General features: G+C 43.0%; 6 protein-coding genes, 1 long non-coding RNA gene, 2 other non-coding genes and 3 pseudogenes across 11 annotated transcripts; 5 read left to right on the top strand and 7 right to left on the bottom strand.

Moving 5' to 3' along the window:
- LOC129354043 (E3 ubiquitin-protein ligase DTX1-like) overlaps nucleotides 1-1,732 on the top strand; it is a 22,778-nt pseudogene extending 21,046 nt beyond the window's left edge.
- Nucleotides 1,733-1,879: 147 nt separating this feature from the next.
- Nucleotides 1,880-1,967, top strand: trnay-gua (transfer RNA tyrosine (anticodon GUA)). Its single transcript is given in 2 exon segments — nucleotides 1,880-1,916; nucleotides 1,932-1,967. It is a non-coding gene; the product is annotated as a tRNA-Tyr (tRNA).
- Nucleotides 1,968-2,367: 400 nt separating this feature from the next.
- trnae-cuc (transfer RNA glutamic acid (anticodon CUC)) lies at nucleotides 2,368-2,439 on the bottom strand. The gene has a single exon. It is a non-coding gene; the product is annotated as a tRNA-Glu (tRNA).
- A 652-nt stretch (nucleotides 2,440-3,091) lies between these two features.
- Nucleotides 3,092-6,472, bottom strand: LOC129354039 (E3 ubiquitin-protein ligase TRIM39-like; annotated as a pseudogene).
- Nucleotides 6,473-13,808: 7,336 nt separating this feature from the next.
- LOC129354041 (basic salivary proline-rich protein 1-like) lies at nucleotides 13,809-15,243 on the top strand. The gene is made up of 2 exons (XM_055023526.1): nucleotides 13,809-14,111; nucleotides 14,155-15,243. The coding sequence occupies exons 1-2, from the start codon at nucleotides 13,809-13,811 to the stop codon at nucleotides 15,241-15,243; spliced, it is 1,392 nt and encodes a 463-aa protein (XP_054879501.1).
- A 382-nt stretch (nucleotides 15,244-15,625) lies between these two features.
- Nucleotides 15,626-20,222, bottom strand: LOC129354048 (uncharacterized). Its single transcript, XM_055023529.1, has 4 exons — nucleotides 20,114-20,222; nucleotides 18,449-18,889; nucleotides 17,699-17,830; nucleotides 15,626-17,032 (listed from the first exon to the last, which is right to left on the bottom strand). The coding sequence occupies exons 1-4, from the start codon at nucleotides 20,139-20,141 to the stop codon at nucleotides 17,010-17,012; spliced, it is 624 nt and encodes a 207-aa protein (XP_054879504.1). The 5' UTR covers nucleotides 20,142-20,222; the 3' UTR covers nucleotides 15,626-17,009.
- Nucleotides 20,223-44,442: 24,220 nt separating this feature from the next.
- Nucleotides 44,443-55,409, top strand: LOC129354040 (NACHT, LRR and PYD domains-containing protein 4C-like). The gene is given in 17 exon segments (XM_055023525.1): nucleotides 44,443-44,531; nucleotides 46,214-47,363; nucleotides 47,365-48,051; nucleotides 48,209-48,385; nucleotides 48,497-48,736; nucleotides 48,809-48,979; nucleotides 49,709-49,834; nucleotides 49,836-49,880; nucleotides 50,513-50,562; nucleotides 50,628-50,735; nucleotides 50,738-51,195; nucleotides 51,276-51,331; nucleotides 52,299-52,513; nucleotides 53,513-53,769; nucleotides 53,853-53,969; nucleotides 54,041-54,224; nucleotides 55,159-55,409. Coding segments are annotated over 16 exon segments (4,266 nt in total). The 5' UTR covers nucleotides 44,443-44,531; nucleotides 46,214-46,239.
- Nucleotides 55,410-64,042: 8,633 nt separating this feature from the next.
- On the top strand, nucleotides 64,043-103,178 carry LOC129354026 (uncharacterized; annotated as a pseudogene).
- Nucleotides 83,483-91,143, bottom strand: LOC129354027 (uncharacterized). The gene is made up of 2 exons (XR_008605113.1): nucleotides 90,591-91,143; nucleotides 83,483-87,804 (listed from the first exon to the last, which is right to left on the bottom strand). It is a non-coding gene; the product is annotated as an uncharacterized LOC129354027 (long non-coding RNA).
- A 3,728-nt stretch (nucleotides 103,179-106,906) lies between the features above and the next one.
- Nucleotides 106,907-115,744, bottom strand: LOC129354036 (uncharacterized). The gene is made up of 5 exons (XM_055023519.1): nucleotides 115,575-115,744; nucleotides 110,507-110,803; nucleotides 109,938-110,222; nucleotides 108,715-108,829; nucleotides 106,907-107,309 (listed from the first exon to the last, which is right to left on the bottom strand). Exons 1-5 carry the CDS (start codon nucleotides 115,600-115,602, stop codon nucleotides 107,231-107,233), a joined length of 804 nt encoding a protein of 267 aa, XP_054879494.1. The 5' UTR covers nucleotides 115,603-115,744; the 3' UTR covers nucleotides 106,907-107,230.
- Nucleotides 115,745-117,091: 1,347 nt separating this feature from the next.
- On the bottom strand, nucleotides 117,092-122,920 carry LOC129354025 (hemicentin-2-like). Its single transcript, XM_055023509.1, has 9 exons — nucleotides 122,869-122,920; nucleotides 122,359-122,434; nucleotides 118,912-119,201; nucleotides 118,618-118,842; nucleotides 118,265-118,522; nucleotides 118,064-118,142; nucleotides 117,924-117,978; nucleotides 117,667-117,834; nucleotides 117,092-117,383 (listed from the first exon to the last, which is right to left on the bottom strand). Exons 1-9 carry the CDS (start codon nucleotides 122,918-122,920, stop codon nucleotides 117,372-117,374), a joined length of 1,215 nt encoding a protein of 404 aa, XP_054879484.1. The 3' UTR covers nucleotides 117,092-117,371.
- Nucleotides 122,921-123,178: 258 nt separating this feature from the next.
- LOC129354038 (carcinoembryonic antigen-related cell adhesion molecule 1-like) lies at nucleotides 123,179-127,381 on the bottom strand. 3 transcript variants are annotated; one of them, XM_055023523.1, is made up of 6 exons: nucleotides 127,083-127,381; nucleotides 125,278-125,576; nucleotides 124,028-124,306; nucleotides 123,686-123,791; nucleotides 123,524-123,599; nucleotides 123,179-123,390 (listed from the first exon to the last, which is right to left on the bottom strand). In XM_055023523.1, exons 2-6 carry the CDS (start codon nucleotides 125,297-125,299, stop codon nucleotides 123,331-123,333), a joined length of 543 nt encoding a protein of 180 aa, XP_054879498.1. In that variant the 5' UTR covers nucleotides 125,300-125,576; nucleotides 127,083-127,381; the 3' UTR covers nucleotides 123,179-123,330. The 3 variants fall into 3 exon arrangements, with proteins under 3 accessions (XP_054879498.1, XP_054879499.1, XP_054879496.1); XM_055023524.1 differs by lacking the exon at nucleotides 127,083-127,381 and having other exon boundaries at nucleotides 125,278-125,697; XM_055023521.1 differs by lacking the exons at nucleotides 125,278-125,576; nucleotides 127,083-127,381 and having other exon boundaries at nucleotides 124,028-124,676.
- Between the last annotated feature and the right edge of the window lie 14,737 nt (nucleotides 127,382-142,118).

Genomic DNA, 142,118 nt, shown 5'->3' with positions numbered 1-142,118 from the left:
ACTTGTGTGGTTCGTTCAGAGGGACCAACAGATGGGCTGGCTTTGTTTACGCTGTGGTGAGGTGGCGCCTCCTGGTGGGCAGCTGGAGCAAAGCGCCGTTTCCTCATCACTTCATTCTTCGCTTTGATTCAGAGGCTGGAGCGCCGAGTTCATGATTGTTCTGTGACCCTCCGGGTCACAACTACGTTTGTTTTCTTGTTCTTAGTCATATCAGTCGGTACCGACGCTCGCCGTTTTGTCCCGACTGTCATTGAATGCTTCCTTGTGTTGAGGTGAACTCACCAAACCTGGCGGTGCGTTCACAGCCAGGTTAGGAGGGTCCGAATGGTTCTGTTAGCGTTCAATGTCAGAACCTCACTCATGTCATTTTGATTGTTTACTATAAAAGTGTAAAATATAGTTTCATCCAGTAGCTTTTCTCCATTACAAAAAGTATCCAGGAACTAAAAATGTTCTGACATTTTTCTATAAATTATGACCTTATTTGGCAACAGAAAAGTGTAAAAGCTTTTCATTTTATCTTGGTGAGGATAAAATATTTTCATCAGAGTAAAGGTCAAAACTGGTACGATAGAAATTCTGACTTTTTTCTCCGAGGTACATTGAACGCAGCTTTGTATCACCAGATAGTCTACTGCTTCTGATTGGCTGCCATGTTTAAGCTCGACCAATGAGAACACTTGTAGATGCACTTTTTATCCCAGCTATTTGAACCTGTGAGGTTCTGTTAACGACCCGGGTCAGAAGAATCCGGGTTATATTTGGGCATCATCATCATCGTCATCATCGTCTACCTGATGCTGGTTGTCCTAATGATGGTACTCCCTCCACTCTTCATGTCTTTAATACATTTTTTAGCTGCATATTTACTTTTTAGTAGCATTTTATTAACACTATTATAGAATAAATTGCCTTTTTTCTTATTTTGTACATTTATGTTGTATTAATTATCCCGTTTTTTTATGTTATCTTCTGCTAGTGAAGACAGTATTATCAAATATGGCGTATTGTTGTTCTCTGTGTACAGAAATGAAGCTGATTTGCATCTTTTCTTTGGAAAAGGAATTTCATGGTAGACTTTTATCTGAGTGTGACTTGTAATACGTTTTTCTAACTGAAAGCTGCAGCTGTGTTCATGCTGTCTGTCGTGATGCTGGAACTTTAAAAACTGTTCCAGAATCACCTCCATTTGTCATCAATGTTTTCTTGCTCTTTGGCGAACGCACAACTTTTTCTTCTGAGCGTGTGCAGCGTGAGGCCAGGTGGGATTCATACGGAAGAAGATTAGAGCCTCTGGAAAAACAGATCATTTACTTTTTTCTCAGAAGTCCAACTATGAACTCAAAATTCTGAGTTTAATTTAGACTTTAAACTTGTCGTCGATGTTAGGATTCTCATTTTAGTCTCAGGATTTGGGGAAAACGTTCTGAGATTTCTGAGGTGAATTTCATAATTGTGTTTCATTTTTCAGTGGCCCTAATCTTCTTCTGTAGCTTCATAGTGTGATTTATTGTTTTTATTGGTTTAAACCACCATCATGTCTCATCCCCACTGAACTCTCCCCACCAGTAAATGTGTGGATTACTTTCGGTGGCATCTTGTAGTGGAAGGAGAGACGTGATCATAGGTGCTGATGTGAAAGCATGAAAAAGTTAAACAAAAACACACAAAAAAGAGTGTAAATATGGCATAAATAATTGCTGGAGTATGAATGATTAATACAAGAAGATAAATAAAGAACGAATGAAATTTAAATGATGAGTCCTGTCATGTATCCATACAGTGAAATAAAAGTAAAACTCAACTGTGACGTCATGCCAGCGTCACTGCAGACTGTTGCTCCGTGAAATATGTCACGGTGACCCGTGCTTCCCAGCTGCCTTCGATAGCTCAGTTGGTAGAGCGGAGGACTGTAGAGGCATCTGCCAGGCATCCTTAGGTCGCTGGTTCGAATCCGGCTCGAAGGAGGCGAACATTTGTCATTTGTTGCTAAAATGACTGCAGCAGGTCATCTATCCCCGAAGTTAATCGCGTTTCAGTCACTCTGTTTTTTTAATACTTTTATTAATGCATTAATTTCTTATTATTGGAGCTTTGCAACGACATTTCTTTATTATATTTGTACATTTTTAAATGTGCAGTGGAATGACAATAAACTGTCTCTGTCTAAAATGAAGAACGACCTTTTGATGGAAAAATGCTGGAAAGAAACATTTTTAAACACAAAACAATGGATTAATTTGATCAAATACTTTTCTGATGCTGCTCGTTTTAAGGAGAGTAAGAAGAAACTTTGAAAACGGCTAAATGAACGTCCAATGATCTCGTCACATAGACAAAAACAACAGTTTTTCGAGAAAACAACAGTTCCCTGACCGGGAATCGAACCCGGGCCGCGGCGGTGAGAGCGCCGAATCCTAACCACTAGACCACCAGGGACCGCTGAGCGAATTGACACATCATCGATATTCATACTGGAGACACAGAAATATGCAGCTCTGTACATATATGTAAATATGTATACCAGCAACAGACATGAGGGACGTGGATCGAGGTAGATGAGAGAATGAGAGAGGAGAAACCTTGGAGATCTGCATCCAAACCATCTGATATCTCACATTCAACACCGCTGCTGTCCTCCGGGGCGGCGGTCATGTATCCGCGGGGTCTCCTTCGCCAAGTGTCCGGGCCGGTCCTTCCCCCAACAACACAAGATGATGTTTCTCCGGTTAAAATCCTGGAGCACCACCTGCAGCACCTGCAGCACCTGGAGCCCCTCCTGTCTATGTTTTCTATAAGTTTTTTTAAAAAAGATATTTTACTCCGTGGACTTTTACAAACAAAATAAAAACATACAAAACATCCTTGTGCATATAGCAATGCAATCAATTTATTTGTAATTTATTAATTTATGTTTTACTCTCTGTGGTCAGCCATTTTTTTCATAGGATACTTTAATTTATTGTCTCAAGCTTCCCCTAAATTAATTTTTATGGATACATCCTAAATTGAATTGGCTGTCTTGTAAACTTTTAGCTTAACAAAACTGATCATATTTCTTTTTTTTTCATGTGAAGCTTTATTGAGCAAGTGAAAAGTGAACAACAACCAAATAAATACTGAAAAATCCAAGAATTACATGCACAAAGAGTGAAATATCTGTTCCTGCTTCCACAATCATAACCATTAGGATGGATGACAGATTTTGTCCTGTGGAGGGAAATGCATGGAGGATATTAGCATTTTAGCATTAGCATTTATAGCATAGCCTTTCAGCATTTGTGGAACTGATGTTTTAGGATTACCACCACTGACTTTATTTGGTCTGCACTGTGCTCTACAGTTGACATATTTTCCACTAAGTTAGTTATAAAAATACATGAAAACTGAACAGTATTTAGGTTCATCATAAAATAATACATTTCAGTAACAGTGGATGGTAGAAGCTGGTCTGAGTGAAGAGTGGATCATCAAAGACCAAAACCATTTGGAGAAGCAGGAGAAAGGAAGCAGATGGATTATCGGGTCGTTACTGAGGGACAATGGAGACCTGTGTGATGATCAGAGGGGCCCCGTTTGTCCCATCCTTGTTATGACCCGGACCAAATAATGGGTGGAGTCTCTCAGTGAAGAAGCAGCCTGTGAAGGAGAAGATCAGAGCAGCAGCATGGACATCATAAAAGAAGACCAGACCCTCTTCATAATCCACAAACACCCCCAGCGTCTCCAGACCAGAGTTCAGAGATAATGGGACGGGAGGGGAAGACAAACCAAACAACTCGTTTTGATTCCTCACAGATACGGACCAGAATCCGGACCGGGGCGTCCGTCTGACGCAATCCGTCCGGGAGACGGACTCTTTGGCCACTCCTACAGTCCAGTTAGTCTTTCCCTTCACCTGGACCTCAAAGTAAAACCTCCCGGAGGAGAAGCTCTGCTCTCCTAAAAACATATTTAAAAGACATAAACCTGTTTGGGTCATGCGGGAGATTCCCCGCTGGGTTACAACAGCTCACTTGTTTCCCATCATCCGACAGGATGAGTTGGGATGAACGGTGTTTGGATCAAGAGTCACGTCCACGGCGTAGCGTTGGGCTCTCATCAGCTCGGCTCGGATCAGCAGCCTGGGAGTTTCCTTCTTCATCACCTGAGTGAAGATCTGCTCCAGCTGAGCGGCAGAGAGCAGACCCACTGCAGTCCGGTTCTGTCCACAGGTCACATTCTGGCATCTCTTTGCTGAACTAAAGGTCCAAATGTCCTCTATGATTCCCTTTGCCTTCTCTTCAGTTTCTCCTGTCAGAGCAGGGCTGTGACTGACTTGAGAGGATGAAATAAGTAAGAGAAACACGCCAATATGGCAATCTTTGCGCTTATAGTGAATCGACTGACTGGACCAGGAATTTCTGCCTCTGCGTTCTGGCGCAGAGCTGATCTCCTGAACTCGTCGAGCAGCTCGGCGATCAGAGTGTTGACCTCCAGCTCTGGTCGCGGGTAGAACATCTTTTCACACACTGGACACTGAAACGGGACATCATCACACACGTTTTCTGTGACGCAGTTCTTGCAGAAGTTGTGGCCGCACGGTGTGCTGACCGGATCCGTGAAGACATTCTGACAGATGAAGCACCGGAACTGGTCCTCAGATAGGAGACAGCTGGCCTGGGACATGCCTGCACGCCGGGACCTGAGGCGAGAAGGCCAGAAGGTGAGATGTATGAAACCCAACAGCACCGCTAGTCAGTGCTCTGAGAGGTCACCCGTCCAGCAACACAGAGACACACAGGACTGACAACAACTGCCTGAAGGCAGCTAATGAACCTGGCAGTCTTCAGAAGACGATAGGAACCTGGAGTACCCAGAGAGAACGCAGACATGCACAGAGCTGAGTGCAGAGACTGACGTCAGGAGTTCAGTTAAATCATCGACACATGAAAGGAACAGAGCGTAAATCTGGCTGGATCAGGCCGTCCCACAACCTGAGTGACTGTGACGGAAAGGTCACCGGGTTGCCATGACCTATAATGGGAAAGAGGATATGATAAAACTCTCAGCAGGTTGGTAAAGACAAAAGGTCAAATTAAAGCCGTGAAACACATTCCAGTCAAAGTCCAGAGCTGTTTCTGTAAAAAAAAAAAAGTTGATTATGATTGATTTATAAAACTAACAAAAAGGGTGTGAATACTTTCTACAGGTCCCGTAGAATCAGTGAAAGTTTGGGTTCCTTTCAGAAACTGTTTGCTTTCAGTCTTGTTAGTTTCACAGAGGAAACGTTTTGCTCTGATCTCAGTAAAATGTCCAGATAAAACAAACACGTTACTCATTATGTGTTTAAATTCCTCCGTCTGTCGCTGCTTCCTCTCCATTAGATCATATCACTGCAGGAAATATCGACCAGGCAGAAAACAAACATCCAAAACAGCAGATATGAGGTGGAACCACCTGGAGGGAAGCAGCCAATCAGATCAGAGGAAGGAACTGCAGCTGATCTCTGAAAACAACATCTGGACTGGATCCCATCTGATTTATGGAACAATGAACGTAGTTTATGCTGCTGTTATCCCATCAATAATCATCTGAAACATTTCAGCATTTCCACACAAAGCATGTTTGAACTCATATGAAACCGAACAGAACAGCTGAGTCTGAGGGAACAGAACCAAACAGAACCCAACAGAACCCAACAGAACCAAACAGAACCAAACAGAACAGCTGAGTCTGAGGGAACAGAACCAAACAGAACCCAACAGAACCAAACAGAACCCAACAGAACTGAACAGAACCAAACAGAACCCAACAGAACCAAAAAAAAAACAAACAGAACCCAACAGAACCAATCAGAACCCAACAGAACCGAACAGAACAGCTGAGTCTGAGGGAACAGAACCGAACAGAACCAAACAGAACTCAACAGAACCCAACAGAACCAAACAGAACCCAACAGAACCAAACAGAACCGAACAGAACAGCTGAGTCTGAGGGAACAGAACCAAACAGAACCCAACAGAACCTAACAGAACCAAAAAAAAACAAACAGAACCCAACAGAACCAATCAGAACCCAACAGAACCGAACAGAACAACTGAGTCTGAGGGAACAGAACCCAACAGAACCCAACAGAACCAAACAGAACCGAACAGAACAGCTGAGTCTGAGGGAACAGAACCAAACAGAACCCAACAGAACCGAACAGAACCCAACAGAACCCAACAGAACCAAACAGAACCCAACAGAACCCAGTAGAACCAAACAGAACCCAACAGAACCAAACAGAACAGCTGAGTCTGAGGGAACAGAACCAAACAGAACCCAACAGAACCAAACAGAACCAAACAGAACAGCTGAGTCTGAGGGAACAGAACCAAACAGAACCCAACAGAACCAAACAGAACCAAACAGAACAGCTGAGTCTGAGGGAACAGATGGGTTTCACTCACCTCCGATCAGCAGAGCCTCTGTGAGAACAGAACCCAACAGAACCGTGTGAACAGCTGCTGAGCAGCAAACTGAAAGTGAAAGCAGTTGTTACCTGCAGCTCCTCCTCCCTGAAGTTGATTCAGGTCCCTCGTTTCCTCGTTCCCTCGTTTCCTCGTTTCCTCACAGGGAATCAAACGCTCCAGTTCCCAGGAGCCCAAAATAGAAAAAAGCTAAAATCACTAAAGAGTTTCACTTCTTCACTCTGGAACATCCAACAAATGAACTATTTGTTCCTTCATTATCAGCAAACATCATGACAAACACTTTGGTGGGAGGAGTCAGTGTCCAACCTGAGTGACTGCAGATAAAATAGAAAATCATGACGCATGCAAATAGGCAACCATGATTTATTACTGACAAAATAAAACTATTTACAATAAAAGAGGAAAACCTGTCTGACAACTCAGAGGGTCCAAAGGAAGAGAAGTGGAAGAAAAACCTTCACATGGGGAAAGAAAGACCCTGGAACAGCAAAACCAACAAACATCAGCATAACATGCAGACATACAGAGAAGATCTGAGTTAGCATTGAGGCTAATAGCTGGAACAGCAGATGAGGCAGGAGGCGTGTCAGCGGCTGGCAGGTGAAGAAACCCGACAAACAGCTGGAATAACTGACCTGCTGACCATGCAGCTCCTGAAACATCTGGATTTCTGCAGGTCAGCTGATCAGGAGCGTTCTCACTCTGACTCTGGTCTGATTTAACCTCCAGCGTTCCTCTGGATCCTGCTGCTGTTTCTTCCAAACCTTAGAATCAAGCAGGTTATAAAGTTTATGGTTAGGTTTGAATTTATCTGAAATAATTTCACCGATAACAATCTCCCTTCAGTGCTGTCAAATCCAGAACGTTTAATGCTTAAACTTCACAGGCCTTTGCAGGCCTTCGCGATCTGTGGCAGCGCGTTTCAAGCATCAAGCCCATCCAGCCCTCTGACGCTGTGAAAGTGTGAAATTGTATCAGAGATGAACTGATTAATGAATGAAGTTTGATCCAATGCTTGGCGGGTAAAGAATGAAAGGGTCCTCATGCGAAAACATTCAAAGAAGCGTGAAGGGCTGAACATTTCTCTGCTGCAGGGAGACACCAGGACGCAGCGTCTTCATCCTGATGAGGGACGAACCGCAGAATCACAAAGCTTACAGGACAGCAGCAGATGGACCGCTTTTAAGAGGAAAGATACCAAATACTGAATGGAGAGACCATGGAAGAACAGAAACACACACACACACACACAAACACACACACACACACACACACACACACACACACACACACACACACACACCACACACACACAAACACGCTGTTCAGGTAACTGGATTATTTGTTTTGTTGTTTTTTTTTCAGGGAAAACCGGATCACCCGAAGAAAACCCAGGTTTGGAGGTCGGATCCAACAGTCGACTCGGTTCTGTAGATGCTGGTTTTATCTGGTCACCAGGAAACAGTGAGTGGATTTTATAAAAGTTCTGATGTTTCATTTTGACCTGTTGTCATGTTTGTTCTGTATGGTTTGAAAATGTGTATTTTGGGCTGATTATGCATCGAATCGGTCCGTTATGGTTTGGACCGATTGTTTAGTTTTGTATTGAAGGTTTTTTAGTTATTTTTAGTACAATGTGCTTCAGTTCCTAAAATCGTCCATCACAGACTCACTGATGAGTCTGTGATGGATCTCATGGTCTGTTGAATGAATCTGTGGGTTTATGTGAATTGATCAGGCCCGGTTTGACACAGGCCCGCTTCCTCGGCCCGTTGGGCCTTTGAGAAACGGATCATGTCATGTATTCAGCCTGGCTTCATCGCTTATCCCAGGTTTGTGAATCCTACTTTGTGAAACAGACTGGCTATGTTTCTGGGGATCACTGAGCAGGTTCTTTATGAGATCAAACATCTTGATGGGTTCAGGAGTCGCTTTCTGATACAGGACAGAATGGTTTGTTCCATTGGCGGCTCCAGGAGGAGCACCAGGCTCTCTGGATGGTCCCACCGCTTGCAGAGGTCTCTGTAAATGACTCGGTCCAGGCTTTTAATCTTCGCTGGAGACAAGTTTTCGAGACCCGCCTTAACTTGAGCCCAGAGGTTCTGGGAGAGACGCTCACAGACGGCATGATACTGCTGCCTCGGGAAGCACTGCCCTGTTTTCTCAATGATCTTCCAAATCAGCTCACCAATAAGGATCTTGACAGCCAACTCTTTCTCGCTTATCTCAGTTCTTCAACTGAACTTGAGGTTTCAGTCAAAAAATCTGAGGAGGAAAATGAAACCTCTTCTTCTTCCTCTTCAGATTCCTGCAGGTTTCCTGCTGTTGGCTGCCATCTATTGGGGCCGTTGGAACCGTCAGGGCCGGTGGGGCCATTGGAGCCGTTGGGGGCATTTGGGTTGTTGGGGCCATTGGGGGCATTGGGGTCATTGGGGCCTTTGGAGCCATGGGGGCCATTGGAGCCATTGGGGCAGTCGGCCACCAGTCAGCGTCCCGGGGTTCCACACTGATGAATCAGAGTCGTGCTCAGAGTCGGACCATACGTCGTCTTCTGCAGCGTTGTTTCCCCTGCTGCTGTCTCCAGACGGGATGAACTCCTCACATTCTGTCCTCCTCTGCCTGAAGAGTTTGGATATGGTTTCACCCACAGCTGAGAAAAACCTAGTGAGGAACGGTTTCTCCACAGAACTTAAAATATGTTTCATGAAACAGGAGACGACTGCGCTGTCAAATGTTGCCGTTTCGAAAAGCAGCAGGGCTCTGAGTTCATGGGGACACTTCAATGCTTTACAGATGCTGCTGTAGATTCTTGTAAGTTTTAAGGCTCTTTCTGTGTCTATTTGAACTTCTTCCTTCTGAACTTCAGCCCAGATTTTGCCTACGAGCCGTCTGTGCGTGGCCCCAGTGTTCAGAAGAGAGACGTTGATGTGCTCTTTGGAGGCTCTGAGGAGCTGAGAAATCAGCTCGTGCACCATGATGTTCACTACAGTCTTTGCTCCTTCCTCTTCTAAGTCTGCAGCCAGCTGCTGCATTCCTCAGATGACGGAACATATAACAGAGTTCCAGGCATGACGGACTCAACAGACGGATAAACCTTGTTCAAGTAGCCGTCCGACTGAGGCTGTAAGTTTTCTACCTCAGTAGCTTTGGCTGACTGATCATCGGATATAAATTCTCGTACAGACGTTACCTCTGAAACTTCGCCCTCAAATGAACTTTTCTCCAAATAAGGGATGTTTTCCTCCTTGTCCACAGAAGAGGATTTGTCTGTCGGTGAGACGTCGGAGGATTGTCTGCAGGAGTAAACTGTTCTCCCAGAGGGGTGTGAGCAGAGCTCTTCTCCTCTGGGCTTTCTGCTACACTCGATGGTGTAACCGTAGAGGAACGTCTGTGAAAACATTTAGTGAAAAACTTTTTGATCTTCCGTTTCAGACCTCTGACGTTGGTGCTGGGGAAGACGTTTGGCTCTGGTTCCTGAGTTCTTCGCTGCCTTCTGAAGGCGCCTCAGGCTGAGCAGCGGAGTCGGGTTTCCCGCAGTCGGCCTGGCTTCCTGGACAGCTCTTCAGGGACACCGTCCTGGCGGACTTGACCCGGTGTTTGTCCACTATCTGAAAGAGTGGAATCCTCTTGCTTCTGGGCAGAGATTTGCACATCAATGAAAAGAGTTCTCGTATCACAACAATGGCTTTTCGAACCACCGCATCCTTTCTGTACATGTCACTTATCTTCTGTATGTAATTCTCTGCAGAATCCTCGTCGTCGGAGGGAACTTTGATTTGACCCTCTCCGTCACATATTCAACAATTAACCTGTTTAAATCATCAGTGCTGTCGGTTCGGACCTCTTGTTTGACCTTCATACTTTGTGTGAAAGCTTCAGTGACGATGTTGCCTACAACGTCTTCCACCATCTCACACGTCAGTTTCTCACGCTGCAGTTTCTCCAGGATGGACGCCACGAAGAGCTCCATGGTGTCCCCCAGGAGCCGAGCCAGCTTCCAGTTGGTGCTCTGATCTGGGGATCCTGCAGCCAAACTCATCCATTGCTCTGGGGAGAGGTCGCTGAAGAAGCAGTCGACGGCGGGTTTCACGCTCTGCGTGGAAACGCCTGGTTCTGCGCTGGACGGAAACTCATGGCTGGTTCTGCTCAGTAAAATCACTTCTCTGTGTTCAGATCGACTCAGTGAAAGAACTGAAGAGAACAGATGAACTGAAGCAGCTGCCGTCTGTGTGACGTCGCTTCACACGTCACAGAGATCAAAGAAGCTTGTTAGAACTGCTGACGTCTGTGTGTGGGCGGGGCTTAGCGCTCTTTCTGGCGCGAAAACGTCAATCAGGGAAAAAGATCCAAAACAGGCAAAAAGTTTAAATGAATCACAGGAAATAAAAACACAACATATCTGCAGAACAGATATTCATCTCTGACATTTTAGAATAATCGGGACTCTGAGTTCAGCTTTAGTAAATATTTACATTCATTTAGTTTGCTTATGAAACTTTTATTTATTGGAAAATTCCTTCCGTATTTTTCACTCGTTACTAATATCTGGTCCTTCATCAGGGGCCATGCAGTGCCCAGAGAGCGCCACTGGATGGCGCTGCTGCACTTTTCCAGATTTAAACTGTTTGTTTCTGAACAGCTGAACTTCAACAGCTTCAAAGTGGAAATCAAACAGTTTTCTGCACATGGATCCGTTTCAGCTTTAACTGTCATCATTACGTTTTTCAGCTGATGAAAATCCAAAACGTCTGAAAAGTAACGCAACATCAGAACCGGTTCCCAGAGAGCTGAGCCCAAGAATACCAATACCGGAAAGTTGAGTGGAAGAAAAATCTCCCAAAAAAAAAAGGGGAGTGAGTTGTTTAGTGATTCAAAGTTTCCTTTTCATAAAATAAAGTTTTTATTTGTAAAAATAAAAACTTTATTTTATTTTGAAGGTGAGGAGAGGATCATCCCGGCTGAAGTTTCCAGTCAGATGATCTGGGTCGCCATGGCATCTGCTGGTCTGGTCCACTGGGTTCTGAAGTCCACAGTCGATGCAGCATCGACCAGAACCTTCAGAGACCTTTAGTCGCATGGCAACAGTGGTACCCTTCCTGATCCGAACGCTCAGAGGCTCCATGGGAGACGATGAGACTCCAGGTCCAAGAATAAGATGAGGCATCACAGGAACCAAACACCAACATGGTTTTATCCAGATGTGTGGACCGGATCAGAACCTGAAACCTGGATCCAAACATTTCAAGGCGAAACTCACTGATCATAAACCATCTGACAGGTTTACTGGGAAAGACGAGCTCTGTTCATCAGAGTAAAGGAAATGTTATTTATGTAGCACATTTTCAGCAACAAGGAAATTCAAAGTGCTTCACGGGAATTAAAAGGAAATACAAGCAAATTATAACAAACCAAAGAAAAAGAATCTGATGTTGATCTGAAGAACATAAACCTGAATCATCTGGTTCCATGTCTGGGTCAATTAGGACCTGAAATTAGGTCCTAAATTTCTGATCGATATTCCAGATAGGAATATTTATTCCAGATAATCCTGTCTGGAATAGGCAGGACTATTCAGATCCATGTGCCTGCAGGCAGAACAAAGAAGCTCCACAAATCATCCAGAAAGCGACAGCAGAACCGTCTGTGTGATGAAACCCGTCAGTCCCATCAGGATCAAACTCTGATCAAACAGGACGGATCAGAACCTGGAGATGATTCACACCGAGGATCCTCACATCCTGCAGGGACCAGTGCAAATAAAACACGAGTCTGAATCACTGCGCAGCATGAAAGAAACCTCAGCAGCCCTGAGGTGCTGTTCACCACTGGACCAGCAGGGGGCGACCAGCTTTCCATTGATAAATCAGTGTTTCATTTACTCACGTCTGATTTTACATTTGGTTTGGTGATCTGAAACAGTTAAGAGATAAATGTATTAAAATGAAACCAAGAGTTACCACTAAATCATGCAGCATTAAAAACAGGATCACAGGATCTTGTAACTCCACCAGACGATGGAGTTAGAAGAAATTCAAGATGCTACATTTAAAAGTTCATTTTCTCGATGAATAACAATAAAATGAAATGATGGATTGTGTTAAAAGAGCTTGGAAGTGGATTAAAAATACGCTTTTCTGGTGCAAGTTTATGAAAATAAAAACTTATTAAAACGGATGTTTTTATGTTTCCTTCGAAGAATTTTCTGACTGCTGTTTGTGAAAATGTGCTTTAGAACAAATCTTGACTGACTTATTCTTCTACTGCTTCTAATATCAGCTAATAAATCCTGGATCAACATTTATGGGAAAGAAGGATCAGAGCCGACTGGAGGAACCGGTGGAAGTTCTTCAGAAAGGATCCGTCAGCTGGCTCCGACCCGAAGCGCCGAGCTGATCTGTGGATCCGTTTCCTGTTGGCTTTGGTCACAAACTGCCGCTGAGATCAACTGTGGTCTCTGTTTATCTTCTGTGAAGATAAACGGCTCTGCATTATGCACAGCAAAGATTATGATCAGAATATTAAAACAAACGGAGATCAATCCTGAAATGTTGTTAAACTTAAAAGCAAATATCTGTATTTTCAGCTGAGTTGAGATCTACTGAAACTGTTGAATAACAATAATCAAAACTGAATGTTAATATTTATATGATAAAAGACTAAATGTTTATGATACCAACTGAAATATGTCTTCACTGCGTAACTAAAGCAGATTTCCTCACAGAAGATTCAGTCAATTATTCTGAGACCGGAACCCGGTTCCTCCATTATTACTATTAATATCGTCACAGTTCTGATTACAGACATTGGAGACATCCTCAAAGGAAGCGGATCCAAGAGGAAAACCATTGGACCAACCCATCGATACAATCACAACAGCAATTACCCAGAGTTCCCTGCTGTGAGGGGGGTCAGAGGTCGGGATGGTCAAAAATAGACAGGATCTGATCCTGAAATAAATAATCCTAGTTTTTATGTCACCTTCTTCACCAGCTGACAAAAAGTTCAAAATTATAAATATTTGAATTGCCTCAGTGTTTCAGTTTTCAGATCTTTAATTTAACTGCATTAAGCTGAAGGGGAAATTTTCTGTAAAACATTAAAAGTTACTTGAATAAAAGCACAACTAGGAAAGACCAGAATGATATAAAGCAGTAACATCAGCACAAAAATTATATTTTGCATTAGGCTCATTTAAATGAAACAAATGTATATGTATAATAAACAGAAGCGTCTCCAGCACTGAGCCCTGAGGAACACCAAATGGAGGTTCAACTCCAATAGACCTTCACCAAACCAGCAGCTGCAGCAGAGGAAATTCAACCATCCACCGCTCTCTCTCTCTCTGTCTGCATGACGGATCGGCCCCCAGCAGCCCCCAGGAGCCCCCAGCAGCCCCCAGGAGCCCCCAGCAGCCCCCAGGAGTCCCCAGCAGCCCCCAGGAGCCCCCAGGAGTCCCCAGCAACCCCCAGGAGTCCCAGCAGCCCCCAGCAGCCTCCAGCAACCCCCAGGAGTCCCCAGCAGCCCCAGGAGTCCCCAGCAGCCCCCAGCAACCCCAGGAGCCCCCAGCAGCCCCAGGAGCCCCCAGGAGCCCCCAGCAACCCCCAGGAGTCCCCAGCAGCCCCAGGAGTCCCCAGCAGCCCCCAGGAGTCCCCAGCAACCCCCAGGAGCCCCAGCAGCCCCCAGGAGTCCCCAGCAGCCCCAGCAACCCCCAGGAGTCCCCAGCAGCCCCCAGGAGTCCCCAGCAACCCCCAGGAGTCCCCAGCAGCCCCCAGGAGTCCCCAGCAGCCCCCAGCAGCCCCCAGGAGTCCCCAGCAGCCCCCAGCAACCCCCAGGAGTCCCCAGCAACCCAGCAGCCTCCAGCAACCCCCAGGAGTCCCCAGCAGCCCCCAGGAGTCCCCAGCAGCCCCCAGCAACCCCCAGGAGTCCCCAGCAGCCCCAGGAGTCCCCAGCAGCCCCCAGCAACCCCCAGGAGTCCCCAGCAGCCCCCAGGAGTCCCCAGCAGCCCCCAGCAACCCCCAGGAGTCCCCAGCAGCCCCCAGGAGTCCCCAGCAGCCCCCAGGAGTCCCCAGCGGCCCCCAGGAGTCCCCAGCAGCCCCCAGCAACCCCCAGGAGTCCCCAGCAGCCCCAGGAGTCCCCAGCAACCCCCAGGAGTCCCAGCAGCCCCCAGGAGTCCCCAGCGGCCCCAGCAACCCAGGAGTCCCCAGCAGCCCCCAGGAGTCCCCAGCAGCCCCCAGGAGTCCCCAGCAGCCCCCAGGAGTCCCCAGCAGCCCCCAGCAACCCCCAGGAGTCCCCAGCAGCCCCCAGGAGTCCCCAGCAACCCCCAGGAGTCCCCAGCAGCCCCCAGGAGTCCCCAGCGGCCCCCAGCAACCCCCAGGAGTCCCCAGCAGCCCCCAGGAGTCCCCAGCAACCCCCAGGAGTCCCCAGCAGCCCCCAGGAGTCCCCAGCAGCCCCCAGCAACCCCAGGAGTCCCCAGCAGCCCCCAGCAACCCCCAGGAGTCCCCAGCAGCCCCCAGGAGCCCCAGCAGCCCCAGGAGTCCCCAGCAGCCCCCAGCAACCCCCAGGAGTCCCCAGCAGCCCCCAGGAGCCCCCAGCAACCCCAGGAGTCCCCAGCAACCCCCAGGAGTCCCCAGCAGCCTCCAGCAACCCCCAGGAGTCCCCAGCAGCCCCCAGGAGCCCCCAGCAGCCTCCAGCAACCCCAGGAGTCCCCAGCAGCCCCAGCAGCCCCCAGGAGTCCCCAGGTGCAAAAACAAAGACAAACTCAAATGTGCAAAAGGAGGGAAGCTGAGGCCGACAGGCGGCAGAGTGGAGCAAGGCGACCCAGAAGATGGAGACGGCCAGGTTTAAATACTCTGCGTTCCAAATCAACGGACCAGCAACACCTGAAAGGGGCGGAGCTCCAGGGCAAACATCAAACGCCTGCAACCATCAGCGCCGATGGACGCAACACTCAGAAACCAGTCGGAAACTGAACCAGTTCAGACAGAGGCAGAAAACACCATGATGGAAAGTTATGATTACCATGGACACTGAATTATGGTTCAGTGTCCATAATTCACAACCAGACTGTTAGAGAAACATCTGTGAAGATTAAAACTTGGTATTTGAGCTTAAAACAATAAATAAACAGAAAAATAAAACAGTTTCAGATGAAAGAGCAATTCCCCAGACACAATTTATCTTTTTATTTCACCTTAAAGTTACATCATTGATTGATTCATTCAACAAACTCCTGATCCACTTGTTTATGGGAAGATCATGTCCCATAAACAAGCTTAAATTCTTTTAACAAGATTATTATTTTGTGCCTGATGATCAGAAATGAAATATTTCCACTGACCACTGGAATAAATAGAAACAATGATTCTGAAACAAAACTTTCAATAAAAATGAGTGAAAGCAACTCAAACTTTAACATCACTGGTTCAAACTGACACTAAGGCTCAATAAATAAACTTCAGTTTACACTCACCTGCACACACATTTTATATGCAATTCATTTTTGCAGCTTTTCATCCAGGAAACACATGTGCACATATCAAGTTCATTTCAAATAAATTAGACTTTTGTTTCTAAATAAAATAATTTAACCTCAAACATTAATAAGTGCGTATGACAACATACTGGTTGTTTTAGAGACGGCATTAAGATGTTTGTTTCCCTCCAGGTGCACCGATTTATCGGCCAGGCGATTTATTGGTGACAATTTTCTGAATTTTGGGAGATCTGTGATCGATTGATTTCTACATGTGAAGCCGATCAGCAAAGGTCTAAAGGTCAACCTCTCCTGTGAGAAAGAGAGGTCAGACTGACAGGCCATGCTTACAGTGAACTATAGTGACCCCCCTGTTGCCAATTCAGTGACTGTATTGAACATGTCAGACAAAACAAACATACTGACTAAAATCTGAATCATAAGTCAACGTTTTTTAAGAAATAATCTGCCATCAGCTGTTTGCTCTTTTAATCTTTCTAACACCCTGTTTGCCCTTGTTGAGTTCTTTTGAGATCCTGAGATAAAAAATGCTTCTTAACGTCAAACAACAAAAGATTTTAGGTAATTTAGCGCCATGCTAATGCTAACTGAATGCTTTTACTGTGAAATCGAAGGATTCAGTGTTTTCTGTGAAATGTGACTCTTTGTAGAGTTGATCTAAAATATTCTAATGATAATGCATCTGGGAAGCTGAAATACATGCAAAGCTGCATAAGACACTATCACACTGTACTGGCTAATGTTTGCAAAGCAGCAAATGATGGAGCAGCATTTGTTTTCCTTGGTGCTGATTGGCTGAACCCCAAAGCTTCAGCTGTAGCATTGGGACAGTTCCCACTGACTGCATCAACGCACATTCAGATGTATTTGGCGTTTGAACTGTTGAACTGGGCAGTTCAACAGTTCATAAAACGATGATTCTCCCTGAGAGGAAAGGAGCACCACGATCAGCCCAGACTCTGAACAAGAAACAAATGGACTGAAAAGAGTTCTGGAGGTTCTGTTGGATCAGCTGAGGCCCGTCGGTGAGGAATGGAGAGAAGGTTGAATGTTGGGAATCAGACGACTGAAGACTTTCTGCCTATGGAGAGACAGAGAAAGACATCGGTCAGGAAACAAAACCTTAATATGTAACCATGATGTTAGTGAATGAATGAATCACTTGGAATATTGATGAGTGAATGATGAGTTTAAACAGATTCTCCTGATCTAATGAAATGTTGCACTGGGATAAAATAATCATCTGTTTCCAGATTTAGGATGAGGGAGAACAAATGATGATGAGTTCAGGCGACATCGGTTTATTCTGTGTTCATGCAATAAAAGCATTTCAGGTATTTTTCCCATCATAATAATTAAATTAAGTTGCTTAGATCCAAACGTGATCCCTGGATGAGGATCCAAACATCAAGGATTTTTCACCATAACATTTAAATACTTAAAGCTTTTATTTTGGCCTTACATAAATGGACACATAATGTGAAATGTTAAATAACTTGACTGGATCAGGAGTTCAGTTTGTTCTGTAGCTCAAACTCAGATCAGTTTAAACTCCTGTCACTTTAATCACCAGGCTTCATGCTAACATGCTAACACGCTAACGCTGCTTAGCGCAGTGATTTTTGCTCAGTGATGGATCATGTTGTTCAGTTTAACTGGATCAGTTTCATTTGTCCAAATGCAGTGAAATAGAAACAATAAAACAATATTAATATGATAAAATAAAACACCTTATAAAAGGACTCACATGGTTTTTTCTTCTTCACTACAAAAGCAATGAAGAGAAAGATGAGAACAACAACAGCAACAACGGCGCTGATAATGATCCTGGTGTTTGGATGTTGTTGAGGTTCATCAGTTGGTTGGATGGGATCAGGCCCTGTGAAACAACAGCAGCAGGTTTTATAATAAGTTTCCATTTATACTATTAATAAAATGTTCAGTTTGTATCATGAATAAATTTAAGAGATTGTTAATCTACAAGCTAAATAATATCAATAAAGTTCAGGAGTTAAAATCCTGAAACGTTTTAAATGTTTTCAGCATTTTGCATGGAGGTTTAAATGACCATAAAACTTTTCTATGAGAGAATCTAAGGTTTGATCCCGGCTGCTTTAACTGGGACCAACAAGTAGATTTAGTTTATTTCTCCGTTTGTCATTTTAGCTTCAGACGTTTTTCCTGTTAGTGAGAGATGAAGGTCATCATCTGTTGACCTGAGTGATGGTCATTGTTTCAGCTCTTTCTGGAAGTTTCATCCAGATTAGAGGAGCATAAAAACTGAATGCTGCTTCTCCATGCCTGGTTCTGGTTCTGATGCCGAGCAGAACCAGAACCAGAAGACCTGAAGGTTGTTCCAACAGCAGCAGATCTTTAAGCCGTTCAGTGATTTATAAATATTTTAAAGTCTATCTGAGCTACAGGGAGGCAGTGGAAGGACTGGCCTAGTCAAAGCACCACTAGGACCAGTATGTACTGATCCAGCTGAGACACTTACCCTCCACCGTCAGCTTGAAGAATCGTTTGGTCCCGTTGCCATTGATGATCTGTCCATAATAAACTGCCGAATCTGTAGCTGAGAGACGTTTAATGGTCAGAGCGCCGGTGGTCAGATCCAGATCAAACCGGTCCTTTTGGGTCGGTCCGTCATGATTCCCGATGTCGAAGATGTAGAAGAGAACATTTTCCTCCCCCGTCTCTGGACCATTGGACCAGATCACCGTGTCCCCAGGTTTCAGCGGTTTGTGTTCCAGGCTGAGCGTCACGTTGTCACCGACCTTCCTGGTCAGATTTACTGCTGCAGCTTCTGCTGCTGCTGGTGCTGCTGCTGCAGCTTCTGCTGCTGCTGGTGCTGCTGCTGCAGCTTCTGGTGCTGCTGCTGGTGCTGCTGGTGCTGCTGCTGCAGCTTCTGCTGCTGCTGGTGCTGCTGCTGCAGCGACTGAAACATAAATAGATCACAGAGTTAAAACCTGGTTCTCCATTAGGTTCTAATTGAAACAGGGTGATCAGGATCAGCTTTCAGGGAATCTAAACAGTAATATGTTAATCCCAGGGAACGGATCCACAGAACCCACTCAGTTCACAGAACCGGTCCGTCTGTTTCCGCCTCAGCCACAGGAGGGTAAAGAACCCAAAGTGTAACTGCACTAAGACTAGCTCGACTTCAACAGAAAGTTGAAATGGAGTCAAGAATGAAAACGCGTTTGGTGAAATGTTTCCTCAAGAAACTGATCAATTTATCAATCATTTCATATTTACATCATCAGGTTGAGAAAATATAAAGTTAAGGGGAAATTTTGATAATTTATGGACAAAAATTATAACAATTCACATAAGTGATGAAAAGTAAAATCTGGCAAAAGAATATTTTTCCAAATGAGTTTTAATGAAAAACTGATGAAACTTAAACAGAAGCTGCAGATCTGAGTTTGGTTAAAACAGGTTTGTTTTGAAAATCCACACATTTTACGGACAATTCAGGGTAAAATTACTCAAGTAAAAGTAAAAAGTACACCATAGTAAAAATACTCCTAAAAGTACTTTTTTGTTTTGAAAAACTTACTCCAGTAAATGTTTCTCCATTAATCAGACAAACAGGCAGAAACACAAAAAGACTAAAATAAAAAGGATTTTATGTGAGAAATTTTTATTTCAAAGTTCTTCAGAGGTCCTGGATTTAACTCTCATCCGATCCGATTGGATCGGATCGGATCACCACTGTTAGAAAAATCATTTCTGTAGATTTCAATCTGAAACATTTTGTCTCTTGCTCTAACAGTTTTGGCCAAATCAGACGATGTGAGAACAATGGAGAGCAAAGTTATCTGGTTTTAAGCAGCTGCATCTGAAACATGCAACAGGTATATAAGGAGCGCCGTTCCATTCATGGGTGTGACTGCAGAAGCCACCACGCGCAGACGACTCGGAGATCCAGGCTGAAGGGGCCTGGACTGATGTCTCCTAGACAAGTTTATTCTTTTAAAAATAAATGCCTTTCCTGGGCTTAACATCACTGGTTGCCGTGTCCCCTAATTTTGTTGCGGCTTTCTGAGCCGGGCCGTAACAATAGCTTTAAAAACAACAATATCCTAAAGTGGAGAAAAGATGCGGATGAACTTCGAACCGAACCGACAGACACAGAAATAAGAACCAAAAAACTCACAGAGAAGCAGAACCGTCCAGAAATCCATGAGACAACAACGAGATGTTTTCACTCCGCGGGGAAACTTGCACCGTCTGAGAGGAACACCAGGACGCACCGCGACTCGCACACAGCTTCACACCGCCTCACGCCCTGTGATTCGCTCAGCTTCCGACATGATCATGTGGAAGGAGCTGTGATTGGCCAGCGCTGCCAGCGCTGCCAGTGGGAACAGCTCCTCGCTTTGGTGGGACAGGCACGTGCGGTGCGGTGAGGAGGTGAAGGAGCCTTGAGCCCCTTTCATCCTCCATGTCCTAGTGCCCTCTTTGAGGGTTTTTTTTGTTTTGTTTTTTAATTTTTTCTTTTTCGTCTGTATGGAAGACGGCCTGTTTGTGCCCCTCAGCAATAATATTTAGCTAAATATACTAATTTAGCCAAATAAACTAGTCTGGCCCTCCATCTAATAATGACTCAGTTTCTGCCTCCATGTTGATCACCAGGTCCATGGTGATCAACATGGACCGGTGATCTGTGCCTAAACTAAAATGGGCAAGAACATTTTGTTCATACACTAGTTTGTCAATAAAACCGTAGGTCTGACGTTGAAGTTAGAAAAACTGTTTCTATTTATATTTTTGGAATTGTCCTGCAATAGCAGAAAAAAACCCTCCTTGACCCTAAACACAGAAATGTTTCGGCTGCAGAGAAAATGACTACTGTAATCATTCTGCTAAAAGCCCGGTTCTACAGGCAGACTGAGTCGTTCCCACCGGCAGATAAAAAAGAATGTCTATTTTTATATTAGACATTCTGACAACGGTACCACCGACTGACTGCTGACTCTGCTTCTCCTTAGCGTCACGACCAGCCGGGTTAAAGCCGCTGCTGACGGATCTGGGCTGGAGGTTTGTGGCTATAAATAGAAGTTACTGCAGAACCTGAAAGGAAGACCCGGTCCAGAGCATTTAGAGTCAAAAGTTTCCTCTGTGGAAACTTTATTATGTATCAACATCATCAATATTCTGATGATACATCAACACTCAATTGGCAAACTAAAGACATCTGTAGTCAGAACTGTGACTATAACAATAATAATAACAATAATAATAATAATAATAATAATAATAATAATAATAATAATAACAATAATAATTATAATAATAGATGAAGTGGGTTGCAGTCTAAGAAAGAAATTCAAATGATTGCATTTCTTCAATTGTTTGAAAAAATGATTGTTAAAAGTTTGATAAATGTTAATGTCTCATTCATTGCTTTAATTGATTTGAATTCAACTAAAAATGAAGACTGGGCGTATTGGACCTGAGATCATGGAGTGTTCAGACACACCAGTGTTGTATAAAGTATTGAAATCTCAGAGTCCAGTAAAAGTATAGGTTTCTCTCCAAAATATGACTTTGGTAAAAGTAAAAGTCACTGAAATGTTACTTGAGTTAAAGTCTTAAAGTATCTGAAATGTCTTGTACTTAAGTATGAAAATTACTGTAACAATGGATGAACTCAAGTAATATAATGAAAAGTAAAAAGTAAAACAAGGCAAATGCAGTTTGAATGATAATTTTATATTTTGGTAAACTTGTTAAATACACTTAAAATAATGAACACAACCAAGAGCAGGCAAAATGAAACCTGCTAATAGATAAACCTGCAGCATCATTTAGTTAAGAACATTAGGTGCAGGTTAACTTAACCTGCTTTAGGTTAACTTAACCTGCTTTAGGTTAACTTAACCTGCTTTAGATTAACTTAACCTGCTTTACAACTGAACCAGCTTCTTAGTAAACCCTCCAGGACAGAAAATACAAAGTTTCTATAAGCCTCAAGTTTTCCCTTTCAGTAAGGTCAGTGCTGAAAATGAGAAAAATAAATAGTCAGTACAGAAAATGCGACTAACATGAAGAAAAAAAAGCCGTTACGATTCCTCTACTTCACAAAATATAGGTGCACACAACTGGTCATTATGCAAAAGAAAAAGAATTGGGAGGGAAATGCAGCTTGTTGACATCTGAAGAGGAGAGCTTTTAGTTAACTTGGTGTTTAATGGGAGAAGAGAAACAGACCTCCATGAAGCTGACACACCTACTCAAATAATCCAGGAAATAGTCTGATTGGTTAGTGCTCCGTTTGTGCAGCTTTGGTTTCCGAGATATTAAAAATTATTTTTTAGGCCATCCAAAATATCTACTTTGTAAGATTACAATTACTGAAAATATTGAGTATGACTAAAAATTCACTAGAGAACAGTGTGTCTCGTGTAACAGCATGAATTTAGTGTCAGTTGGTCACAAGGCAAGAAATCTATTTCCATTAGTTTCTCAGGAGAGTTTGGATGTAAAATTTGTTGACTCTCCCTGAGTGAAACTCCGACACCTTGAGGAAGGAGACCAGAGACCGGCTGGCCCAAATTAGCGTTCATGAATCGGATCGACCTCGAGTTAGACGCCGCTCACACCGGATATTGGAACAGTCATAATCCAAAGTGAAAACAACTTTGCTGCGTTTGTTTTAACGGCACAAACGGAGCATTAATGAACCAGCCCACTTTGGTTTGTTTTGGAGCAAAATGGGGGGATGGTGACTCTGGATGACCTAAAAAATCATTATAATATCTCGGAAACCAAAACTGCTCAAACGAACATTTTAAGGGCACAAACGGAGCACTGACCAATCAGACTGTTTGCTGGACTTTATGACGTGGTGGGGAGGAGAAACCTGTGCATCCTATTGGTGGAGATGAACAAGCCCAGGCTAACAGGCTTTGTTGCAGTCGGTCAGTAGGTTGATCAAAACATTTGCGTTTCTCTCGCGTTTTTTTGTAACGAGTAACTAAACCACACATTGAAAATGTATCGGAGTAAAAGTATAAAATTAAGTTCGGAAATGTAGTGAAGTAATAGTGAAAGTTATCAAACATTTTCTTACTCGAGGAAAGTATTTTTACTATACAAGACTGAGACACACCTTCCTGGTTCTGTGTTCAGAACCAAAACGCAGAAATAGAACCACAGAACAGAACCTGAGTTTACACCATTGAGCTGGAGAAAGTTTTTTTCTTCAGTCAATCAGCTAATTAATTATCATGAAACAAAACATGTTTTAAAGCGCAAACAGCAACTTGGACCAAACCCTAACCGACTATTGGGCCCTGTTAAGAATTAAAAAAGAGGAATAACTCAATTTAGCTCTTTAATTAATTCTCTGTAATAGGTTCTTGTGTCTGTGTACGTGTGCAGAGAGAAAAGAGCAATCATACGATGTCAGACTTCAGATATTCAGAGTTTTATCCAGAGAAATTCAATCCAAGAAGAATGTTACAATAAGCATCTCACCTAGATTATCAAAAGTCCAAGACATGACAAAACAGAGACAAAGAACTGAGTAAAAAGACAAAAAGATTAACAAAAGATGCATCCTCTGGGAAACTCACTCAGCACAAAGAGATTCGAACTTCTGCTGTGAAAAAAAACCATTTTATAGAATGTGCATTCTCCTCATTTAAATATATGCATTAGGAGGTGTGTTTTTTCCTTTGTGTGGGCTTGTCTTAATGTTAATTTCATTATCTCTGAGACCCACTGAAACACCCAGCTCTTCTCGTACCAGCCTCCTTTAGGTGATCTGATTTATAGCGTGAGTCTGCAGCGTTATCTGCCTCAAAATGCTTCAACAAGAAACCAGTTGGTGTTTTTAACCAAGCTTGCACAAAATGTAATGCTAAATAATGACTATAAGTTTGGATCTAAGAAGTAACTAATCCAAAACATGCTTAAAGAAATATCAATATGTTTGGTTATATGTTGTGACAGACTTCTATAGTTTTTTAATGTTTGTCTGAACTATTCAACCCTGAGTAAAGAATTTATTGCCCTGATAGCCAATACACTCCCTGTCTGAAATGTTCCTTAAGGAGTATAAGACTGCTTTCTGACTAGGAATTTATGTAAGTTCAGAGAATCACCAGTTGTCTTAGTTTGGATTTGTATCTAAGTTTATCTTAACCTAAAAGTTAACTTATGTACTATTGTGCTACTTTAAAATTCTATTTCAACAGCCCCTCAACAGCTCACTAGCAGAAACGGTGGCAGTGGATCCAGCCAGACATGAAGATTCATTTTCAAACAGACTTGTTCACTGATTAATGCTGTGCTGCCCTGGATGCTCCAGATGGACGCAGTAGTGGACGGTGCTGGACGGTCTGATCACTTTCTGACTGATCACTTTCTGACTGATCACTTTCTGTCTCGGTCCAAAAAGAGCCGAAGCTTCAGCAGCAAAACCATCTTCATGCAGAACGATGAAACATCTCATGCTGCAAGGACTAACACTGTGTCTCTGGCTGCTATGGGGATAAAGGGATAAACTCATGGTGTGTCACCATCCTCCTCTGACCTCTGACCCTATTGAGAACCTTGGAGTTTCCTCCAGCAGAAGATGTGAGGGTGGGATGCAGATCACATCAAGCAGCAGCTCTGGGAAGATTTTCTGACATCCTGCTAAGAAATTCAAGCAGAAACTTTCCACAAACTCACAAGTTCAATGGATCAAGAATTGTGCAGGTGATACCAAAGAAGGTCCGATATTAACATGTGACTCTGTTAAGATGTTTTTGACTGAAACAGCTTTTGATTTTAGTACATATGACCATTAATGCTGCACATTCACAGAATGACCGTTTGCAGTTCTTTATAATCCAAAACATGTTTAGAAAATCTGCTGTGCATAATAATTTGGAACAGAGCATTTTCAGTTTTTATTTTTGAATAAATAATATTCTCATGGGGAGCTTTGATCAGTAAAATGTGATTTATACTGTAATAGTTCATGACTTGTAAATTACGGGAGGTCCAGAGCAGCTGATCATCATGAAGTTCAAAATAATGGGAAGGTGAAACGTAAAGGTAACATTATCACCATAATGTGACATAATGAATCAGAACCAGACTGCTGCTGTTTTTGTCTATACTTAGCAGAGCAGGTGGAACAGAGATGCTAAGAAGTCTGTATGGAGGAGGCGACATGGACTGAATGACAGAAGAAACTGCTGGTCAAATATCTGGAATATTAAAACAATAGAAAATGTAAAACATCTCGGTGTTTTGACTCTGTAAAGCCCAGAAAAGGTGATGCAGATTATATTTCTTTGGTTTCACAAATTGTGCAGGTAAAATATGTCTGCATTGAACAGATTAAACATCAGACAATGTTTATGCAACTAAACCAAAATAAAAAAACACCATGAATAAACCTAAATATTGTGCCATATTATTGAACATTAACTGCACCAGAAAAAAATATCATGAAGCCAAAGAGACACTGAGGATAAAACAGGAACTAAAGTCATGTGAGCAAGAATGAATTCTTGCATCTTCTTCCTGATGCAACACACCAAATAGATTAATCTCTTTCCTTTGCTGTGCGTAAAACTCAACTTCACGTTCATCACGACATCTACAAAGAAAAACTACGTAACTATCACTCAACACTAAAACATGGAAGGGAGGCTTTCTTTGCAGATGTCATAAACAAAAACATCAACAATGCTCGAACTTTATTTGCAACAGTTGACAGGCTCACAAACCCTGTGACGTTTCCACCTGAATTCCAATCTAATGCAGCCTGTAATACGTTTTCTGATTTCTTTTCAGAGAAAATCCAAAAAATCAGAGGATTAATCTGCACATCAACTTCAAAGCCAGAACCATTGCTGTACCAAAACAAAACAATTACAGAAAAAATGACCCATTTTCAACTACTTAATTATGAAACCCTAGAAGAAATTATGAGTCAATTAAGTTCAAGCTCCTGCTGTGGATGTCCTTCCCACACATTTTAAGAAAGTCCTGCCTGTTATTGCTACTGATCTGATCCAAATCGTAAACTCATCACTCAAATCAGGTGTTTTCCCCCAGGCCTTGAAAACAGCAGTCATCAAACCACTGTTAAAAAAGAACAACCTGGACAAATCACTATTGCAGAATTACAGGCCAATCTCAAACCTCCCATTCATCAGCAAAGTTATTGAAAAAACTGTGTGTAAACAATTAAATAGTTCCTCATGATGACCAACTGCTTTGAAACTTTCCAATCTGGTTTTTGAGCTCACCACAGCACGGAGACTGGCCTAGTCAAAGTATTCAATGATATCCATATAAATACGGACTGTGGGAGAACCACGGTGCTGGTTCTGTTGGACCTCAGTGCAGCTTTTGACACTGTCGACCATGACATATTATTGAATCGACTTGAAAGTTGGGTCGGACTCTCTGGTTCGGTGCTCGACTGGTTTGAATCCTACATAAAGAACAGGGATTTCTTTGTTTCAATTGGAAACTTCTCATCAAAGAGGTCAAAGGTCACATGTGGGGTACCCCAAGGTTCAATCTTAGGACCCCTCTTATTTAATATTTATATTCTCCGGTCATAACAGGAAATAATATTAGCTACCACAACTATGCGGATGACACACAGCTCTACATTACGATGTCACCAGGTGACTCTGAACCCATCCAATCACTGAATAAATGCTTAGAGCAGATAAATGTGTGGATGTGCCAAAACTTTCTCCAACTGAACAAAAATAAAACTGAAGTCATTATTTTTGGACCTAAAGAGGAACGATCTAGAGTCAATGCACAGCTTCAGTTATTACAACTAAAAACTAGCGATCAGGCCCGAAACCTGGGAGTGATGGACTCGGACTTGAACCTCCAGAGCCACATAAAGACAGTAACAAAATCGGCCTTCTATCACCTGAAGAACATCTCCAGGATTAGAGGACTAATGTCTCAGCCAGATCTAGAGAAACTCATCCATGCGTTTATCTTTAGTCGCATTGATTATTGTAACAGCGTCTTCACAGGCCTGTCCAACAAATCAATCCTCCAGCTGCAGCTGATCCAGAAGCTGCTGCTCCTGTTCTCACTAAACCAGGAAGATAGAGACATAACAGCAGTTTTAAAGTCCCTCCACTGGCTCCCTGTAGCTCAAAGAATAGATTTTAAAATACTGCTGTTAGTTTATAAATCACTGAACGGTTTAGCACCACAATACATCAAAGATCTGCTGTTGTTGTATCAACCTTCCAGACTCTCAGGTTCTGGTTCTGGTTCTGCTCTGCATCCCCAGAACCAGAACCAAGAGAGGAGAAGCAGCTTTCAGCATCTATGCACCAAAACTTTGGAACAAACTTCCAGAAAACTGTAAAACAGCAGAAACCCTGACTTCCTTTAAATCTCAAGTAAAAACGCACCTGTTTAGAGTTGCATTTGAAATGTAATATGTATGGATTTGATTTTGTGGATATGTATGTAATATTTTTTTATTTTTTTTTTTTTCCTGTTGTGGGCAACGGGGCCCGGCGAATACCGTGGTTAAACGGACGGCGGAGTCCGGCGGTAACAGGCGCTCAAATTCCGTGTCAAAGGGAAGGGGGAAGAAAGGAAAAAAAGAGGGAAAGAAGAAAAAGAAAGGGGAAAGGAGGAAAGAAAAAAAAAACTTGGTATTTTATTCTATGTTGCATGCCTTTGTGTTTTGTGTTTATGATGTAAAGCACTTTGAAATGCATTGTAGCTGAAATGTGCTATACAAATAAAATTTGATTGATTGATTGATTGATTCCTGTTCCTCTTTTATGACTCATTGTTAAGGAAAGGCTGCCGACAGCAGATTATCTGCATGTGTGTGTGTTGGTGGTGGTTGTGTGTCTGCGTGTTTTTCTATATGAGCAGACATCTCATTCAAGATCTACTGACTTTTTCTGAAAGTTTATAAACTCAGACCAACATAACCCGACTTTACTTCCTGTTCCTGCAAGTCAGAGGAAGCAGGAGAGAGTGATGTCTGGGCTTGTCCTGGACAGGAAGCATTAGCCCTTTACAAGCTGCAGGCTGCAGTTTGGACACAAGGTCCAGAAACTTCCACTGACCTCACATTCCCACACCCTGGCTCAAAGTTAGGAGCTCAGTAGTAATGGTTCAACACACTGAACAACACACTGAACAACACACTGAACAACACACTGAACAACACACTGAACAACACACTGAACAACACACTGACGCAGAGATCAGAGCAGCAGACACACACCTCACACACTCCTCACACACTTTCCTCTGTCCATACGGAAAACTTCACAAACCAACCAGCTCAGTGACTAATCATTATTAGCATTAATACTGTCACTTTTCCTGGAAATAACTCCAATAATAAGCAATAATATCCAGGAATGAAAATCAAATTCACTAATATTAACAAAACCTCAAAACAAGAGGAGATAAAACAGTCAGAAATAAACCTTTACTCCTTCAACAGGAGAAGAAAAACTGAATTTCCTCTAATAACCAGAGAGCCGCCATCTAAACCACAAGCCCTAAAACTCATACTTCATTTCCAAACGGAAACATTCATCATATCGTCATATTAATCAAAAGCAAACAGAGTAAATGTGCTGGGAGACCAAAGGTCATCCTGGATCAGAAATTCAAGTTTCTGATCAAAAGTCTCATTTAAAACAGTTTTAAATGTGAAGCATCAAAGAACTGGACCAAAATAGTTTAGAGCTGCAGCTCTGGATCTTCATTTAAACATTTAAACTTTAATTTTTATCAGTTTTAAACAACACACAAGTTTTAAAAAAAAAAAACAAAAACTTGATGCACTTATTTTAGTCCTGAGTCATGACAGCCATGAGTTCAGGTGATCCAGGAAATAGGAGATGCCTCACTCTGATGGCAACCAGCCGTACTCCTCTCGAAGCTGCTGCGACACACCCTGAACATTTCACTGTTAACTGTCTGTTGGGACACCAAACCGTTTTGTTCTGCTGATCTGTAAAATATTCAAACTCTTTGAAGAAGCAGATCCAAATTTAATCACCAAAGATCCGAACTTTTGCAAAGACAGAATGAACCTTCGTCCACAAAATGAGTCAGCAGTGACTCAGCATGTTTGGCTGCAGTCGTTTCAGCAGGAAGAGTGTTTGAGGTTCTAACTCAGGTCCAAGATGCATCTGTCAACAGATGCGTATTAAAACATGCACAGTTAACAGAAAAACATGAGATCATTAACCATCCATGATCTGAGAGTGAAGACAAGCTGAACGCTGCAACACCTGAACATTTCTCTGTTTAACAGTTTGTCTTTCTATTGACAGTTTTTCAGAATTTTGCAACGATCCGTGAACAGATCCAGATTTTTATGGAAAGTCTCTAAAGATCCAATCATATCTAAATGTAGCGAAAGGTCAAAGGGCACAAGTTCTGCCCTCAGTGACTCAACGCCGCTGAGACCATGACCAGTAGAGCTCCTGACTGTTGATTTGTTTGTCAGCTGTGGGAACAAACGATCCCTGTTAGCCCCACATTGGGGGCCAAATGCATGATTTGAGTTTTTCTGTGTCCCTTGAGTCTCCGTGTTGTCCTGTCTTCCCTTTGATTGTTCCCTGCTGTTTCTCGTTCCCTGCTGTGTCTCGTTTCCTGCAGTGTCTCGTTCCCTGATGTGTCTCGTTCCCTGCATTGTCTCGTTCCCTGCTGTGTCTCGTTCCCTGCTGTGTCTCGTTCCCTGCAGTGTCTCGTTCCCTGCTGTGTCTCGTTTCCTGCAGTGTCTCGTTCCCTGCAGTGTCTCGTTCCCTGATGTGTCTCGTTTCCTGCAGTGTCTCGTTCCCTGCTGTGTCTCGTTCCCTGATGTGTCTCGTTCCCTGCAGTGTCTCGTTCCCTGATGTGTCTCGTTCCCTGATGTGTCTCGTTCCCTGCTGTGTCTCGTTCCCTGCTGTGTCTCGTTCCCTGCAGTGTCTCGTTTCCTGCAGTGTCTCGTTCCCTGCTGTGTCTCGTTCCCTGCAGTGTCTCGTTCCCTGCTGTGTCTCGTTTCCTGCAGTGTCTCGTTCCCTGCAGTGTCTCGTTCCCTGCTGTGTCTCGTTTCCTGCAGTGTCTCGTTCCCTGCTGTGTCTCGTTCCCTGATGTGTCTCGTTCCCTGATGTGTCTAGTTCCCTGCTGTGTCTTGTTCCCTGCAGTGTCTCGTTCCCTGCTGTGTCTCGTTCCCTGCTGTGTCTCGTTCCCTGCTGTGTCTCGTTCCCTGCAGTGCCTCGTTCCCTGCTGTGTCTCGTTCCCTGCAGTGTCTCGTTCCCTGCTGTGTCTCGTTCCCTGATGTGTCTCGTTTCCTGCTGTGTCTCGTTCCCTGCAGTGTCTCGTTCCCTGCTGTGTGTCGTTCCCTGCAGTGTGTCGTTCCCTGCAGTGTCTCGTTCCCTGCTGTGTCTCGTTCCCTGCAGTGTCTCGTTCCCTGCAGTGCCTCGTTCCCTGCTGTGTCTCGTTCCCTGCAGTGTCTCGTTCCCTGCTGTGTCTCGTTCCCTGATGTGTCTCGTTCCCTGCTGTGTGTCGTTCCCTGCAGTGTCTCGTTCCCTGCTGTGTGTCGTTCCCCTGCTGTGTGTCGTTCCCTGCAGTGTCTCGTTCCCTGCAGTGTCTCGTTCCCTGCTGTGTCTCGTTCCCTCAGTGTCTCGATCCCTGCAGTGTCTCGTTCCCTGCTGTGTCTCGTTCCCTGCTGTGTGTCGTTCCCTGCTGTGTCTCGTTCCCTGCTGTGTCTCGTTTCCTGCAGTGTCTCGTTCCCTGCTGTGTCTCGTTCCCTGCAGTGTCTCGTTCCCTGCAGTGTCTCGTTCCCTGCTGTGTCTCGTTCCCTGCAGTGTCCGTTCCCTGCAGTGTCTCGTTCCCTGCTGTGTCTCGTTCCCTGCTGTGTCTCGTTCCCTGCATTGTCTCGTTCCCTGCTGTGTCTCGTTCCCTGCTGTGTCTCGTTCCCTGCAGTGTCTCGTTCCCTGCTGTGTCTCGTTCCCTGCTGTGTCTCGTTCCCTGATGTGTCTCGTTCCCTGCTGTGTCTCGTTCCCTGCAGTGTCTCGTTCCCTGCTGTGTCTCGTTTCCTGCAGTGTCTCGTTCCCTGCTGTGTCTCGTTCCCTGCAGTGTCTCGTTCCCTGCTGTGTCTCGTTCCCTGCTGTGTGTCATTCCCTGCAGTGTCTCGTTCCCTGCTGTGTCGTTCCCTGCAGTGTCTCGTTCCCTGCAGTGTCTCGTTCCCTGATGTGTCTCGTTCCCTGCAGTGTCTCGTTCCCTGCAGTGTCTCGTTCCTGATGTGTCGTTCCCTGCAGTGTCTCGTTCCCTGCTGTGTCTCGTTTCCTGCAGTGTCTCGTTCCCTGCAGTGTCTCGTTCCCTGATGTGTCTCGTTTCCTGCAGTGTCTCGTTCCCTGCTGTGTCTCGTTCCCTGATGTGTCTCGTTCCCTGCAGTGTCTCGTTCCCTGATGTGTCTCGTTCCCTGATGTGTCTCGTTCCCTGCTGTGTCTCGTTCCCTGCTGTGTCTCGTTCCCTGCAGTGTCTCGTTTCCTGCAGTGTCTCGTTCCCTGCTGTGTCTCGTTCCCTGCAGTGTCTCGTTCCCTGCTGTGTCTCGTTCCCTGCAGTGTCTCGTTCCCTGCAGTGTCTCGTTCCCTGCTGTGTCTCGTTTCCTGCAGTGTCTCGTTCCCGCTGTGTCTCGTTCCCTGCTGTGTGTCGTTCCCTGCAGTGTCTCGTTCCCTCAGTGTCTCGTTCCCTGCTGTGTCTCGTTTCCTGCAGTGTCTCGTTCCCTGCTGTCTCGTTCCCTGATGTGTCTCGTTCCCTGCTGTGTCTCGTTCCCTGCTGTGTCTCGTTCCCTGCAGTGTCTCGTTCCCTGCTGTGTCTCGTTCCCTGCTGTGTCTCGTTCCCTGCTGTGTCTCGTTCCCTGCAGTGTCTCGTTCCCTGATGTGTCTCGTTCCCTGCATTGTCTCGTTCCCTGATGTGTCTCGTTCCCTGATGTGTCTCGTTCCCTGCTGTGTCTCGTTCCCTGATGTGTCTCGTTCCCTGCTGTGTCTCGTTCCCTGCTGTGTCTCGTTCCCTGATGTGTCTCGTTCCCTGATGTGTCTAGTTCCCTGCTGTGTCTCGTTCCCTGCAGTGTCTCGTTCCCTGCTGTGTCTCGTTCCCTGCTGTGTCTCGTTCCCTGCTGTGTCGTTCCCTGCAGTGTCTCGTTCCCTGCTGTGTCTCGTTCCCTGCAGTGTCTCGTTCCCTGCTGTGTCTCGTTCCTGATGTGTCTCGTTCCCTGCTGTGTCTCGTTCCCTGCAGTGTCTCGTTCCCTGCTGTGTCGTTCCCTGCAGTGTGTCGTTCCCTGCAGTGTCTCGTTCCCTGCTGTGTCTCGTTCCCTGCAGTGTCTCGTTCCCTGCAGTGCCTCGTTCCCTGCTGTGTCTCGTTCCCTGCAGTGTCTCGTTCCCTGCTGTGTCTCGTTCCCTGCTGTGTGTCGTTCCCTGCAGTGTGTCGTTCCCTGCAGTGTCTCGTTCCCTGTGTCTCGTTCCCTGCAGTGTCTCGTTCCCTGCTGTGTCTCGTTCCCTGCTGTGTCTCGTTCCCTGCTGTGTCTCGTTCCCTGCAGTGTCTCGTTCCCTGATGTGTCTCGTTCCCTGCTGTGTCTCGTTCCCTGCTGTGTCTCGTTCCCTGCAGTGTCTCGTTCCCTGATGTGTCTCGTTCCCTGCATTGTCTCGTTCCCTGATGTGTCTCGTTCCCTGATGTGTCTCGTTCCCTGCTGTGTCTCGTTCCCTGATGTGTCTCGTTCCCTGCTGTGTCTCGTTCCCTGCTGTGTCTCGTTCCCTGATGTGTCTCGTTCCCTGATGTGTCTAGTTCCCTGCTGTGTCTTGTTCCCTGCAGTGTCTCGTTCCCTGCTGTGTCTCGTTCCCTGCTGTGTCTCGTTCCCTGCTGTGTCTCGTTCCCTGCAGTGTCTCGTTCCTGCAGTGCCTCGTTCCCTGCTGTGTCTCGTTCCCTGCAGTGTCTCGTTCCCTGCTGTGTCTCGTTCCCTGATGTGTCTCGTTTCCTGCTGTGTCTCGTTCCCTGCAGTGTCTCGTTCCCTGCTGTGTGTCGTTCCCTGCAGTGTGTCGTTCCCTGCAGTGTCTCGTTCCCTGCTGTGTCTCGTTCCCTGCAGTGTCTCGTTCCCTGCAGTGCCTCGTTCCCTGCTGTGTCTCGTTCCCTGCAGTGTCTCGTTCCCTGCTGTGTCTCGTTCCCTGATGTGTCTCGTTCCCTGCTGTGTCGTTCCCTGCAGTGTCTCGTTCCCTGCTGTGTGTCGTTCCCTGCTGTGTGTCGTTCCCTGCAGTGTCTCGTTCCCTGCAGTGTCTCGTTCCCTGCTGTGTCTCGTTCCCTCAGTGTCTCGATCCCTGCAGTGTCTCGTTCCCTGCTGTGTCTCGTTCCCTGCTGTGTCTCGTTCCCTGCTGTGTCTCGTTCCCTGCTGTGTCTCGTTCCCCTGCTGTGTCTCGTTTCCTGCAGTGTCTCGTTCCCTGCTGTGTCTCGTTCCCTGCTGTGTCTCGTTCCCTGCAGTGTCTCGTTCCCTGCAGTGTCTCGTTCCCTGCTGTGTCTCGTTCCCTGCAGTGTCTCGTTCCCTGCTGTGTCTCGTTCCCTGCATTGTCTCGTTCCCTGCTGTGTCTCGTTCCCTGCTGTGTCTCGTTCCCTGCAGTGTCTCGTTCCCTGCAGTGTCTCGTTCCCTGCTGTGTCTCGTTCCCTGCTGTGTCTCGTTCCCTGATGTGTCTCGTTCCCTGCTGTGTCTCGTTCCCTGCAGTGTCTCGTTCCCTGCTGTGTCTCGTTTCCTGTAGTGTCTCGTTCCCTGCTGTGTCTCGTTCCCTGCAGTGTCTCGTTCCCTGCTGTGTCTCGTTCCCTGCTGTGTGTCGTTCCCTGCAGTGTCTCGTTCCCTGCTGTGTCTCGTTCCCTGCAGTGTCTCGTTCCCTGCAGTGTCTCGTTCCCTGATGTGTCTCGTTCCCTGCAGTGTCTCGTTCCCTGCAGTGTTTCGTTCCCTGATGTGTCTCGTTCCCTGCAGTGTCTCGTTCCCTGCTGTGTCTCGTTTCCTGCAGTGTCTCGTTCCCTGCTGTGTCTCGTTCCCTGCAGTGTCTCGTTCCCTGCTGTGTCTCGTTCCCTGATGTGTCTCGTTCCTGCAGTGTCTCGTTCCCTGCTGTGTCTCGTTCCCTGCAGTGTCTCGTTCCCTGCTGTGTCTCGTCCCTGCAGTGTCTCGTTCCCTGCAGTGTCTCGTTCCCTGCTGTGTCTCGTTTCCTGCAGTGTCTCGTTCCCTGCTGTGTCTCGTTCCCTGCTGTGTGTCGTTCCCTGCAGTGTCTCGTTCCCTCAGTGTCTCGTTCCCTGCTGTGTCTCGTTTCCTGCAGTGTCGTTCCCTGCTGTGTCTCGTTCCCTGATGTGTCTCGTTCCCTGCTGTGTCTCGTTCCCTGCTGTGTCTCGTTCCCTGCAGTGTCTCGTTCCCTGCTGTGTCTCGTTCCTGCTGTGTCTCGTTCCCTGCTGTGTCTCGTTCCCTGCAGTGTCTCGTTCCCTGATGTGTCTCGTTCCCTGCATTGTCTCGTTCCCTGATGTGTCTCGTTCCCTGATGTGTCTCGTTCCCTGCTGTGTCTCGTTCCCTGATGTGTCTCGTTCCCTGCTGTGTCTCGTTCCCTGCTGTGTCTCGTTCCCTGATGTGTCTCGTTCCCTGATGTGTCTAGTTCCCTGCTGTGTCTCGTTCCCTGCAGTGTCTCGTTCCCTGCTGTGTCTCGTTCCCTGCTGTGTCTCGTTCCCTGCTGTGTCTCGTTCCCTGCAGTGTCTCGTTCCCTGCTGTGTCTCGTTCCCTGCAGTGTCTCGTTCCCTGCTGTGTCTCGTTCCCTGATGTGTCTCGTTCCCTGCTGTGTCTCGTTCCCTGCAGTGTCTCGTTCCCTGCTGTGTGTCGTTCCCTGCAGTGTGTCGTTCCCTGCAGTGTCTCGTTCCCTGCTGTGTCTCGTTCCCTGCAGTGTCTCGTTCCCTGCAGTGCCTCGTTCCCTGCTGTGTCTCGTTCCCTGCAGTGTCTCGTTCCCTGCTGTGTCTCGTTCCCTGCTGTGTGTCGTTCCCTGCAGTGTGTCGTTCCCTGCAGTGTCTCGTTCCCTGCTGTGTCTCGTTCCCTGCAGTGTCTCGTTCCCTGCTGTGTCTCGTTCCCTGCTGTGTCTCGTTCCCTGCTGTGTCTCGTTCCCTGCAGTGTCTCGTTCCCTGATGTGTCTCGTTCCCTGCTGTGTCTCGTTCCCTGCTGTGTCTCGTTCCCTGCAGTGTCTCGTTCCCTGATGTGTCTCGTTCCCTGCATTGTCTCGTTCCCTGATGTGTCTCGTTCCCTGATGTGTCTCGTTCCCTGCTGTGTCTCGTTCCCTGATGTGTCTCGTTCCCTGCTGTGTCTCGTTCCCTGCTGTCTCGTTCCCTGATGTGTCTCGTTCCCTGATGTGTCTAGTTCCCTGCTGTGTCTTGTTCCCTGCAGTGTCTCGTTCCCTGCTGTGTCTCGTTCCCTGCTGTGTCTCGTTCCCTGCTGTGTCTCGTTCCCTGCAGTGTCTCGTTCCCTGCAGTGCCTCGTTCCCTGCTGTGTCTCGTTCCCTGCAGTGTCTCGTTCCCTGCTGTGTCTCGTTCCTGATGTGTCTCGTTTCCTGCTGTGTCTCGTTCCCTGCAGTGTCTCGTTCCCTGCTGTGTGTCGTTCCCTGCAGTGTGTCGTTCCCTGCAGTGTCTCGTTCCCTGCTGTGTCTCGTTCCCTGCAGTGTCTCGTTCCCTGCAGTGCCTCGTTCCCTGCTGTGTCTCGTTCCCTGCAGTGTCTCGTTCCCTGCTGTGTCTCGTTCCCTGATGTGTCTCGTTCCCTGCTGTGTGTCGTTCCCTGCAGTGTCTCGTTCCCTGCTGTGTGTCGTTCCCTGCTGTGTGTCGTTCCCTGCAGTGTCTCGTTCCCTGCAGTGTCTCGTTCCCTGCTGTGTCTCGTTCCCTCAGTGTCTCGATCCCTGCAGTGTCTCGTTCCCTGCTGTGTCTCGTTCCCTGCTGTGTCTCGTTCCCTGCTGTGTCTCGTTCCCTGCTGTGTCTCGTTCCTGCTGTGTCTCGTTTCCTGCAGTGTCTCGTTCCCTGCTGTGTCTCGTTCCCTGCTGTGTCTCGTTCCCTGCAGTGTCTCGTTCCCTGCTGTGTCTCGTTTCCTGCAGTGTCTCGTTCCCTGCTGTGTCTCGTTCCCTGATGTGTCTCGTTCCCTGCTGTGTCTCGTTCCCTGCTGTGTCTCGTTCCCTGCAGTGTCTCGTTCCCTGCTGTGTCTCGTTCCCTGCTGTGTCTCGTTCCCTGCTGTGTCTCGTTCCCTGCAGTGTCTCGTTCCCTGATGTGTCTCGTTCCCTGCATTGTCTCGTTCCCTGATGTGTCTCGTTCCCTGATGTGTCTCGTTCCCTGCTGTGTCTCGTTCCCTGATGTGTCTCGTTCCCTGCTGTGTCTCGTTCCCTGCTGTGTCTCGTTCCCTGATGTGTCTCGTTCCCTGATGTGTCTAGTTCCCTGCTGTGTCTCGTTCCCTGCAGTGTCTCGTTCCCTGCTGTGTCTCGTTCCCTGCTGTGTCTCGTTCCCTGCTGTGTCTCGTTCCCTGCAGTGTCTCGTTCCCTGCTGTGTCTCGTTCCCTGCAGTGTCTCGTTCCCTGCTGTGTCTCGTTCCCTGATGTGTCTCGTTCCCTGCTGTGTCTCGTTCCCTGCAGTGTCTCGTTCCCTGCTGTGTGTCGTTCCCTGCAGTGTGTCGTTCCCTGCAGTGTCGTTCCCTGCTGTGTCTCGTTCCCTGCAGTGTCTCGTTCCCTGCAGTGCCTCGTTCCCTGCTGTGTCTCGTTCCCTGCAGTGTCTCGTTCCCTGCTGTGTCTCGTTCCCTGCTGTGTGTCGTTCCCTGCAGTGTGTCGTTCCCTGCAGTGTCTCGTTCCCTGCTGTGTCTCGTTCCCTGCTGTGTCTCGTTCCCTGCTGTGTCTCGTTCCCTGCTGTGTCTCGTTCCCTGCTGTGTCTCGTTCCCTGCAGTGTCTCGTTCCCTGATGTGTCTCGTTCCCTGCTGTGTCTCGTTCCCTGCTGTGTCTCGTTCCCTGCAGTGTCTCGTTCCCTGATGTGTCTCGTTCCTGCATTGTCTCGTTCCCTGATGTGTCTCGTTCCCTGATGTGTCTCGTTCCCTGCTGTGTCTCGTTCCCTGATGTGTCTCGTTCCCTGTGTCTCGTTCCCTGCTGTGTCTCGTTCCCTGATGTGTCTCGTTCCCTGATGTGTCTAGTTCCCTGCTGTGTCTTGTTCCCTGCAGTGTCTCGTTCCCTGCTGTGTCTCGTTCCCTGCTGTGTCTCGTTCCCTGCTGTGTCTCGTTCCCTGCAGTGTCTCGTTCCCTGCAGTGCCTCGTCCCTGCTGTGTCTCGTTCCCTGCAGTGTCTCGTTCCCTGCTGTGTCTCGTTCCCTGATGTGTCTCGTTTCCTGCGTGTCTCGTTCCTGCAGTGTCTCGTTCCCTGCTGTGTGTCGTTCCCTGCAGTGTGTCGTTCCCTGCAGTGTCTCGTTCCCTGCTGTGTCTCGTTCCCTGCAGTGTCTCGTTCCCTGCAGTGCCTCGTTCCCTGCTGTGTCTCGTTCCCTGCAGTGTCTCGTTCCCTGCTGTGTCTCGTTCCCTGATGTGTCTCGTTCCCTGCTGTGTGTCGTTCCCTGCAGTGTCTCGTTCCCTGCTGTGTGTCGTTCCCTGCTGTGTGTCGTTCCCTGCAGTGTCTCGTTCCCTGCAGTGTCTCGTTCCCTGCTGTCTCGTTCCCTCAGTGTCTCGATCCCTGCAGTGTCTCGTTCCCTGCTGTGTCTCGTTCCCTGCTGTGTCTCGTTCCCTGCTGTGTCTCGTTCCCTGCTGTGTCTCGTTCCCTGCTGTGTCTCGTTTCCTGCAGTGTCTCGTTCCCTGCTGTGTCTCGTTCCCTGCTGTGTCTCGTTCCCTGCAGTGTCTCGTTCCCTGCAGTGTCTCGTTCCCTGCTGTGTCTCGTTCCCTGCAGTGTCTCGTTCCCTGCTGTGTCTCGTTCCCTGCATTGTCTCGTTCCCTGCTGTGTCTCGTTCCCTGCTGTGTCTCGTTCCCTGCAGTGTCTCGTTCCCTGCAGTGTCTCGTTCCCTGCTGTGTCTCGTTCCCTGCTGTGTCTCGTTCCCTGATGTGTCTCGTTCCCTGCTGTGTCTCGTTCCCTGCAGTGTCTCGTTCCCTGCTGTGTCTCGTTTCCTGTAGTGTCTCGTTCCCTGCTGTGTCTCGTTCCCTGCAGTGTCTCGTTCCCTGCTGTGTCTCGTTCCCTGCTGTGTGTCGTTCCCTGCAGTGTCTCGTTCCCTGCTGTGTCTCGTTCCCTGCAGTGTCTCGTTCCCTGCAGTGTCTCGTTCCCTGATGTGTCTCGTTCCCTGCAGTGTCTCGTTCCCTGCAGTGTTTCGTTCCCTGATGTGTCTCGTTCCCTGCAGTGTCTCGTTCCCTGCTGTGTCTCGTTTCCTGCAGTGTCTCGTTCCCTGCTGTGTCTCGTTCCCTGCAGTGTCTCGTTCCCTGCAGTGTCTCGTTCCCTGCTGTGTGTCGTTCCCTGCAGTGTCTCGTTCCCTGCTGTGTCTCGTTCCCTCAGTGTCTCGTTCCCTGCTGTGTCTCGTTCCCTGCAGTGTCTCGTTCCCTGATGTGTCTCGTTCCCTGCAGTGTCTCGTTCCCTGCTGTGTCTCGTTTCCTGCAGTGTCTCGTTCCCTGCTGTGTCTCGTTCCCTGCAGTGTCTCGTTCCCTGCAGTGTCTCGTTCCCTGCAGTGTCTCGTTCCCTGCTGTGTCTCGTTCCCTCAGTGTCTCGTTCCCTGCAGTGTCTCGTTCCCTGCTGTGTCTCGTTCCCTGCAGTGTCTCGTTCCCTGATGTGTCTCGTTCCCTGCTGTGTCTCGTTCCCTGATGTGTCTCGTTCCCTGCTGTGTCTCGTTCCCTGCTGTGTCTCGTTTCCTGCAGTGTCTCGTTCCCTGCTGTGTGTCGTTCCCTGCAGTGTCTCGTTCCCTGCAGTGTCTCGTTCCCTGCAGTCTCGTTCCCTGCAGTGTCTCGTTCCCTGCTGTGTCTCGTTCCCTGCTGTGTCTCGTTCCCTGCAGTGTCTCGTTCCCTGCAGTGTCTCGTTCCCTGCTGTGTCTCGTTCCCTGCTGTGTCTCGTTCCCTGCATTGTCTCGTTCCCTGCAGTGTCTCGTTCCCTGCTGTGTCTCGTTCCCTGCTGTGTCTCGTTTCCTGCAGTGTCTCGTTCCCTGATGTGTCTCGTTCCCTGCTGTGTCTCGTTTCCTGCAGTGTCTCGTTCCCTGCTGTGTCTCGGTCCCTGCTGTGTCTGTTCCCTGCAGTGTCTCGTTCCCTGCTGTGTCTCGTTCCCTGCTGTGTCTCGTTCCCTGCAGTGTCTCGTTCCCTGCAGTGTCTCGTTCCCTGCTGTGTCTCGTTCCCTGCATTGTCTCGTTCCCTGCAGTGTCTCGTTCCCTGCTGTGTCTCGTTCCCTGCTGTCTCGTTTCCTGCAGTGTCTCGTTCCCTGATGTGTCTCGTTCCCTGCTGTGTCTCGTTTCCTGCAGTGTCTCGTTCCCTGCTGTGTCTCGGTCCCTGCTGTGTCTCGTTCCCTGCAGTGTCTCGTTCCCTGCTGTGTCTCGTTCCCTGCAGTGTCTCGTTCCCTGCTGTCTCGTTCCCTGCAGTGTCTCGTTCCCTGCTGTGTCTCGTTCCCTGCAGTGTCTCGTTCCCTGCTGTGTCTCGTTCCCTGCTGTGTCTCGTTCCCTGCAGTGTCTCGTTCCCTGCTGTGTCTCGTTCCCTGCAGTGTCTCGTTCCCTGCTGTGTCTCGTTCCCTGCAGTGTCTCGTCTTGCCGTTTGCCCATGTCTCAAGGTTTTTTCCCCAGATTTGAGCCTTTGCCTTCTGCTCATCTGTCCTGCTTGGTATTTTGGATTTAGTTTATTCTTCCAGTGGTCGTCAAAGGCCAAAGGTCACCTCACTCACCCTCCGTTAGGTTTCCACAGTTACATGAAACAATCCCAGCTGATTCTTCTCAACATGACTCACTTCACCCAGGATTTAATCTGGGATTCATCAGATTTACTGATAATAAGTAGAAAAATAAAAAATAATTCTTTGTGTTAATTCTGACTTCCCTGCAGTGTCTCGTTCCCTGCTGTGTCTCGTTCCCTGATGTGTCTCGTTCCCTGCTGTGTGTCGTTCCCTGCAGTGTCTCGTTCCCTGCAGTGTCTCGTTCCCTGCTGTGTCTCGTTCCCTGCTGTGTCTCGTTCCCTGCTGTGTCTCGTTCCCTGCAGTGTCTCGTTCCCTGCAGTGCCTCGTTCCCTGCAGTGTCTCGTTCCCTGCAGTGTCTCGTTCCTGCTGTGTCTCGTTCCCTGCATTGTCTCGTTCCCTGCAGTGTCTCGTTCCCTGCTGTGTCTCGTTCCCTGCTGTGTCTCGTTTCCTGCAGTGTCTCGTTCCCTGCTGTGTCTCGTTCCCTGCTGTGTCTCGTTCCCTGCAGTGTCTCGTTCCCTGCTGTGTCTCGTTCCCTGCTGTGTCTCGTTCCCTGATGTGTCTCGTTCCCTGCTGTGTCTCGTTCCCTGCAGTGTCTCGTTCCCTGCAGTGTCTCGTTCCCTGCTGTGTCTTGTTCCCTGATGTGTCTCGTTCCCTGCTGTGTCTCGTTTCCTGCAGTGACTCGTTCCCTGCTGTGTCTCGGTCCCTGCTGTGTCTCGTTCCTGCAGTGTCTCGTTCCCTGCTGTGTCTCGTTCCCTGCAGTGTCTCGTTCCCTGCTGTGTCTCGTTCCCTGCAGTGTCTCGTTCCCTGCTGTGTCTCGTTCCCTGCAGTGTCTCGTTCCCTGCTGTGTCTCGTTCCCTGCTGTGTCTCGTTCCCTGCAGTGTCTCGTTCCCTGATGTGTCTCGTTCCCTGCATTGTCTCGTTCCCTGCTGTGTCTCGTTCCCTGATGTGTCTCGTTCCTGCTGTGTCTCGTTCCCTGCAGTGTCTCGTTCCCTGCTGTGTCTTGTTCCCTGATGTGTCTCGTTCCCTGCTGTGTCTCGTTTCCTGCAGTGTCTCGTTCCCTGCTGTGTCTCGGTCCCTGCTGTGTCTCGTTCCCTGCAGTGTCTCGTTCCCTGCTGTGTCTCGTTCCCTGCAGTGTCTCGTTCCCTGCTGTGTCTCGTTCCCTGCAGTGTCTCGTTCCCTGCTGTGTCTCGTTCCCTGCAGTGTCTCGTTCCCTGCTGTGTCTCGTTCCCTGCAGTGTCTCGTCTTGCCGTTTGCCCATGTCTCAAGGTTTTTTCCCCAGATTTGAGCCTTTGCCTTCTGCTCATCTGTCCTGCTTGGTATTTTGGATTTAGTTTATTCTTCCAGTGGTCGTCAAAGGCCAAAGGTCACCTCACTCACCCTCCGTTAGGTTTCCACAGTTACATGAAACAATCCCAGCTGATTCTTCTCAACATGACTCACTTCACCCAGGATTTAATCTGGGATTCAGCAGATTTACTGATAATAAGTAGAAAAATAAAAAATAATTCTTTGTGTTAATTCTGACTTCCTTTATGTTCCAGTGAAAAAACATGAATAATGATTCGTTATCACTGCTGTTCAGTGACAACAGCGCCATCTAGTGGAAGCTATTTCCTTCACTTATGTAAAGTCAAAACTGCCAGTAAAGACGAAGAGAAAAAATAATTGTGCAAGAAAATGTATTTCCTGTTTTTCAAGATAGAATGAAGGAGATCTCAGCAAAAAGAAAAATGAAACATAAAAGTTCACAAACATGAATATATTTCAAACAAGATAAAATCATTAAAAGCTGAGAAGAGTTTAACATAAATCTGCAAACAGCGTGAGAAGCAGAATCTCCTGATAAAAAGTCCGAAAAAATAAAACTGTCCAACCTGTCAGACAACATGCAGGTAGAAACACAAATTTAAACCTGGAGACAAGCAACAGGCAACAGGCAACAAGCAACAGGCAACAAGCAACAAGCAACAGGCAACAAGCAACAAGCAACAGGCAACAGGCAACAAGCAACAGGCAACAAGCAACAAGCAACAAGCAACAGGCAACAGGCAACAGGCAACAAGCAACAGGCAACAAGCAACAAGCAACAGGCAACAAGCAACAAGCAACAGGCAACAGGCAACAAGCAACAGGCAACAAGCAACAAGCAACAAGCAAACAGGCAACAGGCAACAAGCAACAGGCAACAAGCAACAGGCAACAGGCAACAAGCAACAGGCAACAGGCAACAAGCAACAGGCAACAAGCAACAAGCAACAGGCAACAAGCAACAGGCAACAAGCAACAGGCAACAAGCAACAGGCAACAAGCAACAAGCAACAGGCAACAAGCAACAAGCAACAAGCAACAGGCAACAGGCAACAGGCAACAAGCAACAGGCAACAAGCAACAAGCAACAGGCAACAGGCAACAAGCAACAGGCAACAGGCAACAAGCAACAGGCAACAAGCAACAGGCAACAAGCAACAGGCAACAAGCAACAGGCAACAAGCAACAAGCAACAGGCAACAAGCAACAAGCAACAGGCAACAAGCAACAGGCAACAAGCAACAAGCAACAGGCAACAAGCAACAAGCAACAGGCAACAAGCAACAAGCAACAGGCAACAAGCAACAGGCAACAAGCAACAAGCAACAGGCAACAAGCAACAAGCAACAGGCAACAAGCAACAAGCAACAGGCAACAAGCAACAAGCAAACAGGCAACAAGCAACAGGCAACAAGCAACATGTAAACATGAAGACTGAGGATATTTTCCCATGACTGAATCTCTGACACTTTCTCTTTCATGCAGGTTTGAACCAAAGCCAGAGCAGCTCAGCAACAAAAGCTTCAGTCAGCAAGCGAGAAAAACAAAGTCTGAAGTCCAACCCATTGTTCCCACAGCAGAACCAACTACTGTAAACAAGGACGTAAAACCAGGAACATAAACTTAAAACCACAGATTGGGAAACTAATTTCTTCAGCTGAAAACATTCAAGTCAGAACAATAAACTTAGAATCATCAAACATTCAAATCAGAGTTTTTGTTGGTTTTGCTTCAGCTCTGAGTTCTGATCCTGCAGCGAACCGGATCAGCTGACAGCTGGACTCCTGGCAAACTGACAGCTCTGAAAACAAACTGCAGAAACTGGAGTCCAACTTTGCACACAGAACATTTATCACAGCACCATATGTCACAGAAAGACACATTTATTGCTGAGTAAACTGCATGCAGATGCTCCTACCTGCAGACAGCCTGTTCTGCTGGAAGTGGAAAACAAACCGACAAACAGAAAGTTCTTTACTGGAACTGGATCAGAGGGTGGAGCTAAAAATATTTCCTCTATGGACGATCAGCCCAGCAGCAGAGCTGCTCTCACACTTAGATGCTCTCACACACATCTCAGTGTGTGAGACATTAGCTCTCCAGGTCCATTAAGACACAGAAAGAAAAACCTTCAATGCTGCTCTGGAAACACTCAAACTTCCCAGCAGCTGTGGACCAGATTTCTGCAGAGAAGCTTCTGGTTTCAAATTAAATAAAATGTTGATGTAACCATAAGATTTCTGAAGATTCATTGGCTATGGGTTTTAAATCTGTATATTTTCATATAAAGATGTGAATGCTTAAAGCCTTTCTGGTTATTTTAAGATTTTAAATATCAGAAAAGCAGAATGTTTAGTGAATAAACCTCAAAAACACCCAGAAGTGACAATAAAATGAACCCTGCAGTAATTTACACACACACACACTCACACACACTCACACACACACTCACACACACACTCACACACTCACACACACACACTCACACACTCACTCACACACACTCACACACACACACACACACTCACACACACACACTCACACACACACTCACACACTCACACACACACACACACACACACACACACTCACACACACACTCACACACACACACACACACTCACTCACACACACTCACACACACACTCACACACTCACACACACACACTCACACACACACTCACACACTCACACACTCACTCACACACATATACACACACACCACCCAGGATCCTAACAGCCTGATTTTCATCCTCCACACAGGAAAATATAAAATCTTCCAGTTGTTGGTCTGGTGACGACTGGCTTGAAGCACATCGAGGCGCTGAGTCCAGACTCTCTGGCAGAGAGGATGAAGTATGAATGAACATTAGTTTAAACATAAATGAAAGATTTGAAGTCAGATTTTAATTCCTGTCTGTGAAAAAATAAATTTTTCATACAAAATAAAACAATTTATTTAAATCGTTTTTTAAACTAGACTGTGATTTGTTGATCATCTTGGAGAAGAAATATTACACATGTTAATATTAGAGTTCACCACACAAATAATCCTCAAAAACAAAAAAAACAAAGAATCTGCATGAACACTAAACGGCACATAAAGGTAAAGTTTTCTAAAAATGACTCAAGTAAACATATTTAATAAAATGCAACTTATCTCTGCATGTAATGAATGACCAGAAAGCATTCAGTGATGACTTGCATGGTTGGTTTATAAATGTGATGAAGTTTGTTTCTCCACCCTGACAGTCTGAGAGGTCAAAGTCTAACAGGAAGTGAACTGCAACAGGAAGTCTGAGCTGCTGCCAACGACTGCTTCTCTCTCAATATGTTCAGATTTTGAAACTGAAGGATTCACATGTTGATGGAATGAAAATCATCCGGTGAGTAAATCATCTGATTTTGTTCTCACTCAGAGTTGAGAAAATCAACAAAAACCTTTTTGTCCTTTTTGTTTCATTAACAGTCAGAAATCTTCAGCTTCAGTTCAGTTTCCAGTCATTTTGTCATTTTAAAGCTTATGTGGGAATATTTTCTGCAGACGTGAGGCACGAGCGTGTCAGACAGGAACCAGAGCACACTGCCTCAAATGTGAATTGAAACGTGTCTGAGTTAAACTAAATAATTAACTTTTCATGTAAACCTTATTGCTTAGAGAAAACTCAATGATGTTTCATAAAAGTGGAACATGTCAGAGAAAAGTTTAGCTATAATGGAACAAACAGAAGTAATGTGCAGATGGAGAGCTTTACTGTTAAACTCTGCAACTTATTAGATCATCACACAACATGAACAGCTGAATGAATGACTGAATTTCCTCCATAGTGTCTCACCAGGTTCTGCAGATAATGAGACGTTAAACGGATTCAGGGATTCAGAACCAGAGGAACATCTGAACCAGAGACACTCTGGTTCAGAGTCCCGGGTAACAGAACTGGGAGAGCAGCCTCTCGTAGAACCAGGCCCTCCATCCGAACCACTTACCCCAGCCATGGCTCCACAATCCCGGGTAGCAGAGGACCGGGATTGTGGAGTCCTGGATTTAGATGCATCCCGTCTCCAAACTGATCCAATGAAAGTGTCATTAGAGACTGACTGCTGGATGCAGCCTGATGAGGGTCAGTGTCAGATATTAGCTCTACAGGCTGGACTTTGGCATCCTGGCCTAAAGAAGAAGTTCCCAGAGTGGGGTGGAAACCCCAGGGGGTCCAGAGATATTTCTGAATTTAGAATCATAGTGATGTGACCCCGAGGAATATGTGGCCCAAAGGGACAAAACGAAAAACTATAACATAAATAAATAAATAAATAAATGTAGTGCTACATTTATTTACGTAGTGGTAACATATTGATCGTATTGCCACTACTGCATTTACTAGTAACCACCACTAGTAAATAATGCTAATATGCACTGCATCAAATAATGTGGCTTTTAATCATTGATAAAATAAATAAGTTTTTAAAAAATATATAAATTTATTCTATGTATTTGTTCTTAAGTAAATATTAGGAAATGATCAAATGTATTTCTGGGGGTTGCCAGTTTGGTGGCCCCGGGTCTGAAACATGCAGGTTCTGGTTCTGCAGGGGATCAACCAGATCTAAAGTTTACTGAACACTTTGATTAAGCAGAACATGAGGAGTAAGTTTGTATTTTTTAATGTTAATATGAAACAATATTCAGCAGTGATGCCTGATTTAGTATTATTCTAGTTTATTAAAGCAGGAAAGTGTAAATGAAGGCTGTCATAATGAGAATGTTTTTTATACCAGGCTTTAATTAACAATGTTCTCAGTAATGAAGAGAAAAGAAGGCAGTGAAACATTCTGACATGATTTCTTCATTTGTTGCTACATCAAGCCGACTTCCTGTATAATTGTAAAACAGAAACTGTGGGTTCTGTTCATCTGGTTCTATAACATTCTGTAATGTGGAGAACAGAAGCAGCTACTGAGCTTTACTGTACACCTTTGGATATTTTATCACTGTACAATATTTGAATGCTTTCTTGTTTTATTTGCAGTTTTAGGAGGTTAAGACTAATAGTTTTCTTTCCTAAAACAGAGCAGAGTGGAGAAAGACCTGCAGACATGGAACACGACAAACTAATGGACATCATTAAACAAAATCTTAAAGCCAATCTTCAGAAAAAAATGAGCTGGACATACGAGGGAACTTCAGAGAGTCGGACCAAACTCCAGGATGTTTACACAAAGCTCTTCATTGTGCAACAGGCTGACCAACAAGGCTGCATCCAACATGAGATTCTGCATCACTTCAAGCTCCCTGATGACAAGTCACCATATATGGAGTCAGACTATGAGCAGATCAACAGTCTGGACATTTTTAAACCAGGAAAAAGGCGTTTCCAACAACCATCAACACAATGTAAAGAAATCCAAAGAGTGATGACAAAAGGCATTGCTGGTATCGGGAAAACCTTTGCCGTCCAAAACTTTTCTCTAAACTGGGCAGAGGGCAAATCCAATCAGCACATTGATTTAATCTTCGTCCTCCCCTTCAGAGAGCTGAACATGATTAAAGATGGGGAACACAGTCTGCTGCAGCTCCTCCTTTACTTCTATCCTGAGCTCAAACCACTCAAAGATGCAAAACAGCTAATTAACGAGAAAATTCTGTTCATCCTTGATGGCCTGGATGAAAACCGATATCCACTGGACTTTAAAGAAGCCATGAGTACGAGTGATATCAATCAGAAAACAAGACTTGATGTGCTGCTGATCAACCTGATCAGAGGCAGTTTACTGCATGATGCTTTGCTGTGGATTACATCCAGACCTGCTGCAGCCTCCCAGATTCCCTGGAAATACATTGACCAGGTGACAGAAGTGCAGGGATTCACAGACCAAGAAAAGAACAACTACTTCCGAAAGAGACTGAGTTCTGTCCAGAAGGCTGAAGAACTGCTGTCGGCTCTCAGAGGGATGATAAGCTTCCACTTAATGGGACATATCCCTGTCTTCTGTTGGATTATTGCTGAGGTATTTAAGAAGGGATGGAGTGACCGAAGAATCACCACAATGACTGAGTTGTACATCTATTACATCCTGATCCAAACCAAAAGAACAACACAGAAATATGAGTCAAAGAGTTCCAGGAAAGAATCCCAAAAGAGAGTTTCAAATCTTCATAGCACTGGTTTACTGTTGAAACTATCCAAACTGGCCTTTGAGCAGCTTCATAAAGGAAACATCATTTTATGAGGAAGACCTCACAGAGTGTGGCATTGATGCTGATGACGCTTCTTTGTTTTGTGGGCTTTGCTCAGAAATCCTGAAGCAGGAATTTGGTCTGTACCAGAAGAAGATGTTCAGTTTTGTGCATTTGAGCTTTCAGGAGTTTCTATCTGCTTTTTACGTGTTGCACTGCTGCAAGACGAACAACCTTCATCCTCTGAGGTCCTTCCTGGGAGTTGACCCTGCAGATACGAGCTTCCTGGAGCTGCAGAAAAAGGTGGTAGATAAAGCCTTGCAGAGTGAGAAGGGTCAGTTAGACCTGTTTCTCTGTTTCTTCCTTGGACTCTCACTGAGGTCAAATCAAGAAATGATCCAAAGTTTGCTTCCCCAGACGGAGAGAAGCTCGGACACTACTGACAGTTTAAAAGCTTATATAAGGAATTTTCATGCCGATAACATCCCGACAGAGAGGTGCATTAATCTTTTCCTTTGCAAGTTTGAGCTCAAAGAAAGAGAATTTCAGGATGACGTTGGGAAGTACCTGAAATTAGGAGTGAGGCTGTCAACCATTGACTGCTCAGTGCTGTCAACCCTGCTGCAGATGTCTGGTGAAGTGATTGAAGAGCTCGATCTGACCAGATGCTGCATATTGGATTCTGGGACTGAGAAGCTTCTCCAGCTAGTAGGAAACTGCAGGAAAGCCGTGTGAGTATCAACAGATAGATTCAATCAAAGGACATGAACACAACAAGAATTCATGTATAATTATTGCACTAAACTTGGTATAAACTCTCGTTCATAATGCCTGTTTCTGGTTATGAGTTTTATTAATCCCATTATTTGTTGTGTATAAATCCCACAGACTCAAGAGCAGACATGTGCAAGACTTTAACCTCCACATACTGCTGTCCGTTCTTCAGTCAGAAGAGTCAAGCTTACAGGAACTGTGTCTGCATGGAACTCATACCATACAGACGCCGCTTCCTTTTGAGCTCTTTGTGGTGCTGGAGAGCCCTGTGTGCAAACTGCAGACCCTCAGGTCAGTCCTACGAACTGTTTAGTCTGATTTCAATGATTTAATTCATTTAGTATTAATTATTCATTAATATTCATTAAGTATGAATTACTTACAGGGTTTGTTTTCTCACAGATTGTCTGGTTTCTCGCTGGACTTCATGAGGCGTCGCCAACTTGCCACCGTGCTTCAGGTCGAACAATCCAACTTGACAACTTTGGACCTGACAAACTGTACTTACAGTTATGTTAAGAATTACTCTGGAAATTTGTCAGAACATGAGAAGAAGGAAAAATATGAAGATTTTATTGACGAACCATTGACTCTGATTTCCACTGGATTGATTGGGCCTCTCTGTAAACTGAAGGACTTTGGGTAACCTGAAGATCATGGAAGAGGTATTTATCTCCTGTTAACATTATGCTCACATATTTCCTCTGATTGCAGGATGAAGAGCTGTAATCTGAGAAGTGGATGCTGTCAGGTGTTTGCCGCGGCTCTCAGGTCCAACACCCAGCTGAGAAAACTGGATCTGAGTAACAACCAGATCCAGGATCTGGGAGTGCAGCTGCTCTCCGGTGGACTGGGTGATTCAAACTGTCGGTTGGAGTCTCTCAGGTGATCATTCCTCTTTACTCATCACAAAGAACAGAACACATTTTATCTTTGTGGTGTAATTCCCCATTGCTCAGGCTGCCAGGACATGGAAGATTTCTTGATCACACAGCAGCTGTTGGTCGTTGATGTTTGCAGAGACGTTTAGAAAAGGCAAACCTGGAGCTTCTGTTTCGATAGATTCAAAGAAACCCAACACAATGGTTTGTTTCACTTCCTGAATATAAAACCTGGAAACCTGCGAATATTCAGACATGTTTGGTCTGAGACAATAAAGTAGATATGGATGATAAGGGCAGTTGCCCAGGGCGGTATCACAAAGAGGTGGGAGACTTCCAGGGTGTTCTAATTGTTATATTAATCAGTTATTACATTTTGTTATATGTATAAAACACTTACTGCACTATGCATTGCAGTATGGAGTAGCATATAAACTACAGGTAAAAATATAGTACATAGCAACACATTTATCCATAATAAACATAGATGATCTATGCTTAAATTGCAATATATTAGAAAATATAAATAATAAATCTCATAAAATCATTGCTTAATATATTACACTGTAATTTGCCATATAATATATTGTATTATATTTCTTCAGAAGGGTTTTGGGGACTTGCTGCAGCAGTCTCAGGCAGGAAGGACATTTTATTGCTCATTTTATCCTCAGAGTTTCTCACATAGGCAGAGATTTAATCTCGTTTTGTGTTTGGGATTTCCTCTCTGCAGGTTGTCATGCTGTGGGATCTCACAGGAAGGATGTGCCTCTTTGGCCTCGGCTCTGAAGTCCAACCCTCTCTGTCTAACAGAGCTGGACGTGAGCTACAACCATCCGGGACAGCTTGGAGTCAAGATGCCTGGAGAGACTGGAGGACCCGAAATGCAGACTGGAGAAACTCAAGTCAGTCCTTTAACAGAAATGTTTATTAGAGCTTCACATTTTCTGTGGAATAATCCTTTTATCTGTCTACCTCTGAAATACAGTCTTCCATTTCACTCACTGACAAAGAAGAAATCTTTAAATTCAGTTGGGAATCAGTGATGATTGTTTAAATAAGGTTAGCACTTTATACTCTTTATACTGATAGAGTCATGAATGGAACAATATACCATAAGCTGTTGTAGGAATGTCTAAAATTCAACCAAATCAAAGACTGAAGGTCATGCTACATAGATGGCTAAATTAATACAGTTTATTCCAGTCTTAATATAGTTTAATGGAGTCTGGTTGCACACTAGACTATGAAATGCTACATAAGTCAAAGCTAAAGCAGAACTGCAGCTGCAGCAGTGATGTGTTGGCCAGTGTCCTACTGTACATCTCCAGATGGCTAAATCATAATAATGACCTCAGAGCACTTAGCTCAAACATCACTGAAAAGCTTGATGACAGCATGATGGGACTTTCTCAAAATGACAGATTCCCCACTAACCTCTGCAGTCAAGCACCATCTGCAGAAACTGACATTTTACAATAGAATATAATTCACAACTTCCTCTTTTGAGTTTTTCCTCTTGCTCTTGTCTTGTCAGTGTGGAGCATAATGAAGAGTACTGGATCAACCCACAGCTTCTGAACAAATGTAAGGCTTATTGTGCTCAATAAAATGTTGCTGTTTGTCTCTGTAACTGGTTATTTCTTTTTCAGACGCCTGCGATTTGACCTTTGACATCAATACTGCCAATAAATACCTGATCCTGTCTGAGAGTAACAGAACAGTTCGTTTGACGGAGGAAAAGCAGAAGTATCCTGATCACCAGAAAGGTTTAAATATGAGGGTCAGGTGATGTGCAGAGAAGCTCTGACTGGACGCCATTACTGGGAGGTGGAGGGAACTTCAGTCAAAAACCTGGGCGTTGCCTTTCAGGAGGTTAAGAGGAAAGGATGCAACTTTCAGATGGACTGGAGCAATAAGACGTGGATGTTGCATAACTATTTACTGCATGGCTTCACGTTTCGCCACGGACATCAGGAGGTCTACGTTCCGATCACATTTATTGATGACCAAGGATTCGTGGCCCGACCCCGACCCATGAGAGTTGGACTGTTTCTGGACTGGCCAGCTGGGATTCTGTGTTTTTACTGGCTGTCTGGTGACACAAGAACTCTGCTTCACACCTTCCACTCAACGTTCACGGAGCCTGTTTACCCAGCGTTCACTGTTCAGGCCTTTTCTTTGACTCTGCTGCCTGCTGACAAACTGGAAACAGAACATGTGAGTGATTCTTGTTACTGAACCTGAACTGCAGCCGAGCAGCTGAGAAGTTTCTTCACTTCGACATTCTTGTGTTCAAGGTTCCTGTGAGCTTCACACCTGAGGTGAGCAGAGAGAGGATCGGCGTCTCTTACAGGTGAGACAACCACTTCATAAGGTTTCCTTATGTTAGATCTTTTACCAAATTTTGATTTGGTAATCAAAGATGTTTTTGACCCAAAGCTCATTTTAAGTGCTGTAACAGCAGCCGATGCTGTGATCAGGTCAGAAGGAGTCCAGGGTTATTAATACTGGCTTTGGTTTTTTTAGCTCCCATAAATGAGATTTTACCTCCAAATGAATGAGATTGTTTTCTGGTCTGACATGCATGTCTGTTAAACCTTCAGGCATGTTAGATTTAACATGAATGTCTGGAACCAGGCGTCTTCCTAACCCTAACCCTGACCCAGATGGTGTTGAAGGCTGAGCTGAAGTCGACACACAGGATTGTGACCTTCGACCCCGGACGGTGCAGGATGAAACACATTGTCAGGTTGACTGCATCACTTACCAACCAATCAGAGGGGTCTAGCAGAGGGTCTGTCATGGATCCTTCATGAGGGATTTAAACATGGAGGTGTCAGCTGTTCCCTCAACACTTGGACTCCTCGCCTGCAGAGCGAGACCCGACCCAGAACTCACAGAGAATCGTCTCGCTGGTTTATTGGAGAAGATTTTCCTGGATTCTAAGAGCCAATGTCTGAATGCCCCATCCTGAACCAGCTGATCCAGGTTTAGAGACTTCATCAAGTTTTACAAGGCAACCTGTGAAAACTCACCATAAATGTGTGAACCATCCACTAAGACAGTTTTACTCCTTTTGAAGAACATGAGATTACAGAGACACAATGACTAAATGTTCACTGCTTCTTTGATTAGTTACCAGGTCAGAAACCATTTAATCAGTTGGAGAAATAATTCAACTGATTAAATTGAATCATCTTAATCTAACCTTTCTTTCCTTAATGCTGACGCTGAATCTAGTTAACATAGTTGATGTTTTGGATGAAGGAAACATCAGGAAATGTTCTGTTCCTTGGAGTTGATGGATGGATCTTTTTCAGCTTCCAGTTTCCTGGTTCAGGTCTGTTCCGATGTTCTCTGACTGGTCTGGTGTTCGGAGTGACCCGGGAGGCGAAGCTGACCTACAAGACTCAAATCTGGGATGAGAAGCTGCTTCAGACAGCGAACAAACTGCCAGGCGGACCTTTGTTCAGCATCGAATGTCGTCAGGACTGTATCAGAGAGCTGCAGCTGCCACACTGTCAGCCTGAAGCAGGTAAACCTCTGGTTCCTCTGGTTCCTCTGGTTCCTATGGTTCCTCTGGTTCCTATGGTTCCTCTGGTTCCTCCAGTTCCTCCGGTTCCTCTGGTTCCTCTGGTTCCTCCAGTTCCTCCGGTTCCTACGATTCCCCCGGTTCCTCTGGTTCCTCCAGTTCCTCCAGTTCCTCCAGTTCCTCCGGTTCCTACGATTCCCCGGTTCCTCTGGTTCCTCTGGTTCCTATGGTTCCTCTGGTTCCTATGGTTCCTCTGGTTCCTCCAGTTCCTCCGGTTCCTCTGGTTCCTCTGGTTCCTCCAGTTCCTCCGGTTCCTACGATTCCCCGGTTCCTCCAGTTCCTCCAGTTCCTCCAGTTCCTCGGTTCCTACGATTCCCCGGTTCCTCTGGTTCCTCCAGTTCCTCCAGTTCCTCCGGTTCCTACGATTCCCCCGGTTCCTCTGGTTCCTCTGGTTCCTATGGTTCCTCTGGTTCCTATGGTTCCTCCAGTTCCTCCGGTTCCTACGATTCCCCCGGTTCCTCCAGTTCCTCTGGTTCCTACGATTCCCCCAGTTCCTGGTTCCTCTGGTTCCTATGGTTCCTCTGGTTCCTATGGTTCCTATGGTTCCTCCAGTTCCTCCGGTTCCTACGATTCCCCCGGTTCCTCCAGTTCCTCCAGTTCCTCCAGTTCCTCCGGTTCCTACGATTCCCCCGGTTCCTCTGGTTCCTCCAGTTCCTCCAGTTCCTCCGGTTCCTACGATTCCCCCGGTTCCTCTGGTTCCTCTGGTTCCTATGGTTCCTCTGGTTCCTATGGTTCCTCCAGTTCCTCCGGTTCCTACGATTCCCCGGTTCCTCCAGTTCCTCTGGTTCCTACGATTCCCCCAGTTCCTCTGGTTCCTCTGGTTCCTATGGTTCCTCTGGTTCCTATGGTTCCTATGGTTCCTCCAGTTCCTCCGGTTCCTACGATTCCCCCGGTTCCCCGGTTCCTCCGGTTCCTCTCTAATGGACCTGTGCTTCCCCCCAGCCCTGCTGCCTGCCTGCCTCTCGGTCGGCCACATCACTGATGATGGGATGAGCGTCGTTCCGTCACTGAGGGTCACAGAAACCCACGTGGTGGTGAGCGTCTCGCAGCTTTCTGGCTTCGGCGTCGTGTTGGACCGGATCAAGAGGTTCCTGACCAAGCCGATTCGGGGCCAAGTTCTGCTGTTCCTGAGACGGCTGCAGCGACCGCTCAGCATCCTCAGTGTGATTCTGCTGCCCAGCAACGTTCCTCTGCAGGATGTGAATCTTTAACCCGATGTTTTAAAGAGGATGAACTGATCAGGTTGTTTCTTTTAAAACTAACAAATGGTTCTGACTTGAAGGTGAAAGAGCAGCACAACGGCTCCAAGTTCATCCAGGCTCCATCCTTCTGCTCCTTCCACAAAGGGAAAACCTACCGCCTCCACAGCGACCCGGCGGGCCTCGCCATCCAACCCAAAGTCAGTTTCAGAGCCGCCGTCTGCTCACTGGGAGCTGAAATACACCCAGTAAGACGCCCGTCTTCTTGCAGGCGGCTCAGTTCTTTGAGAACTACGGACCAAATTACCACGCCACGTTTGAGATCACGCTGCCGACGAGAACGGAGGACGTGACGGTGACGGTCCAGAGTCCGGAAGAGGAAAACGTCTGGGACTACGCCCTGCACCTGCCAGGTACGCAAACCATCTGCCAGCTTAATGGAGAGACTTCCTGCTGTTAGCTTCAGCTGCCTGCAGGAGAAACGGGACGAAAGGATCTGGATTTATCTTAATAACTCAGTTTCATGCATGTTAGCTGTTTGTTGGTGCTGATTAATCAAGTGATACTTCAGACAAAAGAAATGAGAAAAAGAAAATCCAGCTGCTACTGTTTGATTTCACAGAAAGTCTGCCCCCTGCTGGACTTTACCTGGCTTTGCAGGATAATCATGTCATCATTTATTCTGGATCTTTGTTTGAATTCTGACAACAAATGTTTTTATCTAAGCAGCATCATGAATAAATATGATTGATTCCACAGTGAAAACATGTTAGAAATGCTTTTAAAAGAGAAAATGGGATTTTTATTCTGAGGAGCATTTTATTTTGAAAGGCCAGCAAACTCCCCTGACCAGAACCTCATCGGGTCTGTGGAGAATTAGAGGAAGATGAGACAAAGTAACCAACGATGAAGATGAGCTGAAGGTTCTGCCAGAACACACTGGGTTTCCAGAACCTCAGCAGAACCTGAGGCTGGTGTCCGTGTCATGCTGCACTGATGCAGGAAGGAAAAGGAGCCCAGACCTAGAAATGTTAACAGCTGATGTTTATGTTAAAGATATTATATTTCATTGATCTGATGTAATATTCTGATGTTCTGAAACATTTCATTTTGGGTTTTCATTCTCTGTAATCAACAACATTGAAGATGGGAAAGATTCACTCTGAGTGTAATAGATCTACGTAACAGATCCGTTTTACTCTCTGAACTGAGGGACAGAAAACTCAGAACTTTTTCATCACATTCTGATGTTTAGAGATGAAGACATATTATATTATATTCCACTGGAAAATCACAGTTGGACATTTGGATGATTCCAGGTGATTCCAGATTATTACAGATTATTCCAGATGTTTCTGGATGATTCCAGATGTTTCTGGATGATTCTAGATGTTTCTGCTTCCTGTCGTCTCGTTTCTGTCTGCAGCCTCTCTGGACCAGCAGACCAAAGGCGACTGCGGCTTGCAGAAAGTTTGTCAGCGGGGGAGAAGCTGAGAAGCGTCCGGCCGGACTTCATCGATCACGTGTCCAACCCGGTTCTGGACAAGCTGCTGGACGAGCTGCAGCACTGCAGGGTGATATCAGACGCTGAGGCGGACCAGATCAGAACCAAACCAGAGCAGAAAAAGCCCGAGAGATGATTGACACGGTGAGGAAGAAAGGAGCAGAGGCCAGCTCCAGAATGACCTCTGCCCTCTGCGCCAACGACCCGTATCTGAGCAGCGAACTGGGCTTACTGTGACGGACAGAACCAGACAGAACCGGACAGAACCAGGAAGAACCAGGAAGAACCGGACAGAACCAGGAAGAACCGGACAGAACCAGACAGAACCAGACAGAACCGGACAGAACTGGACATTGAAACAATGATTTTATTCCCGCATGTTGATTTTGCGTTCTGAGAGTATTTTAGTGATTCTTCGTGTTTCGTGTTGCACTGTGTGACGAATCAGACGATCAGCAGCAGAAAAACCAGAAGATGATCAAATAAATGCTGATGATTTTGCTGCTTCCTTCAACAGATGATTTAATGACAGGTGATCAACAATAGAGCTTTAATACAAATCGTTAAAGAACTGAAAGCAAAACATAAAAGTTCAACATTAATACCATTTCTGGTCCATCCAGGATCTGATCTCAGCAGGTTGAAACTTTCTGCGTAGAGAACAAGAAGATGACAAAATGAACATTATTTTTATTGAAGGTTAATATCAATTCAATCACCTCAACTTTAATACTTCACTTTTTAGTTGTACTTACATTAATACATTATAATAAATGTCAAAAACATTCACCAGATCGACAGAGAATCTGGAGAAACTCAGAACAGAAAATAATGGACATATTGATAAACCTGATCAGCTGCTGCCTGCAGTTCTCCTCCTGTCCACCAGAGGGAGGTAGAGACCAATCTAATGTCTAAGAAGCAGCATGAGAAATAAAACATATTAAAATCATTTATTTGAGTTTAAACGCCAACAGAACTGTATTAATCTGTGTGAAGATGAGTTTAGTTCATATTTTCTGTTTTTGTGATGTTTAAAATCTTCCTCTGATTATTTGATGATCATGGATGTGAAACATTGTGAACAAGCATCAGACATGAGAACCGGGTCTGTGTGCTTGTGGTGCTAACGTCTGTTTTCACTTTGCCGGGGAAACAATACCTGACTGAGTCGGTTTCAGGTTTGACTCAAAGTTTTGCTCACGTCATTCAGAGACGAAGAGCCGCTCTGAGGTTTCACACCTGATGCTGCTGCAGTGGGTCTCTGCTCTTTGTCCTGGGACGGTTTCGAGCAGAAGAGGCAGGGCTGCTGCTGCAGGCCTCATAAATGCTCTGCTGCTTTAAAAGCTGCAGCAAAGAGAGGCTTTTCCTCTCAGATCTCCACTTGGTTTGGTTTGTTTCTTAGGTTTTGTTGGGGTTTGTCTTGCATTTGCTCATTTCTGGTTAGTTATGGGTTTTTGTCATTAACTTATTTTGGTTTCTCATTTCAGGTATTTGTGTCAGTTGTTATTTCTTCAGTATACTTTAATAAATTCATTTTCTCTTAATTTGGTCTCCTTTAATGTTTCCAAACGAGGCTGGAGAAAAAAAACACACCGAAACACGAAGCGTCAAACATCTGGAGAAACAACCAGCTGCTGTCAGAGACAATCATCACTTCACTCAACAGACTCCATGAAACATGGATGGATCCGAGAAGAAACAGGAAGCAGAAATTACAACCATAAAATATTAAGTAGATTGAAAATATGACAGAAACTTCCTCATCTGACCAACATGGATTCAGACGCTTCAGATTCACGTCTGAATCTGAGGATCATTTCCTGCAGCTTCATCTGGCTGCATTTTGGTGAAATAATTATAACATAATTTCATTTCACCACATTAAGTCAGATATCAGAGAGAAAAACCAAAAGCTGTGAATGTGTGAACATGAAGGCCAGGAGGTTCCTGACACTCTGGTTGAAGTTCAGACCACTGCGCTGCAAATGTGATGAACTGAAACTAACACTGTGAAAGTCAAATTAAAGCAGCAGATTCAGCAGATCTGCAACAGAAATTCATGTATTCATGTTAATCTGAAGCTTCTGCCTTCATCTCAGCTCAGTTCCTCCATCCTGACCAGCTGCTGGGATCTGATTATTTCTGTTTTCCATCTTTTAATCTTCCTGCTTCCACAGGTTAAATAACCGGCATAACAACCTTTATGCAAATATAATATCTCTAAGCAAATCAGGAGCCTGCTAAACAGGTTAAAGTTTCAACATGTGACTCTGATGGTTATTAATAACGTCTCTGTTTATGGTTTATTTGTATATTTCCAGTCTGGCTCCAGCTGGTTCTGCTCAGCAAACACTGAGCTCTGCTTCTCTCTTTACCTCCAACCGACGTCCAGAAACGAAGGAGGAACTCTCCTTTAACCACCAGCTAAAGAGCAACGAATCTCTGAGCAAACAGGAAGCCGTTTGTTCTGCAAAACCTTTGGAGAAATGCAAATCTAACATTTTGTGGTCTTTGACATTAATATATTCTGAAATATTTAAATAATTAGAAACTACAGCTGACAAAGCAACTTCATCTGTGTCCAGTCAAATCAGCAAATTCAAAATATGTTTATGAGTCAAAGCCATGATCTGCAGCAATAAAACTGGAAGCAGTCAGAAAAGGTTTCATAAGGTGAAGTAGTGATGGTGGCCAGAGGTGGAGAGCAGATTCAGGAACCGGTTATCCAAGAGGAACAAACAACGGAGAGACGGCCGGATCTTTAGATTCTGCAGAACCGATGAACAATGGACCGGACTGGTGCTGATTATAAAACCAGACGCAGCTGAGAGGGCAGAGGAAGAGAGACACAAATGAACTAAACAAATGAACTGAAACAAATGAACTAAAACAAATGAACTGAAACAAATGAACTAAAACAATGAACTGAAACAAGCTAAAGAAGAATAATGAGCCAAAATACAAATAATTGAACAAAATAAATGCAGAAAAAAAAAAACTATCCTTTTTTTCTCTTATCCAGCAGTTTCAACTATAATCGTCTGTTTTGTGCTGAATTTGATTGTTTTGGTGGTTTAGTTCAATAAAGAAGTCGAGGACGGGTCACTCTGACCTCACAGCTTCACTGACAACAGAATCCATGATGACTTTGGAAATGAAAGCATGAGAAACTCAGCTATAAAAGCTGCTTGTCTTCCTGCTCTTGTTTCATCATGTTTAGTTTCTAGGTGTTGATCTGCTGCACATCAGAAAGTCTGATTTCTGCAGATCAGGTTCAGATCTTCCAGCTTTTCTTTGCTCATATTCTGCAGAACGTTCTTCTGATCTGGTCTGTTTTTATCTCATTAAGCAGGTCACATGGTTTCTAGCTACTTCCTGTAATGCAGAGTTTTTCCAGCCTTTTGTTGTTGCAATAAAAGCTGTAGTTCTAAAGTTACTGCCCTGCAGACACGGGGCCTTCATGAAGCCATTACTGTTGCAGACTGGAGGAGGTTTTGTTTCTGGGGCAGAGAAGCAGGAAGTCCAGCCACAAACATTAAACAGGAAGAATTAGACTGTCTAATTCTGCTGGACTCTACCTGAATACGTCTTTGTTCACCAGATGCTGTGAGTTTTGATGCCACACAGTAAAATCAGTTGTGCATGTGAGGGTTTACGTCATGATTACATGTTTGGTTCAGCGACTCAGGAAGAGTCAGACTGAGGCGCTGAAGAGAAAAACAGCAGCTGACAGACGAACGAATGCTGCAAATCTCCGATCGACCCGAGTTTACCCGACTGCCAGGTGGGAAAACAGATACTGGACCAAGAGCACATCCAGGAGGAACGCCTGAAATTCACCTTTATACTTCACTCCTCTTTCATGAAACCAAAACATTCAGACTGCAGGTCGGATCATGTTTCTGCCTCCTGACGTCTCAAACATGTGACTGCAGCTTTCAGACATGTAGACACACATCTGCTCAGGTATTCATGCCAATGTGTGCATCAACAAAAGCCCCTGTTGCATTGTGGTTGTGGTTGGGTCTGCAAACATCTGAGGTTTTTCACGGTTCTGAGAACTAGAGCAGATTATGAGGAAAGAAAGATTCAAACAACTGAAAATACTGGACATGAGAAACGACCCGGTCTGAACGTCTGCAGCCCGCTCACCGAAACCCCATGCTGTCCTTCTGCTGGGCCAGACATCAAATCACTAACCTCATAACATTATGACCACCATCGGCTAGTTTATTACCTCTGAATATATTTATATATGTTTGCTACACAATAGCATCGTCTTGTTGGTCGTATCTTTAGATTCTGCAGATCTGAACCCAGTCCAGTCACAGCTGGTGTTGCTCCAGTTGCTCCAAGGCAGCATCACCACAGCAGAGCATTCACTGACTGGTTCCCTCAACAAACGGTCCAGTCAGACTGGTCCCAATTCTGAGTCAGAAACAACCAATCAGAGCCAGAAGGAGGGCTTAATGCTGTCAATAACCCTCATGTTCACACTGCTAAATGTCCTGATGCATCAGAAATAGGTCAGTGTTACAGTAAAACCGTTTATCCACCATCATCTGTGGCCATGCTAACTAGCATTAGCATTCACGGCTGAATGGAGGAGGACTGGTCACAGATTTCCTGCCACATGGTGATGATTTATGAAATATGTAAGAAACATATTCCATTTTAAATATTGCATGCTGCAGCTTTAAGGAGAAACTGGAAGTGAAACTTTCTGCTCTTCAGTTGTTCTGTTTTTATGACAGATAAAATTTACAAGGCAAAGCAGATATTTGCATGTCGTATTTGAATCTTTGCATCAGTTAAACCAGCAGAAACAGGGTGGAGACGTTTTACACATCATAAGTTCTATCACTTCTTTCCTTTGGGCAGTTTGAATATACTTAGTTTAGAGCCAAATCTGTAAATTATATTTATAATTCTTTAGAATACTTTGGTAACTTTTAAACCTTCCGTTAAGTTAAACGTTATGAACCGGCTGTGATGACAGGAGGTTTTAGAAAATCATTTTGTGAGTATTTTTGGAACATGAAAATGTCAGATTAACTTTTGTTTTCAGCTGTAAGATCCCTGAGATTTTTGTTTTGTCTATATTGTTGTAAAAATCTGAAGCTTTCAAACAATGAATTCAGGAAAACTCGCCCGTTTCCTCCCACGGCCTTCGTCTCGTTTTGTTTAAGGGCCAAAAGAAGAAGGAGGAAGAATCAGGTCAGCTCTTTTAACCTCAGGCCAGTTCAGCGTTTTGCTGCTGACATCACTTCTTGATCGTATTTTTCCTCCATGTTGAATATTCTCTACTTCCCTCCGTCTCTCTCCTGTCTTCAGATTCAGATTTCAACAGTTAGATATTAACCAATATAACACAACACTATAAATCCATCAGATCTGCTGCTGCGCCTCCACAGGCGCAGCAGCATTATGAGGAAGAAAAGATTCAAACAACTGAAATACTGGACATGAGAAACGACCGGTCTTTTTTATTTATAAAAAATAAAAAAGTGGGACGACACATTCACAGAGATAAACAAAGACGAGTGTTCCATTTACAATTATACACAAAAAATAAACATCTGAGAAATGATTAAAATGCAACAGCAGTGATGAAGTGATGTTGCTTCCCACCAACGCGACGCCACTGAGGTTCCCAAATCATCCAGGAAATGCTTTACCTGGGAAACTCATGTTTTTCTCCTTAACCTTTATTGATTTTGGCCAATCAGATAAAACCTTAAAACGTATCAATGTTATCAGTCGGTACTGGGCCTTCAGCTAACTGGAGAGTATTTGCAGAATCGATTGGATTCTTCCAGGAAGAGCTGCACCCACAAGAAAAATGCTTCATCAACCTCCGGTGGAACAGCAGGGGTGGAAAGTTTCTCAGATCGCTGCTTCGCCTTCAGGCTGAATGTGAACAAGACAGAACAAGCTTTGAGCTCTCAGCTCAGTTCTGTTGGTTCTGATCCGTGAAGCTCAGTGGATCCAACAAACCTCAGAGTTTCTCTGTCCTCCAGCAGACATGAAGATGTTTGACCTCTAACAGTGAGACCACAGCCCAGCAGTGAGACGATGATGATGATGATGATGATGATGATGATGATGATGATGATGCTGGTACAGACATGGATAAGCTGTGCAGGCTGAGTTTGCGCGCGGTGGATCAGCCGTGGGCGTCAGAAGGTTCTGCTGCGGTTCCTGCAGCGCTGGCTGTGAGGGGATGTGGTGGTCGCCTGACGCCTCTGCTGCGCTCAGCTTCTTTCTCACCAGTCTGGTTAACAGGACGGCTTTAATGGCTGGACGCAGATCTGCCTTTGTCTGATCACATGACAGGAAGTGGTTGGGTTCGTTACGGTTCTCAGCAGGACGACAAGAACAGGGTCTGAAAAAATGTAAACCGCTAAATAAACATCTAAAAGCTTCAGAGATGTGAATACGTCTGCATCTTGACACGTTGAAGGTTAAATATGGAGATATAATAGAGGTAAAAACTTCTGTTAAAACCTCCCTGAGAAGAGAACAGAGTTAAAGTTATGTCGCCTTTTGGCCTAGTCAAAACAACAAAGCATTCCTCTTTTCTGTCTCCTGAATGCAGAAGGCCTCTCGTAACAGACCTGGTTCTGGTTCTGGTTCTGTTAGTGTGGGTGGTTCTTTTGCCACAAACTAAAAGTTACATTTTTCACCATATTCCCGATGCCTTGATTATCGGCATGTTGCAGCTTCTATAGAGTGAAAATGATTCAGGAGTTTTATATCAAACCTAAAATCACTCATGACTCTTAAAAATGGAACAAGTGACATAAATAACATTAATATGCAGTAAATCAATAAGCAGCGACCAGAAAACAGATCAAAAACTGAGTTTAAACATCTGTTTGATTAAAACGTTAAAAACCGACAAGAACTTTGACAAAAGCATCCGACTTTAATTGTCTGAACTGTTAAATGTTTAAATGTTTTTAACCATCATTAAAAAGTCTCCATTTCTGAAAACACAGCAAAGCAGGAAGTTAGAAGGAAACAGACGACATTCTGTAAACAACATGGAGGTAAAGTTCACATCACCTCCATGTTGAGAAACGAGTGAAGATGTTTACATAAAGACTGAAAGCTGATTGGTTGAGAGAAAACTGCAAACGATGCGAACAAACCCAGAGGTTTGTTTGCTTCATGTGAAAGATGAAGAAATGTGGAAAATAGATCACAGAACAAGTTCTGCTGAGCTGACCTCTGACCCCTGGCAGGATGAGGAAGCGTTCTGGAGCAGTAACTCGATGAAGTGGAAGCTGATCGCTTTTATTGATACCCTGCAGCAGAAACAGAGTCAGCTGCAGCGTCTCTGATTTAATGATCCATGAGGAGCAGCAGGAAGATGCAGACGGACAGGAAACGGAGCGACTGCCTCCTTCCTGTCGTCCTTCAGGCTCTGGACTCTCAGCTGGTCTCTGAGTTTCCTGGATCCACTCGGATCACTGAGTTCTGATCATGTGATGAATCGCTGTGATCTCATACTTACTGTAAGACTCGTGGGTTGATTCGCTGATTCTCCTTAGTACAATAATCCACTGGGTAAATCCAGCCAACACTAACATGTTAGCCTAGCCGCTAGCGCTAGCAGCAGAAATGGCTCCTGGTCTTCAGCCAAAGACTAAAGAGAAACCACTAAACTCTGACGCCTCCATCTTGGTTCATCTGGTGAAACAGGAAGTTGCTCTCAGCGTCTTCAGAGGTTTTAGTGTCGTTTCCTCCAGTGGTTGTTGGTGCAGCGCCCCCACAGGCCAGGAGGGAACAGGCTGGTTGGACTCAGAACCACAGCAGCTGGAGGTTCTGTTCCAGATGTTCTGGTTCCAGTAGAACCGGGTCGACAGGTTCTACAGTTTCCCTCCCATCAAGACAAAAACAGCCTTTCTTGTATGAATCGGACTAAAGTTTCTCTGGGAATCTTGTTGAAACGAGGATAAACGGACGTCTTTCTCTCTTGGTTCTCCACCTCAGCTGGATCCTCCAGACTAGCAGCAGCTCCACTCTCAGCTTTTCTCTGAACACGTTACGCTACAGAGGAGATCAGCTGCTTCATGGCATGGAGGAGAGAGTTTGAACAATCAGGAATGAACTTGATCCATTATTGATTAGTGATGGATGGACTCGCTGCCTTCTTCATCTCGATTTGATTTGAATCACTTTGGAATATTATGACTCATAGTTATCATGTAACTTGTTGCTTCACTGTTTGAGTTTTTGTTTTATTTGTATTAATATCTTTAATTCAAGCTGATATTTGTCTTCAGTTCCTGTTTAAAACAGGAAGCAGTTTTTATCTGTTTCCTTTCATCTCATGATTCTTCAGGGACTTCCTGCTTTGTGTGCTCTTGTTACTATGGATACGGTCACCTGGTACCTGGATCAGGTGTCAGAGTATTGTTCCTTTCACATGATTGTTCCTGTGACAAAGGATTTCTGACAGGATTTTCTTCGTTTTTTTTTCTCTTTTTTGAAACATTATAAATTTTCTAGTAAAAAATCTATTTTCACAAGTTACAGAACAAAAAACATTCATCAGTTATTATTTCTGCTCCATTTAGATCATTTTGAGTTACATCATTATTCTCTCTATATTCCTTTGGAAGCTGCTGGTCGCGTTTTATTTATATATGTGCGTATATGTGCGTGTTCTTCCCCCATAGTAATTGGGTTGAAGAGTAGAGATGTAAAGATGGCGCTGGGAGAGGGGGGGAGAGGGAGAGGGGGGTGCGTACGCTCCAGCGGAACAGCGAGGAAACTCAGACGTTGTCTGGACGTTACGATGAGATGGAGACTCAGATCGGATGTATTTGCTTGTTTCTCGGTAAGTTGAGCAACTTCCTCGGTCCGTTTGTGGATCGGATCCGTTTGAAACCGGATCGCGATCAGATTAAACGGACATGTTTTACTGCGACTTTCAGAAAGTAAAGCCTTGTGAAAATTTACCGCTGTGGATTTTACTAGGACATTTTTAAATGACGAATTAAAACTGAATTTTGAATCAAGAGCTTGAAGAGACTGAATAATTTTTCTTTTTTGTATTTTTACAAAAACAACCACGTTGCATTTATATCCTGGTTTTGTTCAGTTGATGGGTGTGGCTACATTTGTATATTTTGTAGCTTTATTCCATAAAATTGTCATGAGTTGCGGGTTTTGTGGTGATGATGCACATGGAACATGATGAGATGGAAATGATGGTTTTAATGATGATTCTCAGATGAGCAGAGAGGACAGGAGAAATGGACATCAGACAGGAAACAATCAGGCACAGCAGGAGACAATCAATGGAGGACAACACAGAGACCTAAATATAATAAAAAAATAAAAGCTTTCATAGACGGTTGAAGGAATATCCTCATTATAATCAACAAAAGCCTGAGAAAAAGACTGAACTTGCCACCAATAATCAATTAGATATTAGCGACACTGAAAATGATCAGTTCATTTCCACTGCTGGTTGTGAACAACGGTGATAACAAACCCTGGAGACCAGAACAGTTTCAATTAATTGATGAAAATTCACTGAAAATCAGAATCAAGCAGGCGACCAGAACAGCAGCAACGAGGTTTTTAACAACTTTAGATACGAACGTTTCAAACAGGCCAATGAAAAAGAAGAAGAAAAACACACACCATATATATATTGTTATATATATATATATATAACTATTTTGATCTTGTCATATACAGACGCGATAACGGTGGAAGTTTGTCCTGTTATCTTTGGGTTGTCGGTTTGATTCCGCCCCATCCGTCCTGTTGTTTCCAGGGAAACTTTTCTTTGGAAGAAGAGAGAAACTGAAACCAAAAGTTTAGTTTGAAATGTTTTTTCCAATAAATATTCTGTGAATCTCCAAATAGTTTTTCATTCAGTCTGTTTATGGTTTGGTGCCAGTTTGTTTCTAGTAAATGAAAATGCCTGGATGGTTTGGATAAAGTTTCTTGTTGTCTCATTTCCTCTCAGGATGTCATTATCATGTTGTATTGATGAGCGTTCAGATCCATTAACAGACCAGCAGCCTGATTTAACTGACCAGTTACTGAATGGAAAAATCCCAGTGAAATACCATCAACATGCTGCAGCAGAAATCCATCCACCGATCGAATCAAGACAAGAGATTCAAGCTCAGACATGTTCCACATTTCAGGATGAGCCAGTTTCACTGGAACAGTTTGAGAAAAACATAAACAAGTAGAACATGGAAGTAGTTTAATGAAGGAAGGTAAAAAAAAAATAAATAAATGTAGTAAAATGAATATGTGAACCGGTCCAGCACACTGTAAAAAGTGATGCACGGAGCTGTTAATTCAAGCTAATAACTACTATTGAATACATTGTAAAATAATTGACTTGATGGTGAAAGTCAATTTTTTTGCATTCTGAGGTGTCAATTTTGTTTCAGACTGAATTAATCACACTTCCGAAGGAAAGAAAGCAAATATATTGATTTCTCTCAAACATACTGACAGGAAATGATGTAATAATTTAATCTGAGTCACGTGAGAAGAAGTTGTGGAGAAGTGCTTGGAGAGCATCGTCCGTTTCGGCATGGGAAGAAAGAATGATTAACGTCCTAGCATTTAATCGAAGAATAAACCTGCGGTAAGTACTAATCTAATCTGATGTCTTAACAAGCCTACAATTGTATTAATGCAAAAGACTGAGTTAATGTCACCTGGTTAGCAAGCTGAAGGTCCCGCCTAAATATGGGTATCCCAGTAAACGCTTTCTTTTTTCGCCGGGTTAAATGTGGTGTCATTTCTGAACTTACACGTATTTCACGAGAAATATCACTATGTGTACATTGTTCGGTTGTAGCTGGAATTAATCAAGGTAGGCATAATTCGTTACCAATCAATCGCTTCCACCACGGTTCGCTCGGCTACACCGTGAACTTGACTAGCTCAGCATATTAAGCCATGTTAGCAATTAGTTCGTCTAGTGTGTTTATACCAACCATTTAAAAAAAGAAAAACATGTGCCACCTATGAGTACATTAATTGTAGTAGCTCATAGGAAATCATTTGTGCACCTGTCACTGCACCAAAGACACTTTGAGACTGTAGGAACCAAAACAGGAGCCATCCAGTCTGTCTTCATATTTAAAGAGGGACTACCAGTGGCCTCTGGCAGATGTACTAGAATGGCTTTACATTTTCACTGCTTTGAATTAGTCTGCCATGGATTCAATATTGAACAGGCGCGCACTGTAAAAGCACTGTTTATGGTAGACCTAGGAATTGAGTTGCTAGATTAGTCTACACATTGCATAATAACCATTTTGATTGTCCCTAAAGGGTGCTGATGCAGATTTCAGAAGGGAGTGTATCCTCAAAGCTCTCATCATCTACCTGGGAGAACGTGTTGAGGACCTTATAAAGGAATACATGGTATGTCCAGATATTTTCTGTCACAATGATGATTCAACTTTATTCATCACAGGAGACCACCTATGCCATTATACAGTATATAGTGATTAATGAGGTGTGCCAGACTGCAGTTGTTCAGTTGCATATTTCCTATATTTTGCCTCAGGTCTCCCAGAAAGATCAAGCCAAGCAGGAGCTGGAGAGGACCATCATGGCAGACTTCGTCTTCAGAGAGAATTCAAGCCTTCTACAGCAGCCCCAAGACGTTGGGATTTTCATTGATGGTGTGGAAGTCCTCAATGAGTTGCCTTCTGTTGCAGCCGGAGTTGTAATGCTCTTTGGACTTTGCTATGCCCTTATCATGGAGTATCCACAGGGTTTCAGGTTCACCTTTGAGGCCCTTTAGAAGATCCTGATGGAGCTTGGTTCCAACAAGATGACTTCCAAGATTCGCAAACTCAGTGGTGAACTCAAAACTGCACAGTGGTGTATATTGTGTGTGCTTAATGTGTGCATGTAGTTGCCACTGGCTTCTATTTAAGAAGTAGACTACCTCAGCAGCACTTTGTTATACAGGCTCACGGTGTCACTTTCATGGACTGCTTTTGTTGGAATTTTACTTCTTTGATGATGTTTAGAGATGCAACATTCCTTCATGTGTTTGAACAGTACAACAGTGGATGTTTTTCCATCCATTTAATTTAGCTTGGTAAGCCATATTGTCTTTATTTTTATTGCTCTGAGCAACAATGACATGTTTATATTTGTTTGTCTGAACATGCCACTTTTTTTTCTCCTTTTTTACTTGTGAGGAATAAATGACTTTGAAAAAATGTTGCTGCAGTGTTTTAAGTGTGATGTGAGTGATGCAAATAGTTTTTTAAACCAAATTTCTGAAATATAAAAAAAAGACTTTCATGGTGAAAATGAATTAACTTGTGCTAATGCCTGAATATTACTTTGGTGCAATGTATATATATTTGATTGGTTCAATGTAAATATTTTACTTTGGTTCCAATACTGAAATGTAAATAATTTAACTTGGATAAAGGTGAAGAATTAATATTGGCTCAAGTACAATAATATGGTTTGAGTCAAAATTAAATAGCCATGTTGTACCAAACATCTTTATTTACATTCTGTGAAGTCAAATATTTTAGATGCAATAAATGGACATCAAATTTTTTACTTTAAGCAAGGCCACACTTTTTCCAGTGCATATAAACTAATTTACAACAATAAGTCCTGAAGTTTCATAACATTTGATAATTTTCTGGTCACCTATTGATCAGAACTCCAACCGTTCAGGAACATCATGCTCAGTCTTCACCTCCTCAGTTTCCATTTCCTGACACTTTGACCCCAGTGGGGTCAGGAGGAGCTGCTGCCTCTCCAGCTGCATTCTGGGTGAGAGGCGGGGTCACCTGGGCAGGTGGCCAGTCTGTCACAGACCTCCTCAGTTTGTCACCAGCATCCTGAGCAGATCCTAATGCGCTACGGTTAGCTTAGCATATGTGTCTGGAGATGAGTCACCATCCTGGTTTCTGCAACTTCCAGCTGATTCTCTGTCAGCTTTCTGGTTTTATGGAGAACATTTTCCTCTTTCTGTTTGACCTGCTTCCCATCATGACTGAACACAATATAAATAACATGTTGCCAGAGAAACATTGTTGGATGATCTGCTGACATCAGTCACATGCAGTGGGTGAAGCTGACCCAACAGAAAGGTCAGAGGTTGTTTGTCTTGAGAAACATTTACAAGTTTAAATAAATATTTATAGCAAAATATTATTTTATAAAAATGCATTAAACACATCAGTATAATGTAAAACTAAAAAAGTCTCAAACTACTGAAAACCTTGTATTTGAAACACGTTCCTGAAAATGATTTTTCTGCTACCAATTGTTGCATAGAAGCAGATTTTATGTGCAGTGAGCGCTGCTGGGTACCAGCTGTTCACCTCCAGAGAGTTTGAATTTCATAGGAATGATTTTAAAAACCTCCTACAGCTGTTTGCTAATTGCTGCTGGCTAGTCTGAAGGAGCAGAGTGGAGGAGGAGCTGTCTCCTCCCTCCATCTTCCCTCCATCCGTCTGACTCCTGAGAAATGAAACCAGCAGGTCCAGAACCGGACTGGATTCTGCAGAGTGGACAGATTATCAGTCCTATAAAACACTGAGGAAATGATGAATAAAATGATCCTGAATATTAAAGATGAACAATAATCAGACGTTTCCTTTCTGTTGGCAGGATTTTATCTGATTATCAAATTCAGTCAACATGAATTGTTGAAACCTGAATCTGCCATGACTTTGATCTTTTAGACAAAACATTGAATGATATTTAATAAAGACATTCAGGTCAATATTTCACTCTGACTTCCTGTCTCTCCAGTGATTCTGGGATTATCTGCTGGTCAGGAAGTGAAGGAGAATCTGACAGGAATCGTTGGAGGAAGCATCGCTCTACCTGGAGGTGTCACAGAGACATGGTTTCTTTTATATGATGGAAAAATCATTGCTTCAGTGTCTGATGGTGAACTTAATATTATTGTGAACTTTTACAAGACCAAGCTTCAGTGGAACCGAAGCTCTGGACTCTTTACGATCACAAACCTGCAGAAGAACGACTCAGGAATCTATACAGTTCAAAAAGGCGAATTTTTTTCTTCATATAAACTCAAATCTATGGTGAGTATTTATTTTTATTTATTTAGGTTTTTCTCTAATTGTCCAGATCTGAGGTTAAATCAGTTCTAGATATTTATCTTCTGCTAACAGGTTTTAACTTTCCCCAGTGATTTTTAAAATTAATTTGGTTTTATTAATAAAACTATATTAGTCCAGTAAAGGTGATCCATCATCTCATCCTCATCTCTGATGAGGATGAGATGATGAACTGAAATGCTGTCACTGAATGTCTGCTGGTGGTTTTTCACTGAGCTGCAGGCATCCTGTGAGGATTTGCTGTAAAGTCAACAGCACAAAGCAAGATGTTATCTGTTGAGTCATTGACTCCATACAATCTGAGTTATTGACTCGAATTGGCTTAAAATTACTGAAAATTTAACTTGATTTGAATAATTAATTGAACAAACTGTGTAAGTGGCGATTGTTTGTCCATCCAAACATCCAATAAAAGTTCCATCAGCCACTATGAGGCACTGGGGTCCAGACACACAGGCAAAAGAATCCCAAGGTCCAAACTGGTTGATTTTCTGTGTTGCTTTTATTTTCCTTTTATGCAAGCAATTACAATTATCAAACTTTTCTTTGTTCTCTAGCACTGATCTCTCTCTCTGATCTCTTGCACTGGTAAAAACCATAGGCCCCAAACCCAAATGCCTGTTGGTCCTTTACCAGGCCCTATATTTATAGAATGTGGACTGACCCACCTTACTTCCTGTCTAGCTTACAAATGATAAAAAATAGGAAAAAATAAGAAAACAAAAAAAAAATAATCAATTATTAACTTGCAATAAACTCTGTAATAATGCAAAAAATAGAAGTTTAAGAATAAATAACAAAATTCAAATAGATAAAGAAATAAGAATAAATAGCTCCAACAAACTGCACTGTCTAATCACTAGGATCAATTGGAACGACTGAGTCAAATAAAATGATGTTTTGTAACGTGTCTTGAGATTCACAACATTTGTTGTAAATTGGTGCTTCCATTTTTTTTATGATTTTAAATATAATTTAGAATGAACTATGCAGACAGTTAGTGGAGTTAAATATGAGATACATCTGTTATGATGCCAAACATGATTTTCTGATTACTATAGCAGGAAGTTAACATGCAGGTTTTTGTATTAATCTCAGAAACAATCATATATTTCACAGATTATATGTTCAGTGTAGAAACTAAACCCACATGCATCTGAACCAGAGTTTAAATGAATAATATGGGAATACATTTTGTTAAAGAAAGATCATTTCAGGTCACATTCAGAAGCATGTGGAGGCTTCAGCGGTCGGGGAGTTTCCTCCTGACCAGAGCTGCTCTCAGGGTGGAGGAAGAGCTGTTCCAGGGTGGAGGAAGAGTTGCTCCAGGGTGGAGGAAGAGCTGTTCCAGGGTGGAGGAAGAGCTGCTCCAGGGTGGAGGAAGAGCTGGTCTCAGGGTGGAGGAAGAACTGCTCCAGGGTGGAGGAAGAGCTGGTCTCAGGGTGGAGGAAGAGCTGCTCCAGGGTGGAGGAAGAGCTGCTCTCAGGGTGGAGGAAGAGCTGCTCTCAGGGTGGAGGAAGAGCTGCTCTCAGGGTGGAGGAAGAGCCTCTCAGGGTGGAGGAAGAGCTGCTCCAGGGTGGAGGAAGAGTTGCTCTCAGGGTGGAGGAAGAGCTGCTCCAGGGTGGAGGAAGAGCTGTTCCAGGGTGGAGGAAGAGCTGCTCCAGGGTGGAGGAAGAGCTGGTCTCAGGGTGGAGGAAGAGCCTCTCAGGGTGGAGGAAGAGCTGCTCCAGGGTGGAGGAAGAGTTGCTCTCAGGGTGGAGGAAGAGCTGCTCCAGGGTGGAGGAAGAGCTGTTCCAGGGTGGAGGAAGAGCTGCTCCAGGGTGGAGGAAGAGCTGCTCCAGGGTGGAGGAAGAGTTGCTCCAGGGTGGAGGAAGAGTTGCTCCAGGGTGGAGGAAGAGCTGCTCTCAGGGTGGAGGAAGAGCTGCTCCAGGGTGGAGGAAGAGCTGCTCTCAGGGTGGAGGAAGAGTTGCTCCAGGGTGGAGGAAGAGCTGCTCTCAGGGTGGAGGAAGAGCTGCTCCAAGGTGGAGGAAGAGCTGGTCTCAGGGTGGAGGAAGAGCTGCTCTCAGGGTTCCCAGAGATCCACTGGGGGTCAGAAGGAGGATTCTTGCTCTATTCTTTCAGAAACTGCAGCCTCTGGGCAGCATGTTATATTTTAATGTTTTCATTTCCTGCAGACAGACGATCAGTTTTCATGGAGGGGAGGATGAAGGCAGTGATGATAGAGCCAATCAATCATCAATCACAGTGAACATAATAATACTTCCCACATTACAGCAGAATTTCAAAAATAACTGAAAACACATTTTAGTAACTTTCTATTCCTGAAGCCTTGAAGTGAATGAATGTCAGAAAAGTGAATCTGTTGATCTGCAGCTGAAAGGAGCCAAAGACAGACGGACAGAAACTGTTTTCATGCTACAGAAAACTGCAAATTAATGTGAAAATTACTCCATTAAAAACAAACATTACTTCTGTTTTTCTGTAACATTTGGATCCAAAGGATGGAAGATGTTTCTGTTTCTGTGGTTCATTAACATGCAGGCCTGTTTTCACTGAGTCAGTGTTTGACTTCATAAGATGTTAGATTTAAATCTTTGGTCTCAATCAGCTGATAATCAGAATCTGCAGAGTCGTATCATAAAAAGGAGCAAAGCTTCATATTGTGACTTTAACCAGCAGCACAAAAAAGCTAACAGCATCATTAGCTGCTAATCAACATTCACTGGAAACTTCCTATGAAGTTATCAAACAACCTTGTAAAGAAAGCATCTGAGGAATCAGCTGATAATCCACATTAAAGCAACACATTGAACTGTCAACACAGTCAGGAAGGAAATGTTCAACTTTAACAGCGCGAGTTTATTGATAAATTACTGCCAGTCCTGATTATTCTTCCCTTATGACAGAGATGAGAGCAGCTTCATTTCTCATCTCATTGCAACACAGCAGGTTTATGACACTCTGAGGGTGAAAGGTCAGATGAAGCAGGTTAAATCTCATAACCTCTGAATGATTTTCTGGATAAAATCAGGTTTTCCTCCATCCAGTGTGTGAAGAATCTACATCCACCCATCAGACATCATTCATTTCACCCTGTGACCTCTGACCCCTCATTGGATCAGTATTTGATGCAAACTGCATGTTTGTTACTGACCAACAGTTTCTTTACCTCATCTGGAACATTATGACAGTCTGACAACAGGCGGCAGCATAAAAACAATGTTCAGAACCATTTCCTGAATTAGAAATCAATAATATTTGGATATTTGTGTGAACTCAGAACCGACCATCACAGTTATGAACCTTTAAAACATTCATGGACTCACAAGCAGAAGATCAAAACTCACAGAATATCTCCAGTAATTTTTACTAACTGTTGGTTTGATTCTCTGCAGATCCAGTACCGACTCCTGATGTGAAAGCTGTTAGCCTGACCTCTGACCTCTGCCTGTTGACCTGCTCTGTGGACAATCCAGCGACTCTGCACTGGATCAGAGACAAAGAAATACACAACCAGAGTCTCTGCTCGGTCTTTACCTTTTATTGTTCATAAAGAGGATAGAAACTCATCATATAGATGTGTAGCAGCCAATCCTGCAGAGAACAAGACTGTAGATGTTAACTTGATGACTTCCTGTTGGCTCAGCCAAGAAGAAACTCTGAATGACAGCAAAACACGAAAAAGATGTAATACATACTTTTATTCATTTAATTCTCTTATTTTGTTGCAGTTTTTGTTAAATTTTTCCGTCTGTTGTGTTTTGTTCCTGTATTTGTTCCTGATGACAGATTGGATGCTAGTTCTAATCCCAGTGACTCTCGTTGCATTGGTGGCTTTTGGAGTCTTGGTGATCAGGAAGAAATTTATGGGCCAACAACCATCAGGCAGTCAAACACAAGGCAGGTATTTGATCACTTTACTCTGAGATTTATTCATGTTTATTTATTAATATAATATGTATTAATATAACATGTATTAATACAATATGTATTAATATAATATGTATTAATATATGTATTAATATAATGTGCATTAATATACTATGTATTAATATATTATGTATTAATATAATATGTATTAATACAATATGTATTAATATAATATGTATTAATATAATATGTATTAATATAACATGTATTAATATACTATGTATTAATATAATGTGTATTAATATACTATGTATTAATATATTATGTATTAATATAATATGTATTAATACAATATGTTTTAATATAATATGAATTACAATAATATGTATTAATATACTATGTATTAATACAATATGTATTAATATAATGTGCATTAATATAATATATATTAATATAATATGTATTACAATAATATGTATTAATATAATATGTATTAATACAATATGTATTACTATATTAATATAATATGTATTAATATAATATGTATTACAATATGTATTAATATAATATGTATTAATATAATATGTATTACAATAATATGTATTAATATAATATGTATTAATATAATATGTATTACAATAATATGTATTAATATAATATGCATTAATATAGTGTTTACAGATATATGAACTTGTTTGTGAAATATTCTGTAGAACATTCTGTTTGCTTCTTCTTCAGACATTAACATGTCAAACACATAAATCTGAAGTATTTATAATGTGGTTGGTAAAATATTAAAGTAAAATATTTTCCTTCACCTGAACAGCCTGAACCTCAGACTGACGATCCTGAATCTTTGGTTCTGACGGTCTGACGGTCTAAAGCGGCGCTGTACCTTTAAATCTGATGATGCTCAGTGTGAATGAACTCAGGTTTCATATCAGAGCTGAATCTCATCTTTCAGTCGTTTCTCTCTGAGTTTCAGGCCTGAACAGCAGGAATCATTAGATACTGAATGATTCAGCTGTAAAATCCCCTGGATGGTTTTTCTGCTGGTTTTTAAAACTTGATCCTGTTCAGTGAGTTCATTGTTTCTCTACCAGGTAACCGGAGGGACGATCCTTTACACGTCTGAACAACAATACAGTATGAAAACAGTCTGAAGAAAATAGTTTAATATCCAGAAACATCTGGTTTACAGCTAAACATCTTTTTACATAAATATTCATCACAGAATGAAACATTAATTTGGGTTAAAGATTCAGTTTTTGGTTCAAATGAGGCAGAAAACAGGTTAGCGTTAGCTTGTTGTCGCGCTGTGATTGGCTGTTGGTTTCCATGACTACTGCTCCTGATGAATTAATGCAGTCATCTGGCTGATGGTTATTAATGTAGTCATCTGGCTGATGGTTATTAATGTAGTCATCTGGCTGATGGTTATTAATGTAGTCATCTGGTTGATGGTTATTAATGTAGTCATCTGGTTGATGGTTATTAATGTAGTCATCTGGCTGATGGTTATTAATGTAGTCATCTGGTTGATGGTTTTAATGTAGTCATCTGGCTGCTGGTTATTAATGTAGTCATCTGCCTGCTGGTTATTAATGTAGTCATCTGGTTGATGGTTATTAATGTAGTCATCTGCCTGGTTATTAATGTAGTCATCTGGTTGATGGTTATTAATGTAGTCATCTGGCAGCTGGTTATTAATGTAGTCATCTGGCTGATGGTTATTAATGTAGTCATCTGCCTGCTGGTTATTAATGTAGTCATCTGGTTGATGGTTATTAATGTAGTCATCTGGCTGATGGTTATTAATGTAGTCATCTGCCTGCTGGTTATTAATGTAGTCATCTGGTTGATGGTTATTAATGTAGTCATCTGGCTGCTGGTTATTAATGTAGTCATCTGGCTGATGGTTATTAATGTAGTCATCTGGCTGATGGTTATTAATGTAGTCATCTGCCTGCTGGTTATTAATGTAGTCATCTGGTTGATGGTTATTAATGTAGTCATCTGCCTGCTGGTTATTAATGTAGTCATCTGGTTGATGGTTATTAATGTAGTCATCTGCCTGCTGGTTATTAATGTAGTCATCTGGTTGATGGTTATTAATGTAGTCATCTGCCTGCTGGTTATTAATGTAGTCATCTGGTTGATGGTTATTAATGTAGTCATCTGCCTGCTGGTTATTAATGTAGTCATCTGGCTGATGGTTATTAATGTAGTCATCTGGTTGATGGTTATTAATGTAGTCATCTGGCTGATGGTTATTAATGTAGTCATCTGGTTGATGGTTATTAATGTAGTCATCTGGCTGCTGGTTATTAATGTAGTCATCTGCCTGCTGGTTATTAATGTAGTCATCTGGTTGATGGTTATTAATGTAGTCATCTGCCTGCTGGTTATTAATGTAGTCATCTGGTTGATGGTTATTAATGTAGTCATCTGGCAGCTGGTTATTAATGTAGTCATCTGGCTGATGGTTATTAATGTAGTCATCTGCCTGCTGGTTATTAATGTAGTCATCTGGTTGATGGTTATTAATGTAGTCATCTGCCTGCTGGTTATTAATGTAGTCATCTGGTTGATGGTTATTAATGTAGTCATCTGGCAGCTGGTTATTAATGTAGTCATCTGGCTGATGGTTATTAATGTAGTCATCTGCCTGCTGGTTATTAATGTAGTCATCTGGTTGATGGTTATTAATGTAGTCATCTGCCTGCTGGTTATTAATGTAGTCATCTGGTTGATGGTTATTAATGTAGTCATCTGCCTGCTGGTTATTAATGTAGTCATCTGGTTGATGGTTATTAATGTAGTCATCTGCCTGCTGGTTATTAATGTAGTCATCTGGTTGATGGTTATTAATGTAGTCATCTGCCTGCTGGTTATTAATGTAGTCATCTGGCTGATGGTTATTAATGTAGTCATCTGGTTGATGGTTATTAATGTAGTCATCTGGTTGATGGTTATTAATGTAGTCATCTGGCTGATGGTTATTAATGTAGTCATCTGCCTGCTGGTTATTAATGTAGTCATCTTTCTGCTGGTTATTAATGTAGTCATCTGGTTGATGGTTATTAATGTAGTCATCTGGCTGATGGTTATTAATGTAGTCATCTGCATGCTGGGTATTAATGTAGTCATCTGGTTGATGGTTATTAATGTAGTCATCTGGCAGCTGGTTATTAATGTAGTCATCTGTCTGCTGGTTATTAATGTAGTCATCTGGCTGATGGTTATTAATGTAGTCATCTGACTGCTGGTTATTAATGTAGTCATCTGGTTGATGGTTATTAATGTAGTCATCTCGCTGCTGGTTATTAATGTAGTCATCTGGCTGATGGTTATTAATGTAGTCATCTGTCTGCTGGTTATTAATGTAGTCATCTGGTTGATGGTTATTAATGTAGTCATCTGGCTGCTGGTTATTAATGTAGTCATCTGGCTGATGGTTATTAATGTAGTCATCTGGCTGATGGTTATTAATGTAGTCATCTGCCTGCTGGTTATTAATGTAGTCATCTGGTTGATGGTTATTAATGTAGTCATCTGCCTGCTGGTTATTAATGTAGTCATCTGGTTGATGGTTATTAATGTAGTCATCTGCCTGCTGGTTATTAATGTAGTCATCTGGTTGATGGTTAATAATGTAGTCATCTGCCTGCTGGTTATTAATGTAGTCATCTGGTTGATGGTTATTAATGTAGTCATCTGCCTGCTGGTTATTAATGTAGTCATCTGGCTGATGGTTATTAATGTAGTCATCTGGTTGATGGTTATTAATGTAGTCATCTGGCTGATGGTTATTAATGTAGTCATCTGGTTGATGGTTATTAATGTAGTCATCTGGCTGCTGGTTATTAATGTAGTCATCTGCCTGCTGGTTATTAATGTAGTCATCTGGTTGATGGTTATTAATGTAGTCATCTGCCTGCTGGTTATTAATGTAGTCATCTGGTTGATGGTTATTAATGTAGTCATCTGGCAGCTGGTTATTAATGTAGTCATCTGGCTGATGGTTATTAATGTAGTCATCTGCCTGCTGGTTATTAATGTAGTCAACTGGTTGATGGTTATTAATGTAGTCATCTGGCAGCTGGTTATTAATGTAGTCATCTGGCAGCTGGTTATTAATGTAGTCATCTGGCTGATGGTTATTAATGTAGTCATCTGCCTGCTGGTTATTAATGTAGTCATCTGGTTGATGGTTATTAATGTAGTCATCTGCCTGCTGGTTATTAATGTAGTCATCTGGTTGATGGTTATTAATGTAGTCATCTGCCTGCTGGTTATTAATGTAGTCATCTGGTTGATGGTTATTAATGTAGTCATCTGCCTGCTGGTTATTAATGTAGTCATCTGGTTGATGGTTATTAATGTAGTCATCTGCCTGCTGGTTATTAATGTAGTCATCTGGCTGATGGTTATTAATGTAGTCATCTGGTTGATGGTTATTAATGTAGTCATCTGCCTGCTGGTTATTAATGTAGTCATCTGGCTGATGGTTATTAATGTAGTCATCTGCCTGCTGGTTATTAATGTAGTCATCTGTCTGCTGGTTATTAATGTAGTCATCTGGTTGATGGTTATTAATGTAGTCATCTGGTTGATGGTTATTAATGTAGTCATCTGGCTGATGGTTATTAATGTAGTCATCTGCCTGCTGGTTATTAATGTAGTCATCTTTCTGCTGGTTATTAATGTAGTCATCTGGTTGATGGTTATTAATGTAGTCATCTGGCTGATGGTTATTAATGTAGTCATCTGCATGCTGGGTATTAATGTAGTCATCTGGTTGATGGTTATTAATGTAGTCATCTGGCAGCTGGTTATTAATGTAGTCATCTGTCTGCTGGTTATTAATGTAGTCATCTGGTTGATGGTTATTAATGTAGTCATCTGCCTGCCGGTTATTAATGTAGTCATCTGGTTGATGGTTATTAATGTAGTCATCTCGCAGCTGGTTATTAATGTAGTCATCTGGCTGATGGTTATTAATGTAGTCATCTGCCTGCTGGTTATTAATGTAGTCATCTGGTTGATGGTTATTAATGTAGTCATCTGCCTGCTGGTTATTAATGTAGTCATCTTGTTGATGGTTATTAATGTAGTCATCTGCCTGCTGGTTATTAATGTAGTCATCTGGCTGATGGTTAATAATGTAGTCATCTGCCTGCTGGTTATTAATGTAGTCATCTGGTTGATGGTTATTAATGTAGTCATCTGCCTGCTGGTTATTAATGTAGTCATCTGTCTGCTGGTTATTAATGTAGTCATCTGCCTGCTGGTTATTAATGTAGTCATCTGGTTGATGGTTATTAATGTAGTCATCTGCCTGCTGGTTATTAATGTAGTCATCTGGTTGATGGTTATTAATGTAGTCATCTGCCTGCTGGTTATTAATGTAGTCATCTGTCTGCTGGTTATTAATGTAGTCATCTGCCTGCAGGTTATTAATGTAGTCATCTGGCTGATGGTTATTAATGTAGTCATCTGCCTGCTGGTTATTAAAGTAGTCATCTGGTTGATGGTTATTAATGTAGTCATCTGCCTGCTGGTTATTAATGTAGTCATCTGGTTGATGGTTATTAATGTAGTCATCTGCCTGCTGGTTATTAATGTAGTCATCTGTCTGCTGGTTATTAATGAAGTCATCTGCCTGCTGGTTATTAATGTAGTCATCTGGCTGATGGTTATTAATGTAGTCATCTGCCTGCTGGTTATTAATGTAGTCATCTGTCTGCTGGTTATTAATGTAGTCATCTGCCTGATGGTTATTAATGTAGTCATCTGGCTGATGGTTATTAATGTAGTCATCTGCCTGCTGGTTATTAATGTAGTCATCTGGTTGATGGTTATTAATGTAGTCATCTGCCTGCTGGTTATTATGTAGTCATCTGGTTGATGGTTATTAATGTAGTCATCTGCCTGCTGGTTATTAATGTAGTCATCTACGTGATGGTTATTATTGTAGTCATCTGCATGATGGTTATTAATGTAGTCATCTGGCTGATGGTTATTAATGTAGTCATCTGCCTGCTGGTTATTAATGTAGTCATCTGCCTGCTGGTTATTAATGTAGTCATCTGGTTGATGGTTATTAATGTAGTCATCTGGCTGCTGGTTATTAATGTAGTCATCTGGCTGCTGGTTATTAATGTAGTCATCTGGTTGATGGTTATTAATGTAGTCATCTGGCTGCTGGTTATTAATGTAGTCATCTGGCTGCTGGTTATTAATGTAGTCATCTGCCTGCTGGTTATTAATGTAGTCATTTCTCTGCTGGTTATTAATGTAGTCATCTGGTTAATGGTTATTAATGTAGTCATCTGGCTGCTGGTTATTAATGTAGTCATCTGGCTGATGGTTATTAATGTAGTCATCTGCCTGCTGGTTATTAATGTAGTCATCTGCCTGCTGGTTATTAATGTAGTCATTTCCCTGCTGGTTATTAATGTAGTCATTTCCCTGATGGTTATTAATGTAGTCATCTGCCTGCTGGTTATTAATGTAGTCATCTGGCTGATGGTTATTAATGTAGTCATCTGCCTGCTGGTTATTAATGTAGTCATCTGCCTGCTGGTTATTAATGTAGTCATCTGGCTGCTGGTTATTAATGTAGTCATCTGCCTGCTGGTTATTAATGTAGTCATCTGTCTGCTGGTTATTAATGTAGTCATCTGTCTGATGGTTATTAATGTAGTCATCTGCCTGCTGGTTATTAATGTAGTCATCTGTCTGATGGTTATTAATGTAGTCATCTGTCTGATGGTTATTAATGTAGTCATCTGCCTGCTGGTTATTAATGTAGTCATCTGTCTGCTGGTTATTAATGTAGTCATCTGTCTGCTGGTTATTAATGTAGTCATCTGGCTGATGGTTATTAATGTAGTTATCTGGCTGATGGTTATTAATGTAGTCATCTGGCTGATGGTTATTAATGTAGTCATCTGGTTGATGGTTATTAATGTAGTCATCTGGCTGATGGTTATTAATGTAGTCATCTGGCTGATGGTTATTAATGTAGTCATCTGCCTGCTGGTTATTAATGTAGTCATCTGGCTGATGGTTATTAATGTAGTCATCTGGTTGATGGTTATTAATGTAGTCATCTGGCTGATGGTTATTAATGTAGTCATCTGGCTGCTGGTTATTAATGTAGTCATTTCCCTGCTCGTTATTAATGTAGTCATCTGGCTGATGGTTATTAATGTAGTCATCTGTCTGCTGGTTATTAATGTAGTCATCTGGCTGATGGTTATTAATGTAGTCATCTGTCTGCTGGTTATTAATGTAGTCATCTGGTTGATGGTTATTAATGTAGTCATCTGCCTGCTGGTTATTAATGTAGTCATCTGGTTGATGGTTATTAATGTAGTCATCTGGCTGATGGTTATTAATGTAGTCATCTGGTTGATGGTTATTAATGTAGTCATTTGGCTGATGGTTATTAATGTAGTCATCTGCCTGCTGGTTATTAATGTAGTCATCTGTCTGCTGGTTATTAATGTAGTCATCTGGTTGATGGTTATTAATGTAGTCATCTGCCTGCTGGTTATTAATGTAGTCATCTGGTTGATGGTTATTAATGTAGTCATCTGGTTGATGGTTATTAATGTAGTCATCTGGCTGATGGTTATTAATGTAGTCATCTGGCTGATGGTTATTAATGTAGTCATCTGGCTGATGGTTATTAATGTAGTCATCTGGCTGATGGTTATTAATGGAGTCATCTGGCTGATGGTTATTAATGTAGTCATCTGGCTGATGGTTATTAATGTAGTCATCTGCATGCTGGTTATTAATGTAGTCATCTGGTTGATGGTTATTAATGTAGTCATCTGCCTGCTGGTTATTAATGTAGTCATCTGTCTGCTGGTTATTAATGTAGTCATCTGGTTGATAGTTATTAATGTAGTCATCTGCCTGCTGGTTATTAATGTAGTCATCTGGTTGATGGTTATTAATGTAGTCATCTGGCTGATGGTTATTAATGTAGTCATCTGCCTGCTGGTTATTAATGTAGTCATCTGGCTGATGGTTATTAATGTAGTCATCTGTCTGCTGGTTATTAATGTAGTCATCTGGTTGATGGTTATTAATGTAGTCATCTGCCTGCTGGTTATTAATGTAGTTATCTGGTTGATGGTTATTAATGTAGTCATCTGGCTGATGGTTATTAATGTAGTCATCTGGTTGATGGTTATTAATGTAGTCATTTGGCTGATGGTTATTAATGTAGTCATCTGCCTGCTGGTTATTAATGTAGTCATCTGTCTGCTGGTTATTAATGTAGTCATCTGGCTGATGGTTATTAATGTAGTCATCTGGCTGATGGTTATTAATGTAGTCATCTGGCTGATGGTTATTAATGTAGTCATCTGCATGCTGGTTATTAATGTAGTCATCTGGCTGATGGTTATTAATGTAGTCATCTGGCTGATGGTTATTAATGTAGTCATCTGGCTGATGGTTATTAATGTAGTCATCTGCATGCTGGTTATTAATGTAGTCATCTGGCTGATGGTTTTAATGTAGTCATCTGGCTGATGGTTATTAATGTAGTCATCTGGCTGATGGTTATTAATGTAGTCATCTGCATGCTGGTTATTAATGTAGTCATCTGGTTGATGGTTATTAATGTAGTCATCTGCCTGCTGGTTATTAATGTAGTCATCTGTCTGCTGGTTATTAATGTAGTCATCTGGTTGATGGTTATTAATGTAGTCATCTGCCTGCTGGTTATTAATGTAGTCATCTGGTTGATGGTTATTAATGTAGTCATCTGGCAGCTGGTTATTAATGTAGTCATCTGGCAGCTGGTTATTAATGTAGTCATCTGGCTGATGGTTATTGATGTAGTCATTTGCCTGCTGGTTATTAATGTAGTCATCTGGTTGATGGTTATTAATGTAGTCATCTGTCTGCTGGTTATTAATGTAGTCATCTGGCTGATGGTTATTGATGTAGTCATCTGGCTGATGGTTATTGATGTAGTCATCTGGCTGCTGGTTATTAATGTAGTCATCTGGTTGATGGTTATTAATGTAGTCATCTGGCTGATGGTTATTGATGTAGTCATTTGCCTGCTGGTTATTAATGTAATCATCTGGTTGATGGTTATTAATGTAGTCATCTGCCTGCTGGTTATTAATGTAGTCATCTGTCTGCTGGTTATTAATGTAGTCATCTGGCTGATGGTTATTGATGTAGTCATCTGCCTGCTGGTTATTAATGTAGTCATCTGGTTGATGGTTATTAATGTAGTCATCTGCCTGCTGGTTATTAATGTAGTCATCTTGTTGATGGTTATTAATGTAGTCATCTGCCTGCTGGTTATTAATGTAGTCATCTGGCTGATGGTTATTAATGTAGTCATCTGCCTGCTGGTTATTAATGTAGTCATCTGGTTGATGGTTATTAATGTAGTCATCTGCCTGCTGGTTATTAATGTAGTCATCTGTCTGCTGGTTATTAATGTAGTCATCTGCCTGCTGGTTATTAATGTAGTCATCTGGCTGATGGTTATTAATGTAGTCATCTGCCTGCTGGTTATTAATGTAGTCATCTGGTTGATGGTTATTAATGTAGTCATCTGCCTGCTGGTTATTAATGTAGTCATCTGGTTGATGGTTATTAATGTAGTCATCTGCCTGCTGGTTATTAATGTAGTCATCTGTCTGCTGGTTATTAATGTAGTCATCTGCCTGCTGGTTATTAATGTAGTCATCTGGCTGATGGTTATTAATGTAGTCATCTGCCTGCTGGTTATTAATGTAGTCATCTGTCTGCTGGTTATTAATGTAGTCATCTGTCTGCTGGTTATTAATGTAGTCATCTGCCTGCTGGTTATTAATGTAGTCATCTGGCTGATGGTTATTAATGTAGTCATCTGCCTGCTGGTTATTAATGTAGTCATCTACGTGATGGTTATTAATGTAGTCATCTGCATGATGGTTATTAATGTAGTCATCTGGCTGATGGTTATTAATGTAGTCATCTGCCTGCTGGTTATTAATGTAGTCATCTGCCTGCTGGTTATTAATGTAGTCATCTGCCTGCTGGTTATTAATGTAGTCATCTGGTTGATGGTTATTAATGTAGTCATCTGGTTGATGGTTATTAATGTAGTCATCTGGCTGCTGGTTATTAATGTAGTTGATAGGTATTTGTGAATCTAGATAAAAGAACAAACAGACAACGCAAGTGAATTTTATGAAAGCTTTTGCAAAAGGAGAGAACCCAGCAAACCGCTGCTTCCAGCCGTTCACCGAGCGCTCTGAAGACCCTTTGTTAGGGCTTTCTCTTTTATTACAAAGTAGATAGTAGAAAAGGAATGTGGAGGGAGGCAGATAGGAGTATCCCGAAGATACAAGTGGCTGCAGCTTCAAGGTCTGTACACAGCTGCAGCTCCAAAGTCTAACAAGTATGAGAGCTTTTCTCAGGGATGTGAATATTAAATCTATTATAGCTACCAATGTAAGAATGATAACAAAACATAATTATTCTAACATTCCCCCGTGTTTATAATTCTTACGTAATAACTATGCAAAAAATAGTATAAAAAGAAAAAGAATGGATGACACATGTTATACAAGAGTTGTAGAATACATAATATATAATATAAGAAGGATAGAAAAAAGAAATATAAAAGAAACATTAAAAACCAAATGCATATAATGTTTTGTTAATAAAATAATAATGTTGAATGTAAGAATGAGAACACAGAAAAAAAACAACAACCCAGAAACTAACAAACAGCAGAAAATCAAGTGCAGTTATCATCACTAACACCATTTGTTTTCACATTTTCAGTGTCGGAGTCATCAAGCAAATGATTGAATCTGTTTATTAATTTACAAGACATCATCATATGTACTCGTTTTCCAGTCATCTTCTTTCTTCTGGAGCAACATGTAGTCCTCATCTGTGTCAGAGGTTACCCTGACCAACTGATAGCTGAGCAGAGCAGTGTTAAATGTCTTTAACAGCATGCTTTGAAAACATGAAATGAGGCAGGTTGTGAACAGACAGAATAGGATCAGTCCAGTCAAGATGGGTGTTCCAATGTTAACCAAAAGCTGCCACCAGAGTCTAGAGGTCAGCCAAGAAAGAAAGTCAAAAGTTTGTGAGCCCTGAGTTGCACTGTCCACATAGTTCTTAAGCTCTTCCAAATCATGCAGGGCATCATGAATAGTTCCAACAGTTGCTCTTTCATCTCATGTTGAACCTATGATCTTGCAGACGCTTCCTTGAGAGGTTGTGAGAAAAGCCAACACAACACAGTTTTCAAAAACATGTAAGCTCCATCTCCACACAGGAAGTACCAGTCAGCCATCACCCGTGAACCATAGTCTCCTGGCACTATGGCGCTGCAACGAGCTTTCTCCTGTCGTCCTCTCGTCTGCTGAGTGATGTCGAACGTCGAACCTCCTTTCCTGAAGCAAATTGTGACAGTTTGGATTGTCGTTCCAGATGCTGTGTTCTGGGGTTGGCTCCTGACCTCTGCAGGCGATGCAGTCGATGTATTCCGGTGTTGTTTCGCAGAAGGTGTAAACTGTGTTACACAGGTTCCATGGGAGCATTCCTAGTGTTGTAGGTCCATTGTTGTAAATGCAGCTCCTGAGAGATCCTGGTTTGGCCCCTGCCAAGGAATGATCTCTGGTATTTTCATCACAGTCTGTGGAAATGGAAGAACATCAGCAGCAAGTGAACAGTTCATAGCTCCAAAAAGTCCTTTAGCGGCAGCTCCTGTCCGAAGTGAAAAAGAATAGTCCTTTTTGCACCATCTGCATCCCTTTGGTGTGGGGATGCTGTACCGTGGGTGTGTGCTCAGGCCATAGAGACACATCTGTTTGTCATCAGTGATGTTACCTGGTCGAAGGCCTGAGTTGTGTGTGGCGTAGGGCAGCTGTGCACACACATAGCAGTTCACCTCGTGAGCAGTCCTGTTCATTAGTTGCCACCACAGGTTAGTGCTGTAGTCATGTGGATGAGACTTGGGGAAGAGTGTTTGTGCTTCTCTCCTTATCTTGTGGAGGCTGAGGCAGCTTCCACTCCAGAACAAAAAACATGCTGCAGTCACAGCGCAGAAGAGATTCCACCTGGCCTGTGAGAATCCCATTGCTGCTCAGATTACAGAGATGTTAGAAGTTACCTAGGACTCTATAGAACAGGGGGTTGATGATTTCTTCACCACCGTTGAGACGAGTGACCCTAAAAAGCCAAACCCCTGTGAAGGTGGACTCCCACCTGCTCCCACCTAGGCTTCCAACACTCTCTTCAACTTACAGTGACTGAGATGAATCCAGCTGGGTCGTTCAGCAATCTTTACAGCAGTTGGAGTTGTTATCAGCACTTAGAATAGTCCCTCCCACCGTGGGCTGGCCCAGCTCTTCCTCTTTATGACTTTGATAAACGCCCAGTCTCCTGGCTTGGTGGGAGTGGTTTCCTGCGGGAGAGGAGAGTCAGAGGGCAGTAAATTTGCATTTGACACTTCCATCAGTTTCAGAGTCCTGATCATGTAATCTGCCAGTGTTTGCTCCTCATCTGCATGTTGCAAATCTGGAGAAAATATTGGTAATCTGTATGGTCTTCCATGAATTATTTCAAATGGTGTTAATCCTTCTTGTGTGGGTGTAATTCTTGTGTGTGTACAACTTTACCAAATCTAAACATTTTAACCACGGTGTTCCATACATTTTCTTTAATCTAATTTTCAGTATAAATGGTTTGTGGTATTGGAATAATAGTTTTACATAAGCTTTAGCTACTGTCAAAGCATCTGGATGCTTTGCTAGAACTATTTCAACCCATTTAGAAAAAGCATCAATAATTACCAAACAATATTTGTTTGCATTGTTTGAAATGGATAAGAAGGTTTTGGGAAAGTTCCTCTTTTTGGCCTTGTGTTCCCTTGTGGATTGTGTCTAACACAAAGTATGCAGAACAAAAATTTTTAGATAAGAATTTAGTCCATATGTTGTGAAATACTGTAGTATAATCCCCACTATTCCCCCTGTTGACACATGGCATCGCCCATGTGCCACAATTGCGGCTGCTTTAGATAAAGACTTTGGGAGAACTGGTTTGTTATTGACTTGAAAGATTTCCTCATCCATTTTGCACCCTGCTAGTTTTAGCTAACAGTTATATTGCTTGAAGGATAGCTGTTAGCAAAGAGGCATTTTGTTAAAGATCGTACATATGGATGTTATCAAATTCATCAAGGTGAAGCACTTTTGTTTTACTCCTGACAGAAGGCACAACCCAGAGTTGGCTCTGCTGCAGAACAATGTTATTACCCTTTTACATGAAAATTACCATTCTGAAATTAAGCCAAAATCTCAAATCCTCTAATTCAATATTCCTTTATGAATTTAATGATCATCAATCAATCAACCTTGGATTAAAGGTTTTAAGCGTTATCTAGAAAACATTATGTTTATTCAAAAACATCAATTTGGAGTAACTAGTTAGATAAAATATAACAATTTAATTTAACCTTGCATTTCAGACCAGTTGACAATGTAATTTTTATGATTTAAATGATAATTTGATCAGTTACTCAGTTCTTGAGTGCAATCTGTTTGTTCCAATAATCACACTCATTTCCATCAACGTAATGTGACACAAACAGAAACATGAAAATGAATCAGATTTTCAGCCACAAAATTATAGTCTGCTTTCATTGTTTTCCTTTGCTCAAATGGTTATACAATTTTCTGAAGCTTCAAGAATTTTTTTTATTTGTCAACAACATTTCAATGTGTTAATATTTATCTTTAGTTGTCAGAATCTTCTTTTAAGTAATGTATACATTTTAAGAGCTATCTCAGACGTGTTGGAAACCAGCCACAACTGAATTTCCTGCTGCTGAAACACTTCACCAATTTCAATAAAATGTAGATTCATAACTGTTCAAATGAATATTATTTCATTTATTTCTTATTTATTTATTTTAACATTCAGAGATATTAGATTTTAAATCCACTCTAGCATGTATTATCAAGATAGTCCTAAAAAAAAAAAAAGAAAAAGAAAACTTTTGTAAATAATTATTATCTTAGAATCTTTGATCATTTTTAGCTGGTGTAATTTAGTGGCATAATTTCCATTAGTTCTTTGCTGATCTTTTAGCGATTGCAGTTTTCCCTTCACGGTTTCCCAATCTGTGGCTCATGGACCCTAAGAGGATCCTTAGCAGTGGCCCTGCTGTTCAGGACTCAGAGTTAAAAGGGACAAACTGAGAGAATGTGTCTATCATCAAAAGCTGTTAAGACTTTATTTTCTGGCTAGATAATATGTGAACAGGGTTATAAAGCAAGCAAGTCTTCATTGCAGTTGCAGTGTATAACAGTTGTGTATGTGTATAACACTTATCTTGGATGAGCTCACTTCTCCCTCCTCCTCCTGCTGCTGGCGTCGCTGCAGCGTGGTCCTCTCCTCCTCTCTCTCTGCAGTTTTCTGTCAACTGGTTCTGTATTGGATCTTTGAGTTGCCCAGACTGTCCCTCACTCAATGTCCATGCTGTCCACAAATGAAACAAGGGTCAAACAGTTCAGTTTGTTGTCTCTGAAGCACATTATCCTTCCTTGTCCAGGCTGATGTCAGGGAGTAAACCAGCGGAGGTTGTAAGAGTTCAGTTGCACCCAAACACAGGAATGTAGTTTCAGACCAACTGTCCAGCATGACTCCATGTAGTAGTTTGCTCAATGACAGTTCCTGGTGTCAGAAAATTAGGATCAGCAGATCTCTTCTTTGTCTTCTTTATCACTGTCATTAGCTGGTGAGGGGGGAGGGACATCATCTCAGCCATGGTAAGACAGGTTTGAGTTGAGGTCAGAGGTTAGACGCACCGCAGCGAGGCTCAGACAGAGGAAAAAGAAAGAAGCAAATAGGAGTCAATTAGAGTTTGTCTTTCTTTCTGTTTTTTTTAAATTTCTAAATATATATAGATATATATTTCATATCTATATCTCTTGGGCTGCTCTTTAGATTATATAATTTTAGCCACTTATTACCCAACATTTTATTTAAAAGTTATGAGTCATTAACTTATTCGAACACATATAAAAATGAAACATGTTAAACCCATAGTCTCTTTTATCCTTTGCCATGTTAAAGTTTAATGTAGAATGTAAGTTAATTAAGTTTAAGTTAACTTAGTCTGAGAAAACATCAGAGATCAATGAATTACTTTAAGTTGTTGATCCTAATGCTGAGGTGTGAAGTCAGCGAGCAGCCCTCTTCTCATTTTAAGCCTAAGTGAGATAAGAGGCTGGATAATGTCCAGGTCGGTACCAAAACTCTGATCGCTGACCCCCCAAACATACAGCCAAAGGATCACAGCACCAAAGTTGGTGTCATTTTCTTTGTAATTGTTCTACCAAGTAATCAATACATTGAAAAGAAAGGGGAAAAAAAAAATTGTTGTCATCTGTTGCTTTCCCTGTATAATTTCCCCTTATTTTTGCCCAATCTTTCCCTAATGAGGACATGGCTGCATCTCCTACTTCTACCCCATTTAGTCTGTATGAGTGAATTAATCCAGCCATGTCTTCTATCCACTTATCGGGGTTCTCTGCAACATGTGTTATTCCTTCCACAGCCTTCCTGGCCTCTTCTAAAGTCCAGGGTCTAAAAACATAAATGTGTGGTGACTGTCCATCTCTAGGATTTGGGTTTGGGACCTGGATCATTGGATATTGTTCTGTACCGTCAAAACTGTTCAAAACTTTTGGCTGTTTGTACTGCCTTAGATTATATGAATGTCCCTGATTACTGGGACCTGCGCCTTCCTTCTCATATAGCAACGGTGGGTAGACAGGAAGAGGTGGATAAAGTGTATTTGGAGTGAGAACTGACAGTGGATCTGTGGTCAGCTCAGCTGGTGGTGATTTTGCAGGAGTGAGAGTTGGAGGAGCCAAGGGGAGCGCTGCCTGTGTGCGCGGAGGAGGTGCCTGCATTGCACCTAGTATGGGCTCATTATCTTCTGGCTTTACAAACAAAGTAGTGGCTTCCTCACTTTACTCCTTTTGTCTTTGTTTTTTCTAATTTGTTCTCTCCTTTCTTTAGTTGCATCTAACCATTGCTTAGCACATTTTAGTTCTTCCTCATTTCTTTCTCTCCTCCTTCCTTGTTTTTCAGATATGCTTTTTTCTAATATTCCCACTAAAGTTTGCCATTGTTCAATTTTTAATTTCCCATCTATCTTATATTTCTTCTTCCATTTTGACATGTGTACTGTGCTACCAGGAAATCTGGACAGCATGTACTTTTCATCCCCTGTGGGATCCTCAACAAGTGAGAAATTACAAGAATTTTTATTTCCCATTATTTAAGTACTCTGCAATTTAGCTTTAGAAATGACTTGATATTTTGTGCTCTCTCTCAAGTAAGTGCTGGAGGTCAGCGCTTAGTGTCCCCTGAAGAACAGGCTTCTAGACTGAGAGTAGCCTCAGTCCGGTTCTTCACTTAGGATTCTAATTCCGAGGACAGAAAGTTTTACTCACAGAGAGAGATGAGCACCACTCGCTCTCGTATGCACACACACATACACACACACACACAGCACGGCAGCAATGACACAGCAATAACGATCGCAGCAACAAACAATGACACAGCAATAAAAAATCGCAGCAACTAACAATGACACAGCAATAAAAAATCGCAGCAACTAACAATTTCCTATCAGTGCGAGGATCCTTCCTTATGGGAAGTCCTCATTAAAAGAGGGGCTCTAAAAACACCTCTCTCGTAGATTTTAGTTGAGACAACAGGGAATCTACACCCTCTGGGACTTTAGTCAGAATGTTATTTGACATGGACTCCAACCTTTTTAGCTGATAGGCATCAACTGGGCCTTTAAACCTTTGGTACTTTAGTCAAGATATTATTTGACAAGGACTCCAACCTAGAATTTATGGTACTTTAGTCAAAATACTATTTGACAAGGACTCCAACCTAGAATTTATGGTACTTTAGTCAAGATATTATTTGACAAGGACTCCAACCTAGAATTTATGGTACTTTAGTCAAAATACTATTTGACAAGGACTCCAACCTAGAATTTATGGTACTTTAGTCAAGATATTATTTGACAAGGACTCCAACCTAGAATTTATGGTACTTTAGTCAAAATACTATTTGACAAGGACTCCAACCTAGAATTTATGGTACTTTAGTCAAAATACTATTTGACAAGGACTCCAACCTAGAATTTATGGTACTTTAGTCAAAATACTATTTGACAAGGACTCCAACCTAGAATTTAGCTGATAAACATCAACTGCAATATCAATTGTTTCACTTACGCTTTCTGTCGGCCCGTTCTGTTCGGTCGGATCTCGTCAACCCGCCACCGGCAGACAAAGTCGGACCTAGGTCGCTGGCCTGGCGAAGAATTCAATTCCCGGGTCTTTCTTTCCAGGTCCTATTGACTCTGGCCGTGCACGGTTTTCAGCGTGTCCTTTCTGCCTGTCAGTGACGGCTCTTAGAGATCCGGGTCACGGCACCAAAATGATAGGTATTTGTGAATCTAGATAAAAGAACAAACAGACAACGCAAGTGAATTTTATGAAAGCTTTTGCAAAAGGAGAGAACCCAGCAAACCGCTGCTTCCAGCCGTTCACCGAGCGCTCTGAAGACCCTTTGTTAGGGCTTTCTCTTTTATTACAAAGTAGATAGTAGAAAAGGAATGTGGAGGGAGGCAGATAGGAGTATCCCGAAGATACAAGTGGCTGCAGCTTCAAGGTCTGTACACAGCTGCAGCTCCAAAGTCTAACAAGTATGAGAGCTTTTCTCAGGGATGTGAATATTAAATCTATTATAGCTACCAATGTAAGAATGATAACAAAACATAATTATTCTAACAGTAGTCATCTGGTTGATGGTTATTAATGTAGTCATCTGGCTGCTGGTTATTAATGTAGTCATCTGGCTGCTGGTTATTAATGTAGTCATCTGCCTGCTGGTTATTAATGTAGTCATTTCCCTGCTGGTTATTAATGTAGTCATCTGGTTTATGGTTATTAATGCAGTCATCTGGCTGCTGGTTATTAATGTCGTCATCTGGCTGATGGTTATTAATGTAGTCATCTGCCTGCTGGTTATTAATGTAGTCATCTGCCTGATGGTTATTAATGTAGTCAGTTCCCTGCTGGTTATTAATGTAGTCATTTCCCTGATGGTTATTAATGTAGTCATCTGCCTGCTGGTTATTAATGTAGTCATCTGCTGGGTTGGTTATAATGTAGTCATCTGCCTGCTGGTAATTAATGTAGTCATCTGCCTGCTGGTTATTAATGTAGTCATCTGGCTGCTGGTTATTAATGTAGTCATCTGTCTGCCGGGTTTTAATGTAGTCATCTGCCTGCTGGTTATTAATGTAGTCATCTGTCTGATGGTTATTAATGTAGTCATCTGTCTGATGGTTAATGTAGTCATCTGCCCGCTGGTTATTAATGTAGTCATTTCCCTGCTGGTTATTAATGTAGTCATCTGGTTAATGGTTATTAATGCAGTCATCTGGCTGCTGGTTATTAATGTAGTCATCTGGCTGATGGTTATTAATGTAGTCATCTGCCTGCTGGTTATTAATGTAGTCATCTGTCTGGTGGTTATTAATGTAGTCATCTGTCTGATGGTTATTAATGTAGTCATCTGCCCGCTGGTTATTAATGTAGTCATTTCCCTGCTGGTTATTAATGTAGTCATCTGGTTAATGGTTATTAATGCAGTCATCTGGCTGCTGGTTATTAATGTAGTCATCTGGCTGATGGTTATTAATGTAGTCATCTGCCTGCTGGTTATTAATGTAGTCATCTGCCTGCTGGTTATTAATGTAGTCAGTTCCCTGCTGGTTATTAATGTAGTCATTTCCCTGATGGTTATTAATGTAGTATCTGCCTGCTGGTTATTAATGTAGTCATCTGGCTGTTGGTTATTAATGTAGTCATCTGCCCGCTGGTTATTAATGTAGTCATCTGCCTGCTGGTAATTAATGTAGTCATCTGCCTGCTGGTTATTAATGTAGTCATCTGGCTGCTGGTTATTAATGTAGTCATCTGCCTGCTGGTTATTAATGTAGTCATCTGTCTGATGGTTATTAATGTAGTCATCTGTCTGATGGTTATTAATGTAGTCATCTGCCTGCTGGTTATTAATGTAGTCATCTGTCTGATGGTTATTAATGTAGTCATCTGTCTGATGGTTATTAATGTAGTCATCTGCCTGCTGGTTATTAATGTAGTCATCTGTCTGCTGGTTATTAATGTAGTCATCTGGCTGATGGTTATTAATGTAGTCATCTGGCTGATGGTTATTAATGTAGTCATCTGGTGATGGTTATTAATGTAGTCATCTGGCTGATGGTTATTAATGTAGTCATCTGGCTGATGGTTATTAATGTAGTCATCTGGTTGATGGTTATTAATGTAGTCATCTGGCTGATGGTTATTAATGTAGTCATCTGGCTGCTGGTTATTAATGTAGTCATTTCCCTGCTGGTTATTAATGTAGTCATCTGGCTGATGGTTTATTAATGTAGTCATCTGTCTGCTGGTTATTAATGTAGTCATCTGGCTGATGGTTATTAATGTAGTCATCTGTCTGCTGGTTATTAATGTAGTCATCTGGCTGATGGTTATTAATGTAGTCATCTGTCTGCTGGTTATTAATGTAGTCATCTGGCTGATGGTTATTAATGTAGTCATCTGGCTGATGGTTATTAATGTAGTCATCTGCCTGCTGGTTATTAGTGTAGTCATCTGTCTGCTGGTTATTAATGTAGTCATCTGCCTGCTGGTTATTAATGTAGTCATCTGGCTGATGGTTATTAATGTAGTCATCTGGCTGATGGTTATTAATGTAGTCATTTCCCTGCTGGTTATTAATGTAGTCATCTGGCTGATGGTTATTAATGTAGTCATCTGGTTGATGGTTATTAATGTAGTCATCTGTCTGCTGGTTATTAATGTAGTCATCTGGCTGATGGTTATTAATGTAGTCATCTGGCTGATGGTTATTAATGTAGTCATCTGGATGATGGTTATTACTGTAGTCATCTGGCTGATGGTTATTAATGTAGTCATCTGGCTGCTGGTTATTAGTGTAGTCATCTGTCTGCTGGTTATTAATGTAGTCATCTGCCTTCTGGTTATTAATGTAGTCATTTCCCTGCTGGTTATTAATGTAGTCATCTGGCTGATGGTTATTAATGTAGTCATCTGTCTGCTGGTTATTAATGTAGTCATCTGCCTGCTGGTTATTAATGTAGTCATCTGGCTGATGGTCATTAATGTAGTCATCTGGCTGATGGTTATTAATGTAGTCATTTCCCTGCTGGTTATTAATGTAGTCATCTGGCTGATGGTTATTAATGTAGTCATCTGCCTGCTGGTTATTAATGTAGTCATCTGGCTGATGGTTATTAATGTAGTCATCTGCCTGCTGGTTATTAATGTAGTCATCTGACTGCTGGTTATTAATGTAGTCATCTGCCTGCTAGTTATTAATGTAGTCATCTGGCTGATGGTTATTAATGTAGTCATCTGGCTGATGGTTATTAATGTAGTCATCTGCCTGCTAGTTATTAATGTAGTCATCTGGCTGATGGTTATTAATGCAGTCATCTGCCTGCTGGTTATTAATGTAGTCATCTGCCTGCTGGTTATTAATATAGTCATCTGAGTGATGGTTATTAATGTAGTCATCTGCCTGCTGGTTATTAATGTAGTCATCTGACTGATGGTTATTAATGTAGTCATCTGGCTGATGGTTATTAATGTAGTCATCTGGCTGATGGTTATTAATGTAGTCATCTGGCTGATGGTTTTTAATGTAGTCATCTGGCTGCTGGTTATTAATGTAGTCATCTGCCTGCTGGTTATTAATGTAGTCATCTGCGTGATGGTTATTAATGTAGTCATCTGCCTGCTGGTTATTAATGTAGTCATCTGGCTGATGGTTATTAATGTAGTCATCTGGTTGATGGTTATTAATGTAGTCATCTGGCTGATGGTTATTAATGTAGTCATCTGGCTGATGGTTATTAATGTAGTCATCTGGTTGATGGTTATTAATGTAGTCATCTGGCTGATGGTTATTAATGTAGTCATCTGCCTGCTAGTTATTAATGTAGTCATCTGGCTGATGGTTATTAATGTAGTCATCTGGTTGATGGTTATTAATGTAGTCATCTGGCTGATGGTTATTAATGTAGTCATCTGGCTGATGGTTATTAATGTAGTCATCTGGTTGATGGTTATTAATGTAGTCATCTGGCTGATGGTTATTAATGTAGTCATCTGCCTGCTAGTTATTAATGTAGTCATCTGGCTGATGGTTATTAATGCAGTCATCTGCCTGCTGGTTATTAATGTAGTGCTGGCTGGTTATTAATGTAGTCATCTGACTGATGGTTATTAATGTAGTCATCTGGCTGCTGGTTATTAATGTAGTCATCTGGCTGATGGTTATTAATGTAGTTATCTGCCTGCTGGTTATTAATGTAGTCATCTGGTTGATGGTTATTAATGCAGTCATTTGGCTGCAGGTTATTAATGTAGTCATCTGGCTGATGGTTATTAATGTAGTCATCTGGCTGATGGTTATTAATGTAGTCATCTGGTTGATGGTTATTAATGTAGTCATCTGGCTGATGGTTATTAATGTAGTCATCTGGCTGATGGTTATTAATGTAGTCATCTGCCTGCTAGTTATTAATGTAGTCATCTGGCTGATGGTTATTAATGCAGTCATCTGCCTGCTGGTTAATAATGTAGTCATCTGCCTGCTGGTTATTAATGTAGTCATCTGACTGATGGTTATTAATGTAGTCATCTGGCTGATGGTTATTAATGTAGTCATCTGGCTGCTGGTTATTAATGTAGTCATCTGGCTGATGGTTATTAATGTAGTCATCTGCCTGCTGGTTATTAATGTAGTCATCTGGCTGATGGTTATTAATGCAGTCATCTGGCTGCAGGTTATTAATGTAGTCATCTGGTGGATGGTTATTAATGTAGTCATCTGGTTGATGGTTATTAATGTAGTCATTTCCCTGCTGGTCATTAATGTAGTCATCTGGTTGATGGTTATTAATGTAGTCATCTGCCTGATGTTTATTAATGTAGTCATCTGGTTGATGGTTATTAATGTAGTCATCTGGCTGATGGTTATTAATGTAGTCATCTGGCTGATGGTTATTAATGTAGTCATCTGGTTGATGGTTATTAATGTAGTCATCTGGCTGATGGTTATTAATGTAGTCATCTGTCTGCTGGTTATTAATGTAGTCATCTGGCTGCTGGTTATTAATGTAGTCATCTGGCTGATGGTTATTAATGTAGTCATCTGGCTGATGGTTATTAATGTAGTCATCTGGCTGCTGGTTATTAATGTAGTCATCTGGCTGATGGTTATTAATGTAGTCATCTGTCTGCTGGTTATTAATGTAGTCATCTGGCTGCTGGTTATTAATGTAGTCATCTGGCTGATGGTTATTAATGTAGTCATCTGGCTGCTGGTTATTTATGTAGTCATCTGCCTGCTGGTTATTAATGTAGTCATCTGGTTGATGGTTATTAATGTAGTCATCTGCCTGCTGGTTATTAATGTAGTCATCTGGCTGATGGTTATTAATGTAGTCATCTGGCTGCTGGTTATTAATGTAGTCATCTGGCTGATGGTTATTATTGTAGTCATCTGGTTGATGGTTATTAATGTAGTCATCTGGCTGCTGGTTATTAATGTAGTCATCTGGCTGCTGGTTATTTATGTAGTCATCTCCCTGCTGGTTATTAATGTAGTCATCTGGCTGATGGTTATTATTGTAGTCATCTGGATGATGGTTATTAATGTAGTCATCTGGTTGATGGTTATTAATGTAGTCATCTGGCTGATGGTTATTAATGTAGTCATCTGGTTGATGGTTATTAATGTAGTCATCTGGCTGCTGGTTATTAATGTAGTCATCTGTCTGCTGGTTATTAATGTAGTCATCTGGCTGATGGTTATTAATGTAGTCATCTGGTTGATGGTTATTAATGTAGTCATCTGGCTGATGGTTATTAATGTAGTCATCTGCCTGATGGTTATTAATGTAGTCATCTGGTTGATGGTTATTAATGTAGTCATCTGGCTGATGGTTATTAATGTAGTCATCTGGCTGATGGTTATTAATGTAGTCATCTGGTTGATGGTTATTAATGTAGTCATCTGGTTGATGGTTATTAATGTAGTCATCTGGCTGATGGTTATTAATGTAGTCATCTGGCTGATGGTTATTAATGTAGTCATCTGGCTGATGGTTATTAATGTAGTCATCTGCCTGCTGGTTATTAATGTAGTCATCTGCGTGATGGTTATTAATGTAGTCATCTGGCTGATGGTTATTAATGTAGTCATCTGGCTGATGGTTATTAATGTAGTCATCTGCCTGCTAGTTATTAATGTAGTCATCTGGCTGATGGTTATTAATGTAGTCATCTGGTTGATGGTTATTAATGTAGTCATCTGCCTGCTAGTTATTAATGTAGTCATCTGGCTGATGGTTATTAATGTAGTCATCTGGTTGATGGTTATTAATGTAGTCATCTGGCTGATGGTTATTAATGTAGTCATCTGGCTGATGGTTATTAATGTAGTCATCTGGCTGATGGTATTAATGTAGTCATCTGGTTGATGGTTATTAATGTAGTCATCTGGTTGATGGTTATTAATGTAGTCATCTGCCTGCTAGTTATTAATGTAGTCATCTGGCTGATGGTTATTAATGTAGTCATCTGGCTGCTGGTTATTAATGTAGTCATCTGAGTGGTGGTTATTAATGTAGTCATCTGCCTGCTAGTTATTAATGTCGTCATCTGGCTGATGGTTATTAATGTAGTCATCTGGCTGATGGTTTTAATGTAGTCATCTGGCTGATGGTTATTAATGTAGTCATCTGCCTGCTAGTTATTAATGTAGTCATCTGGCTGATGGTTATTAATGCAGTCATCTGCCTGCTGGTTATTAATGTAGTCATCTGCCTGCTGGTTATTAATATAGTCATCTGAGTGATGGTTATTAATGTAGTCATCTGCCTGCTGGTTATTAATGTAGTCATCTGACTGATGGTTATTAATGTAGTCATCTGGCTGATGGTTATTAATGTAGTCATCTGGCTGATGGTTATTAATGTAGTCATCTGGCTGCTGGTTATTAATGTAGTCATCTGGCTGATGGTTATTAATGTAGTCATCTGGTTGATGGTTATTAATGTAGTCATCTGGCTGATGGTTATTAATGTAGTCATCTGGTTGATGGTTATTAATGTAGTCATCTGGCTGATGGTTATTAATGTAGTCATCTGGCTGCTGGTTATTAATGTAGTCATCTGCCTGCTGGTTATTAATGTAGTCATCTGAGTGATGGTTATTAATGTAGTCATCTGCCTGCTGGTTATTAATATAGTCATCTGCCTGCTAGTTATTAATGTAGTCATCTGGCTGATGGTTATTAATGTAGTCATCTGGTTGATGGTTATTAATGTAGTCATCTGGCTGATGGTTATTAATGTAGTCATCTGGTTGATGGTTATTAATGTAGTCATCTGGCTGATGGTTATTAATGTAGTCATCTGCCTGCTAGTTATTAATGTAGTCATCTGGCTGATGGTTATTAATGCAGTCATCTGCCTGCTGGTTATTAATGTAGTCATCTGCCTGCTGGTTATTAATGTAGTCATCTGCCTGCTGGTTATTAATGTAGTCATCTGACTGATGGTTATTAATGTAGTCATCTGGCTGATGGTTATTAATGTAGTCATCTGGCTGCTGGTTATTAATGTAGTCATCTGGCTGATGGTTATTAATGTAGTCATCTGCCTGCTGGTTATTAATGTAGTCATCTGGTTGATGGTTATTAATGTAGTCATCTGGCTGCTGGTTATTAATGTAGTCATCTGCCTGATGGTTATTAATGTAGTCATCTGGCTGATGGTTATTAATGTAGTCATCTGGCTGCTGGTTATTAATGTAGTCATCTGGCTGCTGGTTATTAATGTAGTCATCTGGCTGATGGTTATTAATGTAGTCATCTGGCTGATGGTTATTAATGTAGTCATCTGGCTGCTGGTTATTAATGTAGTCATCTGCCTGCTGGTTATTAATGTAGTCATCTGCCTGCTGGTTATTAATGTAGTCATCTGGCTGATGGTTATTAATGTAGTCATCTGCCTGCTGGTTATTAATGTAGTCATCTGGCTGCTGGTTATTAATGTAGTCATCTGCCTGCTGGTTATTAATGTAGTCATCTGCCTGCTGGTTATTAATGTAGTCATCTGGCTGCTGGTTATTAATGTAGTCATCTGGCTGATGGTTATTAATGTAGTCATCTGCCTGCTGGTTATTAATGTAGTCATCTGCCTGCTGGTTATTAATGTAGTCATCTGCCTGCTGGTTATTAATGTAGTCATCTGGCTGCTGGTTATTAATGTAGTCATCTGGCTGATGGTTATTAATGTAGTCATCTGCCTGCTGGTTATTAATGTAGTCATCTGCCTGCTGGTTATTAATGTAGTCATCTGCCTGCTGGTTATTAATGTAGTCATCTGGCTGATGGTTATTAATGTAGTCATCTGCCTGCTGGTTATTAATGTAGTCATCTGGCTGCTGGTTATTAATGTAGTCATCTGCCTGCTGGTTATTAATGTAGTCATCTGTCGTGTTGAAGCTTGAAACCAAATCACAAATTGAGCCCAAAGAACCAGGAATCCATGTTTTAATCTCAAAGTCTCTAATTGTAACTAAAATCATGTTTTTTTTTTTCTTGTTTGAAATCAAATCAGAAGAAGAAAAACCCGGAGCTGCTGCTGCCCAGGAAAAAGAACAAAACCTTTAAAACTCAGGATTATCATTTGATTTGTTTGTTGGTAAAGTAAAACCGTTTATCTTTAATTTAGCCTGAAGACTAACATGGCAGGTGATATTTTTCATCCTCTGGAGTTTAAACTGTTTTCTTTGGTTTTTCTGGGAGGTCAAAGATTTTCTCCTTTTTAACATCTTCAGTTTTCAACTAACAAAGTTACTTTATTTGCTCTTTTAACAAGATATTTTCTGAACCTGATTTTTTTTCCTGATTTAAACTGAAAATAAACAAAACATTGAACTTTACAAATATGGTTAATATTTAAAAAATTTTATTTCTGGCTTTTTGCTCAGTTTCAGGAAAAGATTTAAAGTTTGATTCATTTTCATCTCAGGGTAAAAAGAGCAGACGGTTTTTTAAACTATTTAAAATCCAGTCATATTAATAAAGAGCAGTTTAACGTTTCTTGGTGTTTATTTAACTCAGAATCATCATTAAAGTTCGTTTCAGTAAAAACCAGTCCTCCAGTGACTAACAAACTGGGAGCGGCTGAGCAGGAAATGGTTTTCCTGACTGGAAACAGGAAGGAACCGACCAATCAGCTGCCTCAGATTGTCTGTTTCCTGTTTGTAATCTGGCAGGAAATGACATCACAGACAACATGGTGGTTCTCTGTGATGTTTAAACTGGGTAAACTGGGTAAACTGGACACCAGTCTGCAACATAACGAACCGTCTGGGTGAATCAATTAGATAAAAAACCTGAATTAAATATTAAAACTTTCATGTTTCAGTGATGAATAGATCATCTGTTCAGAGACAGAAGTTACTTTCTGAATCTCTTCTTCTCAGATTTGAATCTTTTCATGAATGGAAATCCACCAGGCTGACAGCTGAGCCTGGATTAGATTAGATTAGATGAGATTAGATGAGATCAGATTAGATTAGATTAGATGAGATTAGATGAGATCAGATTAGATTAGATGAGATTAGATTAGATCAGATTAGATGAGATTAGATTAGATCAGATGAGATTAGATGAGATCAGATTAGATTAGATTAGATGAGATCAGATTAGATTAGATCAGATGAGATGAGATTAGATGAAATGAGATCAGATCAGATTAGAGTCGGTCAGTTTGTCTGTTTTACCTGTTTTTGTTTTTCTAAACTGTTTCTGGGCGTTACATCTCTGCTGCTTCCTTCACTGGGACAATAATCTCATTTTAGTATTTCAGAGAACAGAAGCTTCATTTGTTTGGTGGTTTTAACAACATTCATTTTATTTCAGCAGGTTCTGTAAGAGAAGAGGAAGTCCAGTATACGCCAATTCATTTTAAGGACAAAAGACAAAACCAGGTAGGTCCTCAGAAACAGGCAGAGAAATGTCTGGAGGAGATCTAGAGCTATAGATCTAGAATCTAGATGTAGAGATCTAGAATCTACATCTATAGCTTTAGAGCTAGTTATAGATCCAGAGAGCTATAGGTATGTAGCTCTACATCTAGAATTATAGATCTATATCTACAGATCTAGAGTCAACACACAGCTTCAGTTGTAACAGCTGGAAGCCAGAGATCAGGCTGACCTTTGACCTGAGCCTTCAGAGCCACATAAAGACGGTTGCAAAGTCAGCCTTCTACCAGCTGCAGAACATTTCAGGATCAGAAAAACTGACCTTCCAGACCTCTGAGGTCATCTGGTTCCGGTTCTGCTCTGCATCCAGAACCAGAACCACACATGGAGAAACAGCATTCAGCTTCTATGTGACACAAATCTGGAACAACCTTAAAAAACTGTAGAAACACTGAGTTCCTATAAACCAGAGTAGAAGCCCTCAGTCTGGCTGCTGATTCATATCAACTGTTGATGAATTAATTATTATTTATTCTGCTGCTGTGACGTTTCTTCCTGTGAGTTTTATTGAATCATGTAAAGTCCAGATCAACCTGCTGGGAATCCCCTCGGCTGTTTCTCATGGCTCATAAACTGAGCTTCTCTTCGACATGTTTACCGACGGCGTCAGATATCACTGAGCAATCATCCAGTTCCTGTTCTGCTAACAGGATGTTTGCTTTGCTGGACGCCTCCAGAGAGATAGAGTATAAAATGTAAAGGTCAAAACAAGTCAAGTAGTCAGACTGTGCTTATTTAAAATATCCTATAATTATCGTTCTTCTAAATTAGAGACTCAAAGCTGGATTAGAGAGGAGAAGATTAGAGATTTCTAAATGAAAAGGCAGCACTGAGTTCAGAGGAAATCAGCCAAACGTGAACAAAGAAGCTGAAAACAGAAACCAGGGAAACGTTTGATAAGGAGCCGATAAACTGGAACTGGTTCAACACAAAGGCAGAAACAAAACGACTTCAGAGGCTGCAGCTCATGTTGCTGCAGCTCATGTTTCTAATGGACTCAGGTGGTGAGACCTGGAGCCAAACAGAGCAATAAAACCCATCAGCTGGAGCTGTAATATTCAAACACATCAGTAATAAACCAATAACTCAGGAGACGCTGCGTTTGCATTAAATATGACCAGAAAACATCCAGAACCTGCTGATGATCGGGTCGGTTCTGTCAGGAAAACTGACAGACTGGAGATGACCGAGTCCAGAACAGCAGAGAACTCGCTGATTTATCTTCTTCTCCTAACAGAGAAGAAGCAGGTTTTAACCTGGTTCTGACCCAAACTGCCTGGTTCTGACCCAAACTGCCTGGTTCTGACCCAAACTGCCTGGTTCTGTGGTTCTGACCCAAACTGCCTGGTTCTGACCCAAACTGCCTGGTTCTGACCCAGCAGAACCAGCTTCCTGCTGTCTCTCTGACCCGTTTCCTGTTTTTCTTTCCTCAGGAGGAAAATATTCCAGAACCATCAGGAAGCAGCGACAACAATCTGACAACCGTTTATGCTAAACTGGAACATCCAACAACAGACCAGAACCTGCTAACAGCTAGCGGCTAACAGCTATTGGCTAACAGCTATTGGCTAACAGCTAGCGGCTAACAACTATCGGCTAACAGCTAGCAGCTAGTGGCTAACAGCTAACAGCTAACAACTATTGGCTAACAGCTAATAGCTAGCAGCTAGTGGCTAACATTTCATCTGTTCCCTTCAGGAACTCCAGGCTGTAAAACTGGACATTCATCAATATATTCAATATATTAAGCAGCTTATTGTTGACTGCATACATTTCCCATTTCTGGTGTTAAGTTTTATATTTGTGCCTTGAATTTTTTGTGAACATTTTGAATATTTTCTGTTCATGCACTGTTTGGAAAAAGGAGTTTAGAATGTGGTAAAAAATAATAATAATAATAATAAAACGAACCATGAATAAAAGCAGCAGATGTTTCTTCCTGGAGGGAGGCAGCAGGAGTGGCCTTTAACTAGACCACAGGACAATGACTCAATGACTCCGCCTCCATAAACCTTTGACTCACAAAACGCAGAAACTTGAGACTCAAAGGATTCGGGGATCAGTGGAAACGTCTTCTGTAATTCAATCAACTTTATTTTTATCAGTTTAAAACTTTTCAGGTAATGTCTGTTAGGAAGCGTCTTCTTTCTTCTTCTGCTGTTCCTCTTGTTACAGTCATATGACAGTGACCCCTACTGTTTGGGAGGAGAACTGCAGATGAAGCAGAATAAACAGTAGATTAATCTTCATGACAATAAATGAATATTCCTAAAGAATATTCATGGTTACTGTCAGGGTTGATGGTTCACTGACTGGTGTGTGATTTTATGACCAAATTAGATTATTTCACACTTTATTTTGAAGTAAGCTGCCTTATTGCTATAAATGAACCAATCATCATTTCAAGCTTAAACTCATAAACTCCTCTGGATTTTCATTCTTCATAACCTGATGAAACTGAAAGTTTGATCAGAATTATTATCCGTTATTTGGCTCTGAAGCTTTTTGTTTCTTTACAGAATTAGATTCAACACTTTCTTGTGAAATGTGTTTTTGTTTGGTTGGTAAGAAAAATTTCATCTGATTATGTTTTTCTTCATCTTAATATTAATAACATATTAAATTTCACTGGTTCTGGTTTGGTTCTGAATTTGATTTGTTTTTGTTTCACCAAATTTCTTTTCATTCTGAAAACACTTTTGATGATTTCCTTGAAGTTTGAAATCTCGTCTTCTGTGTGATAAAGAATCTTTATAAATATGGAGTCAGTGAGAATCTGTTGAAATATAGATATAGAATAAAAGAGTTTTTAGTTTGAGGTCTCAGAGTTAATCAGTGGATTAGGTCCAACGGGACAAAGGCAGAAAATCAAACAGAATATTCCTTTACTTTAAGCTCTTATAATGTGTGAATATTTATTTTAGTTGTTATTGATTTTAATCACATAGATTTTCCAGTTTTTGTCTTCTGGTCAAATCCTGATATATTTTTCTAGATCCTGTTATTTTTCTTCTACTTCCCTCTTTTTTTTTTTTTTTTCCACCTATAATTTCATTGTTTCTCCACTCGTTGTGTTTCCCATCATTGTACGCCTCTGTTCTTGTTCTTTGTTTGATCATATCAGTAGTTCATGTTTTCTCTGCTGACGCCTCTATTTATGTTTCTGGCTGAGTCGACGCGGCGCCCTGCAGCATCGCCGGGAGTTATGCAGCACCTGCTGCAGGAAAACATCTGATTCAAAATGTTAGCTTCATTTTGTTAGCTTCATAATGTTAGCTTCATAACATTAGCTTCATAACATTAGCTTCATAACAATAGCTTCAAAATGTTAGCTTCATAGCATTAGCTTCATAACGTTAGCTTCATAACATTTGCTTCAAAATGTTAGCTTCATGATGTTAGCTTCATAATGTTAGCTAACATTAGCTTCATAACGTTAGCTTCAAAATGTTATCTTCATGATGTTAGCTTCATAACAATAGCTTCAAAATGTTAGCTTCATAGCATTAGCTTCATAACGTTAGCTTCATAACATTTGCTTCATGATGTTAGCTTCATAATGTTAGCTAACATTAGCTTCATAACGTTAGCTTCAAAATGTTAGCTTCATAATGTTAGCTAACATTAGCTTCATAACGTTAGCTTCATAACATTAGCTTCAAAATGTTAGCTTCATGATGTTAGCTTCATAACATTAGCTTCATAATGTATATTTTATACATGTCTTTATATTTTAGTTTTTAAAATATAAAGACAACTCTTAAAAGTGTGGAGTGCATTTGGATTCAGCCTCCAGAGTTTGTTGAAGCTCCTTTCGCTCCGGGTCCATTTCTCCTGTTCTGTGATCGGTTTACAAACCTTTCCACAGATTTTGATTAAGGTCTGGACTTTGACTAGGCCGTTCTAACCTGATCTAATCCATGATATCTCTGGCTGTATGTGAACTCCAGATTTCCTCTCATGTTGGTTTTTGGGTGATTTATTTTTGGTCTCAGAGTGTTTGAGTTTGGAAGGTCTCTTTACCATCACCCTAATCTTTAGTTCTCTCACTGAGTCGCTCTTTGACTCATTAAAGACGGCAGGAAATCAGCAGCAGATGAAAAAATCCCCTCAGGAAATTCCCACATTCCAGAGAAATAGTTTCTGGGAAAGCGCTTCATGTTCCAGCTCATCCTGCTGATGGATGTTTAGATCAGATCAACATCATTTCTACTGCATAAAAATGTCAGTTTCATGCAGTAATGTGTCTCTAAATGTAATCTGAGTTATTTCTGCATCATTTCCACAGTAACTGATCGTTTCTCCTCTGAAGCTGTTGATGATGTCACAGCCATGTTGAAAGGACATTATAATTAGCATGAATCGTTTCATATAAGACTCTTCCAAAACTGAAACAGAAAGACAACAGCAGGACAAACCAACAGATCCGACTGAATGTTTGTGTTTGACTCCAGAATCCTTCATGCTGATACATGAAGGATTGTATCGGCTCCGTTCTTCTCCGTTTTGACAGCTGCTGATCTCTGGGAATCTGGGAAAGAAGGAGAAAGTTTCATCTGAGCTCAGTGAGTCCAGCCTCAGTCCCTCATCTCCACCAGCATCACTGTATTTACAGAACAAACCAACCAGGCACAAGTTTCCACAACAAACAGATCAGAGGAACATCAGCAGGGCTCCGTGAAGGTCAGAGCCGCCGACCTCTGTGACCCCTGCGACCTCTCTGCCTGAAAGCTGCAGGTCGTCAGCCTGACTACAGAGACAAACTGAAGAAACTTTTGCTTATAATGAGAATCAAACTAAAAGTGAAACATTAAATCAGTTTGGATCCTAATCTGATGGTTTCTGTCTGCAGCTGCTTTTAGTTTCACATCCATCAGTTTTAATTAGCTGAGGAGGAAAAGTTTGGTTTGATAGAAACAAATGGAGTCGCTGACATCACTGATGAGAAATGGAAGAATCCCATAAAAGAGTCAACAACAGAACCAGAGAAAAAAAACAGAACCAGAGAAATAAAACAGAACCAGAGAAATAAAACAGAACCTGAGAAATAAAACAGAACCAGAGAAATAAAACAGAACCAGAGAAATAAAACAGAACCAGAGAAATAAAACATTATTTTAACAGTGAATGTTGCTGGTTGGTTCTTAGAAATGATGAGGCATCACCACCAGGGGGCGCCTTTTCCCTTCACAGAGCATGAACTGACGCCATGTCAGGAGTTTCTTCATGTTGTAATTATTTGTGTTGGAGTTTTTCTCCGTCTGCAGGATCAGATTCAGCTGTTTGTGGCTCCAGGTTTCATTAGCGGCTCTGCAGCTTCAGCAGGGATGAAAAGCTTTAACTGCTGAATGATGTGGAAATCCAGCTGCAGTTCCCACATCTCATCAACAACAAACTGAGTCTGAGTTCTGACCCAGATACTCCAGAATTTACTGAACCGGTTCCATGAAGAGGCAAAAACAGCAGGAGGATCCGTTCTTTTAAAGGGCCAGTATCATTTCAAACCAACCGGTTTCAGCTTTACTTCATGTTATATTCATATTTGCCTTCATTCCCTCATACATGTTTGACAAATAGTTTAATCACAACTGACTGCTGAAAAGGGAGAGGAGCTTCAGAGGAGAGCCCTCCCTCCCCCAGCTCCTTCAGACTAGTCAGCAGAATTAGCAAACACCTGGTGGAACAGCTGAGCTCACATTAAAACATTCTGAGTTTCACAATGTGAAGAGGCATCACAAAGTACAAAAACAGTAAAAAACAAACAATTCTTATCTTATTACGTCATTTTCCTTCCATAGAAATAAAATATAGAAACATTGAATTATTAATTTTCCAAAATATAAAAGTCTGATTACATTATATTATATAAATCATGAAACTCCTTCATCCAGTCAGGATTTTTAACAGAGATTATTTAATCTGATAAATTAATATTAACTCCATTTCCTCTAAACCTAAATAATCGTAGCTTCTTACAGCCGATACATTTTATCTGATCATTTGGTAGAATTTAATATTTGTTCATAATTTTCTCAAAATCAGAGAAAAATAGAACTTTTTTCTTAAAGTCTGTTTAAGTACAAACTTTCCTTGAAAAGTAGAGACTAATCATGTTTTTACTTTATTTATTTCTCATGTTGTTTTTGATGTTTGAATTGTTTTAAAATGCTGTTTGTGCATCATAATGTTTCTCCTCCTGTCCACTAGGAGTCACTGCAGGTCTACATTAGGGGTCAAATCCAGTCTGTTATTAGTCTCGAATAAACTCTTCCACCTAAATATAACAATATAAAAGTTCAAATACAAGAAAAATTTTATTATTTTTTTTCTTTTATTTCTACAGATATAAATTAACGCATTGTCTCATTTTAAAAATAGAAATAAATCGACAGAAACCAAATGAGTAACCCAGAATTATCTGCACATCTGTTTGATGTGATTCTATGTTTTTCTGAATGTTTAAGCTTTAAATCCTTTGCTTTGGAAAACAGCAGATAAACTTAAATGCTCTGAAATATTCTATGGAAATAAATGTGATTTTATTGCATCTGTTTTCTCTACAGTTCAGCTCAAAGTTTGTTTTGCATAAACTTCAATTTGTCCAAAACTTCTGCACCAAAGTATAAACTGGAAAAAATAAAATATCTCAAACATTTAAAAGCAGGAATGTTCTGAAGTTTTTCCAGGTTTCAGGCTCCATAGACGACTGTCGTAAATGTTGGATCATTTTCCTGAAGAGAAACTTCTGGAGGAAACGAAAATCCTGACCTGAAAAAGTAAAAACACATAAAATGTTATAAAATATTATCAGTTTAACAATGGATTTAAAGATTGATCTTTAAATTTGATGATGGTTGTATTGTTAAATATTTTTGATTCAAAAGAATATTTTAATCAGAGAACAATAAAAAGTTTAACTGGTTTCAGTTTGTGGCATCATTACCTTGCTAACAGAGATTGTCTATCAGTAGGGACAATATGGCTAATCTAATGTTGATTTAATGAATATCCAGATTTTATTACAGTCCATTCAATCAAATAATTTCCAATTTTATCCTAGAAATACAAGAAAGTTTAGTTTGTTATTGAATTTAGGAAAAAGTTTTCTATCTAAAAAACCTAACAGTGTGAGTTTACAGCAGGACCTCAGAATGAGCAAGTATGTGGAGACAGTGGAGAGAAAAACTCCCGTTTAACAGGGAAAAACCTAAACAGCCAGATTCAGAACCAGAACCACTGTGGTTCTGGTTCTGGTTCTGCAGGTCTCCACTGGGGGCCAAAAGGTTTTATTAGTCTGGGATTAATTGTTCCTCCTAAATATAAAATATTTTAAAAACCTTTGCAAGAAAAATTACATTTTTTCTAATAATTCTTTAAGTTAATATTTGAACTTTATTAACTCAGATATAAATGAAACATTGTCTGGTTTTAAAAATTGATTTAATAAACCCAGAATTATCTCCAGATCTGTTTGATGAGAGTCGAAGTTTTTCTGAAGCTTCAATGAATATTTTCTTATGGATTATTGATTATTGATCTGCTGCTGATGGTTGTTGATGATCCGATTCCCTGACTGGGTTTTAAAGATGTTGAAGCCAAATAAAGAATCTGGACTGTAGAAATGCCAACATTAATTTCACTGCAGCTCAGATTGTTTGAGAGTCTCCAATATCTAAATGAATGAATGAATGAATGAATGAATGGAATGATGAATGAATGAATGATGAAATGATGAATGAATGAATGAATGCTCAAATGATGAATGAATGAATGATGAAATGATGAATGAATTAATGAATGGAATGATGAATGAATGAATGAATGAATAAATGATGAATGAATGAATGATGAAATGATGGATGAATGAATGCTGAATGAATGAATGCTGAAATGATGAATGAATGAATGATGAAATGATGAATGAATGAATGATTCATTCATCATTTCAGCATTCATTCATTTTGAATGAATGCTGAATGAATGCTGAATGAATGAATTCAGCATTCATTCATTCATTTATCATATGAATAACAACATTATTATCATCATTCATCATTCATTCATTTATTCATTCATTCATCATTTCATCAATGAATGAATGATGAAATGAATGAATGAATCATGAATGAATGAATGAATGAATGAATGAATGAATGAATGAATGAATGAAAACCTGTTCTGTGTTTGTCCAGCTGCTTCCTTTCGGCTCATAAATTTCTTCCTGATCACCAAGACTCCAAAAGCCACCAATGCAACGAGAGTCACTGCAACAGCAGCTGGGATCCAATCTGTCATCAGGAACAAAACATGAAAAACATGAAAATAAAGCAGAAACTGCAACAAATGAGAGAATTTCTAATAGACTAAGACGGCGGTTTTCAAAGTGTGAGGCGCGCCTCCTCTGGGGGGCGCCAGAGCACATTAGGGGAGGCGCGGTGCGAGGGAAAAAATAAACCGAAGAAGAAGCTGTCTGCTTGCTGTCTACGGATGTGAGAGAAAAAAATTGACAAATTTTTAGTAAACGTGTTCATCTCCTTCACTTCAACCTATCTCTGTGAATGTGGGTTTTCCGCTCTCGCAATGATAAAAAGCAAATCCCGGTCAAGGCTGCTGGTTGGAGATGATCTGCGGTTATACCGCTCCACAGTGCAACCCCGCATTAACCGGATTTGCGCATCAAAAGCACATTGTTCCCACTAAAACGAAGGTGAGCTGAACAGTAATGTTGACAATTTAGTTAAAATCATAAATAAAATGACTTACATGATTCAGGACCGTGGTAGAAAAAGAAATGGTGCGCATAGCGTGCTGAATGTTTTTTCCTTTGTATGCCTCCGCTCTTCCATACTGCACGCTCTTTTAGCTCGAGATAAATTGTTTATATGAGCCACAAAAAGAGCTCCACAATTTTGCAACTGTTTAGGTTTTTGATTTATATTTTTAATTTTGAGGAAATGTGCAACATTTACAGATGTGTTTCAAAGATCTGATCAAAATGTTTTTGTTAAGATGTGAAAACACTGTTGGTATCAAACATTAAACTCAGAATCTCAGATGTAATGTTTGTTTGAGAAAACGGTTGAAAAATGAGTTTGGGGTTGTTCTTATCATTTGAAAAATGAAAAAAGGGCGTATTTACCATCCAAAGGCCCTGATAAAATACTTAAAATGGGAGGAAATGTTTTAAAATGTTCATGTGTTAAATTTCATTCAGATAAAGTCATTTTAAAAGATGAGATGGTTCTAAAATAAAAGCAATTAGAGAGTGTTTTGTAGTGGCATTTGTTTGTGTGTGGGTTGATTATTAGGAAGGGGGGGGCAGCAGGCATTGTGCTCCTTGGAGGGGAGGCTCACCCTTTCATACTTTGAAAACCCCTGGACTATGATAAATCTCACATGTTCTTCTATCAACCAGAGTTTCTTCTTGGCTGAGCCAACAGGAAGTCATCAAGTTAACATCTACAGTCTTGTTCTCTGCAGGATTGGCTGCTACACATCTATATGATGAGTTTCTATCCTCTTTATGAACAATAAAAGGTAAAGACCGAGCAGAGAGACTCTGGTTGTGTATTTCTTTGTCTCTGATCCAGTGCAGAGTCGCTGGATTGTCCACAGAGCAGGTCAACAGGCAGAGGTCAGAGGTCAGGCTAACAGCTTTCACATCAGGAGTCGGTGCTGGATCTGCAGAGAATATATTTAATATTTAACTTCAGTAACAAAGATCTTCACAGATAATAATAACATTATTATCCAGATGAGAGCATTTCAGTTTATCATCTCATCCTCCTGATTTGTGATCATTCTTAGTGATCAGATATAGTTTTATCAATATCTATGAACTGAAACATGAATCTGTTGCTGGGGAAAGTTAAAACCTGTTAGCAGAAGATAAATATCTAGAACTGATTTAACCTCAGATCTGAACAATCAGAGAAAAACCTCAATAAATAAAAATAAATACTCACCATAGATTTGGAGTTTATATGAAGAAAAAAATTGTCCTTTTTGAACTATATAGATTCCTGAGTCGTTCTTCTGCAGGTTTGTGATCGTAAAGAGTCCAGAGCTTCGGTTCCACTGAAGCTTGGTCTTGTAAAAGTTCACAATAATATTAAGTTCACCATCAGACACTGAAGCAATGATTTTTCCATCATATAAAAGAAACCATGTCTCTGTGACACCTCCAGGTAGAGCGATGCTTCCTCCAACGATTCCTGTCAGATTCTCCTTCACTTCCTGACCAGCAGATAATCCCAGAATCACTGGAGAGACAGGAAGTCAGAGTGAAATATTGACCTGAATGTCTTTATTAAATATCATTCAATGTTTTGTCTAAAAGATCAAAGTCATGGCAGATTCAGGTTTCAACAATTCATGTTGACTGAATTTGATAATCAGATAAAATCCTGCCAACAGAAAGGAAACATCTGATTATTGTTCATCTTTAATATTCAGGATCATTTTATTCATCATTTCCTCAGTGTTTTATAGGACTGACAATCTGTCCACTCTGCAGAATCCAGTCCAGTTCTGGACCTGCTGGTTTCATTTCTCAGGAGTCAGACGGATGGAGGGAAGATGGAGGGAGGAGACAGCTCCTCCTCCACTCTGCTCCTTCAGACTAGCCAGCAGCAATTAGCAAACAGCTGCTGCTCTGAGCAACGCTGGTGAAACCGTTAGTGTTAACAGAGGAGCCATGTTGGGAAGAGCAGGAGCTTCTTAAACTGACAAAGGACCAATTTCAAGGTCATAAACCAGGAAGTAAAATTTATTTTAAGTCTTTTATGATATGTTGCATTTTATATCACCTGAAGTTACATTGATTATTGATTATCCTGTAAAATGGCTGCCATGTGTCCAGCAAACACAAAATGCTGCCCCTTTAAATATAATGTTGACTTTCATAAAGAACACAGGAAGAAATAATAATATTCAGTTTTTGTTTATATTTATAAAAACTTCAGATTCTACAGGAACAAATGAGACTTTTTGACTGAATTAATAGATTTAGTGAAATAGATTATATTCATATCAGTGATCAGTTTTCATCAACATTTAACATTTGTACAACTTAAATCTCATTTTGTCAAACAAATGAACCAAATTTTTATTTGCAAAAATCAAATTACAGAAAATATGATAAAACTTTTTCATTTTGACTGAAAAACTGTAATGTTTCCATTTTAACCAGGAAATTGATCAAAATATTCAACTTAATACTGGCTGACCAGAACCAGAACCAGAACCAGGACCAGAACCTGAACCAGAACCTGAACCTGAACCTGAACCGGGACCAGAACCTGAACCAGAACCAGGACCAGAACCAGAACCAGAACCTGAACCAGAACCAGGACCAGAACCTGAACCAGGACCAGAACCAGAACCAGCACCAGGACCAGAACCAGAACCTGAACCTGAACCAGAACCAGAACCAGAACAGAACCAGAGTTAGAACCAGAACCTGAACCAGAACCAGAACCAGAACCTGAACCAGAACCAGAACCTGAACCAGAACCTGAACCAGAACCAGAACCAGAACCAGAACCAGGACCAGAACCAGGACCAGAACCAGAACCAGAACCTGAACCAGAACCAGAACCAGGACCAGAACCTGAACCAGAACCTGAACCAGAACCAGAACCAGAACCTGAACCAGAACCAGAACCAGGACCAGAACCTGAACCAGAACCAGAACCAGAACCTGAACCAGAACCAGAACCAGAACCTGAACCAGGACCAGAACCAGAACCTGAACCAGAACCATAACCTGAACCAGGACCAGGACCAGAACCAGAACCAGGACCAGAACCTGAACCAGAACCAGAACCTGAACCAGGACCAGAACCAGAACCAGAACCTGAACCAGGACCAGAACCAGAACCAGAACCAGGACCAGAACCAGGACCAGGACCAGAACCAAAACCAGAACCAGAACCTGAACCAGAACCAGAACCAGAACCAGGAGCAGGACCAGAACCAGGACCAGAACCAGAACCAGGACCAGAACCAGAACCTGAACCAGAACAGAACCAGACCAGAACCAGAACAGAACAGAACCAGACCAGAACCAGGACCAGAACCAGAACCTGAACCAGGACCAGAACCAGGACCAGAACCAGAACCTGAACCAGGACCAGAACCAGAACCTGAACCAGGACCAGAACCAGAACCTGAACCTGAACCAGAACCAGGACCAGAACCAGGACCAGAAAAGAACAGAACCAGGACCAGGACCAGAACCAGAACCAGGACCAGAACCAGGACCAGGACCAGAACCAGGACCAGGACCAGAACCAGAACCAGACCAGAACCAGAACCAGAACCTGAACCAGAACCAGAACCAGGACCAGAACCAGAACCTGAACCAGGACCAGAACCAGGACCAGAACCAGAACCAGGACCAGAACCAGAACAGAACCAGACCAGAACCAGAACCAGGACCAGAACCAGAACAGAACCAGACCAGAACCAGAACCAGAACCAGGACCAGGACCAGAACCTGAACCAGGACCAGAACCAGAACCAGAACCAGAACCAGGACCAGAACCAGAACCAGAACCAGGACCAGGACCAGAACCTGAACCAGAACCAGGACCAGAACCAGAACCAGAACCAGGACCAGAACCTGAACCAGAACCAGGACCAGAACCAGAACCTGAACCAGAACCAGAACCTGAACCAGAACCAGGACCAGAACCAGAAGCAGGACCAGAACCAGAACCAGGACCAGAACCAGGACCAGGACCAGAACCTGAACCAGAACCAGGACCAGAACCAGAACCTGAACCAGGACCAGAACCTGAACCAGAACCAGGACCAGAACCAGAACAGAACCAGACCAGAACCAGAACCAGAGCCAGAACCTGAACCAGAACCAGAACCAGAACCAGAACCAGGACCAGGACCAGAACAGAACCAGGACCAGAACCAGAACCAGAACCAGGACCAGGACCAGAACCAGAACCAGGACCAGAACCAGGACCAGAACCAGAACCAGAACCAGGACCAGAACCAGAACCAGGACCAGAACCAGAACCAGGACCAGAACCAGAACCAGAACCAGAACCAGAACCAGGACCAGAACCAGAACCAGAACCAGGACCTGAACCTGAACCAGAACCAGGACCAGAACCAGAACCAGAACCTGAACCAGAACCTGAACCAGAACCAGAACCAGAACCAGAACCAGAACCTGAACCAGAACCAGGACCAGAACCAGAACCTGAACCAGAACCAGAACCAGAACCAGAACCAGAACCTGAACCAGAACCAGAACCTGAACCAGAACCAGGACCAGAACCAGAACAGAACCAGGACCAGAACCAGAACCAGAACCAGGACCAGGACCAGAACCAGAACCAGGACCAGAACCAGGACCAGAACCAGAACCAGAACCAGGACCAGAACCAGGACCAGAACCAGAACCAGGACCAGAACCAGAACCAGAACCAGAACCAGAACCAGGACCAGAACCAGAACCAGAACCAGGACCTGAACCTGAACCAGAACCAGAACCAGGACCAGAACCAGAACCAGAACCTGAACCAGAACCTGAACCAGAACCTGAACCTGAACCAGAACCAGAACCAGGACCAGAACCAGAACCAGGACCAGGACCTGAACCAGAACCAGGACCAGAACCAGGACCAGAACCAGAACCAGGACCAGAACCAGAACCAGAACCAGAACCTGAACCAGAACCAGGACCAGAACCAGAACCAGGACCAGAACCAGAACAGAACCAGGACCAGAACCTGAACCAGAACCAGAACCTGAACCAGAACCAGAACCAGGACCAGGACCTGAACCAGAACCAGGACCAGAACCAGAACCAGAACCAGAACCAGAACCTGAACCAGAACCAGGACCAGAACCAGAAGCAGGACCAGAACCAGAACCAGGACCAGAACCAGAACAGAACCAGGACCAGAACCTGAACCAGAACCAGAACCAGGACCAGGACCTGAACCAGAACCAGGACCAGAACCAGGACCAGAACCAGAACCAGAACCAGAACCAGGACCAGAACCAGAACCAGAACCTGAACCAGAACCAGGACCAGAACCAGAACCAGGACCAGAACCAGAACCAGGACCAGGACCAGAACAGAACCAGGACCAGAACCAGAACCAGAACCAGAACCTGAACCAGAACCAGAACCAGGACCAGAACCAGAACCAGAACCTGAACCAGAACCAGAACCTGAACCAGAACCAGAACCAGAACCAGAACCAGGACCAGGACCTGAACCAGAACCAGAACCAGAACCAGAACCAGAACCAGAACCTGAACCAGAACCTGAACCAGAACCTGAACCAGAACCAGGACCAGAACCAGAACCAGAACCAGGACCTGAACCTGAACCAGAACCAGAACCAGGACCAGAACCAGAACCAGAACCTGAACCAGAACCTGAACCAGAACCAGCACCAGGACCAGGACCAGAACCTGAACCAGAACCAGAACCAGAACCAGGACCAGAACCAGGACCAGGACCAGAACCAGAACCAGAACCACGACCAGGACCAGAACCAGAACCAGAACAGAACAGAAACAGACCAGAACCAGAACAGAACCAGAACAGAACAGAACCAGACCAGAACCAGAACCAGGACCAGAACCTGAACCACAACCAGGACCAGAACAGAACCAGAACAGAACCAGAACCAGAACCAGAACCAGGACCAGAACAGAACCAGAACCAGAACCAGGACCAGAACAGAACCAGGACCAGAACCAGAACCAGGACCAGAACCAGGACCAGGACCAGAACCAGAACCAGAACCTGAACCAGAACCAGGACCAGAACCAGGACCAGAACAGAACCAGAACCAGAACCTGAACCAGAACCTGAACTAGAACAGAACCAGAACCAGAACATGAACCAGAACAGAACCAGAACAGAACCAGAACCAGGACCAGAACCAGAACCAGAACAGAACCAGAACCTGAACCAGAACCAGAACCAGGACCAGAACCAGAACAGAACCAGAACCTAAATCAGAACAGAACCAGAACCGGACCGTAACTCACGGAGCAGAGCTGTGAGCAGCGCCTCCATCCCGTCTCGTCTTCAGCAGCAGAGACTCAGGCTGAGATCAGCTCTAATCTGGACGTCAGGAAGTCACATGACCCACAGACTAACCACCATGATGACATCACTTCCTCCTCTGCAGTCCGTCTCTCTGATGGACTCGGCTCCAGGACACCGGCTGCGTCCTCCAGTCCGATTGGTTCTGATGGAGTTTGGTTCTGGTGGAAGCTGAAGGTTTTCCAGCAGACAGAGAATCAGCAGCTAAAGTCGGATGCAGCAGTTTATGCTGCAGTTGCTGCAGCATAAACTGCTGCAGGTTCCTCTGCTGGAGGAAACCACCGAGCTCTTCCTGTTGCTCAACATTCAGCCACACTGTGACCCAAATGCAACAGAAACAGAACCAGAACCAGCAGAACCACAGCATCAGACCTCAGTCACATCATGATTCTGCTGATCAGACACTTCAACTTCAGCAGCTGCAGCAAAAACATCATCATCATTATCATCATCACCATCATCATCATCATCATCACCACCATCATCATTACCATCATCATCATCATCATCACCACCATCATCACCATTATCATCACCACCATCATCATCATTATCATCATCACCATCATCACCATTATCATCACCATCATCATCATCATCATTATCATCAATAATTTGACTAACAAGAAACGTTTCAACAGTTCCTTTTATATTTAAGTGCTTAAAATCCATTTAAACATCAAAGGTACTTTAAGTGTGGGTTTGTTCTACTGCAGAGGAAGCGGTTTCAACACTGGCCTAATTTTACATGTTCAGTGTGAGACTATTCTCTGTGATGGCAGCTCAGTGTGGGAGATGCATAAATAATTCAAATATATCAGACCTGCAGCTCTGGCTCCAACAGAGAGGCTGTTCTACAGAAACCAAACCGTCACAAACCGTTTGGTTCTCTGCATCTTTCTACAAAAGGCTCTGAAGTCATTTTCTCTTCCTTTCTGACGCTGTAATTTTACTGTTAAACACTAAATTTATGATTCTTCTCTCCTGACGTCGTCAGCAGCTCAGGAAGTGAAGAGGAACCTGATCCCGTCACTCAGACAGGATTTCTATTATATGAAATATAAAATCTTTCTTCGCTGTCTAAAGCTGAACTTGATATCGATGTGAACATTTTCCAGAACAAACTTCAGTAAACCTGCAGAGACGATTCATTAATCTACAAACTCAACAGGTTTTTATAAACTCAGAGTTTAATTTAAATCATTTTTATCTCAAATGTTTTCCTGTAATGAGTGTTTTAGTCGGTGCCTGAGTAAAAACTGTTGTTTGTGTTGTTAACAGTAAACTGGCTCCATCTTGTGTTCCACTGAAGTATTAAATTGAATATTTATGTAGTTCTCAGTTTTGACCTCTGCAGACAGAAATCAGACATTTGAAACGTTCTGGGTCCAGTTGAGCTCAGATTCTGGTTCTGCTGATCAGAGACGATCAGCAGAACTGTTCTGTTCTCTGTCTCTTCCTGAACGAACTGGAGCTGAAACCATCGTCCTGCAGAAACCAGCAGCCATCCCATAATAACACAGGAAACTAACGGTGTCCTGATGAAGAGCGAGGAAGATGATGGCTGCAGTCTCAGACCCTAAACATTCGGCGGCCCGTCTGGACCCAGAACATTTTTACTCTGGCAGTTCAGAGATGCAACATACAGAAGCTAAAAGGAAAATATGAGCGTAGGTAAAGTCGTTCAGGTCCTGTGTTGGTTGGTGCTGTAAAGTGCGGCTGGATCCTCTCTGCTGTCGTCATGTCTGGATCTGGGAGAGAGGAAGAGAAAACATGAGACTCTGAACAAGCAGCAGGAGAAATCATATGAAATGTTTTTGGATGAGTTTGGAGTCGTGTGACTGAACTGTTTCTGAATAAAACCTGGATCAGTTTGTCTTTAGAATAATAAACTGTAGAGTTTCATCACCAGACTCCGTCCGACTGAACTCAATCTGTTTGTCTTTATTTCTGCTTAAATGAACTGAATGGATCTGAAGTTAGAGCGGTCCAGTTAAAGTCTGTGCAGACGTCTCGCTGTGAGCAGCGGCTCACCTCGGGGTGAAGGTGGCTCTCTGCAGCAGCTGCAGCTGCAGCAGCTGCTGCAGCAGCAGCGTCCTGGTATCTCTGGTTTCCTCTGGGACTCTGAGCTGCTCCGTCTGGCGGCTTCCTGATGAAGCGAACAGTGGCGTACAGAAGCTCATCCTGCTGCTCTGGATCCTCCTGAAGTCTCAGATGATGGCAGGTTAGCAGAGAAAAGGTTTTTCCTGAGAACAAAGAGTCCAAACCACAGGCTGCCAGAGCGTCCTCACCTGCTGCAGCTCGTCTGCTCTGAGCTCAGCTGTTTCCTTGCAGCTCCTCGTCTTCCTGCTCAGGACGATGATGAAGAGTACAACTTTAGTCTGACGTGACTGAATGAGTTAATGGTCATTAATGGATCAGAACCGCTCACCGGATCCACAGACACACAGAGAGGAAAACGACAGGAAGTAGAACAGCAGCACTTCCTGCAGCAGCTGCAGATCTGGATCCTGAACAAGAAAACTCAGTTACCAGAAACATGATGGAGGTTTTCACATTGCATTTAGACAGTTTGGATCAGAGTTCTGCTCTGGTTCTTGAGAAACCAGAGGAAGCTGAAGGTGAAGATGACCTTTGACCTCCAGGTGAACGGTGGAGCTCTGACTTCCTCTGGTGTTTTCAGCTTTACAGGAATAATTTCCACTGTGTTCAGGTCTGACGTCAGTGATGATGAAGCTCCGTCCTGAAGCTCTGGGAGAATCTTCATCCTCCTTGTACCAGGAGTAGCTAGCTGCTGGGTTAGCATCGCTGCTGCAGGTCAGAGTCACTGAACTTCCCTCCTCCACCTCAGCAGAGGGACTGACTGAGACGGAGGGAGGAAGAGGAGCATCTGCAGGGGAAACATGAAACCACTGAATGTTGTTATCAAGAATCATAAAGAATCAGATCAGATCAGCTGATGCTGCAGAAGCCGAGTGAACTCACAGACCGACGGAGACGGAAACTCCTGGTTTCCCTCCAGAGAGCAGGAATATGTGTCTGCGGGACGAACCGAGACAGAAACAGAAGGAGACGTTTGGTTCAGGATTTCCCGTCCGTTTCTGATCCAGATGTAGGACTGATGATCGGGCCGGCAGCTGCTGAGACATTTCAGATGAGCCCTGGTGAAACCCGCTTGGTACTCTGATTCCAGCAGCTGAACACGGAGAACTGAAACAAGATGAAGCTGCTTTTTGTCTCTTCATACGGTGGATGGAAAGCATGTCAGTGAAGCTTCACCTGCAACAGTCAGAGAGACTCCTGGAGAATAACTTCCACTGCTGGTCCTGAACCAGAACCGGTACCGACCCGAGTCGCTCTCTCTCAGCTCGGTGAGTCTCAGACTGCAGGCGGTCGGACCGCAGAGAGTCTGAACCCGACCTCTGGACTCTGGGTCTGACCCCGGGTCCACAGGACGGCCGTTCAGGAACCACAGTAGAACTGCATCCTGGTCTCTGATTGGATGAGAGAATCTGCAGCTGATGGTCACAGATGATCCTTCCACTGCACAGATCTGGGTCTGGGAACCGCTGGAACACAGAGCATCAGAACCAGAACATCAGAACCCGGTCAGTAGAACCAGAACATCAGAACCAGAACATCAGAACCCGGTCAGTAGAACCAGAACATCAGGACCAGAACATCAGAACCCGGTCAGCAGAACCAGAACATCAGAACCAGAACATCAGAACCAGAACAGCAGAACCGGTCAGCAGAACCAGAACATCAGAACCAGAACATCAGAACCCGGTCAGCAGAACCAGAACATCAGAACCAGAACATCAGAACCCGGTCAGCAGAACCAGAACATCAGAACCAGAACAGCAGAACCAGAACATCAGAACCCGGTCAGCAGAACCAGAACATCAGAACCAGAACATCAGAACCAGAACATCAGAACCCGGTCAGCAGAACCAGAACATCAGAACCCGGTCAGCAGAACCAGAACATCTCCAGGCCTTTCCCAGTTTCTTTCTGAATCTGATCCAGTTTTATTGCCCCTGATAAAACTCAAATAGTTCAGTTAAATTTGCTCCAATCGTTTCAGAGAAAGTTTCCTCCTGATTGTGAACTGATGAGTTTCTTCTTCACTGATCAGTTGTACCTCAGCTCAATGATCATGTGTTTGATCAGATGTTTGGTTCTGATTGATTCATTCTGACGTTCGGACCTTTGGATCCTGAATGAGTCCGATCACCGAGCGCCTCCCTCGGGTGACCCCATGTGACCCCATGTGACCCCATGTGGTCCATCGGGGGTCTGTGAGCTGGCAGTCGGGTTCTGACCCGGTTCCTGTCTCTTCAGCTAAATGTCAGACAAACAAACCAGCTGTGGCTGCCGATGTTTACGACAGATAAGATGAGCTAACTGCTAACAGGAAGCTTCCTGCTCACCTCAAACACTTCTAACACAAAACTGAAATAATTTATCAACACATAAGAAACGAGGCGAGGTTTGCACTGCAAAAACTCACCAAGTAGACAAATATAATTCACAAGTAACTCTCAGCAATGGAGGCTTGTTTCTCAGCTAAAAGCTGCTAAATACTGATGAAAAAGTGCTGGTTCCACTGGCAGATTATTTAATCTGTAACATGGAAAAATGTTGCTGTGGAACCAACAACTCTTTCAATTAATATTAAGGAATTATTTCAGCTGCACTGAGATATTATTATATAACTAAAGAAATTTATTTGGTAGATTTTGTGTTTTTGTAGTGTAGTTCTGTCTGGTTTTAAATTGCTTTGGGGAAAAATCTTTTTCAAACTGAACGAATTTGAATTTTTGTTAAAAATAAAGTTTGTTCTTTGAATTATCTGCATTCAGAAACCTGATATTTTTTTGTTTTCTTTAGATTTTGCTCAGATGAATCAGAGCCAACATTTATAGCCTGTTTCTAATCTAGACCAGAACCTGACCCGCAGAGACCAGAACCTGACCCACAGACCAGAACCTGACCTGACCACAGAAACCAGAACCCTGACCCACAGAGACCAGAACCTGACCCACAGAAACCAGAACCTGACCCGCAGAGACCAGAACCTGACCCACAGAAACCAGAACCTGACCCACAGAGACCAGAACCTGACCCACAGACCAGAACCTGACCCACAGAGACCAGAACCTGACCCACAGAGACCAGAATCTGACCAACAGAGACCAGTACCTGACCCACATAGACCAGAACCTGACCCACAGAAACCAGAACCTGACCCACAGAGACCAGAACCTGACCCCAGAAACCAGAACCTGACCCGCAGAGACCAGAACCTGACCCACAGAGACCAGAACCTGACCCACAGAAACCAGAACCTGACCCACAGAGACCAGAACCTGACCCACAGAGACCAGAACCTGACCCAAGGAGACCAGAACCTGACCCAAGGAGACCAGAACCTGACCCACATAGACCAGAACCTGACCCACAGAGACCAGAACCTGACCCACAGAGACCAGAACCTGACCCACAGAGAGCGGAGGAGGAACTCATGACTCCTGGCACATTTCAGCTCGGCTCATTTCCTCTCCTGTCCCGCTGACAGCTCTGAAAGACTCTGGATGTAAAATATTTCTCTGGTTTGTGTCTTGAAACAAAAATGACTGAAATGTCTGTGATGTTTGTCTACAGATGATGTGGTGAGAAACCTCCATGTTCAAAACTCCTGCAGTCTGGTTGACTTGTCAGGAAAATCAGAACCAACTTGTTTCCTGCCAGCAGAGGAAACTTTGACGTGACCCGGTCCGATCGATGAAGAACTCTGTGGTTCTGGGTATCGTTGTGGTTGCATGATACCCGGGTGTGTGCGTCACAAAGAGCGTCATGAAACCACAAGTGGAACATTTTTAGTTTGTATTTAGACTCGTTTGAACTTTCTAAGACTTAGCCAACAATGTGTTTGATGGATCAACATTTTTAGATTTTGTTCCTACAGTAAAATTTAAAAAAAGCTACATCCAAATCTTTAAGGCTTCCTGCAGAATTTCACTCTGCCTTTAACGGGTCTCTAAAATATCTACTTAATGTTTCTGAGCAAGCTCTGCACTGGTGGCGTCGTGGTTCTGCTGCGCTCTCCTCATGCTGCTGCTGGAACCTGCAGGATGAACTGAAGCTGCAGCTGAATCGCTTCATTTCTGGATTATCTGCTGAAGCAGAGAAGATGAAACATGAACACATTCATATTATAACGTCTCTGATGTCATGCAAACATTTTCCTTGCTCATTTCATTTGCACCTTAAGGTACAAACTAAGACATATTCAGTTACAGTTGGCCAACCGATATTACCTCTAAAACGTTGGCAGGGAGAGAATATTATATTTTAGACAATAAACTGGTCCAACAAGTGAATCGGACATGGCGGTAACTGAGGGTCGCTGAGGGTCAAAGGGCGCAGGGGCCTCTGGGTCTCAGGCTGCGTTCACACTGCAGACTGAAGTGACCCAATTCCAATTTCATTGCCAGAACCTGCTTCTGATCTTTTCATGACAGTCTGAACAGCTCAGGTCGGATTATTTTCCAATGCGACCCATCAGACCTGATGGCAGCCAGAAGCTGCAGAAGATCTTTGACAGCAAAGCTGGTTTACTGGAGTAGCTAACAGCTAGCCTAGCTTCGCCCTAACGCGACAGAAAACAAGCGCACAGTCCAACAGCTTCAAGCCGAAACTCACCTTGTGCTGCTAACTTACTTATTAATGTTTAGCAGGATTCCTCCTGGCAAGTCTGAGCTGACTCGCTGAATCCAGCTGCCTGTAGCTCCTGCTGCTAGCGCCCATCAGCTCTTCTTCTTCTTCGCTGTTTTTCCTCCCTCGCAACTTGTGCTGCCTTCACAGACCATCCTGCTGTAGGAAAATACACTTTTCACTAGTAATTCCCAACAAATGAAAGATAGCTTAGTTTAAACAATGCGAACAGATTTTTAATAACTTTATATGAACTTTGGAATTTTAATTGAAATAAAAGGATAGAATAAATGAACTCATCCTTTGGATATTTATTAACTTAGGCTTTTCTTTACTATCTTCCTTTACATATTATTTAAAGCCAGATGAGGTAATAGGATGGCTCATAGACCACCCTATGACCCAGGCAGCTGGATCATAGGATGGTCTAGCGCCCCCAGTGGCCATTTATTTGTTAACAGAAACACAATATTGAAGAGATGTAATACCACATATCAACCGGAAGAGGGCACCAACAGCCCAGCAGGCCGCTGATCCGCCCTGATTGGAGGATTTGAACAGTTTCCATGGATCCGGGCTTCAACAGAACCGAGTTCAGGTCAGAGTTGTGTGTTGGTGGAGAATCGGTTCTGTTGGGTTTTCAGCCTGAGCTGATCTGAAACCAGCAGAAACTCCATCAGTCTGAGGCTCCAGGTCAGCAGGAGTCTGACCGCTTCATGTTTCGCTCATTAAACTCTAAAACATCTGCAGTAAATATGAAATATTTCGTCCAGACTAAATGACACTCAGATTCACTTCATAATTTGTTTATTATACAGGATAAACATTAAAATATGGAAATGAAACATGTAAGGGATTTACATTCAAAGATTAAAATAAAATCACATTGAATTGTTTATGTTCAGTTTCTCTGTGAGATCAACAGCGGTCGATGTTCTCCATCTCTTCCCTTTGGGTGGAGCAGGTCAGTGAACCACGTCACTTTACTGTCTCATAACTTGATCCTTGAACGTTTTGCAGCAGATATTCTTCACTTGTCTGAAAGAAATCAGTCCAAAAATAATCCAAAATATATAGAGATATTTGCTTTTTGTTGATGCAAAATAGCAAGAAATTTAACAAACATGATAAATGATTTTAAATGTTTAGATCATATGTTTTATAGATCTACCAGAGAGGAGCTGCAGTTCTGAGGCGAAGTCTCTTGGTTTGACTGAGATCTTAGACGATTTCTAACATGACAACCTGTTGTGTTACGCAACATCATCAGCAGAGGATAATGTTGAAGGAATAATGTAGCAAATATGATCAAAAAGGTTTTTTCATATGTACCTTTTTCCTTTTTATGCAATAGGTGAAAAGACCTGCAGCAGCAATGATGACCAGAGTGGCAGCAATAATACCCCCAATCACCGGTCCAACCCAAAGCTTCGCTGTTCCTGAAAACCAGCAATAATTCAAAATATTTATCATCATGAAAACTTCATAAAACAGAAATTAACCCAGAGAAACAGATGTGATCAGGTAAAGCCTCACTCTAATCCAGAGCCTAATCCTAATTTCCACCAGAAGGAGGGAATTTATTAATAAATCTGTTTCCTGGCTGCTTTCAGCTCTGATGTTGATCAGAACTGAGGAACTGAGCTGCATGTTCCTCAGACTCTGATTCTTTTACCTGCGTTGCGACACGTGAGGCGCTGGGAGTCCAGAGCTTTTCTCTGCTTGCTGACGGGGTTTTGTGCCTGGCAGCTGTAGGTGGAGGAATCCTCCGCCTGGATGTGCAGCGGCAGAGCGAGGACGGAGACGCTCTGGTTGCTGATGCAGCTGACGTTGGCGTTTCCTCTGAACCAGGTCAGGTTCACTCCAGGCCCGTTGTCCACTGAACAGGTCAGGCTGCAGCCACTGTGGGTTGGTGGAACCGTCAACTTGGTGATGTTGGGAACAGAAACCGGATCTGAAGGAGAAGAAACCATGAAGTTCCCACAAAACAACATCCAATGCAAAAGCAATGAGAAAATAATCAGAGGAGCTGTCAGAAGTTTTCTGTTTTCATCCCATTTTCCAAAAAGGAAATCATGAATTTGAACTTTAGTTGAATTAATGTGTTTCTGTCATTTTTTGGCTGAAACCAAAATGAAGGTAAATAATCAATCAATCCCTGAGTTCAGATTTAGTCTGCAGGATAAATTCAAAGTTTAACATTTTAAACATCCAGAACTGACGATGAAAGGCTGGTTTTTCATACCATTAGTTAGGATATTAAAACAAATTTAAAAATTTCCCAGAAGTTTTTGCTTGGTGTTTTTTTTTTTTTTTTTTTTTTTTTTTTTGCCAACTTGTTTCTGGTTTTCTGCTGAGTGGAAAAACTCTTTGAACCTGTCAGGTTGCTGGGAGTTATAGTTACAGTTCCTACACTGATGAGCTTTTATTTCTGATCATCTTGACTTCAAACCTTTCAAAGATTACATCATGCATAATGTTAACACTGAAGGAAGCAGAAAAAACACTGAAAATGGGACAAACTGAGGATCAGGAGCTCAGAACATGAGGCAGGAGAAATAGAAAATAAATGGTACAGAAGAAAAGTTAGTGACAATCAGCTGTAAACCTCTGGACTAAAGTAATTTATGTTTTATGCTGAACTGTTCACAGATATATGTGATGCAGTTTCCATCATCTGCTCCTCTGCAGACAGGATTTCTTCTGTTTCCATTGGCAGCAGAAATACTCCACTCTCTATGATATGGTCAATAAAAATGTTCTGGAAAAGTATTAATAAAAACAGTTTTAAAATGATTAACCACAGTAGTTTTATGAGGCAAAGAGTTATTTTACCAGGAGTGTTGAGATTAAGATCACATTATTATTATTTTTAGTAATTTTGTAGAAAAGCTTCATGAGTTTCAGTGGATCCATAATACTTACCGAACACGCTGACGTCGTACATTTCTGAAATGTATGGATATCCACCCTTCAATATCCTAAAATAATATTTTCCACTGAAGCTTTTTGTGATCTGAGGGATTGTCAGGTCTCCATTAGTTAGATTGAGAATCACATTATCAAAAATATCTCCATGATGACTGTGGCGTTTTTTATTGTTGGCGATTTCTCTTTCAGGACACAGTTTGCCGAATGACCAGGAGACAACATTATTCTCCTCCAGTTTTTGCAGTTTGGATCTCAGAGTAACATTGGAGCCCACCGAATATTCACATAACCATCTGAAAAATCAGAAACACAATGTTAATTTATTATTTTGAGTGATTCTTTTTTTTTAACATCCTTTATTTAAGAACGTTATGAATCCAACACACATGCATATTTATACTTGCACTTACAAAGGACAACAGAAAAGCGAGCGAGACAAAAAGGTTCTCAGCAAACATTTAAATCCATTTCTCAGAAAGTTTCTCATGGCTCACATGACAGATAGGTGAACATATCCAGACTAACAGCTTTTAATAACCCATAGGACTTTGATGCTATGGGTTAGCATAGCATTATAATGCTATGGGTTAGCATAGCATTATAAGGCTATGGGTTAGCATAGCATTATAAGGCTATGGGTTAGCATAGCATTATAATGCTATGGGTTAGCATAGCATTATAAGGCGATGGGTTAGCATAGCATTTTCATGCTATAGGTCAGCATAGCATTTTCATGCTATGGGTTAGCATAGCATTATAAGGCTATGGGTTAGCATAGCATTTTCATGCTATAGGTTAAGATAGCATTATAAGGCTATGGGTTAGCATAGCATTTTCATGCTATAGGTTAGCATAGCATTATAAGGCTATGGGTTAGCATAGCATTATAAGGCTATGGGTTAGCATAGCATTATAATGCTATGGGTTAGCATAGCATTATAAGGCGATGGGTTAGCATAGCATTTCATGCTATAGGTCAGCATAGCATTTTCATGCTATGGGTTAGCATAGCATTATAAGGCTATGGGTTAGCATAGCATTATAAGGCTATGGGTTAGCATAGCATTTCCATGCTATAGGTTAGCATAGCATTATAAGGCTATGGGTTAGCATAGCATTTTCATGCTATAGGTTAGCATAGCATTATAAGGCTATGGGTTAGCATAGCATTATAAGGCTATGGGTTAGCATAGCTGAAGTCCACACTCTCAGTGTATGAACCTCATTCTGTATGGGGTCCATTTTCACATGAAGTTTTGCTGTTATTCTTTGCATTATATTCACATTCTTTCCTCAGTCTTTCTGCTATTGTTGAAGGGTGGGAGGCAAAGCTTGAGCAGCACAGAGTTATCATTTTCCTTGCAACCAGCAACAGAATCTGTAGTAACTGGACGTCAAACCCAGTTTTTAATGCAGTGGGTTCAGTGGAAACGTCGACTAAAATATTTATTGAATTTCTGTCTGAACTCCCTGCCAGAACAGAATCAGCCCCAAAATATGTGAGTGATTCCCAATCTGGTGACAATTCCTCCAATTGTTCCTCCAATTGTTGGTTTAGAAACACTGAAAGGTGTTTTGAAGAATCTTATTCTTAATTTCCTGTCAAATTTCTTCCAACCTGGACTACAGGTGATCTTCAACATTAATTTCTAGTTACCACTTTGCTTTGTATCTATAGAACTGTCAGAGAAATGCATCTGTACATGTTTATATACATTAGATATAATCTCCCTATTATTATTATTTTTAATAAATCTGTAGAAAAGCTTCATGAGTTTCAGTGGATCCAAAATACTTACCGAACACGCTGACATCATATGTTCCTGAAATGTATGGATATCCACCCTTTAATATCCTAAAATAATATTTTCCACTAAAGCTTTTTGTGATCTGAGGGATTGTCAGGTCTCCATTAGTTAGATTAAGAATCACATTATCAAAAATATCTCCATGATGACTGGAGTTTTTTTATTGTTGGCGATTTCTCTTTCAGGACACAGTTTGCCGAATGACCAGGAGACAACATGATCCTCCTCCAGTTTTTCCAGTTTGGATCTCAGAGTAGCATTGGAGCCCACCGGAAGATCCAGTTCAACAGCATCATTGTTTCTGAACAATAGGAGAAAAATATAATTTACATTATAAGTGCAATAAAACTATAAATGAAGCTAAAAACAGGATTCCAGTCTTTCTTTCATTGCGTGTTTTTGTCATTTATGTTTCTCACCTTTGACCTCCAGTTCCACGATGTGGTGAGAGATTTTTCTCCCTTCTCTGGAAAAAAACCCCTTAAAAGTTCCTTTGTCACAAAGATTGAGGTTTGAAATTGTGATTGATCCAGTTTTTACATCCGTATCCAGGCGACCTTCAAATCTGGTTCTGTTCATTTTCTTGATCTCTCCAGTCACATCTATTATTTTCTCAGTTTGATTATTTGCATGAAAGTCCAGTAATAGGAACTAATCTGAGGTCCAGGGATGTTTGGTTGGAAGGTGACATTTTGTCCTTCAAACTTTGTAATTGCAGTTTCCAGAAAAGGCAGAAAACCTAAAAGGAAAACATATTTGAGAATTTTAAAGGAAATTATTAAAATTGCTGTAACAGATAACAGGAATTAAATATGATAAGATATGAAGTTATGGTTCGCTGATTTAATCACCAAGAGTTGCTCTTAATTTTTATTTTAACTTTTAGATTCAAATATTACATTTAGAATAAATGCATTCAGGATTTAATGTTATGAATAGATTGGATCCAACATGAAGGAAGTTGGTGATGAAATATTTATTCATCAGGTTGATAGAAATGATTCAAAGCTGAGCAAAATTGACAGAAAATGAAAATAAACGCAAACACTGAAACAAACCAGGATCTGACATTTAAAATAACTCAATTCATTGTCCATAACAATAAAAAGGTTTTATTTACTTAACGTCAGAATGAAATGTAGTCGGCCTCATTTCTTCTCCTCCCTGTAAAACAGAAACATTGATAACCTGAAAATGACGGCCTTAAATACTGAGGAGGCTGAATGCAGACAGAAAGACCTGCAGCCTGTCGACAGGCTAATGAGCTAACAGGCTAGTGAGCAAACAAGCTGAAGAGCTAACAGGCTGATGAGCTAACAGGCTGAAGAGATAACAGGCTGATGAGATAACAGGCTGATGAGATAACAGGCTGAAGAGCAAACAGGCTAATGAGCTAATAGCTGATGAGCTAACAAGCTGATGAGCTAACAGGCTGATGAGCTAACAGGCTGTTGACTAACAGGCTGTTAACTAACAGGCTGATGAGCTAACAGGCTGTTGACTAACAGGCTGATGAGCTAACAGGCTGTTGACTAACAGGCTGATGAGCTAACAGGCTAATGACCTAACAGGCTGTTAACTAACAGGCTGATGAGCTAACAGGCTGTTAACTAGCAGGCTGATGAGCTAACAGGCTAATGACCTAACAGGCTGTTAACTAACAGGCTGATGAGCTAACAGGCTGTTAACTAACAGGCTGATGAGCTAACAGGCTGTTAACTAATAGGCTAATAAGCTAACAGGCTGTTAACTACAGGCTGATGAGCTAACAGGCTGTTGACTAACAGGCTGATGAGCTAACAAGCTGATGAGCTAACAGGCTGATGAGCTAACAAGCTGAAGAGCTAACAGGCTGATGAGCTAAAAGGCTAATGAGCTAACAGGCTGTTAACTAACAGGCTGATGAGCTAACAGGCTGTTAACTAACAGGCTGATGAGCTAACAAACTAATGAGCTAACAGGCTGTTAACTAACAGGCTGATGAGCTAACAAGCTGAAGAGCTAACAGGCTGTTAACTAACAGGCTGATGAGCTAACAGGCTGTTAACTAACAGGCTGATGAGCTAACAGGCTGTTAAAAACAGGCTGATGAGCTAACAGGCTAATGAGCTAACAGGCTGTTAACTAACAGGCTGATGAGCTAACAGGCTAATGAGCTAACAGGCTGTTAACTAACAGGCTGATGAGCTAACAGGCTGTTGACTAACAGGCTGATGAGCTAACAGGCTAATGAGCTAACAGGCTGTTAACTAACAGGCTGATGAGCTAACAGGCTGTTGACTAACAGGCTGATGAGCTAACAGGCTAATGAGCTAACAGGCTGATGAGCTAACAGGCTGTTAACTAACAGGATAATAAGCTAACAGGCTGTTGACTAACAGGCTGATGAGCTAACAGGCTAATGAGCTAACAGGCTGATGAGCTAACAGGCTGTTGACTAACAGGCTGATGAGCTAACAGGCTAATGAACTAACAGGCTGTTAACTAACAGGCTGATGAGCTAACAGGCTGTTGACTAGCAGGCTGATGAGCTAAAAGGCTAATGAGCTAACAGGCTGTTAACTAGCAGGCTGATGAGCTAACAGGCTAATGAGCTAACAGGCTGTTAACTAACAGGCTGATGAGCTAACAGGCTGTTAACTAATAGGCTAATAAGCTAACAGGCTGTTGACTAACAGGCTGATGAGCTAACAGGCTAATGACCTAACAGGCTGTTAACTAACAGGCTGTTAACTAACAGGCTGATGAGCTAACAGGCTGTTGACTAACAGGCTGTTAACTAACAGGCTGATGAGCTAACAGGCTGTTGACTAACAGGCTGATGAGCTAACAGGCTGTTGACTAACGGGCTGATGAGCTAACAGGCTAATGACCTAACAGGCTGTTAACTAACAGGCTGATGAGCTAACAGGCTGTTAACTAGCAGGCTGATGAGCTAACAGGCTAATGACCTAACAGGCTGTTAACTAACAGGCTGATGAGCTAACAGGCTGTTAACTAACAGGCTGATGAGCTAACAGGCAGTTAACTAATAGGCTAATAAGCTAACAGGCTGTTAACTAACAGGCTGATGAGCTAACAGGCTGTTGACTAACAGGCTGATGAGCTAACAGGCTGTTGACTAACAGGCTGATGAGCTAAGAGGCTAATGACCTAACAGGCTGTTAACTAACAGGCTGATGAGCTAACAGGCTGTTAACTAGCAGGCTGATGAGCTAACAGGCTAATGACCTAACAGGCTGTTAACTAACAGGCTGATGAGCTAACAGGCTGTTAACTAACAGGCTGATGAGCTAACAGGCTGTTAACTAATAGGCTAATAAGCTAACAGGCTGTTGACTAACAGGCTGATGAGCTAACAGGCTAATGACCTAACAGGCTGTTAACTAACAGGCTGTTAACTAACAGGCTGATGAGCTAACAGGCTGTTGACTAACAGGCTGTTAACTAACAGGCTGATGAGCTAACAGGCTGTTGACTAACAGGCTGATGAGCTAACAGGCTGTTGACTAACAGGCTGATGAGCTAACAGGCTGTTGACTAACAGGCTGATGAGCTAACAGGCTGTTGACTAACAGGCTGATGAGCTAACAGGCTAATGACCTAACAGGCTGTTAACTAACAGGCTGATGAGCTAACAGGCTGTTAACTAGCAGGCTGATGAGCTAACAGGCTAATGACCTAACAGGCTGTTAACTAACAGGCTGATGAGCTAACAGGCTGTTAACTAACAGGCTGATGAGCTAACAGGCTGTTAACTAATAGGCTAATAAGCTAACAGGCTGTTAACTAACAGGCTGATGAGCTAACAGGCTGTTGACTAACAGGCTGATGAGCTAACAGGCTGTTGACTAACAGGCTGATGAGCTAACAGGCTAATGACCTAACAGGCTGTTAACCTTCAGGCTGATGAGCTAACAGGCTGTTAACTAGCAGGCTGATGAGCTAACAGGCTAATGACCTAACAGGCTGTTAACTAACAGGCTGATGAGCTAACAGGCTGTTAACTAACAGGCTGATGAGCTAACAGGCTGTTAACTAATAGGCTAATAAGCTAACAGGCTGTTGACTAACAGGCTGATGAGCTAACAGGCTAATGACCTAACAGGTTGTTAACTAACAGGCTGTTAACTAACAGGCTGATGAGCTAACAGGCTGTTGACTAACAGGCTGTTAACTAACAGGCTGATGAGCTAACAGGCTGTTGACTAACAGGCTGATGAGCTAACAGGCTAATGAGCTAACAGGCTGTTGACTAACAGGCTGATGAGCTAACAGGCTGTTGACTAACAGGCTGATGAGCTAACAGGCTGTTGACTAACAGGCTGATGAGCTAACAGGCTAATGACCTAACAGGCTGTTAACTAACAGGCTGATGAGCTAACAGGCTGTTAACTAGCAGGCTGATGAGCTAACAGGCTAATGACCTAACAGGCTGTTAACTAACGGCTGATGAGCTAACAGGCTGTTAACTAACAGGCTGATGAGCTAACAGGCTGTTAACTAATAGGCTAATAAGCTAACAGGCTGTTGACTAACAGGCTGATGAGCTAACAGGCTAATGACCTAACAGGCTGTTAACTAACAGGCTGATGAGCTAACAGGCTGTTGACTAACAGGCTGTTAACCAACAGGCTGATGAGCTAACAGGCTGTTGACTAACAGGCTGATGAGCTAACAGGCTAATGAGCTAACAGGCTGTTGACTAACAGGCTGATGAGCTAACAGGCTGTTGACTAACAGGCTGATGAGCTAACAGGCTGTTGACTAACAGGCTGATGAGCTAACAGGCTAATGACCTAACAGGCTGTTAACTAACAGGCTGATGAGCTAACAGGCTGTTAACTAGCAGGCTGATGAGCTAACAGGCTAATGACCTAACAGGCTGTTAACTAACAGGCTGATGAGCTAAGAGGCTGTTAACTAACAGGCTGATGAGCTAACAGGCTGTTAACTAATAGGCTAATAAGCTAACAGGCTGTTAACTAACAGGCTGATGAGCTAACAGGCTGTTGACTAACAGGCTGATGAGCTAACAGGCTGTTGACTAACAGGTGATGAGCTAACAGGCTAATGACCTAACAGGCTGTTAACTAACAGGCTGATGAGCTAACAGGCTGTTAACTAGCAGGCTGATGAGCTAACAGGCTAATGACCTAACAGGCTGTTAACTAACAGGCTGATGAGCTAACAGGCTGTTAACTAACAGGCTGATGAGCTAACAGGCTGTTAACTAATAGGCTAATAAGCTAACAGGCCGTTGACTAACAGGCTGATGAGCTAACAGGCTAATGACCTAACAGGCTGTTAACTAACAGGCTGATGAGCTAACAGGCTGTTGACTAACAGGCTGTTAACTAACAGGCTGATGAGCTAACAGGCTGTTGACTAACAGGCTGATGAGCTAACAGGCTAATGAGCTAACAGGCTGTTGACTAACAGGCTGATGAGCTAACAGGCTGTTGACTAACAGGCTGATGAGCTAACAGGCTGTTGACTAACAGGCTGATGAGCTAACAGGCTAATGACCTAACAGGCTGTTAACTAACAGGCTGATGAGCTAACAGGCTGTTAACTAGCAGGCTGATGAGCTATAGGCTAATGACCTAACAGGCTGTTAACTAACAGGCTGATGAGCTAACAGGCTGTTAACTAATAGGCTAATAAGCTAACAGGCTGTTAACTAACAGGCTGATGAGCTAACAGGCTGTTGACTAACAGGCTGATGAGCTAACAGGCTGTTGACTAACAGGCTGATGAGCTAACAGGCTAATGACCTAACAGGCTGTTAACTTACAGGCTGATGAGCTAACAGGCTGTTAACTAGCAGGCTGATGAGCTAACAGGCTAATGACCTAACAGGCTGTTAACTAACAGGCTGATGAGCTAAACAGGCTGTTAACTAACAGGCTGATGAGCTAACAGGCTGTTAACTAATAGGCTAATAAGCTAACAGGCTGTTGACTAACAGGCTGTTGAGCTAACAGGCTAATGACCTAACAGGCTGTTGACTAACAGGCTGATGAGCTAACAGGCTGTTAACTAACAGGCTGATGAGCTAACAGGCTGTTAACTAGCAGGCTGATGAGCTAACAGGCTAATGAGCTAACAGGCTGTTAACTAACAGGCTGATGAGCTAACAGGCTGTTGACTAACAGGCTGATGAGCTAACAGGCTAATGAGCTAACAGGCTGTTAACTAATAGGCTAATAAGCTAACAGGCTGTTGACTAACAGGCTGATGAGCTAACAGGCTAATGACCTAACAGGCTGTTAACTAACAGGCTGTTAACTAACAGGCTGATGAGCTAACAGGCTGTTGACTAACAGGCTGTTAACTAACAGGCTGATGAGCTAACAGGCTAATGACCTAACAGGCTGTTAACTAACAGGCTGATGAGCTAACAGGCTGTTGACTAAACAGGCTGATGAGCTAACAGGCTAATGAGCTAACAGGCTGTTGACTAACAGGCTGATGAGCTAACAGGCTGTTGACTAACAGGCTGATGACCTAACAGGCTGTTAACTAACAGGCTGATGAGCTAACAGGCTGTTAACTAACAGGCTGATGAGCTAACAGGCTAATGAGCTAACAGGCTGTTAACTAACAGGCTGATGAGCTAACAGGCTGTTGACTAACAGGCTGATGAGCTAACAGGCTGTTGACTAACAGGCTGATGAGCTAACAGGCTAATGACCTAACAGGCTGTTAACTACAGGCTGATGAGCTAACAGGCTGTTAACTAGCAGGCTGATTAGCTAACAGGCTGTTAACTAACAGGCTGATGAGCTAACAGGCTGTTAACTAGCAGGCTGATGAGCTAACAGGCTAATGAGCTAACAGGCTGTTAACTAACAGGCTGATGAGCTAACAGGCTAATGACCTAACAGGCTGTTAACTAACAGGCTAATGAGCTAACAGGCTGTTAACTAACAGGCTGATGAGCTAACAGGCTGTTAACTAATAGGCTAATAAGCTAACAGGCTGTTGACTAACAGGCTGATGAGCTAACAGGCTAATGACCTAACAGGTTGTTAACTAACAGGAAGCGGCACAGCGGGCGAGGGAGAACAACTGGGAAAGGTACATAAACTAAAATAACAAAAAAACATCTGAAACAAAGAAAAAGAGAAACGACCAGTGACTTCACCAAAATAAGAAACAAAATGCAAACTGGAATAACTAAGAAAGGTCTAGCCAAAGTGAAACAGAAACATAAAAGAGGAAACAAGCAAAACCCAAATAAACAACCAAGATCACAAGTTTAACCCAAACAAGAAGAATTTACAGTTTCATATTTCACTGTTTGGTATTATATTAAAGATTATATTAAAGATTATATTAAAGATTAAATTAAAGATTATATTAAAGATTAAATTCCTCACATTGTCCAGTTCTCTCCTTTGTTTCCTGAAGTTAAATTAAAAAATTGCTAAGAACATTTTATGTTTATGTTTTTACTCATTTTATCTCATGAAATATAAAACAGTTTTTTTCCAGACTAAATATTACTAATGGAGCCTTTGACATAAAAATCCAATCAGCTGCTGGAACTTTTCCTGTTCTGGTTCAATCCTGACATCATCATTATTCTAAACATCCATGTTGTCACTGACAGTAAAACTGCAGTTTTGTGTTTCTGTCAGGCTGAGCTGGTTCTGCTCAGCATTTCGACCCACTTTGGTTTCAGACTCTGGACTCTGAACTGGAAACACAAAAAACGCTTTTTAATTGAACTCCTCTGTTGTTCTGTTCTATAAAACTGTTCATAGAGATTAGAGATGGTTTGGAAAACAGGAATCATTTCATTTGTTTTGTTCGTCATGAGAAACAGAAAGAAACCGACTTCATTCACCAGGAATGTTTAGATTCCTCTAAAAAAGACGATGATTTCTGTCCCACTGAGGCTTTCTGTGATCTCTGTAACGCCACTGATATTAATATTTCTTGATGGAGTGAAACCTAATTAATAGCTGAAAAATAAAATAAGTGAATATTGTGACCGAGGTGCAGCATTAAATTTGCAGTTTGAATAATTTGTATAAATGCATTAATTCCTCTGAAATGTGTTAAAACACAGAATGAGATAAATGTGACTCTTTAATGTTCGACATTTAAAAGACATAAAAAAAGCCCCAGCAGCTCAAATTTAATCCAGATTAACCGTCTGAGACGCAGTTTGGCAAAAAATCTACTGATGAGAAACAAAAGTTTTACTTTTGTTCATGAAGTTTGTCCTGAAAAATGAGTTTTCCTTCCTGTTGACGACATGAAGATGATGAACATAAATCATTATCCAGAAAAAAGTTTATTTGACTCCTGATAAATTTAAAGAGGAATTTAAAAACTGTCAGTAGAGAAACATTTGTTGGCTTTACTGTTCAGATGTTTCCTTAATATTATTATTCTGTGTCTGTTTTCTGTTAGTTTATTCAGTTTAGATTAGACTTCAATGTCACATAATTAATTGAACTTTTAATCGGGTCTAAAAGGAGAATCAGTCGAATGAAGAGGAAGCTGGAAATTCATCAGCTGATTAACAGAAATGAAAAAACTGAATCAGTTTCATATATTTTATTGTTTTGTTTCTCAGATTCAGCAACAAACTGCAGAAAATGCAAATCAAACCATTTTAAAACATTTTCAAACACAAAGTTTGAGTTTTTTTACCTAAACATGTAAAACCTTCAAATAATATAAAAACAATTTATTTTAATTTGACAAAGTCCTGAATTCAAACTGTCAGTTTCTAAGTTTCTGTGATGAATCTTTTTCTACAATGTTAAATATTTCTAATGGTGAAAACATCAAAACTCTTCAATGTTTATAATAGGAAATAATCTGAGATAAATATAGATTATTAATTTTCCTAATCAATCAGAAAAATGTCATAAACAGTTCAGATTCATATTAAAACGATAAAAGACAAACATACCTTTAGCTGGTTTGTCTTATTTCAGCCGCTGAGATTTGAACAGGAAGAAGAGAATCTGTTTCTGCCGTCACTTTCACTTTGAAACGTCTTTTAAAGGCTTTTTGCTGAGTCAGCAAAACGGCCACGACCCGGTTCTTGGGGAGAAACCCGGTTCTGCTGAGACCCGGTTCTGCTGAGACCAGGTCTGCTGAGACCCGGTTCTGTTGAGACCCGGTTCTGTTGAGAAGAAACCCGGTTCTGCTGAGACCCGGTTCTGTTCAGACCCGGTTCTGTTGAGACCCGCTTCTGTTGGACCCGGTTCTGCTGAGACCCGGTTCTGCTGAGACCAGGTTCTGTTGAGACCCGGTTCTGTTGAGACCCGGTTCTGTTGAGACCCGGTTCTGCTGAGAAGGTTCTGCTGAGACCCGGTTCTGTGAGAACCGGTCTGTTGAGAAGAAACCGGTTCTGCTGAGACCCGGTTCTGTTGAGAAGAAACCGGTTCTGTTGAGACCCGGTTCTGTTGAGACCCGGTTCTGCTGAGACCAGGTTCTGTTGAGACCCGGTTCTGCTGAGACCCGGTTCTGTTGAGACCGGTTCTGTTGAGACCCGGTTCTGTTGAGAAGAAACCCGGTTCTGTTGAGACCCGGTTCTGTTGAGACCCGGTTCTGTTGAGACCCGGTTTCTGTGAGAAGAAACCCGGTTCTGTTGAGACCCGGTTCTGTTGAGACCCGGTTCTGTTGAGACCCGGTTCTGGTGAGACCCGGTTCTGTTGAGACCCGGTTCTGTTGAGAAGAAACCCGGTTCTGGTGAGACCCGGTTCTGCTGAGACCCGGTTCTGTTGAGGACCCGGTTCTGCTGAGACCCGGTTCTGCTGAGACCCGGTTCTGTTGAGACCCGTTCTGTTGAGATCCGGTTCTGGTGAGACCCGGTTCTGGTGAGACCCGGTTCTGCTGAGACCCGGTTCTGCTGAGACCCAGTTCTGTTGAGACCCGGTTCTGTTCAGGAGAAACCCGGTTCTGTTGAGACCTGGTTCTGTTGAGACCCGGTTCTGTCAGGAGAAACCCGGTTCTGTGAGACCCGGTTCTGTGAGACCCGGTTCTGCTGAGACCCGGTTCTGTTGAGACCCGGTTCTGGTGAGACCCGGTTCTGTGAGACCCGTTCTGTGTGAGACCCGGTTCTGGTGAGACCGGTTTTGTTGAGACCAGGTTCTGTTGAGACCCGGTTCTGGTGAGACCCGGTTCTGCTGAGACCCGGTTCTGTTGAGAGGTTCTGGTGAGACCCGGTTTTGTTGAGACCAGGTTCTGTGAGACCCGGTTCTGCTGAGACCCGGTTCTGCTGAGACCAGGTTCTGTGAGACCCGGTTCTGTTGAGACCCGGTTCTGTTGAAAAGAAACCCGGTTCTGTTGAGACCGGTTCTGTTGAGACCCGTTCTGTTCAGGAGAAACCGGTTCTGCTGAACCCGGTTCTGTTGAGACCCGGTTCTGTTGAGACCCGGTTTCTGCTGAGACCCGGTTCTGCTGAGACCCGGTTCATTTGAGACCCGGTTCTGGTGAGACCCGGTTCTGGTGAGACCCGGTTCTGTTGAAAAGAAACCCGGTTCTGTTGAGACCCGGTTCTGTTGAGACCCGGTCTGTTCAGGAGAAACCCGGTTCTGCTGAAACCCGGTTCTGCTGAGACCAGGTTCTGTTGAGACCCGTTCTGTTGAGACCCGGTTCTGTTGAAAAGAAACCCGGTTCTGTTGAGACCCGGTTCTGTTGAGACCCGGTTCTGTTCAGGAGAAACCCGGTTCTGCTGAAACCCGGTTCTGTTGAGACCCGGTTCTGTTGAGACCCGGTTTGCTGAGACCCGGTTCTGCTGAGACCAGGTTCTGTTGAGACCCGGTTCTGTTCAGGAGAAACCCGGTTCTGTGAGACCCGGTTCTGTTCAGGAGAGAAACCCGGTTCTGCTGAGACCGGTTCTGGTGAGACCCAGTTCTGGTGAGACCCGGTTCTGTTGAGACCGGTTCTGTTCAGGAGAAACCCGGTTCTGCTGAGAACCCGGTTCTGAGACCCGGTTCTGTTGAGACCCGGTTCTGCTGAGACCAGGTTCTGTTGAGACCCGGTTCTGTTGAGAAGAAACCCGGTTCTGGTGAGACCAGGTTCTGTTGAGACCCGGTTCTGTTGAGACCGGTTGTTGAGACCCGGTTCTGTTCAGGAGAAACCAGGTTCTGTTGAGACCCGGTTCTGTTGAGACCCGGTTCTGTTGAGACCCGGTTCTGCTGAGACCAGGTTCTGTTGAGACCCGGTTCTGTTGAGAAGAAACCCGGTCTGGTTGAGACCAGGTTCTGTTGAGACCCGGTTCTGTTGAGGACCCGGTTCTGTTGAGACCCGGTTCTGCTGAGACCAGGTTCTGTTGAGACCCGGTTCTGTGAGAAGAAACCCGGTTCTGGTGAGACCCGGTTCTGTTGAGACCCGGTTCTGGTGAGACCCGGTTCTGTTGAGACCCGGTTCTGCTGAGACCCGGTTCTGTTCAGGAGAAACCCGGTTCTGTTGAGAAGAAACCCGGTTCTGGTGAGACCCGGTTCTGTTGAGACCGGTTCTGCTGAGACCCTGTTCTGTTGAGACCCGGTTCTGTTGAGACCCGGTTCTGCTGAGACCCGGTTCTGCTGTGACCCGGTTCTGTTGAGACCGGTTCTGTTGAGACCAGGTTCTGTTGAGACCCGGTTCTGCTGAGACCCGGTTTCTGCTGAGACCCGGTTCTGTTGAGAAGAAACCCGGTTCTGGTGAGACCCGGTTCTGCTGAGACCGGATCTGCTGAGACCCGGTTCTGTTCAGGAGAAACCCGGTTCTGGTGAGACCCGGTTCTGCTGAGACCCGGTTCTGCTGAGACCAGGTTTCTGTTGAGACCCGGTTCTGTTCAGGAGAAACCCGGTTCTGTTGAGAAGAAACCGTTCTGCTGGACCCGGTTCTGCTGAGACCAGGTTCTGCTGAGACCGGTTCTGTTGAGACCCGGTTCTGTTGAGAAGAAACCCGGTTCTGCTGAGACCCGGTTCTGTTGAGACCCGCTTCTGTTGAGACCCGGTTCGCTGAGACCCGGTTCTACTGAGACCAGGTTCTGTTGAGACCCGGTTCTGTTGAGACCCGGTTCTGTTGAGACCCGGTTCTGCTGAGACCCGGTTCTGTTGAGACCCGGTTTGCTGAGACCCGGTTCTGTGAGACCCGGTTCTGTTGAGACCCGTTCTGTTGAGACCCGGTTCTGGTGAGACCCGGTTCTGTTGAGACCGGTTCTGTTGAGAAGAAACCCGGTTCTGTTGAGACCCGGTTCTGTGAGACTCGGTTCTGCTGAGACCCGGTTCTGTTGAGACCCGGTTCTGGTGAGACCCGGTTCTGCTGAGACCCGGTTCTGTTGAGACCGGTTCTGCTGAGACCGGTTCTGCTGAGACCGGTTCTGTTGAGACCCGGTTCTGTTGAGATCCGGTTCTGGTGAGACCCGGTTCTGGTGAGACCCGGTTCTGCTGAGACCCGGTTCTGCTGAGACCCGGTTCTGTTGAGACCCGGTTCTGTTGAGACCCGGTTCTGTTCAGGAGAAAACCCGGTTCTGTTGAGACCCGGTTATGTTGAGACCCGGTTCTGTTCAGGAGAAACCCGGTTCTGTTGAGACCCGGTTCTGTTGAGACCCGGTTCTGCTGAGACCCGGTTCTGTTGAGACCGGTTCTGGTGAGACCCGGTTCTGCTGAGACCCGGTTCTGTTGAGACCCGGTTCTGGTGAGACCCGGTTTGTGTTGAGACCAGGTTCTGTTGAGACCCGGTTCTGGTGAGACCCGGTTCTGCTGAGACCCGGTTCTGTTGAGCCCGGTTCTGGTGAGACCCGGTTTTGTTGAGACCAGGTTCTGTTGAGACCCGGTTCTGCTGAGACCCGGTTCTGCTGAGACCAGGTTCTGTTTAGACCCGGTTCTGGTGAGACCCGGTTCTGTTGAGACCCGGTTCTGTCAGGAGAAAACCCGGTCTGCTGAAACCCGGTTCTGCTGAGACCAGGTTCTGTTGAGACCCGGTTCTGTTGAGACCCGTTCTGTTGAGACCCGGTTCTGTTGAGACCCGGTTCTGTTCAGGAGAAACCCGGTTCTGCTGAAACCCGGTCTGCTGAGACCAGGTTCTGTTGAGACCCGGTTCTGTTGAGACCGGTTCTGCTGAGACCCGGTCTGCTGAGACCAGGTTCTGTTGAGACCCGGTTCTGTTCAGGAGAAACCCGGTTCTGCTGAGACCCGGTTTGGTGAGACCCAGTTCTGGTGAGACCCGGTTCTGTTGAGACCCGGTTCTGTTCAGAGAAACCCGGTTCTGCTGAGACCCGGTTCTGCTGAGAGACCAGGTTCTGTTGAGACCCGGTTCTGTTGAGACCGGTTCTGTTGAGACCCGGTTCTGCTGAGAACCAGGTTCTGTTGAGACCCGGTTCTGTTGAGAAGAAACCCGGTTCTGGTGAGACCCGGTTCTGTTGAGACCCGGTTCTGTTGAGACCCGGTTCTGCTGAGACCAGGTTCTGTTGAGACCCGGTTCTGTTGAGAGAAACCCGGTTCTGGTGAGACCCGGTTCTGTTTAGACCCGGTTCTGGTGAGACCCGGTTCTGTTGAGACCCGGTTCTGCTGAGACCCGGTTCTGTTCAGGAGAAACCCGGTTCTGTTGAGACCCGGTTTGTTGAGACCCGGTTGCTGAGACCGGTTCTGCTGAGACCAGGTCTGTTGAGACGCGGTTCTGTTGAGACCAGGTTCTGTTGAGACCCGGTTCTGCTGAGACCCGGTTCTGCTGAGACCCGGTTTGTTGAGAAGAAACCCGGTTCTGGTGAGACCCGGTTCTGCTGAGACCCGGTTTCTGCTGAGACCCGGTTCTGTTGAGACCGGTTCTGTTCAGGAGAAACCTGGTTCTGTTGAGACCCGGTTCTGGTGAGACCCGGTTCTGCTGAGACCCGGTTCTGTTGAGACCCGGTTCTGTTCAGGAGAACCCGGTTCTGGTGAGACCCGGTTCTGCTGAGACCCGGTTCTGTTGAGACCCGGTTCTGGTGATGCCCGGTTTGTTGAGACTAGGTTCTGTTGAGACCGGTTCTGCTGAGACCCGGTTCTGTTGAGACCCGGTTCTGTTGAGACCCGGTTCTGTTCAGGAGAAACCCGGTTCTGTTGAGACCGGTTATGTTGAGACCCGGTTCTGTTCAGGAGAAACCCGGTTCTGTTGAGACCCGGTTCTGTTGAGACCCGGTTCTGCTGAGACCCGGTCTGTTGAGACCCGGTTCTGGTGAGACCCGGTTCTGCTGAGACCGGTTCTGTTGAGACCCGGTTGGTGAGACCCGGTTTTGTTGAGACCAGTTCTGTTGAGACCCGGTTCTGGTTGAGACCCGGTTCTGGTGAGACCGTTCTGCTGAGACCCGGTTCTGTTCAGGAGAAACCCGGTTCTGTTGAGACCCGGTTCTGCTGAGACCGGTTCTGGTGAGAGACCCGGTTCTGTTGAGAAGAAACCCGGTTCTGCTGAGACCTGGTTCTGCTGAGACCAGGTTCTGTTTGAGACCCGGTTCTGTTGAGACCCGGTTCTGCTGAGACCCGGTTCTGCTGAGACCAGGTCTGTTGAGACCGGTTCTGTTGAGACCCGGTTCTGTTGAGACCCGGTTCTGTTCAGGAGAAACCCGGTTCTGTTGAGACCGGTTCTGTTCAGGAGAAACCCGGTTCTGTTGAGACCCGGTTCTGGTGAGACCGGTTTTTCTGCTGAGACCCGGTTCTGGTGAGACCCGGTTTCTGGTGAGACCCGGTTCTGCTGAGACCTGGTTCTGTTCAGGAGAAACCCGGTTCTGTGAGACCCGGTTGCTGAGAGACCCGGTTCTGTGAGACCCGGTTCTGTTGAGACCCGGTTCTGTTGAGACCCGGTGTGGTGAGACCCGGTTCTGTTGAGACCCGGTTCTGTGAGACCCGGTTTGGGTGAGACCCGGTTCTGGTGAGACCCGGTTCTGTTGAGACCCGGTTCTGTTGAGACCCGGTTCTGGTGAGACCCGGTTCTGGTGAGACCCGGTTCTGCTGAGACCCGGTTTCTGTTCAGGAGAAACCCGGTTCTGTTGAGACCCGGTTCTGGTGAGACCCGGTTCTGCTGAGACCCGGTTCT

This window comes from Poeciliopsis prolifica, unplaced genomic scaffold (genome assembly GCF_027474105.1).
Source record: "Poeciliopsis prolifica strain line A6 unplaced genomic scaffold, Auburn_PproV2 SCAFFOLD102, whole genome shotgun sequence".
In the NCBI taxonomy this organism is placed as follows: domain Eukaryota; kingdom Metazoa; phylum Chordata; class Actinopteri; order Cyprinodontiformes; family Poeciliidae; genus Poeciliopsis; species Poeciliopsis prolifica.
Note: the sequence above shows the minus strand (reverse complement) of the source record. Positions and strands in the feature narration are given on the sequence as shown.

Coding starts and splice junctions, on each gene's coding strand:
- LOC129354041 (XM_055023526.1), top strand. CDS start 13,809: ATGACGGATCGGCCCCCAGCAGCCCCCAGGAGCCCCCAGCAGCCCCCA. Junction 14,112..14,154: donor GCAGCCCCCAGGAGTCCCCA/GCAACCCCCAGG, acceptor AGTCCCCAGCAG/CCCCAGCAACCCCCAGGAGT.
- LOC129354048 (XM_055023529.1), bottom strand. CDS start 20,141: ATGGATTTCTGGACGGTTCTGCTTCTCT. Junction 17,831..18,448: donor CTTCAAGCTGACGGTGGAGG/GTAAGTGTCTCA, acceptor GTTGTTTCACAG/GGCCTGATCCCATCCAACCA. Junction 17,033..17,698: donor AGTGAAGAAGAAAAAACCAT/GTGAGTCCTTTT, acceptor GTCTCTCCATAG/GCAGAAAGTCTTCAGTCGTC.
- LOC129354036 (XM_055023519.1), bottom strand. CDS start 115,602: ATGGAGGCGCTGCTCACAGCTCTGCTCC. Junction 108,830..109,937: donor TCTGGTTGATAGAAGAACAT/GTGAGATTTATC, acceptor TCCTGATGACAG/ATTGGATCCCAGCTGCTGTT. Junction 107,310..108,714: donor GCTGGACAAACACAGAACAG/GTTTTCATTCAT, acceptor TTACTTTTTCAG/GTCAGGATTTTCGTTTCCTC.
- LOC129354025 (XM_055023509.1), bottom strand. CDS start 122,920: ATGGAAACTGTTCAAATCCTCCAATCAGGGCGGATCAGCGGCCTGCTG. Junction 122,435..122,868: donor GATCAGCGGCCTGCTGGGCT/GTTGGTGCCCTC, acceptor GATGGGCGCTAG/CAGCAGGAGCTACAGGCAGC. Junction 119,202..122,358: donor ATCCTGCTAAACATTAATAA/GTAAGTTAGCAG, acceptor TCTGTGTTCCAG/CGGTTCCCAGACCCAGATCT.
- LOC129354038 (XM_055023521.1), bottom strand. CDS start 124,346: ATGTTGTTTTGTGGGAACTTCATGGTTTCTTCTCCTTCAGATCCGGTT. Junction 123,792..124,027: donor CCTCACGTGTCGCAACGCAG/GTAAAAGAATCA, acceptor GCTGGTTTTCAG/GAACAGCGAAGCTTTGGGTT. Junction 123,391..123,523: donor AGAACTGCAGCTCCTCTCTG/GTAGATCTATAA, acceptor GATTTCTTTCAG/ACAAGTGAAGAATATCTGCT.